The sequence below is a fragment of the Erythrolamprus reginae genome, chromosome 4, assembly GCF_031021105.1.
Source record: "Erythrolamprus reginae isolate rEryReg1 chromosome 4, rEryReg1.hap1, whole genome shotgun sequence".
NCBI lineage: Eukaryota > Metazoa > Chordata > Lepidosauria > Squamata > Dipsadidae > Erythrolamprus > Erythrolamprus reginae.
In genome coordinates this window covers 84,090,512-84,234,690 of record NC_091953.1, presented here as the reverse complement: position 1 = coordinate 84,234,690, position 144,179 = coordinate 84,090,512, and the positions used below count along the sequence as shown (strand labels likewise).

The following is a 144,179-nucleotide window of genomic DNA, read 5'->3' as shown; positions in this document are numbered from 1 at the left end:
ACACAAGAGCTGGATTTAAAACTGGGTCATTTTTATTAATTAAATTTGCATAATTTAATTAAATAAATTAGCATAAATTAGCATAATTAGCTATAACCCTAACAAGGACCCGCAGGGTCAAACAATTGCTTCCGGGGCGAAAAATGATGTCAGAAAAACTTCCAGGGCAACTTATGGGCGTAGCTCCATGCTGATCTAGGTGAGGGACCACGCCCTCACCTGAGACCCTGCCATGCACTTGCATGTGGGAGGTCCCGCCTGCTAACCCCTACAAGGGGAATTAAATGGGCGGGACCCAAAGACAGGTTCCCCCCAATAGCTCAGGTCGCTCGAACCACAAGCCTTTGGAGAGAACCTGTCAATCATCCCCAAAGATGCCCAACGGAGAACACGCAGTTGCTAAACCACCACCCAGTTTTCCGCCCCTAAACTGCCACGGAGTGGGGGTCACATCTCTATCTTGGCCCCCCGACTCCCCCCTCTAACTGCACCAGCTCGCGCAGTGACCGCTACAGGTCCTGTAAGAAGATGGTGTTCCCCTGATCTGACAGATGAACACCGTCAGCCCGGTAAAGCCATGGCTGATCTATGGTGATGTGGGGATGGGCCACTACAACCCCACCTAACTCTTTGACCACCTTACCCAGAGCCTTGTTCACTCTCCTTCTTACCCGGTGAATGGCCCTAAGGGAAATGGCGTCCCTCCAAATGATCCTCGGGAGGATCTCAGACCAAACCACTTGCGTGGTAGGCCACATAGTGGGAAGCATTCGCAGATCTTTGCGAGTCTGGCAGATCAAAGGTAGACCCCCAAGCATACACAGGTCCTTACCACCGAGGTGTAAGCCCAACCACCTGGGCGCAGCTACTGGATGCCGCCCTCCCAGGAGTAGTGGGAGAAGTCCTTCCCACTGCAGGCCTCTTCTCCCCATCCATACGATGTTGACCTATCGGCCCAATGACAGCTGGGTCCCCACGGCGGTTCTTGCTGCTGAGCGGCTGGCCCAAAATACCATGCTGTGGCCGCAAAGCAACGCCGTCGGTCTCGTACTGACGGGGCTATCTGGAAGAGGGCAAAGAGAGGTTACCTAGCCTGATATCTTGCCCTAGACCCTCAGCTGGCCGTACATATCCTAAATAGGCCACTGACCGCCAGCGGCCGATCTCCCGGATCCTGTGGGCCGGGAAACCGGACACAGCCGCACTAGTGGCAGCGCTGATACGGAACGAATGCGTTCCATAGCCGGCGGGGTCAATACCTATCCTGACCAGAGCACTGGGCACTAAAACCCAAAATGGATAGCGGGTCAAAGAGGTACCGTCCTGATGTTTAGAAAGGTACCCCTGACCCGTTCCTATCAGACTACAGAATTGAGAAAGAGCCGCCACCGGGCACACAGACTGGTCGGTGGCAGCCGTTAACTCTATCCTAACACCCCTGCTTAGCTGATCGGTTTTTGATTGCCTCACCAAGAGGGAAAACTGAAAGGCACGGAGAGACCTGTCAGCCTGGGAGGAGGCCATAGCCTTGCTGACACGAAGGGCCCCAAAAAACATTACCCAAGCTGCCACCTGAAAGAGGCGGGCCTCATACACGGATGCACACAAGCTGTTTAAGGCTTGATTAATAAGCGACAGCTGCTGCACCGTCAAGGCCTGTCGGCTATCTACAGGGGTCCCTGGTCGCTCCCTCAACCAGCCTTCCAGCATCTTCCGAATGCGGAAGTCACCGGAGAGGTCCAAAAACCCACCCGCCTTAGATAGAAAGGCGAGGCCTGCCAACTTGGACCTAATAGTCCGAACTGAAAGGCCACATTGCCTAAGCTGCATGCAAAACTCCATAAGGTGATCTATTGGGGCCGGCCAAATATGGGGGTAACCCCTGACTTGCCTGAAATCCCAAAACTCCTTACCTGCATGCTGGTATGCCCTCAAGGTGCTTGGAGCCACCGAGAGGGCCATGGACCTGTTGGCTTCTGCTCTCCACTGCTCGAGAGCCCGCCCAGTCTCCAAAGGTGGTCGGGGAAGGCTTCTGGTGACACGCGGGCCCACAGAGCTAGGGTCCGAAACCTGGACAACTGACCACGGGACAAGGCGTCAGTGACCAGGGACGTGTCGGGCCAGAAACAGGGCGTTTAGGGACAATGACCTGTGCACGAAATGGCGGACAAGCCGCATGACCCTGTCATTCTTAGATGACAGGGCATTTACAACATGGACTACTGCCAAGTTGTCACACCAGAAGTGCACGGTTTTGTCCCTAAACTGCTCACCCCAGAGCTCTAAAGCTACTATCAATGGGAAGAGCTCTAGGAAGGTCAAATCCTTGACCAGGGGAGAGGCCCTCCATTCCGGAGGCCACATAGAATGACACCACTGGTCACCTAGTATAACCCCGAACCCACGGGTCCCCGCAGCGTCTGAGCACAATTGCAACTCAGCTTCCAAAAAAACCTCGTGCCTCCAAAAGGGCAGACCATTGAAGTGGGCCAGAAAACCCCGCCATACACGTAGGTTGTCTTTGACTCCTGCGCTCAGGCGGGTATGATGATGGGGCAAACGTAGCCCCTTCATCGCAGTATATACTCTCCGGGAAAAAGCTCTGCCAGGGGCAATTACCCGGCAGGCAAAATTAAGAAGCCCGGCGAGTTCCTGTAGCTGATGAAGGGTCACCTTCCGACTACCTAATACTGAGTCAAGCTTACCCCGAATCTTAACCAGCTTTTCTAGGGGCAATCTGCAAGATTGCTCCTCTGAGTCCAATTCGATACCCAGAAACGTGATCCTGGTAGCGGGGCCCTCGGTCTTCTCAGGGGCCAAAGGTACCCCCAACTGAGCGCAAAGGGCCTCAAAGGCCCGCATCAGAGCAAAACATTGCTCCAACCGCGCGGGCCCCGCCAACAGGAAATCGTCTAGGTAGTGAACGATCGAGCCCAGACCAGTGCGCCTCCTGAACGCCCACTCCAAGAAGGTGCTAAAGCTCTCAAAAAGAGAGCAAGATATGGAGCATCCCATTGGCAATGCTCTATCTACATAACCCCCCCCCCTCGAAATGGAAGCCCAGGAGCTCGAAATCGTCTGGGTGAATGGGGAGGAGCCGGAATTCCGACTTAATGTCGCATTTACCCATAAGGGCTCCTACCCCACACTTCCTCACCATAGCTACCGTCGCATCGAAAGACACGTAGCGGACAGAACAAAATTCATCAGGAATGAAATCATTCACTGATTCACCCTTTGGAAAAGACAGGTGGTGAATCAACCTAAATTCACCACTAGCCTTTTTGGGGACCACACCTAAAGGGGAAACCCGAAGAGTTGGTGAAGGCGGGCACGGGAAAGGTCCCAGTACCCTGCCCTCGGCCACCTCCTTCTGGATTTTGGCTCTAACAATGTCTTCTTGCCCCACAACCGATCTAAGGTTGTCAGACATGAAAGCCTTCCGGATCCCCACATACAGGATCCTAAAACCCTCCAAGAAACCCTGCAGGAGAGCAGCCGCTCTCCTGCGAGGGTGGTAATCCTCCAACCATTCCTTCAAAACTCCCAGGGCTGGGACCCTTTTCCCCTAGTGGGCGGGGGTTGCTTAGCCTGACCCCCACCCTTTTCTATCCTTACCCTTTTTGGGCCTAGTACAAACGTTGGTGGAGTGGGAGCCCCCACAGTTCCCACAGGCATGCCTGAATTTGCAAAAGGGGCAAAAACACGTCCCTTTTGCCGAAAATTCATGACATGGGGGGGGCGCTTTCACCGCGTCCCCCATAGCCGTCTTAACCAGAGGGGCCGCCGCCGGCTCCTCCTCCATGAAGTGGCCGCTGTCCGTGCGGTCGCCATTCTCGTTCCCCGACATGTGGGTTGTAGCAAACCACAGATCAGGGACAACCATATCCCAAGGGAACATGGGATCAAATGCTACCCTCATTCTAAAAGCCTTGTCATAGTGATGCCAAATCGTACCCTTGTACTCAAAATGAGCACGGGCAATCAAATCGATATATTTAAACATCGAGGTGGCCCTAGCGGGCTCCCTCTGAATCACTATGGAAGCGTAAGTCAGATAAGCATACAGCCAAGAGCTGAAGCATCTGCTAACCTTAACCTTCTTAGGCTTGTCCACCTGCACCTGCACCTCCCCCTCTTTCTCTTTCTTGGGGACTTCTCTGTTAAGGAGGGAGAAAATATCGATATATTCCCCCTTCCAGATACTTTCCCTGACAGAGGGATGGAGGTGAAATCCCAGAGGCGTGGAGGGCAGCCCCCAGGGGATGGCACCTGACCTAATGCTGGCCAAAGGATCCCAGGCTGTGGCCACCCTCGTGTCCCCAGACCCCGCCACCGGCACAGAGGCTGTCGAAGGGATCTGAGCCACTGCAGTAACAGTGGGGGGAGCCCAAACCTAGCTACAAGTGACAGCTGCACTACCCAATGTGTTGACCCCACTCCCAAAACCTGGGGGAACAATGGCCTGACCAGGCAAAGGGAGGAGCGGTGGAAATGTGGGGTGTCGTGCGATCTCACCTGCCCCCATTGGGGTAGAAGCCATCCAGGAGGGCCTAGCTCCTACTGAGCTGGGTGATGCTGTCATCTGCCCGGTCTGGGCCGCTGGTTCGACCGGTGGTCCGCCAAGAGCCGCTGGGGCCGCTGGGGTAGCACCCCCTGGCCCATACACCGACCTCCAACGGGCATCCAGGTCATCCAGCCTCTCGGTGATCCTAGACCAGGAATGAGCAGGCATATTAGCATCGGCAACCAGGGGACCTCTTCTCCTGCCCTCCCTCCTGGCCCCTGGCCCTGTCTGGGAGTCCTCTTCTACCAACCGGGCCCTGGCAGAAGGCCTCAAGGCCCTCCTGGGCCGGGCCACAGAAGGCACAGAAGGCTTCTGCCTTTTAGGAGCCATCGGGTTAAAAATAGAGGTAAAATAAATTAAACTAAATCTAAAATAGATTTAAACCAAAAAATGGGGAGGAATCCCCAGTATCCCACAAAGATCTGTGGGAGGGAAAAGATTCCCCCTAAACCTCCAAGCCTAAGGGCCCAAAGGCTTCACCCAGCCACTAGGCCGCACCCCCCTGGACCCAAGGATGCCTTAAAAAACCGCCCGGAAAGGAAAGGCCCTGGTCCCAGGAGAATTCCCCCTTGGTCCCAAGGGGAAGGATCCCAAGCTCTCCACCCCCGACACCAAACCGGTTAAAGGCCTCCAATGAGGCCTCCACAAGGAAATGGCCGACGCCACGAGGCAGCCTTAAAATGGCCGCCGAGAAGAGCGAAGCCCAGCCGGGTGTTCGCTTGCCGAGTCCAGGGCGAAAAGGAGGCTTTCGTGCTTGCCCAGCTCTTTTATAGGGCTGTCAGGCTCCGCCCTGGACTCGTGATCAGGAAGGCCGAAGCCTCCTGAATTTGGCTGAGATCTCGCGAAATCTCGTGAGATCTCGGCCTTTCCCAAGATGGCGGCTTCGCCGGAGGTCGTGTCCCCTGGCCCTGCCGCAAAACGTGCCGGGGATGAAGACACCGGCAGGTATTCTACACAGATTTCATTGTATGATGAAAATATGTTCATCTACTTCTGTAATCCAAGCAATATCCTTAATTCTTGGTTCACTATTGAGGTTGTAATTTGTGAGTATACTGAGCTAGCTTTGTTTTGAAAGATTGTATACATTATCCTAAATTATTTTTTTTAATATGGTGGAATGTTCAGCAAAATGCTTTCCTGTAAAAATGCAAATCATCATCATCATCATCATCATCTGTGGCTGAAATGAGGTCTGGGGGGGGAACCCTATTCATTTTTATACAAGTCCTCCTAAATTTGACATGTGTTGGAATACATGATAGAATGTATTTTGCATTGCAACAACTACAGAGGTATTCAGCCAGTAGACAGCAATGTTCAGTTTGCATGTATGGCTGTGATGGTAAATCTATGGCATGCATGCTGGAAGTGGCATGCAGAGCCATCTCTCCAGGCATGTGAGCTGTTGCTTGTTGCTCTTCCAGGTTCTGGCATGCCGGCCAGCTGGTCTTCACACACGTGGGAGCACTAGAAACTGTGCATCTATGGCTGGGGCAGCTGTTCTTCCAGTTTCCAGTATATATATGCATACCAGCCACCTGGTCTTCATGTTTCTGGCACACATGTGTGTGCAAGGACCAGTTCGCCAGTGCGCACGTATGCACTAGAAACCAGAAGATCATCTTCCCAGTGCATACATGCACACTGACCAGCTGATCTTTGCATGTGCACGCGTGCCAGAAACTAGAAGACCAGGCGGCCAATGCACGTATGCACACTGGGCAGCTGCTCTTCTGGTTTCCAGCACATGCGCATGATTGCGCTCCCCTTTCGGCACTCAGTGCTGAAAAGGTTTGCCAACACTGATCTATGGTTATAATCTATGGTTCTTTTTGTTCTGAGGAGAGTTTCCTGTGACAGTTGAAACCTCTAACCTCATAATTGCACAGGTAAATTTTATGTGATGGGTATGGGTACAAGTATGGGTATGTAACCAGCCTTTGCTGCCAATTTGTATGGCTATATAATAAACCTGTACTACTATTTCTATATAATAAAACAGAATTTCTTACTGTATCATTCAAAAATATCCTAGACTAGGGTTTCCACTATCCCCAATGTGCATACTCAAAGATCTTACAATTGGCAATTATTGGAGCTGTAATTCAATACATCTGAGCTTTGGGAAGAATTGGCCAGTAATAACATACTTGTTACCAGTCTATACCATATTTTTCAGTGTATAAGATGCACTAGTTTATAAGACGCACCTAGATTTTAGAGGAGGAAAACAAGGAAAAAAGCATTCTGAACCAAATGGTGTAGTATTATATTGTTTAATAAAATTCCAGTGTAGCAGAATACTTTTTAAAACCATGTGCACCTTTTACAAACTTCAAACTTGACAGCTTTAAGACTTGTGGACTTCAATTCCCAGAATTCCTCCACCAGTCATGCTAGCTTAGAAATGGGAGTTGAAGTCCACAAGCCTTAAACTTGCCAGGTTTGAAGACCCTTGCACTCCTAACCTCTAACTTGGGGTTTTTCCAACTTGCAGATTTAAGACTTGTGGACTTCAACTCCCAGAATTCCTCCATAGTCATGCCAGACTCGGCTCTCTTCCTGGTTCTCTCCCCCTCACATACCCACCCACCCCACGGTTCAGATTCACACACCCTTCTGCTGTAGCTTGACTTAGAGCTGGCATCACTCTGCAACTGCGTGACAGCTCTAGGCTCTGAAGACATAGCAGCCACAAGTGGGAAGCCAAACCCAGCTGAGGAAAATCTGATGAAGGCTATGCACCTGGGATCAACTGGAGTGTGGGGGCGGCTAGCTTTCCACCAAGTTCTTTTCTTTTAGATAGAGAGGGAGAGGGAGAGAAAAGGGGGTGGGTGAATAACCAGCTTCTCTAGAGAAAGAAATGTCTATCTCCCATTAATAGCAGTGTAATTCTGTCTTTCTTTCTGTCTCTGTCTTTACATTGCAATTGATGGGAGATACACATTTCTTTGTCTAGAGAAGCTTGTTATTTGCCCACCTCCTTTCCTCTCTCTCTCTTTAAAAGAAAAGAACCTGGTGGAAAGCTAGCCGGCCCCATCTGAACTCACACCCCAGCCGATCCCAGGTGCGTAACCTTCCTCAGATCTTCCTTACATTGCAAATAGAGCAATGGAAAAAAACCCTGCAAAGACTTAGGGCTTGGAAAACATTATTATTTGCAGAGAGTAACAGTGAAAGAGCTGAAAGAAACTTACTCAGAGCAAGTTAGAGTAATGAAACAAACCCTGCAAAGACTTAGGTCTTGAAAACATTCTTCACAGAGAGTAACGGTTTGGGTACATTAATGGCACCTGGCTAGAGCTGGCACCTGATTAGGGCTGGCACCTGATTAGGGCTGGCACCTGGTTAGGGCTGGAAAGAAATATCTGGAGCAAGTAAGGAATGAACCCCCCCACACACACACTTACAAAGACAGGTTTTGGAATACATTCTTGGCAGAGATTAACAATGAAAGAGCTTGTAAGTGGTAAAAGCTGGGAACATCATTAGCAACGAGGTTAGTGCCTCGTTTATAGCTTTAATTTTTATGCCCGTGGGGCGAATACTGGACCCCTCGATCAGGAATCCTAAGAATGCCACACTGGTGACTGCAATCTTACACTTGTCCTTTTTTACTTTGAGTCACCTGTCTTTGTAATACTCCCCTTAGCTGGTCTAGCAATTGATTTTCTGAGTCTCCTGAGATGAGCATGTCATTGAAGTAGGGGACCACCCCTTGGATGCTGTGTAACAAGTGTTCCATGATGGTTAAATAATGTTATGTATATTATCAAATATGTAGACTAAACAAACAAATAACCCCGACGATTGGAAACTAATCAAAGAAACAAACTGGAATTAAGGAGACACTTCCTAACAGTGAAGACAAGTGGAACAGTTTGCCTTCAGAAATCATGGATGCTCCATCAATAGATGTTTTTAAGAAGAGTCTAGACCAGAGGTCTTCAAACTTGGCAACTTTAAGACTTGTGGACTTCAACTCCCAGAATTTTCCAAACAGCTATGCTGGCTGGAGAATTCTGGGAGTTAAAATTCATAAGTCTTAAAGTTGCTCAGTTTGAGGACTCCTGGTCTAGACAAAATGGTACAGGTTCTTTTGCTTGAGTAGGGGGCTGAGTTAGAAGCCCTCCAAGGTCTTTTCCAACTCATTCTATTCTATTCTTTTTTCCTTTTTTAATAAAATAATTTTTATTGAGTTTAAGACAAACCAACATACAAAATACAAAATATACAGATGCACAAGACCAACATATAAAAAGAAAAAATACACATAACCGAACCTAACAAAAAAAAACCCCAAAATCTAATCTATCAGAATAGGATAGGATAGCTCGGAGGGCCGGAACAAGATATCTCTTTCAAGCAGCAAGAGAGCAGCCTACCCTTCGACTCCTGTCATTCCTGCCCCTCCAGTCAAGACCATGATCCCCCACCCAAGTCCTCCGTCCCCCATCGGCCTTTCTACTGTCCGGCAGGCCTGCCATCCCATTCATACCAAACCAAGGGTTATAGTCAAGCCCCTCCCTGCCTCCATTTTAACCCTCCACAGGGGGGGATCGACCCCCACCCCCAGATGTCCCATTCTAAAAATCCAAGTCCTCCGATCATTCCTCAGCACTACCATTGACACTCACCTTCACCCCCTCCCTCCTTCAAGTTAAAATTAGAGTTAAAATACACCCCCACCCCCTTTGAGTTGTCAGAAGTAAAATAATTTCTGTAACTAAGTTATAGTACTTTGCACACTTAATTAGTATCTGTAGATATCTTCATAAATGCAATTAATAACTTTAAAAAACATAAAAATTGATAAGCACTAAGACATTTAATTTAGAGCAGTAACTGCCACCATTTAAGCATGTATTATGTAAAGAAGGACTTTTGCATAAAGAAATGTATGGTTGAATTGTAAATTCTGCTGAAATCCTTCTTTTTAATTTGTGAATATAAAACAACGACAGACAGATTTGGACGAATCAAATCAAAAACGTTTAGTTTCAATCTATGGATTCTGAAGCTATGAAGGCTGGATGGAATTTCAAACCACGTTTTTATTTAAATGCTTCATATGCTTCTATCTTATCTCCTTCCTTAATCACTTCTTCCTAAGCTGCATGTGTGGAAACACTGCTCCCTTTCCCTGCAGGCTAACTCTTTTAGTGCCTAAATAATTTTAAATGCCCTATTCTACACTTTTGTATTTTTATTCTGTTATCCTACAACACTATTTTTCTGCTTGAGAGATCTTCAGAATCAGAGCTGTCTTAGTACTTATTTTAATTTTTAAAATATGGAATGTGTGTGTCATTCTTGTGCAGGGCCATGCCAATGTTCTCTGTATTGTTCTAATTTTAATATATGTGCTACTGAAGCAAGCATAGCTTAATATTTATTTAAAACATTTATGTATTACTTTTCAAGGGGGAAAAAACTTTCTCAAAACCTTTTAAATTACTGTAGCATGAAGATTGGCAGATTTTTTTAAAAAATAACAGTTAGCTTATGAGTCAAAAGCTGTAAAGGGGACTGTCTGATATTTTATTTATTATTTGGATTTGTATGCCGGCCCTCTCCGAAGACTCCGAAGATATGTTTTACCATTATTAAAATACCATAATGATATATATATGTAGTCTAGTTTTAGGATTATTTCCACTCTTTGCAAAGAAAGAACCATTCTAATTCAGTGACGGTGAACCATTTTTTACTCAGATGCCGAAAGCGCATGCATGCATGCTATCACACATGCACGAGTGCCCACACCCATATTCAATATCTGGGGAGGGTGACAACAGCTTCCCTGCCCCCCTGGAGGCCCTCTGGAGACCATAAGATCTCTGAGACCGCCTTCTGCCATACGAATCCCAGCGACCGGTTAGGTCCCACAGAGTTGGTCTTCTCCAGGTCCCGTCAACTAAACAATGTCGTCTGGCGGGACCCAGGGGAAGAGCCTTCTCTGTGGCGGCCCCGACCCTCTGGAACCAGCTCCCCGGCTGGAGATTAGAACTGCCCCCACCCTCCTTGCCTTTCGTAAACTTCTTAAAACCCACCTCTGTCGCCAGGCATGGGGGAACTGAGACATCTCCCGCGGGCCTATACAGTTTATGCATGGTATGTTTGTGTATATGTTTCTTTTTAATAAGGGGATTTTAGTGATTTTTTAATTATTAGATTTGTTATATACTGTATTATTACTGTTGTGAGCCGCCCCGAGTCTACGGAGAGGGGTGGCATACAAATCTAATAAATAATAATAATAATAATAATAATAATAATAATAATAAATAATAATAATAATAATTATTATTATTATTATTATTTCCTGGTTTCTAGAGGGCCCAGTAGGCCTATTTTTCACCCTCCCCAGTCTCCAGAGGCTTCACTACAGCCCTGGGGAGAGGGAAAATGCTCTCCCCTGCCCCCCGAGACTCTCCAGAAGCTGAAAACGTCCTTCTACAGCCTCTGTGTGAGCTGAAAATCAGTTGGATAGCACTCACATGCATACTGGAGCTAAGTTAGGGCAATGGCTCACGTGCCGGCAGATATGGCTCTGCATGCCTCCCGTGGCACGTGTGCCATTGGTTTGCCATCACTGTTCTAGTTGATTATTACCAAACATGTCACTTTTCCACATAGCTTTCCTAAAAAATCATACAATTAGTAGAAATGAGTCATTGCATTCTTGTTCAGGTTCAGATTGCTGAACACTATGTTATAGCCATATATGGTATTTATTTTTAAAATACTGTCTGTTTAAAATGTTAACAATTTAATTTAATTTAATTTATTAGATTTGTATGCCGCCCCTCTCTGGAGACTCGGAGCGGCTCACATTGTTTGGAATTTATGTATTTTTTGTTATTCATTTATTATTGTACATCTCCCAGAGTAATTTTCTGTGAGATGGATGGCTATATACCATATTTCTGGAGTAAAGACGCACCTTTTTCCTTCCTAAAATTCAGGTGTGTCTTATACTCTGAATGCAGCTTTTTTTGAAGCGTTCTTTTCTTCAAAACATTCTTCGGAGATAGTAACAATACCTTGCAGGTTCTTTCATTGTTACTATCTGCAAAGAATGTTTTCCAAGCCCTAAGTCTTTGCAGAGTTTTTTTCATTGCTCTACTTGCTCAGAATTTTTCTTTCCAGCCCTAACTAGCTTCTCACAATGTTCCCAGCTCTTACTGGCTTGCAAGCTCTTGCATTATTACTCTCTCCAAATACATTTTAAGCCCTAACTAGGGGATAAAATAATGTGCTGAAACTGATCAGACTAAGGATGCCCTATTTTCCTCCTCAAAATCTAAGCTGCGTCTTATACTCTGGTGCGTCTTATATTCCAAAAAATGTGGTAAAATTGATAAATAACCAAATTAGGAAAGATAATAAGAAGACAATACTTTATTTGAATTGTAAACAATCACAATCTCATGAGAAACTGTTTATGTAAACAGATTGCAATGTTCTAATTTTTACAGTTATAAATACAGTACATTTTTTCTAACTTTACCATTGTATAAATTGCTGGTGCATATAAAGCCTAACGATCACATGCACATGAAATAAATTTTATTACAATAAAAAGAAGACTATGGTATCTACTGATCTTAGAGGCACGATTTTTGGATGGGAATTAAACAGCTTTCTTTATAAATATCCATATGAATAGGCCAAGTATTATTGTGGCATAGCAGATGCTATATAGCATAAACCTACACATTCAATCATAGAATAATCCATGAATATTAGCAACATTCCTTAATCTAACTATACAGTATATCTTATTCTGTCCATTTCTAGTCACTTAATAATAAATTGAAACAGAGTAAGATTTTTAAAAAATACTTACATTCTTCCCACGCAAGTGAATAATCCTCAAAACTGTTAATTTTATTATCAGTCATTGTGATTTAAAAAAAAACTGGGAATTTGTATTTTCTTTTAATTAATATTTAAAGTCAGAGAATAGCTGTAGTAATTGTCCAGTGTTTGTTACTCTGAGTACAGAACAAGAATTCCAAACTGATTAATCAAAGTATAATAAAATATTCTTGCCCATAAGTAGAATTTTAATCTCGGATGCTGTCTAATCAGTCACATTGGGATTTTTTTTTCAGCATTTGTTTGAAGAATGGGGTGAATAGTGAAAGTGACCTTGATCAAAGAATGTTGCAGGCCACCAATCGTTGCCAGAACAAATATTGCTTTTGCAAGATGACCCAATGTCTCAGTTACACTCTTGTCTGATAAAATATATGTTGAGCATGCTAAATATGAAGAGAGTTATATGTTTTTCGCAAAAAAGGGATAAACGCAGCACACTGTTAGGAATTATTCTTATTGCTAGGTAACACATATCACATACATACCACTCAGGAGGCAATCTATGCAAAACAAAATTAAGACCATGTTGCTTGTGTAAGAATGTGATTATATTTAATAATGATTCCAGCATCTAAAATGCAAACCACAGAGGTAGAAAATAAATAATCCAGTTTCTGGAGAGCAAAGAAAAGATGCTTTAAAACAGAGAAGAATCAAAGCTAAGTTCATATGAGAAAGGCCACGTATCTTCTCAGTAGCTAAAATTGTCTGACAATATCTTCTACACAAAATATTCTGAAAGCAAACATGGCTTGCTAAAGAGCCTAGATGTATTATAGCAGATCTTGATTCATTACACCCATTTGTTGGGTTTCCTCCACCCCACCTCTCTGCTCAGCCTTTGGCAGGATTTTTTATTTTATTTAGTTTATCCAGTATATATAAGATAACAGATATAAGTGTAAACATGTTTGTGAATAAATGAAATGGGTACAAATAAATGGGGACATTAGGACAGGGACGGTAGCCACAATAGTGCACTTATGCATGCATGATGCATAGTGTATCAGACATCATGCTTAGAAAGAAGACCACCCCTGTAAAAAAAATGCACTAATACAAAACCAATAGATTCTAAAGAAAAGGCAGAGGGCCTGCTTTCCCTATTGCCCAGAAAGTAAAGCCAGAGGATGGATGATCGCTCATTGTAGGAAACTCTCTACATGTGTTGGTCCCACTAGGTGCACTTCTCATTCTTCACCTGTCTAGGAGTATTTTGATCTAGACCAGGGGTAGGCAAATTTGGGTCTTCTAACTCCCAGAATTCCTGAGCTAGCATGATTGGCTGAGGAATTAAATCCACAAGTCATAGAAGAGCCAACTTTGCCTACCCCTGGTCTAGACAACACCCTTTAACAAAAGAGTTATTTATAAAAACAGCCACATATCCCTTATTACCCTGGGACCATCTTCTGCCTCATGTATCCCAGCGACCAATCAGAGCCCACAGAGATGGCCTTCTCCAGGTCCTGTTGGCCAGGCAATGTCATTTGGCGGGGCCTAGGGGAAAAGCCTTCTCTGTGGCAGCTCTGGCCCTTTGAAACCAATTCCCTCCAGAGATTCGTACCGCCCCCACTCTCATGGGCTTCTGGAAGGCTTTAATAATTTACCTTTGCCGGCAGCCTTGGGCTGCTAAACTTTAACATCTAGCCCGGCCTTTATTTTATTTATTTATTTATTTATTTATTTATTTTGTCATACAAATATAGTATTGTATTGTACTATGTTTAACATAATATAAGTATAAAGTAGAGATAGAAAAGATAAAAAAGACATTGGGACAGGAACAGTAGGCACAAAGGTGCACTTATGCACGCCCCTTACAGACCTCTTAGAAAAGGGGAGAGGTCTATTGTAGATAATGTAAGGTTGAAGATTTTGGGATTGGGGGAAGAAACAACAGAGTCCGCTAGTGAATTCCAGGTGTTGACAACTCTATTGCTGAAATCGTATTTTCTTCATTCTAGTTTGGAGAGATTTACATTTAGTTTGTATCTATTGTATGCTCTTGTGTTGTTGTTGTTGTTAAAGGTGAAGTAGTTGCTAACAGGGAGTACATTATGAACAACAGTTAAATCCGTTCGGAGGCGGCGTAGCTGTAAATTTTCTAAACATAGTAATTGAAGTCTGGAGGAGTAAGGTAATTTGTTGCATGAGGAGGAGTGGAGGACTCTTCTTGTGAAGTATTTCTGGACTCCTTCAATTGTATTAATGTCTGTTATGCAGTGTGAATTCTATACAGGTGAGCTGTATTCAAGAATTGATCTGACAAATGTTTTGTATGCTCTGGTTAGTAGATCGGTGCTTCTAGAGAAGAAGCTGTGTAGAATTAAGTTTGTGACTCTGTGCTTTTTTGGCAATGCTGTTGCAGCGGGCTCTGGCACTTAGGTCATTGGAAATGAGTACTCCAAGATCTTTGACTGAGTGAGGGTCTTCTGCGAGTTCAGTTTGTCCAAGTGTGTATTTAGTATTCGGATTCTTTTTACCAATGTGTAGGACAGAGCATTTGTTGGATGAGATTTGCAGTTGCCAGTTGTTAGACCATTCAGCTACATGGTCAAGGTCCTTTTGAAGGGTAGTAGTATTATCAGATGTATTAAATAGCTTAAAAGCATCAGCAAAGAGAACACAGTTGGTTGTAATATTGTCACAGAGATCATTTATGTAGAGTATAAAGAGAGTAGGTCCTAGGACACTGCCTTGGGGAACACCACTGTTAACTGGAGCAGGATTAGATATGGCATTACCTATTTTGACCACCTGTTGTCTGTTTGACAAGAACGCTGGTATCCAATTGTGCAGTGGTCCTTAGATGCTATAGGATTTTAGTTTCATAAGACGTTTGTCATGAACTACTGAATCAAAGGCTTTGCAAAAATCTATGCAGATTGCATCAATTGATTTACCCTGGTCAATTTGGGTTGTCCATATGTTTTTGTAGTGTAAAAGTTGCAGATTGCAGGATATTCTTTTTTCTGAAACCGAATTGTTTGTTGGAAAGTCGGTTATTTGTTTCAAGGTGGAGTGTAATGGATTGGTTAATGATAGATTCCATGACTTTGCAAGTGACGCATGTCAAGGAGATTGGTCTATAATTTTCAACATTGCTAGGATCACCCTTTTTGAAAATAGGGATGACCGTGGCTAGAGACCTTTAGTATGATTCTGGTGTGAGTGAGTAGGGTTGTATGATTTTAAATTTGGGGGGGGGGTTAGATTGTTTTAAATATTGGACTGCTGAACTGGTTTCTATATTTTTATATGTTGTGAGCCTCCCTGAGTCTCCGGAGAAGGGCAGCATATGTCAAACAAACAAATAAATAAATCTAGCCTGTTCAATAATTTTGACACCATATATTTGTCAATCAAATGTTTTCATCGGTGGAATGTTTTACAAGCTCAGTATGTGTTTTGCAGTGGACAATGGAGAAGGAATAGAATTATAATGTGGAGTTTCCCCCCCCCCTCTTTGTTACAGCAATTGAAAAGGTAACTGTTGATGTAAATTTTCTGCTGTTTTACTTGATGGCATGGTTGGAGAATAGGAGATATTTTAACCAGAGGTCTCCAATCATTCCCTGATTTTCCCATGGCATACTCTCATGCTATTCTTTTTCTGATGGGAAAGGAGCACTGAGATAGCAAGCAAGAAAGGAGCTATAATACCGGAGAAACCCCATGCCACATCACTCATTTCCTTTCTACTGTAAATGTAACAGAAACCAAATTGCCTCAATATGCAGTCTTGAGCTGAAGACAAATGATGACAGCATAAGTTTAGTCTTGTTTCACTGTTTCTCAACCTTCCTAAAGCTGTGACCCTTTAATACAGTTCCTCTTGTTGGGGTGACCCCCAACCATAAAATAATAAAATTATTAGGAAAAATTCAGGGGTGGGTTCTAACTTACCTCGCTGCTGGTTCACTACCTCCTGTGTTGTGTGGCTGTGCCTTGCGGGTGCACATGCACTCTGCACGTATGCACAGTGCCATTTTTTTTAAAATGCAAAAAAAAAAAAGCCAAAAACAAGTCCCAGAAATTTGGCCTCTGTGCATGCTCAGAAGTTCCCATGGTACAGATTTTTTTTTTTTGCAGTAGTCTATTTGCATGTGGGTGGACCTGCCTGGAGACAGATAGAGGAGCGGTGTCTCAGTTCCTAAGACCATCGGAAATATGTATTTTCTGATGGTCTTAGGTGACCCCTGTGAAAGGGTTGTTTGATCCCAAAGGGGTCGCAACCCACAGATTGAGAACCACTGGTCTAGAACATATTGCCAATAGTTACAGGCCAGAATGCTAAAAGCTTCAATGTAGAGACTTTTCTCTCAGAAAATTTGAGGGAGCAAATTTGAATGTTAATCTTATTATAAGAAATAAATTAGGAGTCTTTACACATCATGCTGTGGGTGCTCTCTTTGCTTCTGACCCCAACCAAGCATTGTGATTTTCTTCTCACAAAAAAGGCTCATGGAGTTCAGTCAAGCTTACTCTCAAAACTGTAGGAATAAGATTGCAGGCAGCCTAAAGGAAAAAAAGAAGATCCTAATGGCATATATTGTGGAGCTATTGTGATAAAATCATTCTTCCTACTTTGTCAACATTAATCTTGGAAAAAAGGGTTTAGTCACTCTTTTCATTACATATTGCTTTGCTTTGTTTGCTCCTGAAAATACAGCAGGAGAAGGAGGAGCTTTTTCTGTTGGACTAGTTTGCTTCCCTTGTTTTTCAAAGAAAAAAATGGAGTGGGAGGAATGAAGCTTTTAGCTAAGGAAACAGCATGTGCGATGCCACCTGATTAAGGAACTCCTTGCTGAAATTTTGCCCATTTTAGTGCTGAGGTTAACTCTCAGACATCAACCTATTGTGTATCTGATTGCCTAGGTACTTGGGTTCTGTTATATGCCTAATATGAGGCTTTTTAAATATTATTTCAGCTTCTCTGAAATGTTTGTTGTGTTTCAAACGTTTTCTAGTAGAATATTCAGAATCAGATTTATCCAGCTCAGTAGATCTCAAAATAACAGTAGCAGCAGAAATAACAGCATGCTGTATTAGTGAAATGCGTGGGCAACAGTAACCTGAATATATAGAGTAGAATGTATAGTGTGCTATTTATATAGCTAATTGCATGGCTTGCCTTCTTTTTATTTATTTAATTCCTCACTTTTCAATAGGCTAGAAAACTCAGAACAGTTCATTGTACAAAGAACAACACCAATGTTTTTCTTCTTTGCTTAGCTGAGGCTTATGAGATGTCAACCTAAAGAAGAAAGTTTTCCATTGGATTAAATTGTGCTAAATAAAAATGATTGTATTCAACTGAATCTTGGCATTAAATTTTGCAAAACCCCATCTTAAAGGCAAAAAACCTTAATGCAAAATGATTCCATTGTTATTTGGATCATATTCTGTAGCGCATTGATTCTCAGAAGTTCAGGAGTCATGCATAAATGCTATTAAAATTAATGAGATTTTTAACGTAATGTTCTTAAAATAAACAAATTATTATTGCATTTTAGCAATCATAATTTCCAGACTAAAGACTGGAAGTCAATTTGTGTAGTAGATGCAGTTCTATGTGCTAGTACAGGAGGAAATTTCCAGGGATGAAATTCAATAGGTTCAGAGAGGTTCTATAAAAACAGTGATTATGCATAGGTCGAAGAACCGGTAAATTGCACCATTGACTGGCCCCCAAACACTCCTTCCACTCACTCCTTCTCTCCTTTTCGGGCTCATATATACAGAGCAAATATGAGGAGGCGAGAAGCAGCCAGGTTGAATGCTAGAAGACGACTAAACTTTTCTGTAGGTTCTATGGGTATGGCTTGGGGCGGTGGTGCCACCCCATCTTGTCATGAGAGATGTCAAGTTTGCCATGCCCACCCAGTCACATGACCCCCCCCCCAAGCCACACCCATAGAACTGGTAGGAGGAAAATTTAAATGTCACCCTTGGAAATTTCCTTTTATCCTTCCTGGCCTGCTAACTAATGGACTAATGAGGAAGCAAACAAATTTGTACAATATGAATTTTTAAATATTTCCTGTCTTACCTCTACTACTAAGCTGTAAAACAGAGTCGACTGACAATGAGTCAGTCGAGGTGACTGGGGCACGTACTTGTCCACCTGTCTGGGAAGAGTTTGATCTGGTGACACCTGATGAAGTGGACAAGGCCATTGGAGCTGTGAGTTCCGCCACCTGTTTACTGGATCCGTGTCCCTCCTGGTTGGTCTCGGCCAGCAGGGAGGTGACACGGAGCTGGGCCCAGGAGATTACCAACGCTTCCTTGGGGAGGGGAGTTTTTCCATCACTCTATAAAGAAGCGCTTGTGCGCCCCCTCCTCAAGAAGCCTTCCCTGGACCCAGCCATACTCAACAACTATCGTCCAGTCTCCAACCTTCCCTTCATGGGGAAGGTTGTCGAGAAGGTGGTGGCACTCCAGCTCCAGCGGTCCTTGGAAGAAGCCGATTATCTAGGTCCCCAGCAGTCGGGCTTCAGGCCCGGTTACAGCACGGAAACCGCTTTGGTCGCGTTGATGGATGATCTCTGGCGGGCCCGGGACAGGGGTTTATCCTCTGTCCTGGTGCTCCTCGATCTCTCAGCGGCTTTCGATACCATCGACCATGGTATCCTTCTGCACCGGTTGGAGGGGTTGGGGGTGGGAGGCACTGTGCTTCAGTGGTTCTCCTCCTACCTCTCTGGCCGGTCGCAGTCGGTGTTAGTGGGGGGTCAGAGGTCGACTCCGAGGTCTCTCCCTTGTGGAGTACCTCAGGGGTCGGTCCTCTCCCCCTTGCTATTTAACATCTACATGAAACTGCTGGGTGAGATCATCCAAGGACATGGGGTGAGGTATCATCAATATGCCGATGATACCCAGCTTTACATCTCCACCCCATGCCCAGTCAACGAAGCGGTGGAAGTGATGTGCCGGTGCCTGGAGGCTGTTGGGGCCTGGATGGGTGTCAACAGACTCAAGCTCAACCCGGATAAGACGGAGTGGCTGTGGGTTTTGCCTCCCAAGGACAATCCCATCTGTCCATCCATTACCCTGGGGGGGAATTACTGACCCCCTCAGAGAGGGTCCGCAACTTGGGCATCCTCCTCGATCCACAGCTCACATTAGAGAACCATCTTTCAGCTGTGGCGAGGGGGGCGTTTGCCCAGGTCCGCCTGGTGCACCAGTTGCGGCCCTATCTGGACCGGGACTCATTGCTCACAGTCACTCATGCCCTCATCACCTCGAGGTTCGACTACTGTAATGCTCTCTACATGGGGCTACCTTTGAAAAGTGTTCGGAAACTTCAGATCGTGCAGAATGCAGCTGCGAGAGCAGTCATGGGCCTACCCAGGTATGCCCATGTTTCACCACCACTCCGCAGTCTGCATTGGCTGCCGATCAGTTTCCGGTCACAATTCAAAGTGTTGGTTATGACCTTTAAAGCCCTTCATGGCACTGGACCAGAATATCTCCGAGACCGCCTTCTGTCGCACGAATCCCAGCGACCGATTAGGTCCCACAGAGTGGGCCTCCTCCGGGTCCCGTCAACTAAACAATGTCGGTTGGCGGGCCCCAGGGGGAGAGCCTTCTCTGTGGCGGCACCGACTCTCTGGAACCAACTCCCCCCGGAGATCAGAACTGCCCCTACTCTTCCTGCCTTCCGTAAACTCCTCAAAACCCACCTTTGCCGTCAGGCATGGGGAAACTAAACATCTTCCCCTGGGCACGTTGAATTTATATATGGTATGCTTGTGTGTGTGTATGTTAGTATAGGGGTTTTTCTTAAATTTATAATATTTTAATTAAATTGGATTATGTATTGGATTGTCTTTTCACTTGTTGTGAGCCGCCCCGAGTTTTCGGAGAGGGGCGGCATACAAATCCAAATAATAAATAATAATAAAATAAAAAATGAAATAACAATATTAGCAAAACTTATCTGAAATCCACATCTCTTAAGAAATTGCAGGATCATAGGGTGAACAAGAAGTTCCTCCTTTACTGCTGAAGACAAGTGAATTTTGCATAGACTAAACAGAAAACATCTGAATAGGATTAAATTATTTTAATGTGCAGTTATAAAGAGCTTGAGTTGTGTTGTGCTGTGTCTGTGGATGTTAATAATAATTGTAATATTATGTACCTGAATGCTACCAGGAAATATTTCAAGGAGCTGAGTTTTCACATACAGATTAATTTACTCAGCTGACTTCTTGGTAATCTAGAACCTCGAACTGTTGGGAATTGAAAAGAAAAAGGAAATGAAATCTTGCAAGTGTGAAGTTTGAAACACATATATCAAATAACTCTCATTCATTTAACCATTATTTATGAGTTTATAAATAAGTCTATCTTCTTGCGTATTAATATTATAATGGTTGTGTTGCTTTTGCCTAAAACATCCAAAACGATAACCAAACCCTATTTTTCCCTTGGGTTTTAATTAGTATCACAGAAGAATCAAAGTGCATCAAATAGAATGGCATTATACAGCAAATTTAAAATGGGTTGGGCTTTTTAGAATTTACAGTACTGTATTCCACAATTTCCATGTGTTTCTCTCCTCAGGGTGATGGGAAACTGTTTTCAGTTTTGATAGTCAGTTCTGAGAGTCCCTGCTCTTACACACAAATATACAAAAGAGATAATTCCCACAGTTACAGTTCTCAGTGTATATAATGACAGACACCACCATTAATTTAAACCTTAAGCTCTATTGCAGAAGTTCCTGACTAATAAATATAAATGTCCTTTCCACTGAATAATTATAAATAAATTAGTGTGATCCAGGAGACAGTTCTCCCAGGGTCACATGAGGACAGCAGGTCAGATCTTGCACTGAGTGTGCCAATTGAGCACTTTTGGGGAAATGTTGGGGGAGAACTTTAGGATTGCACTCATCTGAGCATGAAGAGACAGGAATTTATTAACTGTGCCACTGATTGTGATACTCCAATATAGTTGTCTACAACCTCATCACATAATAATTGAACTACCAGTATATACAATAGCCTGCACATTTCCCTTCTTTTAAGGCAGTGTTCCCCAACCTTGGCAACTTGAAGATATTTGGACTTGTGGTGGGGTTTTTATTGGTGTTGGGCACGTTTTCTTTTTTGTATTTTTTGTTTGTTGTTAATTTAGTAAATAAACCAATTTTTAAAAAAAGATATTTGGACTTCAACTCCCAGAATTCCCCAGCCAGCATTCACTGGCTGGGGGATTCTGGGAGTTGAAGTCCAAATATCTCCAAGTTGCCAAGGTTGGGAAACACTGTTTAAGGCATTGATCTAAAGGTGAACAGAAAAGGAAGGCAAAGTGATTTTTTAAAGAATGTGAATAAGCTGTTTGTTTGTTTTGTTATATTTTTACTGAAAATCTATGCCTTGGTTATTATTATATAAACCAGCATTTCTCAACCTTCTTATTCCTCAACCTCAGCACCCTGGGGAATTTTGGGAGCCTGCACATCTTAAAGCTACCAAGATTGAGAAATCCTGATGTAAACAACTGAGGGAGAAAGTTCAGTTATTACAGTAGTCCCTCACCTATCGCTGGTGTTACGTTCCAGACCTGGCCGCGATAGGTGAAATCCGCGATGGGGAATTTATCGACTGATAGTACTTATTTAAGTATTTATATTGTAATTGTTTGGTAAGTTTTCATTGTTTTAAGTGTTTATAAACACTTCCCACACAGTATTTATTTTAGATACAGTATTTAAATACAGTATTTACAATTTTAGATTTTTATTTTTTTTAAAAAAAACCTGCCGATCGAGTTCGGCGGGCTGTTTAAATCTGCCGATCGGCTTCCTCAGAAACCCACAATGAAGTGAAGCCGCAGTAGGTGAAGCGCGGTATAGCGAGGGACTACTGTATTTTGAAAACCAAAAGCAAGAGAAAGCAATTCAAGCATATTAGAATTAGCTCATTCCTCAAAAACTGATTTTGATTCTCTATTACAAACCAAGCCTATGTTCGGCAAAAGCAAACAAACATGAAGTGCACTGAGCTGTTTCTTAGGAACACTACCATTGTATCCACAAGGTTCAAAGATGAAAGAAGGTTTTACCCAGGCTACTTTTCCACATTCAACACAACCTCCTAGATCACAGGGGTTTCAAGAAAACCTAAAGATAATGGTATCAGTGTTATAAGAATCAAAAACATATCAGAGGGAAGTAGATATGCACGAACATTTACAGAATTTAGAAGCCAATGAGATAATATAAATTCTGCCTAAATATTCTATATAAATTGTGCCTAAATATTGAATTAAAATAAAAGTAGACATTACAGATAATTAATAGATTAATTATTATTATTCTCTACTCTTATTTTGCTCTTTGCAACATTATATTTCTATAATTAAGCAGTCTAATATAATTAAATACGCCAATAATGAATCACTAAATATAGTCAGAAAGCAGCAATGTGAAGGTTTGAAGAGATACATTGAGTATACATTATTTTTTTTAAAATGAAATAAATATACATTTATAGAACAGGGATCATGGCATTGAAGTGCAGAGATTATGGCTTACGTTAAATATATTGAAGTACTGTATATTTGGGACTGATACTAGAAACCAGGAAATTTGGGCACTTGCCTCCATTTACTGAGTTTAAGAATCATACTCCTGACATATTTTAGGGCTCTAGATTAGGCTAGATTGTACTTGACCACCTCAAGCAGTTTATAGTCAATTTAGCAAAATCTCAAGATGCTACTTAAAAGTGTATTGATCTTTTACCATGTGACAAATTTATGACCATATCAGTTATAAATATACTGTGATCAAGAAGAGAGAAGATAATAATCCTCAAAATTATTTCTAAGATTTCTACATTTTTCTCCATTTTGGACATTGTTCCAAACAGGGCCGCCGATAGACCGGTACTACTGGGAGTGGTGTCCCGGGCCCGGCCAAATTGACCAATTAGGGGGGCCCGCCGTCCGGCCTCCCTGCGCCTCCCCTGCCAAGTCAGCAGCTCCTTGCACAGGCGCAGTACCGGCCCTCTCTTGCCGGCTGCCTGCCTAACCAATGGGAGCGGGACTCCGCGCGCCCTCTGGCCCTCGCGAAGCAGGACTCAAAGCCCCGACGGAGCCTTTGGCAGCGCGGTCCTCCTGGAATAAAGTAAAGCGCGTGGCGAAGGTAGGAGGTTGTATCTCCTGCCTTCCGTTGTCAACAGTCTCGGTTTCCTCCTCCTCCTCTCTTTCCAACACATGGCTCGCGGATGGACGGGGTTGGGGTGGGGAGAGACGAGGAGTTCTTTAGCGCCACTTAGCAAACAACGCTAAAAGGGAGAAGCGTGGGGGAGTTGGCTGGGGGGGAGGAGGAGAGAATCCAGGTGTCATCCATTCACGAGAACAGGCGGGAGAAGCGCGTCAGCTCAACTGACAGACCAGAGCTGGGGTTTGAGGGAGATCAGTCCTGCAGATCAGGCGGTTAAAGCTCCTCCGGCAGAAGGCTTCCCCCCCCCCGCAGTCACGTTTCCCTGCCTCTGCCGCGTCCATCTGCCGTGCTTTAAGAGTTGCAGTCGGGGGGGAGGCACGTTGAGAAGCGTCGAAGCCGATCGGGGTTGTTTTAGACGGGATGGGTTCGCCCTTCCCTCGCTCCTGCTCAAAGGAAAGCCTGGGAGGGAAACTTGAAAATGCAACGGGGTGAACGGTTTCTTTGGTGCAACCGGGTTAGGCTTAAAAAGGGGTCATTCTGACTTGTTTTTGTGGCACTCTCAACTCGGATCGACATAATGGGGCAGAGATCCGCTTAAACTCAGGTTAGTGGAGTTGGGCAAAAATAAGGGCCATGCATATGTACACCAGTGTGCCTTCTGTCCCCTGTCTTAATGTTTCTCTTTTACTAATATTGTGCATATATTGTTATCTCTTTGTATGCCACCAATACGTACTTGACAAAATAAATAAATAAAAATGGGCACCACCCCCATGCTGGAAGGAAACCTGAGGGCCCAAATTCTGACTTTTCCCATTCCAGTCCAAAATAAGTTATACCATGTGATGGTCAACCCTTTCCAATGACAACTGGATACTACACTGCTCAAAAAAATAAAGGGAACACTCAAAGAACACATCCTAGATCTGAATGAATGGAATATTCTCATTGAATACTTTGTACTGTACAAAGTTGAATGGGCTGACAACAAAATGGAATTGATTGTCAATCAGTGTTGCTTCCTAAGTGGACAGTTTGATTTCACAGAAGTTTGACTTACTTGGAGTTATATTCTGTTGTTTAAGTGTTCCTTCTTTTTTTTTTTGAGCAATATAGAATGTCATGGAAATTGGTTAGGTGGGTTTAAATGTACTGATGTAAAAAAAAAACTTGCACATACTGGCAAGAGAGGATTGCAAGAGGTTTTTCAGCTTCTCTGCAGGAACCTTGTTTTTACTTCTCCCTACCCCATCATTTTGTCATCATTAATCAAATGATGCCTGAAGCAGTAAGAAAGTTCTGGGTGTCCATCCTGAAACTTTGGTGGGGATTGATTAGGGCGGAGAAAGGAGTGGAGAGGAGTATCATTCCTGTATTGCAACTTAATGGGAACCCTTATATTTCCTGAGTTTTGCCTCCTTTTAAAAAAGATTTGCTAATGCAGATTTTGATGAATGCAGTTCCTGAGACTTTGTGATTTGGCCTTTCCTGGGGCTGCAGGATGGAAGTCTCTAATTTTTTCTTGATGTGCTGGGGTCTGTTTTGAAAAGTAAGTCAGCTTTGGCTGAGGTGGACACAGATGGGTGGTCTTTGTTTGAGGCACAGCCTGCCTGTATGCCTTGGTGTGGCCTTTCTCTCAATTGCAGATACTGTTTTTATTGCTTCCTTGCTTCAAAATGCCTTTCTACTTCAGTCATTTTGAATTTATAATTTCTGCTATCCCTTAAGGGCAGTGATGCAAGTAATTGCAAATGCCCTTTTTGGGTTACAAATACAAAGTTTGCTAACAAAGTCAGGGAATCGAGGGCTGTTTAGTGATTGCTGCATCAATCTTTTTTCCATAGCAACTTTTAAGAAACAAATTATTTTTTGGTGCCTGAATTCTAATAGCAACAACCTTGAGAAGAAAGAATGCAGTGTTGTGAATTCCAAGGCAAAGAGATAGTAGCTTGCTAATAGATCATCCAGGCGGTTTTACTGGTAGAGAAATTATAATTAAACTTGATGGTATTTGCAACACAGCATGGGAGTCAAATGCACAACTTGGATAATGTATTTAGGATAGTTTGCGGTACTATAGTGGTCCATTTTTCATGAAAATATTAAGCTTTTTTTGCTTTGAATTGTTAATATTTTACTAGAATTTCATTGTAGTTTTAAAATGGCGGGGGGGCCCAGACACTTAGGCTGTATGGGGCCCCAAAATTCCTGATGGCGGCTCTGGTTCCAAACATATAAAACTTGTTTTCGTAGAAGTTTCATTTCTGACTATCATATTGCTGGATTACCCAAAATTGTATCTCCTGTAAAGGGGGCTATCTCTTGGAATCACATTCTCTAGTATGACATTTGAAATGAAATGAAAGTTGACTGATGCCTTGGGAGAATCTTTAATGCATTAACTTTAAGTAGATTTTTGTGCTTCCAAATTGATTTTTTTTCTTTTGTGAATTCTCTTTATACACAACACTGTAAATTTCTGTGATGGTCACATCAACTAGATGTATCAGATCATTTTGAGTGTTTATTCTTCCTTTCTTGCCAAAACTATGTGGGAATATTTGAGTTTTGCTGATAAAATCTCAAGTAAGGCATCTGGCTTTTGATGCAGCTATTAGGTATAAAATATTGTGTTATATTTGGCATTACTCATAATTTGGTGCTTGTAGATTCTCAAAGAATAAACCCTTGTGGAATTTCAGTAGGATTGATCAATATTCATATTAATTTCAGTTAAGATGAAATCTAATTGCAGGAGAGGCGGAGTAACGACACGGACACAAGAGCTGGATTTAAAACTGGATCATTTTTATTAAAATAAATTTGCATAATTTATTAATTAAATCAGCATAATTAACATAATTAACTATGACCCTAACAAGGACCCGCAGGGTCAAACAATTGCTTCCGGGGCGGAAAATGATGTAGAATAAACTTCCGGGGCAACTTCTGTGCCTAGCTCCATGCTAGTCCAGGTGAGGGACCCCTCCCTCACCTGAGACCATGCCATGCACTTGCATGTGGGAGGTCCCGCCGGCTAACCCCTAAAAGGGGAATTAAATGGGCGTGACCCAAAGACAGGTTCCCCCCAACTGCTCAGGTCGCCAATACCACAAGCCTTTGGAGAGAACCTGTAAATCATCCCCAAAGATGCCCAACGAAAAACACGCAGTTGCTAAACCACCACCCAGTTTTCCGCCCCTAACCTACCTACCCAAATGACCAAAGGTAAGCCAATTAACCTAAACAGGTGCAAGCACCCCCTAACCGCTTCATCCGTCTCCACAGTGTGGAATAGGTGAAAAAACGGTCACGGCTCAGGGGCCAGACCGCCAAAAATTCCTATTCGGCCCCCTAGGGCGACCCAGAATAGCACACTGTAAAATAGGGAGGGCGGGTGGGTGTCTGCTTAGGAAGCGAGTCCGGTCGAAAAGGAAAAGCCTCGGGCCTGCACACCCTTTTATAGGGCTGGCAGGCCCCGCCCGGACACGTCATTGATCAGGCCACCCTGGCCTGATCCTCGCCCGAGATCTCGCGAGATCTCGCGAGATCTCAGCCAAAAACCAAGATGGCGGCTATGCCATGTGGCCGCTGTCTCCCCGAGCCCCCTGCAAAAGGCACCGGTAGGTAAGGACCACCGGCGCTATTGCAGGAGAGGCGGAGTAACGACACGGACACAAGAGCTGGATTTAAAACTGGGTCATTTTTATTAAAATAAATTTGCATAATTTATTAATTAAATCAGCATAATTAACAAGGACCCTCAGAGTCAAACAATTGCTTCCGGGGCGGAAAATGATGTAGAATAAACTTCCGGGGCAACTTCTGGGCGTAGCTCCATGCTAGTCCAGGTGAGGGACCCCTCCCTCACCTGAGACCATTATTTATTATTATTATTATTTATTTAGATTTGTATGCCGCCCCTCTCCGCAGACCATGCCATGCACTTGCATGTGGGAGGTCCCGCCGGCTAACCCCTAAAAGGGGAATTAAATGGGCGGGACCCAAAGACAGGTTCCCCCCAACTGCTCAGGTCGCCAATACCACAAGCCTTTGGAGAGAACCTGTCAATCATCCCCAAAGATGCCCAACGGAGAACACGCAGTTGCTAAACCACCACCCAGTTTTCCGCCCCTAACCTGCCACGGAGCAGGGGTCAGATCTCTATCTTGGCCCCCCGACTCCCCCCTCTAACTGCACCAGCTCACGCAGTGACCGCTGCAGGTCCTGTAAGAAGATGGTGTTCCCCTGTTCTGACAGGTGAACACCGTCAGCCCGGTAAAGCCATGGCTGATCTATTGTGATGTGGGGATGGGCCACTACAACCCCACCTAACTCCCTGACTACCTGACCCAGGGCCTTATTAACTCTCCGTCTAACCCGGTGAATGGCCCTAAGGGAAATGGCGTCCCTCCAAGTGATCCTCGGGAGGATCTCTGACCATACCACTTGCGTGGTGGGCTACACAGTGCGAAGCCACCGCAGGTCCTTGCAAGCCTGGCAGATCAAGGGCAGACCCCCCAAGCATACACAGCTCATTGCCACCGAAGTGCAAGACCAGCCATCTGGGCGCAGCAATGGGATGCCGCCCTCCCAGCAACAGTGGCAGAAGACCTTTCCACCGCATGCCTCTTCTCCCCATCCAGATGATGTTGACCCATCGACTCAAAGACAGCTGGGTCCCCACGGCGCTTTTTGCTGCTGAGCAGCCGGCCCAAAATATCATACTGTGGCCGCAAAGCAACGCCGTCGGTCTCGTACTGGCATGGCTACCTGGAAGAGGACACAGAGAGGTTACCTAGCCTAAGACCCTGCCCTAGACCCTCAGCAGGCCTCACATAACCCAAATATGCTGCTGACCACCAGCGGCCGATCTCCCGAATCCTCTGGCTCGGGAAACCTGAAAGTGCCGCGCTAGTGGCAGCGCCGATACAGAAGGAGTGTGTTCCATAGCCGGCGGGGTTAATGCCAATCTTGACCATAGCCCTAGACACTAGAACCCAGAATTGATAACGGGTCAAAGGGGTACCGTCCTGATGCCTAAAAAGGTACCCCTGCCCCGGTCCCCTCAGGCTACAAAAAGGAGAAAGAGCGGCCACCGGGCACACAGACTGGTCGGTGGCCGCACTAAGTTCTATCCTAACCCCTCTATGCAACTGATCCGTCTTGGAATGTCTCACCAAAAGGGAGACACCCCCTTCCCTGAACTCCAGATCAGCTAACTGGAAGGCGCGGAGCGACTTGTCAGCCTGCGAGGAGGCCATAGCCTCGCTGACCCACAGGGCTCCAAAAAACATGACACAAGTCGCTGCCCTAAAGAGATGGGCCTCGTACAGAGAGGCACACAGACTGTCCAAAGCTTGATTAATAAGCGACAGCTGCTGCACCGTCAGAGCCTGGCGACTATCCGAAGGGGTCCCCTGTCACTCCCTCACCCAGCCTTCCAGCATCTTCCGAATGCGGAAGTCACCAGAAAGGTCCCTAAACCCCCCCGCCTTGGACAGAAAGGCGAGACCGGCCAACTTGGACCTAATTGTCCTAACCGAAAGGCCACGCTGCCTAAGCTGGACACAAAATTCCATCAGGTGCTCCACTGGGGCAGGCCAACTATGGGTGTAACCCCTATCCTGCCTGAAATCCCCAAATTCCTTACCTGCATGCTGGTGCCTGGTGCCACTGAGAGGGCCATAGCCCTGCAGGCCTCTTCTCTCCACTGCTCGGGAGCCCGCCCAGGCTCCAAAGGTGGTCGGGAAAAGCCTCTGGTGACGCTCGGGCCCACGGGGCCAGGGTCCGAAACCTGGACAACTGACCACGGGACAAGGCGTCAGCAATCCCGTTATCTAACCCGGGGACATGTCTAGCCAAAAATAAGGCGTTTAGGGACAAAGACCTGTGCACAAAATGGCGGAGAAGCCGCATGACCCTGTCACTCTTGGAGGACAGGGCATTCACAACATGGACAACCGCCAAGTTATCACACCAAAAGTGCACAGTTTTGTCCCTAAATTGCTCCCCCCAAAGCTCTTGACCATGGGGGAGGCCCTCCATTCCGGAGGCCAAGCAGACCAGCAGCACTGGTCACCTAATACCACCCCGAAACCACAGGTCCCCGCAGCGTCTGAACACAACTGTAACTCAGCTTCCAAAAGAAGCTCGTGCCTCCAAAATGACAACCCATTAAACCGTTCTAAGAACTCCCGCCATACACGCAGGTCATCCCTGACCCCAGCGCTTAAGCGGGTACGATGATGGGGCAAACGGAGCCCCTTCATCGCACTGTACAGCCTCCGTGAAAAAGCCCTGCCAGGAACAATGACCCGGCAGGCAAAATTCAGAATCCCCGCTAATTCTTGCAGCTGCCGAAGGGTGACCTTCCTGCAGCCCAACACTAGATCGAGTTTACCCCGAATCTTGACTAATTTGTCCAGGGGCAATCTAGAAGATTGCTCCTGAGTCCAATTCAATACCAAGAAAGGTAATCTTGGTAGCAGGGCCCTCGGTCTTCTCGGTGGCTAAAGGCACCCCCAACTGAGCACAAAGGGCTTCAAAGTCTCGCATTAGAGCAAAGCATTGCTCTGAACGCACAGGCCCCGCCATCAAGAAATCGTCAAGGTAGTGAACAACTGAACCCAGACCACTGCGCCTCCTGAGCGCCCACTCCAAGAAGGTGCTAAAGCTCTCAAAAAGAGAGCACGAGACAGAGCAACCCATCGGCAATGCTCTGTCTACATAAAAACCACCTTTGAAGTGGAAGCCCAAGAGCTCGAAGTCGTCTGAGTGTATGGGGAGGAGCTGGAATGCCGAATTAATGTCGCATTTTCCCATAAGGGCTCCAACCCCACACTTCCTAACCATGGCCACGGCCGCATCAAAAGATGCGTACCGGACTGAACAAAGTTCGTAAGGAATGAAATCATTCACTGACTCCCCTTTTGGAAAAGACAAATGGTGAATCAACCTAAATTCACCACTCGCCTTTTTGGGGACCACACCTAATGGGGACACCCTAAGATTTGGGGAGGACGTCTCCGGGAAAGGCCCCAGAACCCTGCCCTCGGCCACCTCCTTTTTTATCTTCGCCCTAACGATGTCTTCATGTCCCACAACTGACCTAAGGTTGTCGGACATGAAGGCTTTCCTAACCCCCATATAAGGGATCCTAAATCCCTCAGAGAATCCTTGCAGGAGAGCATCCGCTCTTGAGCGAGGGTGGTAGTTTTTTAACCAACCCTTAAGTACAGGAAGATTAATTGGGCTGGGCCCCTTTCCCCCCAGCAGGCGGGGGTTGCTTCGCCTGACCCCCTCCCTTCTTGTCCTTCCCCTTTTTAGGCCTGGGACAAATGGAAGCAGTGTGGGTACCCCCACAGTTCCCACACGCATGCCTGAATTTACAAAAGGGGCGAAAACAAGCCCCTTTCGCAGCAAATTCATGACATGGGGGAGAGGCTCCCTTTGCCGCACCCCCCGTGGCGGCCTTAGCTGGGGTGGAAGCTGGGGACTCCTCCTCCATAAAGTGCCCACTGTCTGTTCTATCACAGCCCTCTTTCCCAGACATGTAGGTTGCTTGGAACCACAAGTCGGGAACTACCATGTCCCAGGGGAGAGTGGGATTGAATGCCACCCGCATCCTAAATGCTTTATCGTAGTGCCTCCAAATTGAGCCCTTGTATTCAAAATGGGCCCTGGCTATCAGGTCTATGTACTTAAGCATTGAGGCAGCCCTGGCCGGCTGCCTCTGGAGCACTATGGTGGCATAGGTCAGATAAGCGTACAGCCAAGAGCTGAAACACTTACTGACCTTTGTCTTTTTGTACTTCCCCCTCCTTGTCCTTTTTTGGGACCTCCCTATTCAGAATGGAAAAGAGGTCCATCTATTCCCCTTTCCAGATAGCCTCCTTAACCGAGGGATGTAGGTGGAACCCCAGGGGTGTAGCTGGCAGCCCGCACGGGATGGCCCCTGCCCTAATGCTGGCAAATGGATCCCAAACCGTGGTAGCCCCAATCCCCAGCGGCCAGCACCCCTGGCCCCGACAAGTAAGCCATCATGGGGGCCAGAGCTATCACGGCCGGAGCCGGCGGGGTCCAACCCCCCGCCCCTGACACCCCGGCCACCGATGGAAAAGCCGTCACAGGGGCCTGAGCAACCGCAGCTGGAGCTGGCGGGGACCAAACCTGGCTATAGGTGCCCGCCAGAGACCCTAAAAATTGACCCCACTCCCAAAACCCGGCGGGACAAAGGCCTGTCTGGGCAGAGGGAGGAGCAGAGTGGATGTCAAGTGTGGTGCGACCTCACCTGCCCCGAAAGGTGTAGAAGTCATCCAAGGTAGCCCCGGTCCCCCGGGGCCCGGCAATGCCGCCATCTGCCCGGGCTGGGCCCTCTGCCCGGACTGGGCCGCTGCCTCCTCCGGATCTCTTCCAAGGGCCACAGGTGCCAACGTGGAGGCCCCTCCTACGCCAGATCCAGACCTCCAGTGCTCGAGGTCATCCAACCGTTCGAGGACCCTGGCCCAAGAAAGGGAAGACGTGTCATTACTAGGCCCAGGGGGCACGAACCCCCTCCCCTCCATCGGGGCTCCACTCTGAGCCTCTTCCTGGCTCGCTCGAGCTCGAGCCGAGGGCCTCAGCGCCCTCCTTGGCCTTACTACCGGCTGGGCCGGTGGAGCCAGAGCCTTCTGTCTCTTTGGGGCCATTAAGACCAAACAGTACTTTAGTTTTATTAATTTATTAATTCATTATTTATTTATTTATTTATCTATCTATCTATCTATCTATCTATTTATTTATTTATTTATTTATTTATTTATTTATTTTACAAGAAGCCGGAGCCAAAATGGCCCAAGCCCAAAGGGGAAACTGGTGGACCCTGCCTAGGCAGGCAGAGAAGTAGCAGTGGAGCTGCTACCGACAAAGGGGCCAAACTGACCCACGCTGCTCTCCTCGGTCCCGAGGAGATGTAGGGCCAAACACCCCCCCCACGAAAGCCACACCAGCCGAAGGCGAATGGGCCCTCGAGCCCTGTAAAACCACCCCTCCCCTCAAGGCCCACGGAGCGGTCCACCTCGGTACCGAGGAGGACGGGCTCCAATGAACTCTGCCTCGCCAGGCAGAGGAATGATAAAAGGGGGTCTTTCCGCCGGATCCTAGCCGCTTTAAAGGCAACCGCAAGCCACCAAAGGCCTTCGATCAGGCTCCAAAATGGCGGCCGTCCACGAGGCCACCCAAAATGGCAGCTGAAAGCAGACACCCAGCCGAGTGTCTGCTTAGGAAGCGAGTCCGGGCGAAAAGGAAAAGCCTCGGGCCTGCACACCCTTTTATAGGGCTGGCAGGCCCCGCCCGGACACGTCATCGATCAGGCCACCCTGGCCTGATCCTCAGCCGAGATCTCGCGAAATCTCGCGAGATCTCGGCCGAAAACCAAGATGGCGGCTACGCCATGTGGCCGCTGTCTCCCCGAGTCCCCTGCAAAAGGCGCTGGTAGGTAAGGACCACCGGCGCTATTTCTGTGTAGTTTACATGATGGGCTTTTCATAAATAGTCAAGGTGTCAAGAGGATTTCCAACAATCAGTTTGCATCCAACTACTGTTTGCATTGAGCCTTAGTGGTGAAAATAAAATTGGGTTATTGGAAAAATGATCTTGGGGCTGCATAAAACTATCTTCAAGCATCTTCATTGAAGCTTAATATTTTAGCATTTAAGTGATTGTGTGTCTGGGAAAATAAATAATGAAAAATAAAAAAGATGCTCACAGGCATGTTTACCATACAAATTCAAGACACACTTCCTTCCCCAAATCCAACATTCACTTTCCATGTAGTGAATGTAGAACTGGAAAGCTGCAAATACGGTGTCATCAATAAACTAATCTTTTTTGAAATGTGTATTTAGTCTCATGAAAAATGCAAAAGTGATTCCATTAAATTCAGCAATCTTAAATTATCTTACTATTTTTCTCCAATCTTCATGATAAAAAAAATAATATAAAATTAACAAATACATTTATCCTATATGTCCATATATTGTAGTTTAATAACAGGGTCTTCTTATGGCATTTGAAATGCTATTTGGTTGCCAAGCATGGAGCTATTATGCGATGCAATCAGGAATTTCATGAGAATTTTCAATAATTATTATGTGACAGTGTTTGTGTGTCTATGCTGAAGAATCACTCTTCTTTTATACATGCTACAGGGCATTTCAGTGCTAAGCAAGACACCGTTTTGACTGGTTAGGCATTTGTTGACTTTTTTGGAGGGGGGTTAGGATTGAGTAAACTGTTATTTATAGAAGATCTCTGAAGGGGGAAATCCTTCTTCCTTTACTCACAGGAGAAAAGAAAGAATCATTTATATTTCCTCATTGGCGGTTGTAAGAGGTTAGCGCAGAATCACAAGCAATAAAGCAGTCTCATTCTGCAGTCACCTTCTACATATAGGAGAGGTCTTGTAACCACTCAAAAGGTATGCCATAATTGCCCCTTACTGCAAATAGGAAATTCAAGTGATTCCTTAATCTGTCTTCTGTGGATGGAAATTTTCTTTCCAAAGAGAGTAAATTTTTGTGATATCTGTTTCAAATATGATTCCAGGTATACCTCCTCAGAGATACAGTACAGTATGTCCCAATATATATATGTATATCTCTTGCAAAGCACCTAGGGAGAAATTATTTAATTTCAATTATTTCATTGCTAAGAATTTTATTTTATTTTATTTTCAATTTCCCCATTTCCTTTGACAATTTTTCTTGCTGGAATTTTATCACCATTAACACACTAATTTCCTTCTAAGAACATCATCTAATGTAAAAATAGAAGCTCTAGAAATTGTGGTTCCTGTTGTTGCAATATAGCATCAGTATATTTCTGCATTCTATATCCGTGCTATCTTTTATATCTATGTAGTCATCAAAACTAATTGTTTGAATTATCGTGGCCTTTTTGCCTTTGCAGAATGATTTGCCTGGCACACTTTCACATCAATTAAATAAGAGAGACAAGATCTCTCCGTTGCTGTTAAGCTCTACTCTGTTACTAAGGAAGTGAATGGTTTCCAAGGAAATCGTTCATTATAGCATAACATTCAGGTTTGCACAGAAATATAATGAATGCAAAACCAAATGTATATGAAATAAGAGGAAATGCATTTGAATGGGTTTAATCTTAAAAAATGAACATTGTTGAAACTGCATCAACAAATACATTGAATAAGACGCCATGCTAACTGTACATGGAAAACAACTTTTGTCTTTAATATTTATTTCAGAACATCAGAAAGTTAAATGGAGAATTATTTTTTGAGTAGACATATAATATGGTTCATGAGAAGTTCCAGTGCTGACAATCAAGACAAAGAGAGAAAAAAAATTACGATCTGCTTTGTTATAGTGACCCAACAATCTGTTGCGTTCAATATATTGTACTGTTGGATATTGTTCTTTCTGTAGCTAAAGTAATTAAATACCCATTATTAAAGACAATACATTCAAAACACATTGGACACATCTCCAAAATGTTTCCAGGAAAGAAAGTATAAAAACTGCTCTGCTAAAAAGAGAGCCAATGACTATTTTGAAATGATTACCGTACAAATTTATCAACTCTTTGTAACTCTTCTCCTGACAAGGAGGGGACTTGAGATCACTTCACAAGTGCTTCAGAGACAATTGCATCTCATGAGAAGGTAAGATACCATAAGTTCAGAGCTGTGACGGACAATGCAATAGCCATCTTTTGTTCAAACTATGGTTTGCGCCTTCAAAAATATACTGGGTTTGCACACTTGCTTTTCCAAAAACTTCAGAAACTACTTGTTAACTGTTTTTCAATTATCAGGAACCTTTGGCTTGACAAGCCTGAAAATATCAGGTGATCCTTAGCAAAAAGAAGTTTTAAATACAAATTTAATAACTTAAAAAACTTGGGTTTTGGTGTAAAATAAACAGCCAAAGTCTGATTATAACTTTGATTATGGACAATTGCAAGCTGACTAAGAGTATAGATGTAGTTGAAATAAAATTTTTGGAATTAATTATAAGAATCTTCCCCATGAGAAAATGCTTTTGTTTTGTGTTACTTAAAAGAACATGACAGGGTGGGACTTTGAAAGTTGAACACTAGATGGGAGTAGACAGAATAAAGGACTACAATTAAATGAGAATAATATTTAATTTACTAATGCAGAATTGATCGAAAATATTTTAACAGTTGGCATATTGAAATACTGTATATGTATATATATATTTACATATACATATATACACATACATACTTATACACATACACACTATACAGTGATCCCTCGGGTTTCGCGAGGGTTCCGTTCCAAGACCCCTCGCGAAAATCGATTTTTCGCGATATAGCGGTGCGGAAGTAAAAACACCATCTGCGCATGCACGCCCTTTTTTTTTCATGGCCGCACATGCGCAGATGGTGGAGTTTGCGTGTGGGCGGCGGGGAAGACCCAGGGAAGGTTCCTTCGGCCGCCCAACAGCTGATCTGCTCCGCAGCGCGGCAGCAGCGAGGAGCTGAAGATGGGGTTTCCCCATTGCCCAGGCAACAGGGAAACCCCATCTTCGGCTCCTCGCTGCTGCCGCGCTGCGGAGCAGATCAGCTGTTGGGCGGCCGAAGGAACCTTCCCTGGGTCTTCCCGCCGCCCAAGCAAAGGGGAAACCCCAAGATCGCTTGCCGCTTGCCCGTTCACCCGCCCGCCCGGCTGCTCGCTTGCCCGTTCACCCACCCGCCCGCCCGCTCCGCTTGCCCGTTCGCCCGCCCACCCGGCCGCTCCGCTTGCCCGTTCACCCGCCCGGCCGGCCGCTCTGCTTGCCCATTCACCCACCCGCCCGGCCGCTCCGCTTGCCCATTCGCCCGCCCACCCGGCTGCTCGCTTGCCCGTTCACCCGCCCGCCTGGCCGCTCTGCTTGCCCGTTCGCCCGCCCGCTCGGCCGCTCCGTTTGCCCGCCCGCCCGGCTGCTCGCTTGCCCGTTCACCCGCCCGCCCGGCCGCTCCGCTTGCCCGTTCGCCCGCCCGCCCGGCTGCTCGCTTGCCGCTCGAGAGCAAGAGGGGGAGAGATAGAGAAAGAGAGAGAAGGAAAGAAAGAGATGAGAGGAAGAGAGTGTGAGAGAGGAAGAAGCAAGATAGAGAAAGAGAGAGAGAACTTCATCAGGCTGAAGTTGTAAGCTTCGTGCTGCTGTAGATATAGTTATATAACTATATCTACAGCAGCACGAAGCTTACAACTTCAGCCTGATGATGGTGAATGTGATTTCACCGAAACGTCGCATAGACATGCAAAATATTACACGGAGCAAAACCTGAACTCAGAACAATCTACATACATATACCCGTGAAAATCTATGAAAACAAATATATATATATATATCACATGGTTTTTTGCTAAATTTGAAAATTAAGGGAGACTAGGATAGATCTATTTTGGCGTTATTTTGGCCTCATCAGCTATCCATACCCACTGGGGCTTGAACCTGGAACCTTTGCCTTGTAAGGCAGAGAATTATCCTCGAGGCTACAGTATCCAATCCCTTCAGCTCTGCACCAAGGAAGGGTTACATATTTTTGTGTTGAATCACCCTGGTGTATTGAAGGAACATCACAGCTCCTTATTTGCCTCTCGGCCCAACCCAGGGCCATTTCCAAGGCAGTTAATTTTATTGATAGAACCAACAATTTTATCTGTATGTGTCACGTGTTTTTTTGCTGAATTTGAAAATTAAGGGAGACTAGGATAGATCTATTTCAGCGTTATTTTGGCCTCATCAGCTAGCCATACCCACTGGGACTTGAACCTGCAACCTTTGCCTCGTAAGGCAGTCCTCTAGGCTACAGTATCCAATCCCTTCAACTATGCACCAGAGAAGGGTTACATATTTTTGTGTCGAATCACCCTGGTATTGAAGGAACATCACAGCTCCTTATTTATATATTCAATATATATATATGAACAATTGAACCAGAAGTTAATTTAAGAGTGTCAGCATCTATAATGCTTAAAACATGTTATGGTAAAGGAACAAATTTTATCAGACAAAACTGCAACTGATCTGAAATTGAATTTGAAAACGACAGGCTATGTGAATGATATAGAAAAAGATCCTACACTATGGTAGATATATAAAAGAAATCATCTGATGTTGTAATAATTAAAGTGAAATACAAATAAACCATGAGACTGATCTGAATAATTTTCCTATACTGGATCTACAAAAAGAGACTTTGAAGAATTTTATGGGAAGGGACAAAGAAAAAATAACAGACAATTCAGTCCTACAATATTGAAGGGACTAAAGTTCAAGATTGTTAAAAGCAAAAGGAAAGAATATGATGTTAGTTTATTTGGTCAATGTTAGCATAGTTATTTCTGCTAACATCTAATGGACTTTTACTGATCAGGACAGTATTAGTTTTGTATCATTGCAACTGTAATTTTTAATAAAATTACTGTTAAAAAAGGAGCACATGTCTAGAACAGCTTTTCTGTTTCAAAAAGAATAATAAATCATAGTAATAAAGTTAGTAAATAGAGATCAAGCCCCAAATCACTTAAAACATTTGCTTGTGTTTATTTCAACATAATCTGAAGTTCACAATAATTGCAACATTCTTTTTAAGCAACTTGGATAGCTGAAAAGGAAACTTGTCTGGAAGGCAGTTAAAAATTCTGTCTGCACACAAAAACATTTGTTGGACATATACATGAAGCTTACTGGGCAAATTCTTCTAAGCCTAAGGGATGTATAACGAGTTACGAAATGATTTGTATAAATAGCAATCAAAGTTTTGAAGATACCTTTCATTTCCTAAATCATATATTTTCTTCTTCCATTTTCAGGATATGCTGAAGACTATTATGTTACTTATTTGTACCGTGGGCTTGGATACAAGGCACCAGATATTAACTCTAATTACTTTGGGAGAATATTAATACTGTACTCAGAATGAGTTTCTTCAGAAGATTGAAAAGGTAGTGAGACAGACAGGTTTCATACAGAAAAGTAAAAATACTAGCATGAGTCAAGTTCGTAAATTCAAAGTCATATAACTTCATATCTTGTAGGACAGTATGTTGACTAGCAGTGATAAGTCTCAAACATCTAAGCAGCATCCAATTAGGGAAAGCTGTCTCAAATGCTATGGTTGGGTGTGCTAAGGCATGTTCTTGGGAGTTCAGTATAGTGAGCACTGTCATTTGTAGTTATTGTTTATGGCTCACCATACTGTGACTCCAAATGTTGTATTTTATTCAGTATGAAGTGATTGCAATGATCCATGGCTTTAAAGTTTGAAGCCAGTCAGTATGTTAACTTGGTAAACAAAGCAAAACAAAATTGAGCAGAATAATTTTCTATTTGGCCATTTGCAGCCAGGTACCATATAGGCAATCTTCATGCAGTCTTCAGAGCCTAAGCGAAAAAATGCTTGGCTGCTACTTTAAGACAGTTTATTGCATTTCAAGCCACCGCAGTGTCCACTTCTTACTTTTATTGGTAAATTCATGGTACTTTATTTTTGAGTCATCATACATTACTACATCCTGTGCTTCCTGATTAAGATCACTACTCTGAAGGTGGCTCTTTTCTCTTAACTTCAACAAAATGATTTCCTGTGTAGACCATAGGTAGAACAAAAGCAAATGTAATCCCACAAGTTTTTTTTCCATTACATTTTTTAAAAAACAAATCTTCTTACACTTACCTTTCTGGTTCTTGAAATACTAGTTCTATTACCTGGACCCAGGTAGCATGCAAGCAGTGCAGAAATGTTTACCCAGAAAACAGCTCCACTAATTCAAACAAGATTAATTGCCCAGTAGTCTTGAAACTGCTCACTCACCCCATATAACAAGTTGCTTTCAAAGTTCATTTCTCACATATGCACAATAGGGTTCTATATGTGAAGCATGTAAACCTGCAGTTGGTCTTCATTATTTAAGTTTCTCTTCAAGGTTTAGGTTTCCAATGATTTTTGAGAATTAAATACAAATGTACTATGGTGTAGAAAATGGCATAGAATCTGAAGCTTATCAAATGTTGAATTTACTGATATCTCTAATGACCACCATTAGAGGTGACATCAAAAAAAGATCACCCCGTCTCACGCAGATTCAATTGCTGCATGGAATAAATTTTTAAGAAAATTGCAATTCATAATTTGCATCAAACCATAACAATCAGGTACATGGGGAAACAGCAGTTATCATAGTATCAATCAAAACCAAGTTTCAATATAATCATTATATTGAAGATTTATATATAATTTACGAACATTGCCATTTAATGCAATGCCACTTTGAAAATGTGACTGTCATTATCGATACCTTAATACAATCATAGCAACCGTAGCCTTCTTTGAATATTAAAAATACAAATCATGCTTTCCTTCACCCGATACATTCAACAGAACCTTTAGCTGATCTCAAGGGCTACACACAATACCCACCTTTGGATCCAATAATCCACTGGTGGAAAATCCTGAAAATGTTAACATGAGGGAAAATGCTAGAATCTTATTGTTCTTAACTTGGGTGGTTCCTTCCAGTGCTCAAATATATTTTTACCTATGCTAAATTCCTAATAAATGCAGCATACAAATGCGCTGTGCTAATAAAACAGTGGACTTTGGAACTCCAAATCCATTCGCACTAAGATTTTTTTCCCCTAGAGAATATAGCGTTTAAAAAAAACCTTGGTCCTAGTCTCAAACTGATGTTAGAATGCCAGGATTCCTCCATGACAGCATTTAATTCCACGTCAGCACAGCACTTATGCTTCTTCGTTGGGCAATATTGTCCAAAAGAACAGATAGCATAGCAAAGTAATCCAGGTTTTAAAACATTTTATTTGCATATTAAAAAAATTGTGCATTCCAATAATTAAAATTATTTGAACAAAAAAAATGGCACTCGATTAAAATGCATTTTACAGCTCGCAGGACCCTGGTACAGCTTTGCGTATATTCATGTGTTATTAAATTACTGTAGTCCCTCTTGGAATCTTCTTTCAAGAAACATGCAAGCCTTTGTGCCACCGGACCAGAAGCTGGACAGGCAGATGGAAAGGAAGGTGCCTTCGTTCAGCGTCAGTAGTTCATTCTGTTCTTTTTTGGGGGGAGGGGATGTGAAAGGGGCAGTACAGTCATTTTAAATTTATCCAACTCTTTGCATCTTACAAAGTTAAAACAGCTAAAAGAAGTAAAATAAGAAGGCAATGCTTGTGGAATGTACAGTGCATAATTTGGAAGGGCCCATTTCATTACGATTCACCCGCTTGCTTCTCCTGTTCAATTGCTACAAAAGGAAAAGAGAGGATGGGTGGGGAAGAAAAATAAAATAAATAAATAAATGGAAATTGCATAATTAGCATTCAAAGTGCAAATTTTAAAATGCCAAATGTATTAAAAATAGTAATTTACTGCACATGTTGTATTTAACTTCATATATATTTATGTACAGAAATACACACTACTTTGTTAATGAAATCCCTAGTCTAGTAACATTAAGAAGTTGGTAAGAAAAAGCATGTGTGTAAAGCTGGTCTGACTTCTTTGTCTCGGTGGTACACGCCCTCTTTTCTAAGATTTCACCTACTTTCTTTTGAAGGCAGTGGGTTTTTCTCTTGGGTTTCTGTCTTCTTCAACTTAGACTTGTCAAATTTCTCAATTTCAGCCATATCTGGTTTGTCAGACATTGTTATTGGTTGATCTATGAACAAAAGGACAAAAAAATATGTTATATTACACCCTTCCTTCCCTCATTCAGTTCCTTTATTTCCTACTAGCTCTTTTGATTTCAGCATGTTGTTTTAATAGTGCATAATAGCCTTTTTAAAAAAAATATTCTACTTCATACTCTTAATCTTGTATTCAGAATGTCATATTCATCTATCTGATATTGGGGGGGGGACACCGCTGCATACCCACATGGCAAGACTTCCGACGAAGCAGTTGGGGGAGAGGGAAGTGATGCATTAGATTTAATAATAATAATAATAATAATAATAATAATAATAATAATAATAATAATAATAATAATAATAATAATAATAATAATAATAATAGTGTTAGAAATAAAAATCAATCTTCTTTTCCCCCTTAAATAACTGAACTTCATCGCTGAGGGAGGGCGTGGCCGGATAGCAATCTCTTTCTTATTCAGTCCGGACATGTGTAGCCTTTAGAGGGGGGGATCGAAGAAAGACGAATATCCTGTGAGGAAAGCCCAAGCGGGGTCGATGCGAGTAAAAAAAAGTCCAGACGGAGCTCCCGGGCGGTGCTAAAGGCACATCCTCCATCTTGGGCGTCTGGCTCCCTAGTTCAGTCGGCGGGCGCCTTGCCTTCTTTGACAAAGAGAAGTCCCAACCACCGCCCTTTTTCTCGCTTGCCGCACTTCCTCCAGCTCGGCGCCCTCGGCTCCTCCAGAACTGCCTTGTAGGAGTTAAGACAAAGACTAGCCCTTCCCACCAAACGGGCGCCCGGCCGGCTGACGAGGCGATAAAGGCGCATCTACTGCCACCGTCCCAATTAACCGAGCCCGCCCAAAACCCGGGCATTCTGCCTTTCCTTCCCGGAGGCTCCCCACGCCCGCCATCGCCCACAGGGCATAGCACGGCGAGCACGCGAGGCAGGCGGGTGCGTATCTTCCCCCCCAACCCCATATTCCCCTTCCCGAGCAAAATCCCGGAGCAACAGCAACGAGGGCTCGTTCGGTTATGGAATGTCATTCCGAGCGGAAACCTCTTCCCGCCATTGTACTGCGTCGCGCCACACGGTCACCCCCAATTTTAAGCCCCGGGCTGTTCCACGACGGAGGTGTCATGCAAAAAGTGCTCCACGCACCCGTTCGACAAAAACAGCGACCTCCCCTCCCCCGAAATCAAAGCTAGCCCGGGGCCCCACCCCGATCATTTTGACCCCGGGCAGAAAGGAAAACTTGCAAAACGGAATCATGCAAAAAGAAGCGCCCGCGAGGCAACCGAAGCTTGCAACCCTCCTCACCAGTGATACTGTCCCCGACAGATGCAGCGCCCGAATCCTTCCCGCAGCCGCTCCGAACTGCAATATAAAAGAGCGTCTCGCTGCGTGCCCAGTTATAGCCCCGCTTTTATGCAAATTGCCAGTGATGTCACCCCGAATCTGCTTTAACTCTTTCGCTGCCGCTGCAAAGCTCGACTTCCCCTTAAAAAAAGAAATAATCATTAAGACAATGTTCAAGCATGAAACGGAAAAGCTCCTCCCTCCAATAAACCCGGTCTCGGCCTCGCATTTTAAATGAGCCATTTGCCCAGGGTTCGGGTTCTGCCGAAGAGAGAAATGTTACCGCGGGGCTCAGTTCTCCCCCCCAAAAAAAGAAAAAAAAAACCCGCTATTTCTAGCTAAAGAGTGAAGGGCGAACTTTCCTTGACACGCGGCTTTTATCCCCGGGCTGAAAAATGAATTGTCCTAAATCAATACCGTAAGGCGTGTAGGAGGCCTACCTTGGTGCCACAGCCTGAAATTTGCCACGCCGTTTTTATTCCCTCACATTATCCTCTATCCCTTCAGCCAGAAAATGCTCGGTGTGGCAGGAGAGTTGTTCCCCGTGCAGTTTTGGAATTTAGTCGGATTGCTGGGGAATTCCGAAAGCGCCAACAATGGCTGCTGACGGAGAAGCGCGTAGTAGACAACGCCTAAATTCAGTCCTGCATACAACAACCGTTGGCTATTTCATAAACTAAAAACCAGGGAGTGGATTTTTTTTTTTAAAAAAAAATTATGTACACCAAATACGAGTGAAGAAGCAAACGTGCCCTGTATCCTTCCTCCGGTTACTTTTACTATAAGCTTAATTCAGATCTTCCATGAGGACAAAGAATTCAGGATTATGAGCCGATTGGGAGACCAGACGAAAGGATTATTAATTCTCAACAAATGTTTTAACATTTGCAGGAAGTTGTGCGTCAGAATTGTGATAGAATGCAACTCTTACGAGAAACAGCTTATATCATAAATGGGCATAATCGTGATTTCCCTGTGGTTGTTTCCACGAGGGATTCCGTTGCTCAAATTAGTGCCTATCTGAATATTTGGGGGGGGGGGGTCCATTTCTTCTTAATAGCGTCCCCCCGTCCCCGTTTCATTCAGAGCAAGGGGGATTCTGGCTGGACTCCCGCCTTTGCAATTTCTTCTGCAGCCCCCGGAAATCTCCCGCGCCCTGCTTTCTTCGAGGTTCAGCAGACAATGGCTCTAGTGTTAGGAGTGTCTCATTCCCCTCAGCGACCCTCCCTCTTTGTTATAAACCTTGCATTCTTTCATGCTGTCTGAAGGAGCTCGCTTCAAGAGTTTGAGGAAGAATTTTGAAAGAGGCATTGCTTAGGTGAGCGAGGGCTAGAAATATTTGAGGTTTACTCAAGAATTCCAAGGTGACACATCTGAGAGATTAAATGTTTGTTATGAGAGTCATAAAGTCTGGAGAACATTGAGACAGACTTTAGAAAAATATGGAGGGAAAAGATAGGAAGAAAATGCATTAAAAACATGCTTACATTGGCTGGATTGTTAATCAGAAACAAAAAGAACACATCTACAAAAATATAAAAATACATTTTATATGGATTTTCTTTGAGCATCTTTCATGGCTTCCAAAGTATTTGTTTTGATTTATTAGCTTATGCATTCATGAAAACTTATTTGCTGGCTGATTATCAATGCACTTTTTCTTAGCTTGGCAGGGATTTTTTAAAAACTCAATTTTATTTATTTTTTATTTTACTTTATTTATTTTTTAATTTTGTCCAATACACAATACATATTGAAGAGAATGGACATGTAGTATTATATATAAAGAAAAGGATAGAAGAAAAGATATAAAAATAGAGGAGAAGATATATGTAAGGAAGAAAAGATATATGATATATGAGATAAGGAGAGACAATTGGACAGGGGACGAAAGGCACACTAGTGCACTTATGTACGCCCCTTGTACCAAATTGTACCAAATCCTAATTTATGGCAACAAAAACAGACTAACCATATATAGAAGTACTTTCTGCAGATTTTTGGTATGTCAATAGGGAACTCAAACCTGTTCCTCTCTTAAACCACAGCATTTCCTGTTCTGCTGATACACAAGTGAAGTGTGGGTATATGAGCTCATTCATTGTAATTATGTGAATCAGTGGGGATGGGGGGCATCATTTACAAGATACCTGTAGGTAAATACCGTAGGAACATACATATGTGGAACTGCTAACTGGGAGAACATAACATGGTCAGTTGTAACATATAGGCATGCAGAGACATCTGGATTCACTTCCTCATGTGATCATGTAGGCCTAGAAAAGATTTCTACTTGAAATCCAGAAGAAATGCAGCCAAATAGTACTAGGATGGATCTAGTTGGTCTAAGGCAGTTTTTTACGCTATTCAGAATGGAAATAACTTGCAAGAACCTGAATGATTGCCATTTTCTATTAATCTTCAAGAATTAATAAATTTTTAATTCTTCAAAGACATTGACAGAACTTATGGCTATCTGCATATGGAGCCATATGTATACTGTTGTGTTGAGATGACTTATCCAGACTTCATTTGACAAGTTTGTACAATACACAGCCAACTTCATATGAATGTTTGATGTGGATCTTATCAGTTCATCTGTCACACAGCTTTTGTCCCATCTCTAGTTGGTGAGCTTTGAAATAATACCAATAGCACTTTACAGCGCTTTTGCAGCCCTCTCTAACTGGTTTACAGATTCAGCATATTGCCCCCAACAGAAGGATGGAAGGCTGAGTCAACCTTGAGCCTGGTGAGATTTGAACTGCAAATTGCAGTCAGCAGACAGTCAACCGGCAGTCAGCAGAAGTAGCTTCCAGTACTGCACTCTAACCACTGTGCTACCATGCTTGAATTTGCAGGAGATGAAGAGTCTGAATACTGTATTGTCAGGGGACAATATATCTCTTTGGATATATTGCAGAAGAAATGGTCAATTCACCCTTTTAGCTTGAAGTGGTTTAGCTTACAAAAAATTTACAACATGATCTGTGGTTATGAATTTAGTTGTAAATATCTCTAGTTTGGCTGTAGGATGAGAGTGAAGGTTCATTCTCTGAGCTTAAGAGTTGGTTTCTGAATGTTACCAGGCGAGGTAACATTTTCAGCTGAGTTTAGGTGATGTCACTGTCAGTGTTCTTCTGTTTATAAGAGCTTAACATGGTCAGCACTTAAGATGGTGAGGCCCCATCAGGTGAGGGTCTTGTGATAGGTCTTATGATAAGAGAGATTACATCAGGTGAGAGTCATTTGGAAGTGAAATGCTGGTTGGGGGATGGGTATCTTACATGGGTAGTTTGAAGGTTAGTGCTGTCTCTGGTTGGCTGTGTGGTTGACCTGGATTCTGATGGGATCGTAGACTGGTTGTAGGTCAATGTGTGTATTGAGGGCAAGACTTCACAAGCAGCTCACAAGAACTCACAAGCATGGGGGATGGTAGCGTGGCCTATGATTCTTGTGTTGCTCCAATTGGTCTGGTGCTGTTTGATGCCAGAATGGATAGAGATTAAGGATTTGGAATTGTTGTGTTTGACTGCCAGCCAATGTTTGTGGATCTTAGTTTTTAATTGATGTGATATTTCTACCATGTAGAATTGGTTGCAAATGTTACAATTCTTCGGAGAGGGGTGGCATACAAATCTAATAAATTATTATTAAATTATTATTATTACAATTAACTTTGTAAATAACATTGTTTATTTCATTCTTCTGTATCTTATTGTTGTACATGATCCGTTTACTGTATATGAGGATAATTAATCAGCAATTAGTATGGTTGCTAATTTGGGTGTTAAAACAAGATTGAAACATACTGACTTTAAGTATTTCAATGTTAGACAGTGTGTGCAAAGAAATTGATTAAGTTGGAATAGTGTATGACCAAAAACAATATTGTAGATCAGTTTACAAAAGCTCAAGGTGCTATCAAGCATAAAGAATGCTGCGAAAGCTATAATTTGAGAATGTAAAGTGCTGTATGTTAGCCTACCCAAAGGGGAGAATGTTAGTACTCTGTTCAAACGGTTGGGTTGGTAATATATAAACAAGCCAACAATGTATGGTTGTATGGATTGATAATAATAATTATTAATAATAATTTATTAGATTTGTATCCCGCCCCTCTCCAAGGACTCGGAGCGGCTCATAACAAGTAAAAACATCGTATATACTGTAAATCCAATATTAAAACAGTTTTAAAAACCCTTATTAAAAAACAATCATACAACCCAAACAAAACATACATAAACCAAGACAGCTAAGGATATATCAATTCTTCCATGCCTGGCAACATAGGTGGGTTTTCAAGAGTTTACGAAAGGCAAGGAGAGTGGGGGCAGTCCTAATCTCCGGGGGGAGTTGATTCCAGAGGGCCGGGGCCGCCACAGAGAAAGCCAACTGTGTGGGACCTAATCGGTAGCTGGGATTCATGCAGCAGAAGGCGGTCCTGGAGGTATTCTGGTCCGATGCCATGTAGAGCTTTATAGGTCATAACCAACACTTTGAATTGTGACCGGAAACTGATCGGCAACCAGTGCAGGCTGCGGAGTGTTGACAAAACCTGGGCATATCTGGGAAAGCCCATGATTGCTCTCGCAGCCACATTCTGCACGAAGTTTCCGAACACTTTTCAAAGGTAGCCCCATGTAGAGAGCGTTTCAGTAGTCGAACCTCGAGGTGATGAGGTGATGAGTGACTGTGAGCAATGACTCCTTGTCCAAATAGGGTCGCAACTGGTGCACCAGGCAAACCTGGGCAAACGCGCTCCTGGCCACAGCTGAAAGATGGTGCTCTAATGTAAGCTGTGGATTGAGGAGGATGCCCAAGTTGCGGACCCTCTCCGAGGGGGTCAGTAATTCCACCCCCCAGGGTGATGGACAGATGGAATTGTCCTTGGGAGGCAGAGCCCACAGCCACTCCGTCTTGTCAGGGTTGAGTTTGAGCCTGTTGACACCCATCCAGACCCTAACAGCCTCCAGGCACCAGCACATCACTTCTACTGCTTCGCTGACCGGACATGGGGTGGAGATGTACAACTGGGTATCATCAGCGTACTGATGATACCTCACCACATGCCCTTGGATGATCTCACCCAGCAGTTTCATGTAGATATTAAATAGCAGGGGGGAGAGGACCGGCCCCTGAGGCACCCCGCAAGGGAGAGACCTAGAGATCGACCTCTGACCTCCCACTAACACCGACTGCGACCGACCAGAGAGGTAGGAGGAGAACCACTGGAGAACAGTTCCTACGACTCCCAACCCCTCCAGCCGGTGCAGAAGGATACCATGGTCGATGGTATCAAAAGCCGCTGAGAGGTCAAGAAGCACCAAGACAGAGGACAAGCCCCTGTCCCAGGCCCACCAGAGATCATCCATCAGTGCAACCAAAGCAGTTTCTGTGCTGTAGCCGGGCCTGAACCCTGACTGTTGAGGGCTTAGATAATTGGCTTCTTCCAAGGACCACTGGAGCTGGAGCATAGTATGATGCAATATAGCTTTAAAATGTATGCTATGTTCTGATTGGCTGTAATGATGCAAGCGGCCATAAGAGAGAGCTAGAGATCATAGCTTATTTATGTATTTATTTAATTAATTAATTAATTTAATTTATTTGTATTTCTATGCCGCCCTTCTCCGTAGACTCAGGGCAGCTTACAAAACAAGAATACAAAATACAACATGTGAAAAACCCAAACATAAAATCTAATTCTAAAACCCCAGGATTATTAAAAACAGACACCCACCTATAAAACTCATGCACTCGTATTGTTGGCCAGAGCAGAATAGCCAGGAGGTTGGGGGCAGTGCGAATCTCTGGAGGGAGTTGATTCCAAAGAGCCGGAGTTGCCACAGAGAAGGCTCTTCCCCTAAGTCCCGCCAGCTGGCATTGCTTAGCTAACGGGACCTGGAGGACCTAACTGGTTTCTGGGATACATGAGGCAACAGACAGTCCCGTAAGTAATCTGGTCCTAAGTGATGTAGGGCTTTATAGGTCAAGACCAGTAGTGGGCTGCTGCATGGATGTATGCAGTCCCAGTTGGAAAAATGGAGATGCGCATGCATCTCCGAGTCCCTGACGTGCACACGCGCACCGGTGTGAGATTCAGCTTCTGCACATGCCCAGGAATCAAAATCTTGCATTAGGATGCTCGTCAGTGAGAGATTTTGCCCATTTTCTGCTTTTTTTTGCTTCCACATATGTGCAGAAGAAAAGAGGTCACCGAAAATTGGTGAAGTCTTACATACGTGAGCATTTTCACATGAGACTTCACTTCCTGCGCATGCACAGAAGCCAAATCTTGTGCTGAGTTGCCCGTGTGTGCACACCTGACGCACCCGTGCTGGTCACCAGGAGTGTAGCGGTAGTGCTGGCAATGGCCAGCCCTTCACTGGTCATGACCAACATTTTAAATTGCGTTTGGAGACCAATCGGTAATCAATGCAGCTCAGGTAGTGATGGTGAGATATGCGAATACCTTGGAAGGCCCATAATGGCTCGTGCGGCTGCATTTTGGACCCTCACAGCCTCCACACACCAGTGTATCATCTCCACTGCTTCACTGAATTGACACAGATTGATGTGCAGCTTAGGGAGAGAACCAACCCTGAGGCAGCCCACAAAGTAGGGGTCTAGGAGTCGACCTCTGACCCCCTGCCAACACCAACCGTTACTGACCAGAGAAATAGGAGAACCACCATAGAATGGTGCCTTCCACTCCCAACCCCTCCAATTGGCGCAGAAGTATAGCATGGTTGATTATATCAAAAACCGCTGAGAGGTCAAGAAGCACCAGGATAAAGGAGTGACCCGTATCCTGGCCCCCTCAGAGATCCAGCCTTGTGTCACCTCCCTGCTGGTAGAAGCCAGTCAGGAGAGACACAGGTCCAATAAGCAGGTGGAGGAGCTTACAGCTCCCATGACCTTGTCCACTTCATCAGGTGTCACCAGGTGAAACTCCTCCCACAAAACCGGACTAAGATGGGTCCCTGTCACTTTAACTGACTCGTTGACAGGAAATGGCATAAGGGCAGACTAGATGGACCATGAGGTCTTTTTCTACCGTCAATCTTCTATGTTTCTATGGCACGTTAAAGTCCCCCCAGATTATCAGTCTGGAGAATTGGATCACCAACCCGGCTATCTCCTCAAGTAGCACAGGCAGGGCCATTGACATACAGCTGGGAGGCAGGTATGTAGGCAACAAGTCCACTGAACCCCTAGGGCCAACTTCACAAGAAGGGATTCACAGCCAACTAAGTCAGGTGCAGAGAGGCTACGCAGACTGAAGATCTTCCGGGCTATAATAACCACTCCTCCACTTCTTCCCTGGGATCACAGCTGATGCTACACATGAAACCCATCTGGCCACATCTCTGAGAGGGGAACACCTCCCTTGGTGCCCAGCCAGGTCTCAGTCACTCTACGAAACCCTTATTAAACAGAAGAGCACTGACACTGACGTCCCCTAAATTCTGCTGTAGATGTTACCTAGCCTGGTAATGAAATGTTTGGAAATCATCCCACAAGCTTGGAGAATGAACCTTCACTCTCATGGTCTGAGGTTTCTGGAAAGCTATTGCTTGATTGCACTGCCCAAAATGCTCAGGTGGAAGAAGTTCAGGGAATAGTTCATTTTGAGTATGCTAGGCTCAGAGAAGATACTGTTGTACATATTTGTGTCACACCCAGAACAATATAGTGGTACCTCTACTTCAGATCGTGCAGAATGCAGCTGCGAGAGCAGTCATGGGCTTACCTAGGTATGCCCATGTTTCACCAACATTCCGCAGTCTGCATTGGTTGCCGATCAGTTTCCGGTCACAATTCAAAGTGTTGGTTATGACCTATAAAGCCCTTCATGGCATTGGATCAGAATATCTCCGAGACCGCCTTCTGCTGCACGAATCCCAGCGACCGATTAGGTCCCACAGAGTGGGCCTTCTCCGGGTCCCGTCAACTAAACAATGTCGGTTGGCGGACCCCAGGGGAAGAGCCTTCTCTGTGGCGGCCCCGATTCTCTGGAACCAGCTCCCCCCAGAGGTTAGAACTGCCCCTACTCTCCTTTGTTGTCGGGCATGGGGGAACTGAGACATCTCCCCCGGGCATATACAATTTATGCATGGTATGTTTGTAGGTATGTTTGTTTAGTAAATGGGGTTTTTTAAATATTTTAAATTATAATTTAGATTTGTCATGAATTGTTTTGTTTTGCTGTGAGCCGCCCCGAGTCTGCGGAGAGGGGTGGCATACAAATCTAAATAATAAATAAATAAATAAATAAATAAGAACTTAATTCGTTCCGTGACCAGGTTCTTAAGTAGAAACGTTCTTAAGAAGAAACAATTTTTCCCATAGGAATCAATGTAAAAGCAGATAATGCATGCAAACCCATTAGGAAAGAAATAAAAGCTCGGAATTTGGGTGGGAGGAGGAGAAGGAAGAAGAGGAGGAGGAGAGTTGCTGCTGAAGGAATAAGGTAAGGTGAGGGGAATAAAAAAAATCCAAAATTTTAAGGCTTAAAAAAAAGAGGGACTCTTAGGCGGTGAGGGGGAGCACGCGCCTCCAATACACCTGGCACAAGGCTCTGCTTCTCATACACTACTTCCCATACACTGGCTGCTGCTGCTGCTACGTGCTGCCTCTTCCTTCCCATGCTGAAGGGCTCACCTCTCCTCTTGCTCATTCACTTTGTAGCCGGCGCCTTTCCTTCACTGTGGTGACTCCTCAGCTGCCCAGAGCGAAGGGAGTGTTTCTTTTCTCTGGACACTGGCAGAGGTTTATTCCCTTTCCAAGCGCCAAGCGAAAGGAAAATGCTTCATTCGCTCTGGACTACCGAAGCCTCCTTAAGCGCTACTGAAAGGCTCCTCTGGCAGCCCAGAAAGCCCGAGATGGCCGGGATTAAAGGGGGAATGGCAGGAAACTGGCCGGGCCTTTGTGCTACTCTCAAATTTCCTGTGAAATTTTTCTGGGCTCGGGTTCTTAAGTAAAAAAAGGTTCTTAAGAAGAGGCAAAAAATCTGGAACGCCTGGTTCTTATCTAGAAAAGTTCTTAAGTAGAGGCATTCTTAAGTAGAGGTACCACTGTATCTGAAAGTAGCTAATCTATAGAGACAGAATAGATACAAAAGCTGAATCTGCACCAGTCTCCACTCTATTTTTAAAATACTCTCATGATCGAAAATACATTTCTACTGAACCAGGAATGTCCATTCCTATTGGATGATATCAATAAGAAGTTATAGTACATATAGACCACTGTAAAACTTCATGATTGAATTCAATTACTTAAGTTCAGGATAGAAATATTCTGACCCAATTAAGGACAGATTTTGTAGAATATCAATACCCAGAGTTTCTTAATCCAAAATTCAGCTTGCAGAGTTTATTAAGTGCCACAATGATTGAAGTTCAGACTGAACATGCACTATTGGCCCTTTCATTTTCAAGTTTGTTATGCAATCCAACATTGCTCAAGGGGCAACTTCCTAACTGTCAAGAAAGCTGATCATTTCATCATTGTCTTCCTTGACTTAATGCCAAGAGTACAGAGTGTTGTATTTCAACTACAAAAGTGCCAACTAGCTAGAGTCAAAGATTTCTTCATTTTTGAAATTAACAACTGAAAAATATTAACACATGCATTAGTATTGGTTATTTGCATTTGCTTTCTTCTAAGATGATGTTTATGAGAATGAAGGGAGAAATTATTAAATAACATGTGGAGTAACTATAGTCAACATGTTTAAATCAATTAATTTAATATAGTTTGTCCTAATCCTATCACTTTATGTTCATCTATTAGTCGGATAAAGGCCAAGTGCCCTCTGCCTGGAAAAACATGTGCAGACTTGCTCTAAATAGTTCTTGGAGTCAAGAGTTATTCTTTCAGTAGAATGGAACACTCTATATAAAGTTTATAATCCTTTTTGTACTTATATGAGCTCTTGATGGTGTTTTAGAATTTGTTATATTATTTTGATTTGATTTATTAGGATTTTAAGTTTCTTTATAATCTAGCTTGGGAATCAGTTTTCAAAATCAGTATTTTAAAAATAATATTATATATACACTGGTACCTCTACCTAAGAACGCCTCTACTTACAAACTTTTCTAGATAAGAACCAGGTGTTCAAGATTTTTTTGCCTCTTCTCAAGGACCATTTTCCACTTATAAACCTGAGCTTCCAAAACTAACCGGAAAAGGCAGGGAGAAGCCTCCATGGGGCCTCTCTAGGAATCTCCCGGGAGGAAACAGGGCCTCCATCCTCCCTGTGGTTTCCCCAATCGCACACATTATTTGCTTTTACATTGATTCCTATGGGGAAAATTGCTTCGTCTTACAAACTTTTCTACTTAAGAACCTGGTCATGGAACAAATTAAGTTCGTAAGTAGAGGTACCACTGTATTGCTCATATAGCAACATCTGTCTTCCCATTTCATTAGAATTGCCTATCTGTGAATAGGACCAGCAGATTTTCTGATTAGCCACTTTATATACTGTATTTTGACATAAATTTATTCAGGGAAGTACCTTATGGCTTTGCAATCGCTTCTTAAAATACATTCATGCCTGACCTATTTTTCTTTCCAGGCATTATAATAACTGTTAAACACACTGGGTTTTCATAGTTTAATGGAGAGCCCTATGATTTATTGTCTGGAGGGGGGGGGGGTTGTCTTTTGCTGTGAATTGCAGCAATCCTCTTTTATTTATGGAATGTGAGGGTGATCCTTCCAAAACCTCAATGACAAACCTCGTGCTGGAACTTCCAATTGATGTCACGACAGGAATGGCTGAAAAATAGTGGGCTCCACTGAGCCTTGAGAAATCCAGCCAATAACCACTCTAGGGAGATCCTGCGGGGTCATAACCGCCTTATAGGAATGGTGAAGGAAGGACAGGAGCGTCGCTGACCACAAGGAACTCACAATTTTCTCATTAGGTCCGAAGCAAACTCTCCAGAATGGATGACAGCCATTTTTGGCAGTCACAAAACTGGGACAACTGGGACTATAAGATTTGTGCTGGAGTGGTTCATGGACAGATCATTGAAACTGAGTGAGATAATTCCAACTTTTAATCTAAAGACCTGATTTAAGTTTAAAAGAATGTTAAAAGATAACTTCCAAGACTAAGAAAGTGGCAATTAAATACATGGAGGGGGAAGGAGGAACCCTGAAAATCAAGAGGCGAAAAAAGCCCAAGGGAAGCTTTAAAACACAGAAAGCCTGAAAAAAGCTTAAACAATTTGAAAGGAGATTTTCAGGAAAAACTGTTTTGTTTATTTGTATTTCTAAATCCACTGGATTTATCCAATAATACAGCTATTTTTGACATATTGTTTAACATTGGATTTGGAAATAAGATCTACTGAAAGAAAATAAGTACAACAGAACCATAGCTGCAGTATAACCAGAGAAAGTGAATTCAATACACATAGAGTAATACACAGAATAAAATTAACAACATCTGGGAAGTCTTTGGAGCCTGGGGAGGGTGAAACATGAGCCTACTGTGCCCACCAGATGTTGGGAAATAGGCCAATTCCAACCTCCAGAGGGCCTCCGGGGAGTGAGGGAAGGTGTTTTTGTCCTCCCCAGGTATTGAATTATGGGTGTGGGCACTCGTGCATGCACAATAGCATGCACGCACGCTCTTTTGGCACCCAAGGGAAAAAAGGTTCACCATCACTGCCATATGCTATATAAATAAATAAAGTACCTTAGCAATAGGTGTGCAAATTACCAGCTTTCACTGAAGTTCTGGAACTATCCTTTACAACATAATAACTCCAAAATACCTGAGGGATAATGCTGTACAGATCACTAAACTTCCAGTAAAATCTTTATTTATTTGATTTTTATGCCGCCCTTCTCCTTAGACTCAGGGCAGCTTACAACATGTTAGCAATAGCACTTCTTAACAGAGCCAGCATATTGCCCCCACAATCTGGGTCCTCATTTTACCCACCTTGGAAGGATGAAAGGCTGAGTCAGCCTTGAGCCGGTGATGAGATTTGAACCGCTGACCTACAGATCTACAGTCAGCTTCAGTGGCCTGCAGTATAGCACTCTACCTGCTGCACCACCCCGGCTCAATTTATTGAACAACTGGCTGGAACACCCTGTAATGCTGATGCTAATAGCCTACATACAACAGGCTTGACTTTGGTTTATTCTACAGTTGAATATTGTGCCGGCATGTGGCTTAACAGTGCCCACACCGAAATGGTTGATGTCCAACTCCACAGTCAATGTGTGTCATCTCATTCTCAATCCTGTGCATCAATTACCAGTATTTAGCAACATCATAGAAAATAATCTCTCAATTCGCTATGGCAAAGGATACTGAACAACATGGCCCTCCCTATTGACCAGGACAGTGCACAGCCTGTCACAAGATTGAAATCACATTGGCAGCATGGAATACGGCTATTTACTAAACTACCCAGTTTAACCTTGAGAATGCTTGGAGAAGGGAATTATCTCAGATACCTTCTTTTGGCCTGATCATTAGTGATCTCTCTATCAAACTAACTTGTTTTGACCTGCCTTGTTTTATCTCGTCAAAATTGAACAATTAAGTGTGATACCAGAAGAAGCGCCTCTGTCTTATGATGCCCAAATCTGGGGCTAGGTTCTCCCTCAGTTTATCTTTTCCAACAAGCAACCCAAAATTGGAAAATTCATTTAAAAGCAATTTATTAGCAATTTGATAATATATGGCTTATGAAAAGGGAGAACCTCGAGAAATGGATTATATTTCTTTTTATGGTTAGCACAACAAAGAACGTCAAAGCAAAAATTGATTAGTTTAGAAATATTCATCTGTAATATGAAATTTGGGATGTAGATCTGTTAAAATGATATGATGTTTAAAGGTAAAAAACAATAAGTAATAATAAATAATTAAAAAAGAAATATTCATCTGTTTAGTTACATCCCAAGAATTACAGCATAGCCACAGAGAAGAGTACAGTGGAACCCCGACATAAGAGCTGCTCTACTTAAGAGCAACTCGAGATAAGAGCTGGGAGGGGAGAGATATTTTTGTTCTACTTACAAGCCCAAATTCGAGATACAAGCGCCAAGGAGCTGTCTCCTGAATCCAAACGCTAACTTCCGCGTTCGGCTTCAGGAGACAGCTGCGAAGCGGCGCGCGTGTTTTAAAAGGTTGCAGCCGGCCTGGAGGGCTCGGGGGGGTGCTTGCAGCTTTCTTTCTTGCTCTTTTTCTTTCTCTCTTTTACCTTCCCTTCCTCTATTTCTTCTTTTCTTTCTCCTTCCCACCTTCTTCCCTCCCTCCCTCCTTTCACTCATTCCTCTCTTACTCTCCCCTTTCATAAGTTTCCTTGCTTCCTTCCTCTGTTCCTGTCCCTTCCCCCTTTCTTTCTTTCTTTCTTTCTTTCTTTCTTTCTTTCTTGCTCTTTTTCTTTCTCTCTTTTACCTTCCCTTCCTCTATTTCTTCTTTTCTTTCTCCTTCCCACCTTCTTCCCTCCCTCCCTCCCTTCACTCATTCCTCTCTTACTCTCCCCTTTCATAAGTTTCCTTGCTTCCTTCCTCTGTTCCTGTCCCTTCCCTCTTTCCTTCCTTCCTTCCCACCCTCCGTCCATTCATTCACCCATTCCTCTCTTGATCGCTTAAAGCCGGTCCCTGGTGCAAAAAGGGTTGGGGACCTCTGTCCTACAGGATTGGTTGGCAGAGAAGTTGAACATATGTAAATTTAAAAGTTTAAGAAAGTTTACAAGTTAAGTGAAAGAAACTTCATTATTCATTTATATGTACATGTACATTTCTTCATTAAAAACATGTCTTTCTGCATAATTTAGACTAACTTTGTGAGTTTTTTGAGGGCTGGAACCAATTAAAATTATTTACATTAATTCCTATGGGGAAAAGTCGTTCGAGATAAGAGCTGCTCGACTTAAGAGCCCAGGTCCGGAACGAATTAAACTCGTATCTCGAGGTACCACTGTATTGTATTCTGAATAAAAGTAAAAGAAACATTTGCAAATGAAAAACATCCAAATGTGCTTGGGTAAGATACTTCTCAGTGCTTGTCAAGGTTGGCTTGATTATTTGGAGGCTTGAGAACAGCTAAAAATGAAGCTGTTGTCTACAATGTATCAGATGCTCTCCTGCCAGTCCTGGTTTCTGGAAGAGAGACTTTTTCTTGAAGGTTATTGTTTATGAGAAATTATTAGCAATACAATTGGAAAAGCAATTCTAAAGTACAAAACCCCCCTAGTACAACAGTATTATCAAAATCATGTTTCAAGTATTACAAAGTCCATCCTCTATGGCCCTCACCTGTATCAGTAGGGATGAAAAACCCCTTGTTTGGTTATGATTCTGATATTCTTTTGGAAATTCTGTTTTGTTATATAGAAATGGTAGCAGAAGATAAACATAAAGGAACCATAGATGCAAACTGTTTTATCTCAAAATAATGGAGGCCCACATTGTAGCTTTAACTCTCTTTTATTGGGTTAAGCTGAAACCTCTTGTGGCCTGGAACGGACCTCAACCAAAAGATTAGGCAAATAGAATGGTACAGGTAGAAGAAGCAAAGCAAAGCAGCTTGCAGTCCCTTTTAAAACTTTTTTCATTTGGAGGCGTGGCTTGACAGCCACTTGAATTTTGCCGGCCGCATCTTAGCCAATCCATGGCCAGCATGCAAATGGGGTGTTTAGCATACACAATACAAACTAAGCACTGTTAGTGTCTGAATAATTTTGTAGTTGCAATACAAAATACTGTATATTCTAACATGTATTCTAACACCCCCATTCAACAAGTACTCCTTATAATAATCCCATTTCCGATCTTAGTTCTGTTTCCCATTTCTTATTATTCTTGTCCTTTTCCCAATCTTCTTGTTGCCTTGGCTGGCCATAGAGCTGCTCCTGCAGCAGCTTCGGACTTGGCTCTCCAAAGAGCTGGCACTGGAGCTACTGGGACTCTAACTCATACTGGGCCAGGAGACCAAGGTGGCTGCTGTAGTCTCTTTTGGATTCTCCTTCCTATCTCTGGGTTTTAATGCTTTGTGAGCAATATAGAACAGCAGTTGGCTGAGATGCCTTTATTGCTTCTCACATATTTCCTGATTGAAGCCTCGTAGTCATTCTCAATTAATTTCTTATGCCAGAATGCATGTATCCATGTCTATAACCTGTTAGAAATTCTGTTTTATTCTATAGTAATGGGAGCAGAGGATAATTACATAGCCATACAGATCAAATAAAGCATATAGTATACAGTCACAATGGGGTTTGCTGCTTAATGGTTTCAACTGTTGCAGGAAATTCTCCTCAGAACATAAAGGAACCATAGATTATAACCATAGATGCAAACTAAACACTGCCATCTACTGACTGAATAATTCTGTAGTTGTTGCAATACAAAATACCGTATTTTTCAGTGTATAAGATGCACACACCACCCCCAAAGTGGATGGAAATGTCTGTGCATCTTATACAACAAATGTTGATCAAACCACACCCACCCATCAGCTCCTTTGGCCTCTGCCTCCAAGCAATTTACCTCCTTACGGCAAACCGCAAACAGCCCAGTCAGCTTCAGCCCAGCCGGATTTAGCATGAGCAGCTGATTGGCAGTTGGATCTGCTTCTCGGAATACTGCCTATTAGTTGGGCACCCATTTTCAGCCCATTCTGGTCCGTAGGGATAGCTAGCGGCGGCGGCAATCCCTGATTCCTGGAAGGAGCTGAAAACAGGGCACACAGAGGTGGCGATAGGGGGGAGTGGCGATGGGTGGCAAAGGTGGCAATGGACAGTGCCAAACCCCATTGCCTGGAACAGCTGATAGGTGATATTCCAGGAGGCAGGGAGTGCCAACCATCAATCAGCTGCTCATGCTAAATCAGGCTGTGCTAAAGCTGACCAGGCTGTTTGCTGTACATTGCAAGGAGGCAAATGTCTGTGAGGCAAAGGAGAGACAGGTTTTTTTCCCTTGTTTTCCTCCCCAAAAGCTAGGTGTTATAGTCTGGAGCATCTTATAGTCCAAAAAACATGGTACATTTTAACATGTATTCCAACATATTCAAACTATTAAACATATTGTGCAAGATTGCTCATGATGTGCATTTTCTGGTTCCCTAGAAGAACTGCAAGAAGCAATGCCAGAGCAGCCAAATTGAACATCCAGTCGTAAGGTCACAGATTCTTATATATGTTTTATATACCGTATTTTTCAGCCGCCATCACTGCTGGACCTTGGGAGGAACGCCCGGAATGCCTGCCGCTGGGCAGTTGAGGCAGGGTGCATGGCAGCAGCTTCCGAGAAGTGGGCGGGCGTCCCCTCAGTGTATCCAGCCAGCGGAAGAGCCCACAGAGCAGCTTCGATCATCTGGCAGGACCAGGCTCGGCTCCATCAGCCCCCACCCTAATTTCCTGCCTTTGGGGGCGCCTTTGGGAGGGCGCAGCGGTCGGCGAAGGTGCTCCGAGCAGAGGGCGCCAGCTGCATAATTCCCAAGCTGAGGCAGCTTTGCTTGGAGCACCTTTGCCAACCGCTACACCATCCCAAAGGCGCCCCCGAAGGCAGGAGATTGGAGTGGGGGCTGATAGAGCCGAGCCCCATCCCGTCGGATGATCAAATCCGCCCCACGGGCTCCTCCGCTGGCTGGATGCATTGAGGTGATGGCCACCTGCTCCTCCAAAGCTGCTGCCACACGCCCCACTCATTCCCGGCGCCGAGCCACCGGCCCCCAGCCGACGACTGCCGGGAGGTCTTGGGGATAGCTGCCCTGGCTACTGACTCCCGCCCCACAACCGGTGTATAAGACGCACCCGGTTTTTGACACACCTTTTTGAGGTAAAACGGCACGTCTTGTGCACCGAAAAATACTGTATATAATAAGCACAAAATAATAAGCACAAAATAGGTTATGTGTACTAGCCTTCATGTCTATTCATGTTTTTAATACTGCAAAAGGGACATGTGAAAACTGCTTTTTCCCATAGGTTTGCCCTGCAAAGAAAACAGCATTTGCGAAGCTGAGTCCCCAGAAAATCTCCTTTTCTGTTTTTGCTGCAAATATAGAATCCACATGGTCCTGCATTTCTAGAGAGCACACATAAAACCCTGCATGTCCCAGGACCAAGTTACCTGTGTGATCATCTAAATCCAGAAATTTCTGTCTCTTCTGCTCTTATCCTGCTCTAAGCCCATTTGAAACAGCACCTTCTACTGCAGGGGTGTCAAACTCAAGGCCCATGATGTGCCTAGATCCAGCCTGCAGGGCTGCCCTTGAGACATGCAAAGGACCTGCCCCTGGTGCCTCAGTCCCAGCCCAGGTGCTAATCTATAACTTGATGGCAGCCATCCGACCTGGAACACAGTCAGCCTTAGATCTGCGGGGCAGCCCTGGAGATGGCAAGGAGCCACACTGCTGCCTTACCCCCACCCCCTGAGTGCTCACCACCTCCTGTGGGGGCAGGGCTGAGGTGGCAGGGGTGGCCCCTATCCGGCTCCAGGGCTGCCCCATGGATTTAAGTCTGACTGATGATTGCCATCTAGTTATAGATCGGTGCCACGACCACCATTGTGGCTTTCCTTTCATTGGGACCAGTCCAGCCACACCCCACGTAGGAAAGCCACAGCCACGGTAATCTCAGCCACCGGCAATGCTGCCAAGCTCTCCAGAACAAGATGGGAATGAGAAGGAGATAGGCAGGGAAGGAAGGAAGGAAGGAAGGAGAAAGAAAGCGAGGTTTATTGTGGAGAGGCAGCAAAAGAAGCAGCATTCCTTGGCTGGGAAGTGGGCAAAGGCAGAAAAGGGAAATAAATCTCAGATCCTGCAAACTAAGTACAGTTCCTTCAGCTTGAGAGAAAGAAGGAAGTAAATGGAGAGCTGAAAACTTAAATCTCCGAGGCTGACTTCGCTCCAGATGGCAGTTGATCTCTCCCACTCCGACTTCTCTGCTGGATTGCTAACCTCTTTTAGTTCCAAATTTCACCTCCTTTAGTTCACGTGGGCGGGGAGGAGGCTGGGGCGGGGAGCAGTGCATTCTCTCTGGGTTTTTAAAGTCGCAAGGTTTTTCTTCCTCTTTTTCCTTGTTTCAGTGCAACTCTCCAGATCTGGGAACATCATTTCTGGACTGGGGGCTTTTTGCTTCAGAAGAAAAGGTGGTGGGAGTGGAGGAGGCAGTGACTGGGACTTGTAAGGGCCCCTTCTCCAACTTTGGATCTGTCGTGTGTGTGTGTGTGTGTGTGTGTGTGTATGTGTGTGTGTGTGTGTTCTCCTGTTCTTCTCCTTCCGATTTCTTTTTTTCTTAGAAACAAAGGTGGTGTGTGGAGGAGGGGTGGGATTGTTCCAAAAAGTGAGGACCCAAAATTAAATCCTTAAAAAGTTATGAAGCTGACCCTGGGCCAGTCTTTTGGGAAAAATAAGCAGCAGGAATCTGAGCAGGCATCCCCTGCTCTTAATAAGGGCTACATTGAAAAGCTGGGGGTGGGAGGGGAAGTTGCCTTCTATTCCATAAAAGGGAAGGGAAGGGAAAGAAGGGAGGGAGGGAGGAAAGGAGATGGGAATGAGAAGAGGAGAAAGAAGGAGGGAGGGAGATGGGAATGAGAGGGAGGAGGGAGGTAAGCTGGCTACACCCACCCTGGCCACACCCACCTCCCCCCCCCAAGGTCAACTACCACCCTGAAGTGGCCCTGAATGAAATCTAGCTCTAAGGGGATCCAGGAATTAGATTAATTTTAATAAGGTAAAGGCAACTTCCAGTTTAAATGTCAATGTTTTTTTCCTTAAAAACAAAGTATCTTTCCAAAACTACATCTTTTTTTAAACTGCCAACAAAACTTTTTCTCTCTCCGAGTTCTCAAAACATTTTCTTCAAGATTTTAGTATGCTTGTCCCGCTACTAACATTTAACTTCCATATTTTCCCCCCTCATATTTTTGGGGTCACCTTATTTTTCTTTTTAAAGTCAAAAACTCCCCTCTTCTTCCCTGGCATCCCCCTTTGCTTTGCCCCCATGGACATGGGAGTCTTCAGAGCCATCTGGGGAGCTCGCGGTCCAGCTTTTGATTCTGCCGAAGGAGAAACTTCTCTTTTTTTGTCTTGTTCTTAACCTCTCAGAGTTAGTTACTTAAAGCAGGTGGTCATGTATTTTTCCTAAATAAATAACTGCATAACAAAAGCTATTAGCAATCTTTATCACCTCAGATTTTGGCATGCCAATTTCTTCTAATTTCCAAATAGTTTTGATATTCTGGCCTTGGTTAAAAGCACATAGACACTAAATTTAAAAAAGAAAAGACCAAATATGTCCCTAATGCTTTATTGTAATTTAAATGAGATCCAGTTTCAGGGACTATCATTTGCTGCCACCTATAGACTGGTATGTGAATGACCATTTCTTATTTTCAAATGTTATACCTGCACATTTAAAAATTTTAAGCGATAAACGTCAGCATTTAAAAATCCCTAATTAATCAATTTTCTTCTTCAAATTCTTATTTGTAAACTTGTAGCCATTAAACGGGTGTTACCCTTTATTTTGGAATAGTGAAGTTAGCTGCTTCAATTTTTAAATTATTCTTATTGATTTTAAAGTGCCATGTGGACACTGATGAGAAGTATGAATGAGAACGCTGATGGGTCAATCAAACCACACTGCTTTCTTTTGTATAAGCCAGTGTTTCCCAACCTTGGCAACTTGAAGAGATCAGGACTTCAACTCCCAGAATTCCCCAGCTAGCGTTCGCTGGCTGGGGAATTCTGGGAGTTGAAGTTCAGATCTCTTCAAGTTGTCAAGGTTGGGAAACACTGGTATAAGCAATAGTAAGTAAACATAGAAAACTATAATAGATGATAAACAAAATTAAGAGGTAAGTGAAAAGAAAAAGAAGTCTCACTAAATCTAGTCTACACTAACAGTGTTCACTAACTTTATAGTAATTTTTTATTCATTCAACCCCCCCATTGTTTCCACTTCAATCATATTACCTCATACATTGTTCTGTAAACTTGCAACTACAATTCTCCTTATACATACATTTATGCATAAATGTATGTGGTGTATGGGGTATTCAGGGAAGGGTAGCACTTTAGATATACAGCATGTCATATCCTTTTACGACAGCTCATTTTAGGGCAGCTTTTAGGGCAGCTCATTCACCTGGCACTCAGCTCTCACTTGTGGCTCCTAGTAGCTGTAGCATGCGCAGCAGCCACACCCTGGGCAACAGCTTTGACAGGCTGGCCAAACCAGGTTGAGAGTAGCCGTTGGGTCACTGCCCTTTGGTGAAATAGGGACTTGTCTATCCTGAGCATGTGAAGACAGATTCCAGCAGATTGAGTGGATGAAATTTACTAGAATAGGATAATGGTCATGAAGGCAGTCTCCGAAAGCGATGTGGTATGCTAAGAGCACGGCAAGACATGAAAGATACCCTGGTAAACCACTGTGCCCAACTCATTTCAACTATCTTGACTCTTGTCCTGCTATTGGAGCAAGATGGAATCTGGGAAGAGAGAGTGGGGCTGACTGTGCACACCTCTCCCTCACTTTAATCCACACGTCTTGACATCCCCCACCCCAATTCCTGTGAAAGATCCAGTGGTGATGGGTGAGTGACAAACAGTAGGTGTGGATACACTGGGAGCTGTAGCCGCAGACCAGCACACAGGTTACTCTGGTCTAATGGTCGTCTTCCTGCTGACAAGCAACAGCTGAATTTGGTGTCTACCTGAGTGACTGAGCAGCTCGCTCTAGGACCACACTCCTCACACCCTTTGTAAGAGGAAGAGACTAGAAAGGGTGCCTTAAACATGGTTGCTTTATAGCTTGCTGTGGTTGGAGGGGATCCCATTTCATGTGTCTGAGTAACAAAAACAAAAAGAAAATGTAAGGTGACACCACTCACCATTGGCACATGGAATGTATATACACTTCAAGGCCACCCCTTAGCAAATCGACCAGAAAGAAGAGCAGGCCTGGTCTCCAGAGAGCTCGCAAGATTTAACATCAATATTGTGGCCCTGTTTGAAACTCATCTAGCCAACAAAGGCCAGCTCACAGAAACAGGAGGTGGTTAGACATTCTTCCAGTATGGACGAAGAAATAATGAACACCATGAATCTGGAGTTAGCTTTGCATTTAAAAATAATCTTGTCTGCAAACTTGTCAGTCTTCCCTAAGGAGTGAATGACCGACTCATGACACTGCATCTCCCGCTGCTGAGAGTAAAGCAAGCCACACTGATCATTACCTACACACCCACAATGACGAAACTGGATGAAGTAGAGGACAAGTTTTATGAAGACCTCAATGCCCTACTTTCATATGTGAAGCACACCAACAAACTGATTCTACTCAGTAATTCTAACGCGAGAGTAGGATCCAATCACTGCCTGGGATGGCATCATTGGAAAAAATTGAATTGGCAAATGTAGCAGCAATAGCCTATTACCACTGAAGATATATGCAGCTCATGATCTGATCATCATCAATACCATCTTCCACCTGTCCACTCACAAAAAGACCTCCTGGATGTACCCATGCTCCAAGCACTGGCATCTCATTGATTACATCATTGTGAGGAGGAAAGACAGAGAGGATGTAAGAGTGACCAAGGCCATGCTGAGCACTGACTGCTGTTGGACTGACCATAGACTCATCATCTCCATATTAAGCTTTCACATCAAGCCAAAGAGACGTCCACAGAGAAACAAAGTTGCGATGAAAAGGATCAATGTCAGTAAACTAAGGAACCCCAACACAGCAGCTTCATTAGCAGAAGATCTTGACAACCAACTCTCAGAGCTGCTGAGAAGGACTAGAACACTTTTGGAACATTGTGCACTCTTCTGCACTAAAGGTTCTAGGACCCTCATACAGGAAACAGCAGGATTGGTTTGACCAAAGTGATGAAGAGATCAACACCCTACTTGCTGAAAAGCACCACCTTCATCATGCTTGTCTGAATAACCTGTCATCAACAGCTTAAAAAAAATGACTTCCACAACACTTGCAGTATCATATAGAACAAGCTTTGCAAGATGTAGAACTCCTGGTTGAGTACCAAAGCAGATGAAATTTAGAGGTTTGCTGATAGAAACAATTTTAAACAATTCTATGAAGCCCTCAGATCCATGTATAGACCTCAGCCTTCAGGGAGCTCCCCTCAACTGGACTCAGATGGTGCAACTCTCATCACTGAGAAGACCCTGATTCTACAGCGTTGATTGGTGGTTCCAATCTATATTGAACCACCAATCTTCCATCAACAATGAGGTGATTGGCAGAATGCCCCAGATGGATATAACCAGGGGTGAGCTAATGCCCGAACTTTTCTTGGCATCTGTTTTCAGAAGTAATTGGCAATTCTACTTTTTCCTAGGGACAAGAGAAGTGACTGTCCTTGGCGTGGTGCCCGAGGCAGGACTAGAATTAAAGATCTCTCAGTTTCTAGTTGATGCCTTAATCATTATACCAAACTGGCTTCACACATAGATGCTTTCAGATTACAGCATAAATTCATTAGTCACTGATAATATTTTGTACGAGTTTAAATTCCTTCCTTTTTGGAATTTGATATTATTATGAAAGATTTTTTTAAAAAGAAAAAGCATTATACAAAAAGCATTTAGTTCACCAATTTTCTTTCATCCCCCTTCCTTCCATTTCTGAATGCATTCCAAATTATTTGCACATCCCCATTGTGTTACCATTCTCATATTTTTATTGTATTGTTATGTAATTTAAAGTTTTTCCACCCCATATACAATATAAATAAATAAATAGTGAGCCAATTTAAAACATCTGATTTTTACTTATGCAGTAATTGTAGTTCATACTAAAGATTATATTGATTTTTATTTTTTCTTTCAAATTGTACCAAATATAGGAAAGAAAACATGCTTACATAGGAAAACTCATAAATGCTTGCTGTAAAAAAATCTAACTGGAATCTGTTCTATTTCACTTTTCCTGCTTAAATTGGGGGGAATTCATAAAAATCAGCATAAGCTTCCAACAGTTATTAAATGAAAATTTGAGTTATGGAACTGAACCTCCGGGCACTTTTTCTCAGATAACCAAAAGTTTGTCTGTCTGCTTGCATTAAAACCTCCCCAATATAGAGATTATACATATAACCTAACATTGTTTATATACATAAGATGGGTATTGATAAGAGGGAACATTAGACAGGGACCGTAGGCACACTGGTGCACTTATGCACACCCCTTATTGACCTCTTAGGAGTCGGGTGAGGTCAACAGTGGACAGTCTAAAGCTAAAGTTTTGGGGGTTTCGTGATGAAACCAGAGTCAGGAAGTGAGTTCCAGGCATTAACCACTCTATTGCTAAAGTTGTATTTTCTACAGTCAACTTGGGATGGTTCACTTTGAGTTTGTATCTGTTGTCTGCTCGTGTATTGCTGTGGTTGAAGCTGAAGTAGTCGTTGACAGAAAGGATATTGTAGCAGATAATTTTATGAACTATGCTTAGGACATGCTGAAGGTGACATTGTTCTAAGCTTTCTAATCCCAGGATTTCAAGTCTGGCTGCGTAAGGTGAGTAGAGAAGTGGAGGGGTCTTCTAGTAAAGTATCTCTGTACACTTTCTAATGTATTTATGTCCGATATACAGATGAGCTGTATTTTTGATTGAGATGAGCTATATTTTGATTGAGATGTAGCCTCATCCCATACATCTGCTATGATTTCCAAAACATTTTCTAAGAATGCAACTGATCATTAGACCATTTCTTTGAAAAGCTTGTTATACCTGAACTCATTATTTGCTGCAAGAGAGTTTCTAAGACAATGCCAGAAATAAGCCTGAGATTGAGGATTGGTTGGCCATTCAAGATAAGATCTACTACACAAGTTCTTTCGGAGACGGAGACACTTTGACATTTGCAGAAGCTTCTCAAGAATTATCAGGATAATTACATCTACTTTTTCATCCACAAGACGTTGATGTGCCATATAAAAAGCTGTTCTGAAGTTGCCACTTGCAATGTAGCTGTTTGTCAGCACAAATATTGTTTTTCTACTCATTTGTATGCTGTCATTAAGGTTTTCCATGAGTGGGTGTCCTGGTATCCAGTCTCTTTCTTCTACACATATATTGAATTTTTTTTCTTTTTGATCTTCTAGTTTATCAATTAGTTCTTTCAGGACCCATTCTGTCACATCTGCATCTTTATTATCGTAAGCCACAAAAGCATCATATTTAACTCCAGATGAAAAAAGACGTTTATATCCCTTTAATTTGGCAGTGCAGAAATGATAAATATACCAGACATCCCAAAAATATAGGTGGCTTATAACTGCAAGTATCATGAAAAATATGATGCATGAAGCTGATGATAAATAGAATATCTGAGAGTAGTCCAATTCACAAGTATGCCAATCTAATAAAATCAAACTTTTATCTTTCCATACACTTGGCCCTGCGCAAGTCACATCTGTTGCTAAGAGAGGGATTTTTACATTTGTCTCATTGATCCAGTAGACAAGCCACACAATATCACAATTACACTGGAAAGAATTATCATTTAAGTGTAATGTTGTTAGATTGTTAATAACATTTTTGGGGAAGCTGGAGCTCCTGATCGTTTTGATCTTGTTAAAACTAAGATCTAAATGCCTCAGGAAGAAAGCATCTTTGAGAAAATTATTTGTCAGCTTTCTAATCTTGTTGTTTTGCAGTTTGAATGTATGAAGTGTCTTAGTACAGTTGGACAGTTCAAGTGGGACTGTGGTCAGCTGATTGTTGCTAAGATCCAAGATTTCCAAATTCTTTAGTGCTGAAAGACACATCCAGCTAAAACTCTTCAATAGATTATTGGCCACCTTTAACTCTTTGAGTTTTGGAGGCAGATTGTAGAATACATCACGAGGTAATGAAATCAGAAAATTCTCAGAAATGTCAAGTCTTTCCAGGGCGATCAAATTCTTGAAGAATGCCAAGTATTCATTAGTTCCATCCTTCCATAAAATATCTAAGCGATTCCGTCTAAATTCTAATGTTTGGATGGAATCACTTGCCATTCCTTTATCAGTGGAATCAGAAATCTCATTGCCATTCATAATCAGTATTTTCAGATTAACCAGGTATTTGGTAAAGTTCAACATATGTGTGACTCCTTCTGCCTTAAAATAATAGCTATTATCACTAAGATTTAAAACTTCAAGTTCTTTCAGCTGTTCAAAAGCATTTAAATGTAGCAAATCAATCCGATTTTTAGATAAATCCAAATATTTCAAACTGGATAGATGAGCAAAATCAGTTCCTTGCAAAGCTTGGCTCATAGCATTGTTGGAGATGTTGAGGCATTTAATGTCTGAAAGTGTCTGGAAATCAGAAGATTTAATAAAGAAAATATTGTTTCTGCTTAAATCAAGTGTTTTACCATAGTTGCTGCATGCAGTCTCATCAACAAAAGTCAAAGAATGAATATCCTCTGTATCTTTAGATTTGCAACTTCGACTATATTCATCATATCTGAAATACTGCGTATCTTTCAATACATTGCCATTATGGTGAACTTCTGATGAGTTGAGAATAGAGTAAAGCCTGCTATTTGGCTCATCTGAAAAAAGAGATATTTTATTAAAAGAAAGAATTATTGTTCTAAGATTCTGGAATTCTTTAAACATAGATATGTTAACATTCCTGATAAAATTGGTTCCGAAATCCAGGACATTAAGTTTTTTAAGAGGAATTAAGCTCTGTATAGTGTCTTTTTTTAATTCCTTGAAAACAAATCCTCTTATTCTTAAGGACTGCAGATTGGACAGGGTGGAAAATGTTTGGGGGAGATGAAAACTTATTGGGTATGCTCCCAGTTCATAATTGAAAGATAAGTCAAGTTCCACAAGGTTAGGAAGAAAATTTAGAAAATGGGCATGCTGAATTTCTCTAGCCAAATAATTTTGTGAAAGATCAAGCACTTCAAGGTTCCTAGTATTTTTAAACCAACGGCAGTCCACTTGTTGAAGGGAGGTACTGTGCAGCCTCAGCACCTTTAAATGCTTTAAGGAGTCAAAGGCTCTGGGATTGATAAAAATGCTTCCTCCACATTCAATACAATGATACCGTGCGTTGTGACAACGAGGGCAGTTTCCACTTAAATCAAGTACTTCCAAATTATTCAGAGAGGTCAGATCATGCTTAGTGATGTTTCGAATTGCATTATTATAAAGATAGAGTTCTCTTAAGTTTGATGGTAATCTTTGTGGGACCTTTGATAAGTTGTTGGCTTTCAAAGACAACACTTTCAAACTGCTGAGAGGGTCAAAGGCTGCTTCTTCAATGTCAAAATATATATTGCAGGGGTTGCGATAATAACAGTTCTGTCCTAGATAGAGTATTTCTAAGTTTTTAAGTCCTGACAAATTTTCTTTCTTGATGGAAAAAATGGAATTAGCTTCAAGACTCAGAAGACGGAGGTTAGGTGGGAGGTGCTGGGGGATTGCTGAGAGCTGGTTGCCATCTAAATAGAGTGATTTTAAGCTGAAGAGATTGGAGAAAGCATGAGCTTGGATTTTCAGACTCTGAGTGCAAATGTGATCTTTAGGTCCCACCCTGACTGGCAAACAATTACATTTGAAATCAATTTCTACAAGCTTTTTCAAGTTCTTAAAATGACTTTTGGAAATCATTGGAATGTGATTAACAGCAAGTGTCAGGTTGGTAACATTGTCAGGAATGTGTTGTGGAAACTCTGTGAGTTTACGGTCGGTGCAGTCAACTTGCATGTACATTTTGGAAGTATTATTCACATCACAAGGCAATGTTTTATAAAATGCCATTGCTATAATCTCTTTCAAAGCCAGTGAAATAAAAAAAGAAATCAATCGGCTTGCGAGCCAGAGATGAATAGTCTAGAGAGAAAAGGAAAAAAAAGCAATGTCACATCCACTAAATATAAAATTCACTTAAACAATTGAACACTGAACATTCTTAAATAGTTTTACATAAAGAAGAGATGTTTTAAGCTCTATCAGGAATGTATGTTCTGGCCTTCCCCTTCCTCAAGCTTTTCTTCCCTTGCCCTTATTACGCCACAAATATGCCTCAGAAATCTCTTGACTTCCTTTCCACCGCTGGAGCCCCAGACTACACTTTTTGTTACCTTATTTTTGTTACTTTATTCTACAGATCTTCCAAAGATTGCTCATTTATCTTACCGCATTTATCTTACCCTACTGGATCGGTCCAGAAGGCCGGCGCGCATGTGTGCATGGGCAGCAGCGGGCACATGCACCCCCATGCGAGAATTTGCTTCCGCGCATGCGCTGAAGCAAAAAAATAGCAGAAAATTGCCAAATTCTCACGTGAGGATGTTCACACGTGTGAGATTTTGGCAATTTTCACTGATTTCTTTGCTTCAGTACATGCACGGAAGCAAATTCTTGCACGGGGGTGTATGGGAGCATGGCGGGGATGCACAGATGCACACACATCACCGTTTCCGTTACCGGATCAGTGATCCCAGGTGTACTGGGGACAGCCCTATACTGCTCTTTTCTCTCTCTCTTCCTCTCCCTCTCCCTCTCTAATAAGCAACACAAATCTATCTCCTTCTTCCTTTCCCTTCCCTTTTGCCTTCCCATCCCATCCCTTCGCCCTTTCCTTTCCTTTCTTTTCCTTTCCTCCTTTCCTTCCCTTTCCCCCCTTCCCCTCCACTTCCTTTATTTTTTCTTTTCTTTTCTTTTACCCTTTTCCCTCCTCTCCTCTCCTCTCTTCCCTCCCCTCCCCCCTTCTTCTCCTCCTCTTCCTAGATATGCTGGCCATGAGGCAGAAGTGTATAATATAATGTAGTGTAGTGTAGTGTAGTGTAGTGTAGTGTAGTGTAGTGTAATGTAATGTAATGTAATATATAATATATAATGTAAATAATATGTGTTTAAAAAAAAAAAAAAAACCTTAGGAAATAAAGGGCTTTTGATGACTATCATCAGTATGCCCAGTTAGATCAGTCAATGAGTCAATTGGGACTTTTTGGGTGATTTAAGTATGTTGAAGAAATTATTGTGATTATATTATCTAAATTCCCTCATCATTACTGGATATCTAGAGCAAATGTTATTTTGTATGACATGTTGCATTACAAGACCTTTGTGCACACAAACCGATATTTGCCTTCCTTTCTGGCTTAGACATTTTTAATCCAGTTTTCTGCAGCCTGGGGTGGGGAAAAGGAATATTGCTCTGATCAAGGATGGGCAACCAGTGGATACAGCATGTGCTTGAGACTTGTTCTACAGATCTTTCATAATTGAGAAAAAGAGATTTAGTGAGCAATAAACTAACCTGGGCTTCAGTAGGGCAGCAGAACTGATAAGTACAAAAGACAGTGTAAAGACTAGACTTGTCAATGTTCAGTCATATGGAAAACCTGAGCATTTAGAATGCTGGAGTGCCTTTGTGCTTATTAGAGTTTCTTTGGTAAGCATTATATATTATTTTACTTCTTTTTTTCAAAAGCGGTACTAAAAATATGTGTATTTTTAAACTCATTTTGGCCTCTGTGTGTATACATTTGATTTGTGTATGAGAGAGAAAAAGAAAGAGAGAAAGAAAGAGAGGTGGCAGGGGAAAGATAAGGTTTGTGCACTTACCTGGTGGAAAGCAAAAGACATTCTGTGTACATTCAGAGACACTTTTAGCATCTCTCTCTGGTTAGCAGTGGAAATTTAGAAGTTCTAATATCTAGATCACAGGAAACCTAGAAAGAGATCTAATAGAAAATTTCCAAGCTGAGAACAATATTTGCTGGAAGAAAAGCTACAATTACCAATAATTGCCATTAGGTCAGTCACTTTTTTGGGGGGGGGGAAATTACAGTTGTGCAATGTCTTCTAAAGAAGAAATTATGATAACAATTGAGACTATAATTTCCATTGCTAAGCATGATGGTTGTTGTGTGAGTTGTGCCTAATTTCACAATCGTTTCGTCATGGCTGTTAAGCAAATCACTGGTATTGTTAAGTGAATCCACAGTCAATAAGTGAATCTAGCTTCCCCTATTGACTTTGCTTATCAAAAACCAATTGAGATGGTTGCAAATTGTGATTGCATTATCTGTAATGTTGCAACTGTCATAATACCTGTTAGTTGCCAAGCATCTGAATTTTGATGATGTGTCATGCAGTAACTTCTAGGACTAGCCATAGGTTACTTTTTTCAGTTCCATTGTAATTTTGAATGGCCATTAGATAAACGGTCATAAATCCAGAAGTTGTAATTTGAGAAGTACTAAAGGTTGCTTTGGAAACTAATCCCAGGTCTCTACAGGCATATGTGCTTTGACTGCATGTTCCAAGGCACTTTGGGGAAGAATTTCCATAGTTCTAACAGGAACCATGTGAACTGTATGCATCCCATCAAAAACTGTCTTCTAGTAGTGGATTTTGTTTTACTACAGGACCATCTGGTGTCAGAAATGGAGGGACCCTGTTACACTTAATAAATTACGAGCCTATTTATTTGCAAAATATTCTACAGATACCAAATTGTGTTATTTTTTTCCTTTTATAACCTATCTTAACCACTTAGACTAGGGGTATCAAACTTATGGCATCATGGCGGCATCATGAGATGAATTGAGACTTCCCCCCCTTTGCTAAACCAGGTGTGGGTATGGCCAGCATGTGAAGCATCTGGCCTGCGAGTTTGACAGCCCTGACTTAGACGATTTACTTTATAGTTATGCTGTCATGATTACATTTTTGTGAAATTTTATTTTAAAATGGAATCTTTATGAAGTAAACCAAGAGCAATAACTAACCTAAAAATTTTAATCTTATACTTTTACCAATACAATTTCCAGTCCACTTTCCAAACGGCTTCATGCCAATGATTTCTACTGCAAAAATTACTAATAGAATGACAAAATGTGTGTTATGAAATACAACTGGACAATTAGGCAACTAATTGTGCTGAAAGATAAATGCTTGCCCTGATGGTCAAGGAACGTAGAAATATTTCTGCTCTCTCTTCATGGTCTATAAACATGAATAACTGTTTGCAGTGAAATATTACCTGTTAAATTGAAGGGAGAATAGAGAAAGTAAGATGAAACTGTTGGTGCAGTTGAACAAGAATGGGGCAGTTTGTTGCATATTCCCCAAATGAATGTCTTTTTTACCCTAACCATTTCCTTTCAAAAATACATTTTATACTCCCATTTCTTCATATACTTTTATTGTATATATTGATGAACTATTATGCAATTCCAAGAAAATACAGTACATATTTTGTCACATGATCAATTTCTGATCCTTGCATAAATTGAAATAGGCAAAGTTGCCAAATTTGCAATGAAATTCAGCTCAAGCAAATGTATCCTTGTTCTCTGCTAAAAAACAATCTCTCCTTGCAAAATCACAAAGAGCCATACAGTGCTTTAAGTAAACAAGATTTTCTGGATAAGCACAGCCTCAAGCTCAACCCAGACAAGACCGAGTGGCTGTGGGCATTTCCTCCTAAGGACTATTCGATCTGTCCGTACATTGTGCTGGGGGGAGAAACATTGACCCCCTCAGATAGGGTCTGCAACTTGGGTGTTCTCCTAGATCCACAGCTGAGCTTTGATCACCACCTCTCAGCTGTGGCCAGGGGACCTTTGCTCAAGTTCGTCTGGTTTACCAGTTGCGGCCCTACTTGGACCAGGAGGTTCTACACAGTCGCTCAGGGCCTCATCACCTCCCATCTTGATTATTGCCATGCGCTCTATATGGGGCTACCCTTAAAGAGAGTTTGGAGACCCCAAATTGTCCAGAACGCAGCCATATAACACCTATGCTCTGCGAGCTGCACTGGCTTCCTATTAGTCTCCAGGCACAATTCAAGGTGTTGGTTATTACCCTATATCAGTGATGGCGAACCTGTGGCACGCGGAGCCATATCTGCTGGCACACGACAGGTTGCCCTAGCTCAGCTCCAACATGCATGTGTGTACTGGCCAGCTGATTTTTGGCTCTCACAGATGCTCTGGGAGGGCGTTTTTGGCTTCCAGAGAACCTCCGGGAGGATGGGGGAGAGCGTTTTTACCCTCCCCCAGCTCCAGGGAAGCCTTTGGAGCCTGGGGAGGGCGAAACATGAGCCTACCAGGTCCACCAGAAGTTGGGAAACAGGCCGTTTCCAGCCACCAGGGGGCCTCTTGTCACGCTGAATATTGACAGCCCCAGAGACATTCAGAGTCATTCAGTAATTAAATAGTTAACTGTGTGTGTGTTTTATTAGATCCTCCTACTATGATGTAAAATCATGCCACGTCATTATACCTCACATCCATCTTTATCCCAATCTCCATATTTGCTACTTCTTTCCTGTCTTAGCAGCCATCATGTGAAGATATATTTTTTCATTTGTCTCTTGTGACATATTTAATTTTGTACTTTTATAATAAAAAGAAATCTTGCTTTAAGAACAAATGTCTGCGCTCTCAATCCATCACCTCCAGGATTATTTAATGTTCAAACAGACATTAATTACGCTCATCCTGACACTTCTGGGGGGACAAGTTGTTTTGGCCCTCCCAGGCATTGAATTATGGGTGTGGGCACTCACGCATGCATGATAGCAAGCACGCTCTTTCAGCACCTGAAGAAAAAAAGGTTCACCATCATTGCCCTATATGATTATTACCCTATATAGCCCTATATGGCTCAGGACCAGATTATTTACAGGACCGTCTCTTGCCATACATCTCCTAGAGAGCATACATCTCCTATAAGAGCATAAAGAGTTGACCTCCTCCAGGTCTTGTCAGCCAAGCAATGCAGGCTGGCGAGACCACGGGGGAGGACCTTCTCTGTTGCTGCCCCGGCTTTATGGAATCAACTTCCCTCATGAACCAATGTTTAGTATGCATGTTGGATTAATCATGTTTATTAGGGTTTTTAATTGTTGGTTTTATGTTGTGATTCCGTCTGAGGCTCCTCAGGAAACGGCTGAACGTGTGCCAGCTCCATGCTCAGAGGGGGAGGATGAGGAACAGGAGGAGGAGGAGGAGGCCCAGGCAGACGGGAAGGAGGAATATCAGGCCGAGGGAGAGGGAGAACAGCCTGAGTCCCCCGGGGTGGAGCTCTCCCCAGCAAGCAGCCTGGAGTCCTTGGATGAAAATGCACAAGCCATCATCGATCTCAGGCAGAGAAGAGCAGCACAACGAAGGGGACAATTAGCCAAGTATTTCCAGCCCTAAATAGGCAACAGCTGGGTTTGGGTGTGGTTCTCCCCAGAAAGGCTGAAAAGGCAGACCCACCCTTCCTGTATTGTGGAGTATTATCTTTGGGAGTCCTGGGACCTGGCTGTGATCTTTGGCGTTTCTGACTCTGGCTTGTGGCCCTGAAGGCTGAAACCTTGGGGGGAAAGACGTGGGTCTTATTCTCTACAGTGGTGTGTGTGCCAGCAAGAAGTCTGCTGTATTGTCTGGCCGTCATGACTCTGCTGTGAAGCCTCATAGCCTGTCTGTTGGGAAGAACAGGTTTTTCTCTATAAACTATAAAGTGCCTTTGCTTTTACCAGCGTGTCTGGCTGCTTTTTTCAGTTGGTGTTGAAGTCTGGGGGCACCCAGACAGAACAGTTTTATAACTTAGTTTTATATTTGACTTCTTTTTATTGTCTTGTATTTTATACTGTTGTAAGCTGCCCTGAGTCCTTCAGGATTGGGTGGCATAGAAGTCAAATAAACGAATGAATGAATGAATGAATGAATGAATGAATGAATGAATGAATGAATAATAAACAAAACCTTTTGAAACTATTATTGAATTATCTGCTATATAATCCATAGATGTCTAATATACATCATAGTATCTTAGGTATTTTTAAAAATTTCTCTGTTAGAGGCAGTTATGGGCTACCAACATTTTTACTACCACACTGTGGGCATGCCTTATGCATTTTGTTTCGACATCTTTCAGTGCAAATTGGGAGCTCTGGGGTGGAGCTCCAAATTTTGCTACCGGAACTGCGTTCCTGACCATTCCCGTAGGAGCCCATCACGGGTTAGAGCAAGGGTCCCCAAACTTGGCAACTTTAAGACTTGTGGACTTCAACTCCCAGAATTCTCCAGCCAGCATAGCTGGCTGGAGAATTCTGGGAGTTGAAGTCCACAAGTCTTAAAGTTGCCAAGTTTGAAGACCTCTGGGTTAGAGGGTAACACAAAATATGATATTCTTCTCAATTCATGAGAAAAATTGGTCAAATACATAACTATGATCAGGCAAAATCAAGCATACTAAGTAATTACCATATTTTTCAGAGTATAAGATTATTATTATTATTTATTAAATTTGTATTTGCACCCTTTTACTCCCAAAAAGAGGATTAAAAACTGGGTGCGTCTTATACACCAAATGCTGCATCAGACATACCCAGGGGAGAGGAGAGGGAGTTGACATGACAACGGTAATAGCCACAATTGGTGGCAACAGACAGCTGATTGGTGGTATTACAAGAGATTGAGCAAACCACCAATCTGAAAGGAAGATCAAAGGGGGAAGATAGCAAAGTTACAGTACTTCTCTCGCCTGTTGGAACCGGCAGAGCAGCAAAGCATTTTCAGGCACCAGATTCCCTCTCCCCGATTGCAAAAAGAGTGCCTGAAACGTAAGGATCGTAAAATGTTTCCAGCTGAAGGATTTCCCCTCTCCCAAAACAGGGGAATCCTTCAGCTGGAACACTTTCCTCTACAATCCTCACGTTTTAGGCACCCTTTTTGCAATCACAGAAGGGAATCTGCTTTCATTTAAAAGGCTCTCAATGCAGTTCCCTGGGATGCTTCAGGATTCAGGCTCCGACAGAGGAAGCAAAGGCACAGGCACTTGCTGGAAAGCCCAGTAGCATGTGTACTAAGTGGCAGGTCCAAGAGGACTGATGTGCTGCCTCTCTATTGGGCCTTGCTGTGAGAAAATTTCAATTTCTATGGCTATAGGTAAGAAGATTGGGGCATTTTGGGAGTGGAACCAAGTTTGTCTTCTGCTTCCATGAAAATCATACCTTACCCCACCCACTCCAGTTAAATTCCACCCCAATTTCTGATGAAACAAATGTCAACATATGCATAAAACAAAGTCTGATTAAAGATTTGAAGAATATGTGCTTTAAAGAAATGTCATTCTTCTTCTAAGTTTTCCTAGTATTACCTGAGGAGGCTTTTCTTGGGAAATTTAGTTAGCCACCTTATACAAATAAACTGATCACTTGTCTGTGTCCATAGCAGGAATCTGAGATTTATGCAACAGAAGTGGATTGTGAAAAATAAAGGAATATCTGCTACTAATATACACTGCTCAAAAAAATAAAGGACACAGTCAAAGAACACATCCTAGATCTGAATAAATGAAATATTCTCATTGAATACTTTGTTCTGTACAAAGTTGAATGTGCTGACAGCATATGAAATTGATTGTCAATCAGTGTTGCTTCCTAAGTGGACAGTTTGGTTTCACAGAAGTTTGATTCACTTGTGTTGTTTAAGTGTTCCCTTTATTTTTTTGAGCAGTATATTTTATTATTAATACAAAAACACAGAAGAAAATACAGCCATATATGACTACTTGTGATTTCTTATTCACTTCACATTTCTGTAATCTTAGAAAGTGAAATTCATTTTTATTGTTAGAACAGATAAAAAGACCTGTGCTGCTCGTTATCAAACTCTGAAGTGAGGACCCCACTAATCCTGATGCTGGTAGGCAGAGGCAGAATCCTTTCTTTCTTTCTTTCTTTCTTTCTTTCTTTCTTTCTTTCTTTCTTTCTTTCTTTCTTTCTTTATTATTTAGATTTGTATGCCGCCCCTCTCCGCAGACTCGGGGCGGCTCACAACAGAATACAACAATTCATGACAAATCTAAATTATAGTTTAAAATATTTAAAAAAAACCATTTACTAAGTAAACATACACACAAACATACCATGCATAAATTGTATATGCCCGAGGGAGATGTCTCAGTTCCCCCATGCCTGACAACAAAGGTGGGTTTTCTTGTTTTTCTCCCCCCCCCAAAAATTAAATTTATTAACATCATTTTCAAATTAATTTATCAGAAAATTAAAAATAGTTCACCTGTGCTTAAAGTTAAAATTTCTCTTCAGATGTTCATTTCACCAGGAATAATAATAATAATAATAATAATAATAATAAATAACAACAATAATGTCATCATTATGAATTGCCTGAATAATGAATATAATCTATCCTTTTATTTTAATCTTTTATACATACCATACACATAAAATATTTTATATTACTGTTACATTAATAAAACAAATCCAGGTGAAAGTACAGTATAGTAATAGTTGCAATCTAAAAGCAATTTTTTAAATGAATAAAATGGCAGGTTAACTGGGAGAAAATATGGGAAGAAAACGTGCTGTAAGAAAAGAGTAGGGATATTAGTACCTGAACCCCTAAAATATATGTAATTATTAGCAGACTGGAAGAAAAGGAAATGCATGGGAAGTTGGGATTGGGTAGAAGAATGTATTATTTTATAACACGCTTTGCTTTTGATCAGAACAGATCATCCTTCTCATTTCATCCTTTCAGTGACTTGATGCCTTAGATGCAAGTCTACGGAGAGGGGCGGCATACAAATCTAATAAATAATAATAATAATAATAATAATAATAATAATAATAATAATAATAGATACCTCTGAGAATTAAAACTTAGCAAGATTTGCATTGTGGTTTCTGCGTTTCTGAGTATGGGAATGAAACATATCCCAGCCAAAAAGACCCCATACTTTACCATTCCCAAGGAAGGAAAGAAATTATCATATTTTTGTGTGTATTTGGTGCAATTGAAAGATTTGGAAATCTATCATCCCTACATTTTATATTATGTCGTTTCTCCCCCAAATTTGTCAGATAACATCTGAATAGAATGAGGAACAGAGAAGAGACAATAAACAGGATTACATTCTATTTTTTTTTTAAATAACAATTTCCCTTCACATCTACAGTTAATAGCAGGTGACAATGTTAATTTCCATAAATGTTTTCACTTCTTTTTTTCCTCAGATCAATCAATTAAAATGTTCTAAGGCAAACTTGAGAGAGACTTGACATGTATGGGAAAGAGAAAAAGGGATGAAGAACATTTATGGTGTTTATACATATTTATTTATGTATAAATAAATACACTTTATTTATAAGTCAGAGAGAAAAAGATACACTATATGAAAGGATGCCGAAAATCTTGTGTGGTTACATGATATCAGACATTGGTGAAATTTCATATCAACTAGAATGGAAGCATCAGGCTACATTCCTCTAATCTATGTCTTGAGCTATATCTAAACTGTAAAGCTTTATAAAAGTATTTTTAAAAACTACTTATTTTAGTTTAAAAGTTGTAAAACCTGTAAGAGTATCTCTTTTCTTATCTACTAATTCTTAGAATAATCTTTTCAGGTGAACAACTTTGTATATGCGAGCTGCTGTGTTAGTAATACAAATCCTTTCCCTGTAGTTTTCTGTGAAACCAGAATAATTTTAGACTTTTAGACAAAACTAGTGTTTTGGACATCATTTTAGCTATGTTTGTCAGAATCAAGGCTGCAAATTAAAATTAATAAAAGGCAATTTTTAGGAATAGTAAACCTCTTTTTGTAAATAACATTCATTATGGTTTTTAAAAAAAAGAAAATATGTTTTAAGAAATGGAGTAGATTCATTATGAATAAAAAAGAGCAACAGTCTTAGAATTCTTATACACAAAAATCAGTCCCAAATGAAATTATTTTTCAAAAGAAATGTGCCTACCATTTATATAGTCCTCTGCACCATTAAGACGACTTGTCCTTCAGGAAGACTGTGATAGAAAGGACCATTGGGAGAAGCCTTAATTTCAAATCAACGAACAGTAAAAAGCAGGTTTGCTCATCAGGAGTCCCTCGTTCATCCGCTGTGTTGCTGTGCAAGGATCAGCTCAAAGCATAAATAGCACGTGAGACAGCTGCCATCACTACTCACTTCCTCAAAAGACTGCATTTGAAATTTCTTATTCTTCTCCGGTTAAAAATAGTTTGGTTTACTGATTTAGCAAAGAAAATCACCTTTATCTCTTGAACCATAAGATTCAAATCTAATGCAACTGCTCATAGACTTGATAAATTAGTAAACCTTTAAAATGAAATCTGGCACTTCAAATGGCAAGATGCTCTTCAAGCATTCCCCCGCTCCTCATGTCAAAGTATTGAGTCCCCAGAGTCTGGTGCATGAGAGTTTTTGATAGCGGACACTTATTTTTAATGTAAGCCTTCTTGGCATTTTTAAGCAATGCAGTCATGATACAGGTCTGCTCTTGCAGCAAGAAATAGACTATCATTTTATATGCTTGAGAAAGGCTGATTTCAGTGTACAGTAGTCCTGACCAAACTGAGTGGCACTGTGCTAGATACAACACTTCTCCATTCTTTTGATTTTAGTAAGTATCAGGTCTCCTCAAATCAACTCTATCAGCATTGTGAAGTAACAATAAAATATCCACAATGATCACAGGAGCGTTATTATCTAATCATAATCAAAATCTCTGTAAATCCCAGGTTGGCAATAAGGCAGCTGCCGGAGGAAGTGAAAATGTCCTCAAAGCTGTTGGCTACAAGCCAGGCTTTATCAAATGAAGAGCAATCCAATAGTAGATTCTATGAAAAAGGGTAGTATGTATATCTTCCCCTTTGATTTCATGAGACTCACAAGTCTCTCTTCTTGCAATTGTTCATCAATATTTTATTAATATTTATTTGCTAAATTATTAAGATGTCTATTTCACCTACGCACCTCTGAGCAATGTAACAAATTTAAAAACACAAAAACAATAAAACAAAATAACCAAAATTGTAACAACAAAGCTGCAGTGGTTAGAATGCAGTATGGCAGGCAAACCCTGCCCTTAGCTTGGAGTTTGATCCTGACTAGCTCAAGGTTTATTCAGCCTTCCATCCGAGGTCAGTAAAATGAGAAACCAGATTCTTGGAAGCAATATGTTGACTTTGTAAATCACTGTAAACTACTACAAAGCAGTTTATAAGTCTATATAAATGCTATTGCTAAAAATAATTACAAACATTTAAAAAAGCAATTGGCAGAAAAAAATTTCTCTCGCACTTTGCACACTTCAAATTACCAAATATCCAGGCCAGATGGGAAAATCATGTCTTCAGTCTCTTCTGGGAAGTCAGCAAGGTCTGGTCCAATATTAGTTCACAGGGAATATTATTTGAAAATTAACATGTCATGGGTCTCACCTACTGTTTAATCCTTCAAATTTAATCCTTCAAGTTTTGTTCCTTGATTTTATTAGCTGAGATTTTCTTAATCTCATGAAATTTGCCATCTTCATACTGTTATAGTTTAACAAAACTCTTTTTAGTTTGAAACACTCCTGATAGTTCTAGAATTACCACAGAAAATCACACTACTTTTATTAAGACCTCTGTGCCTTCTACTTTGGGGAATTTGGGGGAAAGACATCTGGTATCTATCAACCAGCCACCTTAATTTCAATTCACAGTAAAACTAAAGTTTATTGCAAAGATGTTCTCAAGCAGGACTTTTTTCACATACTGGTAGTAATCATTCAAGTATGACTCATATGGAAATCTAAAAATTGTTCTACTCTGGCCTACGCAGATCAGAACAAAGGCAGAATTTACATGGTGAGATTTTGAATTGAACAGTTATATGAAAAGCAGGATTTTATACAAGCAAATTCAAGCCTTTCAGTCCATTTTGGCAGCTTTCCCTATCAAATTGGATAAGAGATAAAAGTCCAGGCAGCCGCCAAGAGTCAAAGCTAATTAGCACATTCCTCAGTGAGATCATGGTTCTTGGTCACACATACACTCACAATTCTCCAGGTTTTGCTCTCACAGCTATAGCTCTACCCGATGAAGTTAGAAGAATAAAGCAGGTTGCCAGCAAGGTATTTCTGGAACCCTGAGTCTAGGATTGCCACCATTACGAACATTACAAACATTGAAACACCAGACCCCTTTACCCAGAAATCCTCCTTTATTTACTGTCTGGATGTGGTCAACAGTTTCCTAGAGATATAACTGTCTAGACCCGTGATGGGGAATCCCAGGTGGCACACGGAGCCATATCCGAGGGCACACCAGACTTTGCTAGGTTTCAGCTCCAGAGCGCATGCGCGTGCTGGCCAGCTGATTTTCAGTCTTAGGAGAGGCAGTTTCGCACTTCTGGCATCAGGAAAGCTTTTCTGAAGTCCCGAAGCAAAAAACAAAAAGGGAGGGGGCGAGGAGGGCTCTCTATGAAGGAGGGGGAGTGCTGAAACTAAATTGCCACATTTTTTTCAGCTGCAGCGAAAGAGCGAAGTTAAAAAGAAAGGGAGGGGACCAGGAGGGCTCCCCCTCCCTCACAGAGCCCTCCTCACCCCCTCCCCTTCTTTTTAACTGTGGCCTTTTCTGCTGCAGTGTGGCCAGCCCAACTTTTGCAGAAACCCAGACGGCAGGATCTGGGTTGACTGAATCCACTGTAACTGCAAACAAGGTGAGGCGGGATTTCTGCACCTGCTCTCATTTCTTGCCGGGATTGGAGGATTGTTAATGCACCCGTGTGAACTATACCCTTGCCCACAAGTGTCCGGGTGTTGAAAGGATGCTCAGGCACAGCGATATTTCACAAGCTCCCTTCTACTTTCTCTCTAATATCTTTTACCGTCCGTCGTGATACATGCCTATCAGGTTAGCGGATATAAAGTTAATGTTATGTGTCTATTGAGGGCTGGTTTCTCTGAATGTCAAGCTTTTTGAATTTTCTACTTTCTAGTGATAACATGTCTATGGGGTTGGGAGTGGGGAAAAAAACACAACAGCAAACCGGAAGTGCATTTTCCCAAACTTCCAGTTTGTCAGTTTGGCATTTTTTTTAAAGCTACCAGGCTTCAGAAAAGTCTGTGCACATGCGCAGGGGGGCACCATGGGGGGGGGGGAGTTGCGCATATGCAGGGGGAAGAAAGGTTGTGGGCACGCCATGCGTGCTAGCCCCCCCAATCCCCCCTTTTGGCACACGAACCAAAAAAGGTTCGCCATCACTGGTTTAGACTTTCTTTCATAGACTCACTTTCTGAACTTTTTTCCATAAAGATATTCCCGTCTGCTTCTTTTTTTTTAAAAAAAAAAATATTTTTATTGATTTTCTTAAAATGGACAAAACCGACACACATACATTTAACATAAAAGTGGGGTTGTATCTCCCCCGCTTATTTTTGAAGTAAAATTTCAATACAGACCTGCTGACCTGGGCATCTAAAAGGGGCTCCCATGTCTCCCTTCTCCTCTGACTCAGACATTACTATCATTGGGGTTTCTACAGTCTCTGGAGGTTCCTCAGGTTCTAACATGATGTGACAAGAACACATTTTCCCCTATGTCTGTATCAGTAGTGGGTTGCCCCCGGTTTATCCCAGTTCTAAGATTTAAAATGTGATGTTATCTTCTTTATCTTTACTGATACTTATAATCCAAATATTTTGTAATCCAATGAAAAGGGGAAAAAAGAAAAGAGAAAAAAGAATTAAAAACACACAAAATATAATAATAATAATAATAATCCAAGAAAAAAGGAAAACAAAAATGGTCCAATTCTCCAATAATCCAATTGTGAGGAGGAGAAAAAAGAACCCAAAAGGGCAAGCACTCTCAGCAGAAATAACCAAAACTACTGAAGATCAGCAAAAGTAGAAAGCTTTTGATTTGAAGAACATAAATTAGCGACCTTATGCTTGCCTTTACCTATATAGAAGGTGCCTGCGCGCAGCAGGAAATGCAAACTAAATTAAGAATGTTTTTTCCTTGTATGCTTTATCAAGTGTGGCAATCTTAAATTTCTTATCCTGACAAGTAATCATAATTCCTTCTGGGATATGCCATTAAACATTACATTACATTTGATTAATTGCATGATTGGAAATTGATAGTGTCTTCTCTAACTCTCCTAATTATCTGTCTTTAAGGTTTGGATTTCTCTTCCTTTATATATCATAGATTCCTCCCTTGCTTTTATATACCTCATCTCTTGTTGCCTTTTTGGTGGTCACATGCACCTCTTGGTAATCTGTGTCTTCTTGCATAAATTGTGTGTATTCTGTATGCCTCATCTATGTCTCCTTGTATGTCGTTTTTTTTTCTGTAATGCATCTGCTACCCTGTTTTCCCCAAAATAAAAAATCACTAAAAAATCACTATCTTTGGAAGAGAAATTATATGGGAAACATCACTAATCTCTTTCTTATTGGTCAGGGAAACAATAGGTTTTGTTTAGAGATACTTCAAGTGGGTGCTGAGAATTGTATTCTACACTGTGGAGTTTTGATAATTAATCCAGCAAGTGAGGTTCACTTTTATTGTTCTTTTTCTTGGATGACTAGATAGGCAAAAATGTGTCAGCTGACCAGGGTGGATAAAAATCAATAAAACTTTTTATAAAATTTATAAAATGTTCTTAAATTTATTTTAATAAAATGCCTCTGGAGTAAAAATCAATCTAAAGATAGTTTTCTATTTAAGATACCTTAATAATTTAGTTTATCAGCAAGTAGTGAATGACTACTTCAGCTTCAACCACAATAACACAAGAGCACACAACAGATTCAAACTTAATACGAACCGCTCCAAACTTGACTGTAAAAAATATAATTTCAACAATCGAGTTATCGAAGCATGGAACTCATTACCGGACTCAATTGTGTCAACCCCTAACCCCCAACATTTCTCCCTTAGACTCTCCACGATTGACCTCTCCAGGTTCCTAAGAGGCCAGTAAGGGACGTACATAAGTGCACTGGTGTGCCTTTCGTCCCCTGTCCAATTGTCTTTCCTCTCTTTCACCTATCATATATATTCTCTTCCTTTCATATATCCTCTCCTCTAAGTTCACTTTTACCCTTATATATATTACCACATGTCTATTTTCTTCCTATGTATTTGTGTATTGGACAAATGAATGAATGAATAAATAAATAAATAAATGGAGCTTTATTATGTAGCATGAGGCTGCACATTCTGCAATATTTACATTTTTGGTGAACTCATTCAATGAATCCAATCTCTGCAAACTAAATAGGAAACCTTCATTTTGTTTGAAAATAATAATAACTACCAGCAAGAATGAATCCTTACATTCAAAAAGCACCTGCCATTTCAGATCCATCATGGCAGCTCCTGTTAGCAGGCATCCACTCATCACTTGCTGCCCGCCATGTTCCTCACTTTGTTTGTCACTGCTGCATCACCAGCCATCCCATTAAAGTGAAGGGGACTGTTGGTGAATCAACAGTGAGTCAGAGGAGGAACTGCTGCAAGACAGAGATGACAGTTGCTCTTTAAAAATTATGATTCAAATCGAGTTGATTTAAATCAAACCTTTTTACTAGTGATTTAAATCCACCCTGCAGCTGACAGTCTTGATTCTCAACATGTCCAACAGTTTAACTCTATGAAAGTTCATAGAATCAGGTTCAGGCTCTATCTAAGCCTTAGGAAATTGTGCAGCCCATTTTTTTAAAAAACCAAAAACTACAGAATAACGTCTTTATTCTTTATCAATTAATTAAATATCACCACCAATCAATCAGAATAATGCTGTTTTAAGATTTATTGAGAAATTCTGAAACGATGAACAGGCTTTTCTAATAGGACTTGAAATGGAGAACCGATTTATAACTTAACACATTAACAAAGTTTGGCTCAGCTTTTTTGGAATCACAGTAAAAGTCAAATATAAAGATACAACAAAGGAATACTATATCAAATATTAAAGTAACAAAAACAATGGATGATAGTTTGAACAATGCAATACTTTGTACTCTACTTTTGATTTCAATTTAAGAAATCTTGCAACTCTTCTTTGCTTTGTTAAGAATTTCAAATTTTAGATGGTATTGTTTTAATATTGTTATCTAGAGATGCAACTTCATTTGATTTACAGATAGGAAAACCAACTGAGGCAATTGTGGAAAATACTGAGCAATCTAAAAACAGTTAATTGTTAAAATGCTTATTATAAAAATACAGGCTTTTCTCGCATATCCAACTCATCACTAAAAGACAGCACATGTGAATAGTTTTAAGTAATCAAAATTTCCCAATGTTGTAAAACATCCTTAAAACGAATCATGAAAGTTTGATTTGCCCCTTTTATGCAATATAGCATAGCATAGATGTAGACAGACTAGACGTTGAGGATGCAAATGACCAAAATGCAAGCTATTACGAGATAGTACATAAGCTTGCACTAGTAAATGCTTTGGGGTAGCAGTGCTGCCTAACGCGGTTTAAGCAGTGTGAATTCTTATCCTCATCACTGAATAAGGGTGTCCTCATATGCCATTAAGTCAGAAATTCTCATACTCATGGTACCTCTTACAATGATATATGAATTCATTACACTCCTATGAATAAATTAATGATTTTGTTTGGGTTAGGAACAGTCAACAAAATATAAAGCTTACTTTTAAGAATCAAAATTTAATTTATAACAAATATCTCAAAACAATTTTTACAAAATAAATTCTTTTAATTGGAAATAAGGAATAAAACAATAAAACTTAACATCATGTGTGTGTTTTTTAAATAGAAAAGAAGAGCTTGTGTGTTTGGCAAAACTCCTGGGATTTATTTTTAAGACAATCTTATTTCTTATTTGGCGTTTCATTTGGATTGATACACACCGTTTATAATAGCAACTGTACAAAATCCTAACTTTGTTGCTGGCTTGTCAATGCAAAGCAGGAATATGGACTGCCACCAAAGCCAGGTTGCATCCAAAGCTGGAGCCATCTCAGAATTCAGTCTTGCTTTCCTTAATAAGATGGCTGCCAATTTGTCCAAACACAGCAGAAGCAAATTCATGTGATCCACTTTTATACAGCATATAAGGCTGCGGTGCAGGAGGAAATGAATTTTGATAGCAATCCAGCTTTGTGTGCACAAATGACTAGATGGCGTTAATTAACTTCAGCATTAATTACACATGTATTTATAGTCTGAAAGAATTGCATATTTTTCAATCTTAAGTCACTTAACTAAGTACGTGATCTAATTTGACTAACTTCATTTAATTACGTTACAAACATATTAAACACAGTTTAATACTCAAGACAAACAATGATGTATGTTGAGATCCTATTATTTTGAACACAGATTTGAAACAAAGGATTATTTGGACAAGAGGACATGGAGTTAATAATTACTCCAAGTCTAATTTCAAGAGAGATAAAATGGTTACAATGTTTCCATAAAAAATCTGTAGCCTAGATTACCTCTGTCCACAAAAGGGATCAACCTGAACAATTTATTGAAATGTCTGAAGTCTATAAGCAGATGTTGTAAATGTTAACTATGGCTTTTGGAAAATATCATATTTTTAATGTGATATTTGCTCATCAATATAAATCATGGCAACTATTATAGTGTCCTCTTTTAAAGCACAAAGTTTGTAGATTTGCAACTGATAAAAACAGTGTTGCCCATTTTAGTTATTGTCCATGGTAGAAGTAGGAAATGAATAATCAATCTAAAGCTTTCCAAGATATTAATTATCTTAATATTGAACTGTGTTCATCATTGTAGGGCTCCTAAATGCAGATCGAAATTATAAGGGGACATGGCTGAACAGGTAGGATACAGATTCACCATTGTGTGTTCTTCGGATTGCTTCAGCCAGAATCATAGAAATATCAATAACCTAGAAGAAAAGGCAACAGTTTATTATTATCCACACTGAAGAGTTGATTCCTACCTGAATGCCACATCAAATAAAAAGCCTCATGTGACAAGGAAGCAAAGCCAAAGAATTGTTAAGTGGGGGAAAAGTAGCCTATTTTTATGCAAAATGTTGAGCAAGTTTTATATATGTGCATAAATCGTTTAGCACTGATCATCATCCTTGCAGTGGTACATACGTCCTTGTCCTGACTCATATGGGATTCAAGAATTCCATATACCGTATTTTTCGCTCTATAAGACGCACCTGCTGATAAGACGCACCTAGTTTTTAGAGGAGGAAAATAGAAAAAAAATATTTTGAGCCAAAAAGTAGGCTAAAATATTTATTACAATAACACTGCCCTAGGGGAATTGGGAAAATATACAAACAAGCCCCCCTCTCTCTTTCTTTCTATCTCTCCCTCTTTCTCTCTACCTTTCTTTCTCTCTCTCCTTTTCTCTGTCCCTCTCTTTCTTTCTCTCTGTCCCTCTCTTTCTTTCTCTCTGTCCCTCTCTTTCTTTCTCTCTGTCCCTCTCTTTCTTTCTCTCTGTCCCTCTCTTTCTTTCTCTCTGTCCCTCTCTTTCTTTCTCTCTGTCCTTCTTTCTTTCTCTCTGTCCCTCTCTTTCTTTCTCTCTGTCCCTCTCTTTCTTTCTTTCTTTCTGTCCCTCTCTTTCTTTCTCTCTGTCCCTCTTTCTTTCTCTCTCTTATCTCTCCTTCTCTCACTCACTCTCTTTGTATCTCTCTCTTTCTCTCTCTCCTTCTCTATCTCTCCCTCTTTCTCTCTCCCCCTTTCTATCTCTCCTCTCCCTTTCTCTGTCCCTCTATTTCTTTCTCTCTGTTCTTCTCTTTCTTTCTCTCTGTCCCTTTCTTTCTCTGTCCCTCTCTTTCTTTCTCTCTGTCCCTCTTTCTTTCTTTCTGTCCCTCTCTTTCTTTCTCTCTGTCCCTCTTTCTTTCTCTCTCTTATCTCTCCTTCTCTCACTCACTCTCTTTGTATCTCTCTCTTTCTCTCTCTCCTTCTCTATCTCTCCCTCTTTCTCTCTCCCCCTTTCTATCTCTCCTCTTCCTTTCTCTCTCTTTCTTTCTCCCTTATTTTTTCTGTTTTTCTGCTGTGGGCGGTTTAGGGCCCCTCAAACCCCGACGACCTCGCCCCTGGATCCTGGCTGGGACAGGGCAGCTTCCTCTGACAGGCGCTGCGTGGGGCCGAGGGGGCTCAGCAGGAGGCGCAGCGGCGGGCGGAGGGAAGCGGGGACAGCGGCGTCCCTCCTGGCCTTGGCGGGCCGCCCGACCCTCCCCACCTCCTGCAAACGCGGCGGGCGGCGGGGGGAGAGTGAAGAGCCGGCTCCGGCGGGCGCGGGGCTTGGCTGGCTGGCTGGCGGGGGGGGGCGCTGGTGGTGTGAAGGGAGACCCTCCTCCGGGAGGGAGGGGGCCAGGCAGCAGCTAGCCAGCCGAGTTCGCAGCCAAACTTTGCACAGGCGGCGGCCGGCTGCGAGCGACTGGCTGGGTTTTGGGTCTTCGAGACCTCCCCGCCTCCTGAAGCGATTCCCGTAGCCTTCCCAAAGGCTGGAACCGCCAACGCTCCTCCGGTGCTGCTCCGCCTCCTAAACCTGCGGGGTGGAGGTGTCCCCTGGCCCAGCACTTCCGGAGGCCGAAAGGCACGGCTCTCTTCGGGGTTGGGAAGAGGAGAGGCGGCGACAGAGGCGGCGGTCTCCAGATGAGTACATCGCCGCCCCCCCCCTCTGCTCCAGCGCCTCCCCCCCCTCCCTGCCTGCATCTTCGCTCCATAAGACGTGGCTGATTTTTCATCCTACTTTGGGAGGAAAAAAACTGCGTCTTATGGAGCGAAAAATACGGTAATCAATTAGTAATAGCAATAGAAGAACCGTTGAACTTACCTGAACGGTCTTCTCGCTACATTGCAAGGAGAGTCCAACATGGGTTATTCTTCAGCCTTGCTGGAAGGGACTGAGTTAAAAATTAGCATAAATAATTGGTCCAACCCCCTTTGCTGCCCTTCCCCGGTCAGTCTTATAATAAAACAAAGTCATAGTGACAGTAAACCAAGAACTTTTATTAACCAAAGAAACGATTGAACCTTAAACAATTATAACCATTAACCCTGTGTCCCTGGGCCTAACAGCCGGGTGGGTTTGGACTCTCCTTGCAGTGCAGCGAGAAGGCCGTTCAGGTAAGTTCAACGGTTCTTCTCCACTTGCACTGCTACGGAGAGTCCAACATGGGATATACCCAAGCTCAACTAATTAGGGTGGGAGAAGGCTGGACCAGGGACGCAGTATGACTACACACTTCCTGAAGTACTCTGCGTCCGAAGGCCGCTTCAGTTGAAGCAAACTTATCTAAACGGTAATGTTTAATGAAGGTATTGGGGGCAGCCCAGGTTGCTGCCCGGCAAATGTCCTCAATCGGTGCCTGGGTCACCCAAGCTGCTGACGTGGCTGCACTCCTGGTTGAGTGAGCTGTGATGCCTCTCGGTATCGGCGTGGGACCTGACTTGTATGCTGTGATAATACAGGAGCGGATCCAACAACTGATGGTTTTTGATGAAACTCTATTCCCCATTGAAGCAGGAAAATATGAAACAAATAACGCCTCCGATTTTTGGAAAGTACTTGTTTTCCTTATGTAAATTTTGATGGCCTGTCTTACGTCCAGTTTATGCCATCTCAATTCTCGTGGATGGGATCCGTGGGTGCAAAAGTCTGGTAGGACAATGTCTTGTGATCTATGAAAAATGGTATTTATTTTGGGAAGGAAAGAAGGGTCTAGGCGTAAGATCACTCTGTCCGTATGGAAGATGCATAAGTCTGGTCTGACTGACAGGGCAGCCAGTTCGGAGACCCTTCTTGCTGACGTAATTGCCATTAGGAATGCTGTTTTGATTGACAGCAACCACAGCGGTATGTTGCGTAGAGGTTTGAAGGGAGGTCCTGTGAGGGCCTGCAACACCAGTGGCAAATCCCATGTTGGGAAGCGATGTATTGGTGGAGGCCTGATGTTTGCTGCACCTCTGATAAAGTCTCGAATCCATGGGTGTTTGGAAATTGGATGAGAAAAATCCCTTTTGAGAATAGTGGCTATGGCTGCCACCTGTCTGCGCAAGGTATTGGGCGCCAATCCCTTGTCCAGGCCTGATTGTAAGAATTCAAGGATCTGTATCACTGAGGGGGCCTGCGGGTCCCGACTCTGAGCTTTGCAAAAGTTACAGTATGCTCTCCAGGTTGCTTGATAGATTCTAGTTGTAGATGGACGCCGTGCTGCTTGGATGGTATTAATCACTCTATCTGGCACCAGTTCTCTTCTTAGTCTCTCCCCCTCAAGTGCCACACGGCAAGATTCCACCAGTGGGGTTCCGGGTGGTATACTGACCCGTGTCAGGGTGACTTTGTGGCGTGGGATCCTCCACGGTGAAGCAATGGATAGGTCCATCAGGTCCGCGAACCACGGACGTCTGGGCCAATATGGAGCTACCAGGAGTATCTCCGCTTGTTCCTTCAAAATTTTATGGACTACTCGCGGAATCAAGCACACAGGGGGGAAAGCGTAGAGCAGGCCCTCCGGCCAGGGGCAGGACAGTGCATTGATCTGCTCCGCTCCTGGTGTTGGGAAACGGGAGAAGAACCTGGGTAACTGATTGTTCAGGTGAGTAGCAAATAAGTCTACCTCCGGTGTCCCGTACTTGTGAATGATCTCCTGGAACAGGTTGACATCCAGACTCCACTCTGCCGGGTCGATAGTTGTCCGGCTGAGCCAATCCGCCTGGATGTTTGACGTGCCCGATATGTGTTCTGCTCTCAGGGATGCCAGATGTCGTTCTGCCCATCTGAAGAGGGAATGTGATTCCAGCATGAGGCAGCCTGATCTCGTGCCCCCTTGATGGTTGATGTGAGCCTTTGTTGCCACGTTGTCGGTGAGGATTAGCACATGCTGTCCCCTCACCTGAGATGCAAAATGCCGTAGCGCTAGGTGAGCCGCTCTTAGTTCCAGAAAGTTGATGTTTGGAGATGCGAGTTCCTCTGGACTCCACAGCCCCTGGGCTACTCCCGCACTGGAGTGAGCACCCCAGCCCAAGATGCTTGCGTCCGTTGTTATGGTTATCTCCTGCTATGACAGGAATGGTGATCCCTGCAGGAGGGCTGATGATGTCCACCATGGAAGTGACCGACGCACTTCGGATGGGATTGGCACTTGTCTTGAAGAGTGGCTGGTTTTGTTCCTTTGAAAAGGGAGAAGGAACCACTGTAGAGGTCTGGCATGTAGCCTGGCCCAGGGCACAATATCTATGCAAGATATGAAGACTCCCAGTAACTGGGATAAAACAGCCAGTGGTACTGTTCTTTTTTGCTGTACCTCTGTCACCAAGGTTCGCACCTTGGCCTGGCGTTCTGGTGACAGGAAAACCTTGCCTGCCGTGGTGTCTATGTGAGTGCCCAGGTGTGGTAAGTACCTGGTTGGGGTAAGATGGCTTTTTTGATAGTTGACTGAGAACCCAAGAGTTTCTAACGTCCTGATGGCTTCTGCCAGGTCGTGTCGTGCCCGGTTGGGGCTGCTGGATTGTATAATTATGTCGTCCAAATACGCCATGAGGCGTAAAGGACGAGTCCTGAGATCGGCGGTGAGTATGTCCAGTAATTTTGTGAATGTTCTGGAAGCTGAGGATAGACCAAAGGGCATGGCTTTGTATTGGAAATGCTTGTTTTCGAAGCAAAAGCGAAGATATCTCCTGTAATCCGGATGAACTGGGATATGCAGGTATGCCTCTTTGAGGTCTATTGACGTCAGCCAGTCCCGCTGACGGATTGCTGCTAGTATTGTCTTTAAAGAATGCATTTTGAATCTGCGGTATCTCACGTAAATGTTCAATTGTTTCAGATTGAGTATGAGGCGGCAACCCCCCGAGGCCTTGGGTACTATGAATACGATGGAGTAGTACCCCTGTCCCTCTTGATGAGTGGGGACCCTCTCGATGGCACCAATCTCCAATAGATGGTAAATTTCTCGGTGTAGGAGTTTGCACTTGTGAGTGTTGCGAAGAACCGGGCACTGCAAAAACCTGGGTGGAGGTTTCTGGACAAAGTCTATGCTGAGACCCCTGGCTATTGTTTTTATTGCCCAAGTGTCTGAAGAGATAGACTCCCAGGAGGCGGTGAAGTGTTGTAGCCGTCCTCCTATGGGGAAGGAGGGCACGGAGTCATTTGTTTCTGCGATAGCCTCCCCTGTTGGAGCCTCTGAACGCCTTCCTGGTTTGTTGAAACTGTCTGTTTCTGTCCCCGAAGTTACTCCTATCAGTTCTGTAGGAGGGCTGGGAGAAGGACCCCTGTGCGTACGACCTTCCGACCTGGGGTGAGGTGGAGGAAGGTTCCGCCCGAAAGGGTTGGCGTCTGGAGTAGGGTGTAGAGCGCCTGTCCTGACGTCTGTAAGTTCTGGGCAGGATTTTCTTTTTGTCTTTGTCCTCCACGAGGACCTTGTCGAGAGACTCACCGAACAGTTTGGTTCCGTCAAATGGTGCTGATGCCAGACGCCACTTGGATTCTGCATCCGCCTGCCATGAGCGGAGCCAGAGTAATCGGCGAGAGGATTGATTTGATGCTAAGGCCCGTGAAGAAAAACGTGATGCTGAGAGGGTGGCATCAACTGAGAATTCTGCAGCTGCCAACAATTTGTTTAAATCTTGTCTCAGGCGCCCATCCTCCGGACCTAATTTCGTGAGCATCTCCTGGAGCCACAAGACTGAGGCCCTGTTAAAGAATGAAGCCGCCGAAGCTGCTTTAAGTGCCCATGCCGTCATTTGATGAGATTTCTTGATTAGGCTCTCCGCCCTTCGATCCTCTGGTTTCAAGCAGTCCGCCATCTCAGAGGGAATGAGTGCATTGGACACCAGGGCCGCTATTGGAGCATCTATAGCTGGAAATTCAAGCAAGTTCTCCAGTTCTGGTTCAAAAGCGTAAAATTTTCGCTCTGAGGCTGTTGGGCCTAGGGCTCCCGCTGGGTGTTGCCATGGCCTCTTAATATTGTCCACAAATAACTGGGGAGCAGGTATGAGGTCTGCATCCCTTTGAGGCTCTGTCAGCACCCTGGTAGCAGGCTGGGGGGCAGCTGCTGGATCTGAAGACTTGTCAGGTGTGCCCAAGGCCACTGCCAGTCTTGCTTTATTAAGAATAACCCGAAAAATAGATGGCCTGAAGAGGCCTGCATAGGTTGGTGGTTCTGGGGGTGCACCTTCATCTTCAGATAAACCATCGTCTGGTTCTGATCCTGGGCCCCTAAAGCCAGCCTCCTCCTGTAATGAGTCATGTGCAGGGGATGCAGGGGCTGGAGCTGCCCATATGTTTCTATGCACAGATGGAGAAGGCTAAGGAGGTGCAGGGGGAGGAACAGTTGTGGCATACTGCTGAACCCCTGCTGCTATGCCATGCGAATATGCAGAGGCAATCATGTCCTGCAGGGCCGGGGGTATGCGTTGCCAGGTATCTGGGGAGGAACGTAGTCCTGCTGCCGTTGGGGTGAAGGTGGCTGATGGCAGTGGTTGTGGTGCCATGTGCCACGAAGCAGAAGGTATGGCAAATTCAGATCTTGGTGCCTCTGTCACCTGTGTTGGGCCCCCAAACCTATCCAGTGACCAGTCCTTGTCTGTTGCCGCCCCCATCCCCTCCGGGAGTCTCGGGGGGGTAGCACTTATGATTGCCCTGAAATTCTGACTTGGAGCTGTTGTTGCGTGAGGTTGAGGCCCTGTTGCCTGTTTTTTGCTTCTAACTGGTCCTCCAATGCCTTTATCCGTCTCTCTGCCTCTTTTAGAGCAGATGAGGATTGTGTACCTTTGGATTTGCTCTTGCAGGAATGCGTTTTTTCTTTAGCCTTTATGGCAGGGGGTCTGTTGTTCCTTGTTGAGGGACCTCAGCCATCGTTTTTGCAAAGTACTTTCCCCCCGAAATTAGCAGCTATGCTTTCTCGGCAAGCTGACTCACCAAAATGGCCATCGTAATATTCGCCCCGCCCTTTCCTGTTAAGAAACAGGATGTCTGGGCTATGCTCGGCTCTTAATGGTGCTCTGGGGTGCCAATCACACCCTTCAAAATGGCGGGCAGAAGTTAAGGCTTGAGAGGATACACAAAATGGCGGCGCCCAGTGTAAGTCGCCATGCTGGCTTTTGCCGAGGCTTTTTCTCTTTTGCCTTCATCGGCTGTATTGGGGCCGTCCGATTCGCGACCTTTTCGGCGTGAATGCCTCGTTGTTGGGTCGCTTGTAATCTCCTCTCTCTCTTCGCCTCGGCGAATAGCAAGATTTCGGGTGAGCTGACTCTGTTCTCTGCTTCCTCTGCCGATCCGGTCAGCCACGATGGTCGCCCTGATCGGGGTATGGCCACGCAGGCCGGGGACCCCTTCCTCTGGCGACTCCCGGTCCTTGGAGCAGTACCCGCGCAGGGAAGAGGCTCCGACCTGGGAATAACGTTGCAGGCAATACTCCTCAGAGCAGGGACCCGATCCATTGACAGTAAGTGGAAATCCATGTACCTGTAAAGTAAAGAAAGAGAAAAAAAAACCCCACCATGTTAAAAGCAATAAATTTAATCAACTAATCTAAAAGACTACGCAGAGTCCTAGGAGAAAAACTCATGTGTCCCTTCACTATGACTGAGTTTTTTAGACTGACCCGGGAAGGGCAGCAAAGGGGGTTGGACCAATTATTTATGCTAATTTTTAACTCAGTCCATTCCAGCAAGGCTGAAGAATAACCCATGTTGGACTCTCCGTAGCAGTGCAAGTGGAGAACGTAGACTTATATACTGCTTCTAAAGGCCGAACAGGAGTCATCAGAATTAACCTGCAGTATTACATTCTAACCATTTCGCTGCCATGGCTCTTAATTACAGTGTTCTTTTCCACCCTGTCCAAGGAGTAGAACATATTGTTTTTCAGTGGTTCTCCTTCCTCCGAGACAGTTCCCAGTTAAAATTGGTAGCTGGGAACAGCATAATAACCCTTGCTTTGTGTTCTCCCAAAGAACTGCATTCTCCCCATTTTTATTCAATTTTTTAAATATATATTTTTAATTTTTCTCCACATACAACTTCATGTACCTTCAATACAATTTAATATGCATATATCATTTTTCAAGTACAATAAACTAGATCGCATTCCAACTTGGCTTTATATTGTTTCATCTCTATTCATGAAGGACCTATTAATTGTAGTGATTTATCATATTTAGTTCTTGAAATGATGGTACTTCCCCAAACAGAATTTGTTTGTAATTTGGAGCCACCTGGACTCCTGTGCAACAAGCAGACGAAAGCTTTTCTAAGTGGGCGTTCATATAAAATCATTGTGTGTGTCCCTTCCTGGATCAGGATGCCTTGTTTGGTCACCTCTCATCTGGATTCCTGCAATGTTCACTACAAAGGGCTACCCTTGAAGATCATTCAGAAGCTATAATTGATCTGAAATTCAACTCCATGAATAATTATGAGCATTTAAATCTTTATCCATCACTGCTCCAATGCAATGATTACTAATGAGCTGCCTGGTAGAATTCAAGGTACTATTTGTCACTTCATGTGTCTTCTGAGAATCAAACGTCAAAGCTAGAAACAAGTTTACAGAGAAATAAACATTTAACTTGCATGTGCCTGTACTAGCATTTATAAAATATGTACTGTAGGCAGAAAACATCTTTCAATGCAAACTTATTAATGTGAAAACTGTCTTTAACAAAGACGAAAAAAATGCATTAATGTAATCATCCAGCCAAACCACCAGAGGGCAGTAAACTGACTCCAAAAATAATGTTTCTTAATTTTTTTTATTTCACTGAACTAACCTTTGTCCTTAATTTTTTAAGGCAAACTTCATTATGGAAGTTGGTAGTGTATCTATTAACCTCCCTATAACCTTGCTTCCAAAGAGAAACAGGAGAGCAGGAGATTGATCTACTCTAGTCCCCCATGATTATAACACCATTAGGTTTTCACTATTAACAGAAGGTGGCTAAATTTTAAACAGGATATAAACATTTCTGGAAAATATTTCCAGTGCCGTATCTGTGCAAAGTCATTTAGTTTGCTTTGCTTGGCAATTTTTTTATTGCATACCACTTCAAAATACTGTATTTTTAAAATGTGCTTCTGCCACCATGCTAACAAAAGTGGGCTTCAATTTGTAATTCCTATTGTTCTAGGTAAAAGCTACAGAAAGTATGTGGGTCACATCTTCTTGTTTTGGTCTATCGTAGCATAGCCTAACATCAATATATACAATTCCCAGTCAATAATTTTCTCCTTTGTACTGTGAAATTCAAATAAAAACTGCACACCAGATAGATATTAAAAGAATATGAAAAGTACCTGGATCTTAGGACAGTGTTTCATTTTCTCCTCCTGTGGGATTGTATTAGTTACAACAACAGCTTCAAATGCCGCATTATTGATCCGAGAAATAGCAGGGCCAGAAAAGATCCCGTGAGTGAGAATTGCATAAACTTTAGTTGCACCTGCAGAAACCAGCCTGTCAAACACATAAGATAGGGAAAAGTATTTATACAAACACCAGCCAATGATATATTAGATTTGAGGCAAATCTAAATATCCCTAATATTAAAAAAAATTAACATAGTAAAAGACATGCCTGCTTTTTTTCCCTAGCTGATAAAAGAACCAGATGGAACATTCCTTTAGATGTTTGGGAAGGCTTCCTGTTGTTATACTGTATTTTGCCATTATTATGACACATTACACTTCTGTGGCATGCCATACATGTTTAAGTGAACATTAAAATTATCACAGTAATAATATAAAACAAAATGAAGATTATCCCTTAATAAACCAAGTTGCTAAGATACTCTCCTTTTACATTTTGTTCTTGTATATGGAGCCTTCTTGAACTGTGTTTTCTATATTGGAGCATCTTCAGAGTCACTAGATAGTCTCAATATACTTTATGAAAATAATTTCCATAGATAGTCCTCGACATACAGAAGTTCATTTAGTGACCATTCAAAGTTACAACGGCATTGCAAAAAGTGACCGTTTTTCATACTTATTAATGTTGCAGCATCCCTCTGGTGACATGATCAAAATTCAGATGCTTGGCAACTGTTTTATACTTATGACAGTTGTAGTGTCCTGGAGTCATGTCATCACCTTTTGTGACCTTCTGACAAGCAAGCAAAGTCAATGGGGAAGCCAGATTCATTTAATAACCACGTTAACTAACTTAACTGTAATGATTCATTTAACAACTGTAGCAAGAAAGGTTGTAAAATGGGGCAAGACTCACTTAACAAATGTCTCATTTAGCAACATAAATTACGGACTTAATTGTGGCTGTAACTTGAGGACTATCTGTATATGTGCAGTGCAAAGGTATGAGGACTCTATACAGTGAAAGTCCATTATATTACTTGATTAAGTCAAACTTTATTTTCATTTTCGAAAATTCAATTTTACAAAGATGAGATAATTATTTTGTCCTTAGGAAGTTTCTTAACTTTTGATGAACGGAAGAAAAATAAAAGAAAAAAGAAAATCTAAAATTCTGTGCATGCACGATTCACATTTCTTAAATTAGAACTCATTGTTCCTTTACAAGAAACTCTTTCAGTACCTTTTGCCTAATATCTTAACCCCAAAATCATACTATATTCCTCAGGATTTACTTACTTGTCAGCTGCATGACAGATTGTGCCACATGTGTCTGCCATATCATCCACAAGAATTGCTACACGATCAGTCACATCCCCAACCAAGACCATTCGGTCCACTTCATTGGCTTTCTTTCTTTCTTTGTGAATCAGGGCAAACTCCACATTAAGCCTGTCTGCAATTGAAGTGACCCTATTGTGTGTTAAGAGAGAACAAATAGTTTTAAATACTGCATGCAACCAATGTTTGAAAGGAATCCTAGACTTTTTTATATCCTTTATATACTGTATTAAATTCCTAATAAGTGTGCTTATATCTCAGTTATTTATTTAGTCCCATTAATACATCAAAATAAATTATCTAACATTAAAAACTTACAACCTGAGAACAAATCAATTATTTTATGACTGCTAAAAATCGGTAAATAAATCACTAGATATTTTAAAGTTAAGATCTTCAACTTTAAGTGCGTCTGAAACAAATATACAGTGGTACCTCGAGATACGAGTTTAATTCGTTCCGGACCTGGGCTCTTAAGTCGAGCAGCTCTTATCGCGAACAACTTTTCCCCATAGGAATTAATGTAAATAATTTTAATTGGTTCCAGCCCTCAAAAAACTCACAAAGTTAGTCTAAATTATGCAGAAAGACATGTTTTTAATGAAGAAATGTACATGTACATATAAATGAATAATGAAGTTTCTTTCACTTAACTTGTAAACTTTCTTAAACTTTTAAATTTACATATGTTCAACTTCTCTGCCACCCAATCCTGTAGGACAGAGGTCCCCAACCCTTTTTGCACCAGGGACCGGCTTTAAGCGATCAAGAGAGGAATGGGTGAATGAATGGATGGAGGGTGGGAAGGAAGGAAGGAAAGAGGGAAGGGACAGGAACAGAGGAAGGAAGCAAGGAAACTTATGAAAGGGGAGAGTAAGAGAGGAATGAGTGAAGGGAGGGAGGGAGGGAAGAAGGTGGGAAGGAGAAAGAAAAGAAGAAATAGAGGAAGGGAAGGTAAAAGAGAGAAAGAAAAAGAGCAAGAAAGAAAGCTGCAAGCACCCCCCCGAGCCCCCCAGGCCGGCTGCAACCTTTTAAAACACGCGCGCCGCTTCGCAGCTGTCTCCTGAAGCCGAACGCGGAAGTTAGCGTTTGGCTTCAGGAGACAGCTCCTTGGCGCTTGTATCTCGAATTTGGGCTTGTAAGTAGAACAAAAATATCTCTCCCCTCCCAGCTCTTATCTCGAGTTGCTCTTAAGTAGAGCAGCTCTTATGTCGGGGTTCCACTGTATTGTGTTTGGGTGTATATGATTATTCATATACACAAAAATTAAGAGGGACCTCTGGTGGTCCAAACAAAATGTACTAAGAGATACTAAGTATGTGCGAATGTGTGTATCAGAGGTACGATTCAGCAGATTCTGACCAGTTCTGGACAAATGGTAGCAGAAATTTTGAGTATTTCGGAGAAACTCTGACTGGTCCCGCCCGCATTTATTCTCTGCCTCCAAAGTCCCAGCTGATCAGGAGGAAATGGATAACAGTAACCTTCCCCTGGAGTGGTGTGAGAATGGAGATTTTACAGTATTCTTCCCTGCTAAGCCCACCAAGCCACGCTATGCCCACAGAACCGGCAGTAAAAAAAAATTGGAATCTCACCACATGCATGTATGTATGTATGTATGTATGTATGTATGTATGTATGTACATACGTATCATATGTACTGACTATTTGTCTATCTATGTCTATCTATATATCTCTGTGTCTGTCTGTCTACCTGTGATGTGTATCTACTTATGGATAAAATCTAAGATGGACACACTATCTACAGTAGGCTTTCGATGTATCAACGACATTTCCTGAGACACAGTGTACAGGCAATCTGTAGTTTTCATATGATTACATGTAGACAATGGGCTAATATTTCTTATTGATTTATGTTCTTGAATCATGACTGTTCATTTAAGTAGTCATAGCAAGATGTACAAACTTGGCATAAATACATATAGGTAGTCTAAAACTTAAAGACAATTGAGCCCAAATTTCTGTTGCTAAGTAAGAATGAAATGAGTTTTGCTCAATTTTATGACTTTTCTTATCAATTGTTAAATGAATCACTGCAGATGTAAAGTTTGTACAGAGCTATTAAGTGTATCTGGATTCTCCATTTACTTTGTCAGAAGGTTGCAAAGGAATCAAATATGATCCTGGGACACTAGAGCTGTCATAAATAAGCATCTGAATGTTGATCAAATGATCATGAGATGCTGCAGTGGTCATAAGTCACTTTTTTCTGTGTTGTTGTAACTTTGGTCACTAAATGAACAGTTGTAAAACAAGGACTACCTTTGTATACATATGTATCTCCATCCTAAATTGTCATGCATGAACCTGATTGGAAAAACTGGTCATTTATGTGAGTGTTGGACATTTTAAAAAGAATTATTGCTGCCATCTACAAATCTGATTTATGTCCATGAGTAATATTATATAAGTTTGCTACTTCAGTCTGACCCTCTCCTTTTATCCACTATAGCAAATTTAGTATAAAATGGACAATCTTGATTTAAAAATCCAACATTAGGAAGCATATAATTCCAAGGAGAAGAACCTTTATACTTTTGTATTACAAAAGATTTCCATTTTGAAACAACTTTTCTGATTTTACCAGAAGTGATTGGTTTCACCTGGAACACTGCTGGCAGAGTCAGAATGATTTAATTTTGAACTTCGAATGTTCTACTTAGACAGAAATAGGAATGCTTTTGTAAGAAAGAAGCTCTTAACCTTTTGGAACAAAAATGAACAGAGGGAGTGCCAACTTTATCAAAGGTATCAAGTTCCAGAGTTAAATCTACCATTAAAAATACCTTTGGCATTATGTATTAGAAAGAGAGTATTACATTATTATTACTGATTTCAGTAACAAATTGAAAATTAAGACGTCAACTAATCTGTATAGCTTAAAGTTTTCCAAAGTTGCAAGTCATGTGGCTCAAAATTGCTTCTTGACACATGAAGCAAAAGCGACGTATACTATGCAACCCGCTGGCTTCCAGGACCAAAAGGTTCTTTGAAATGCATAAGGATATCAATGTGGCATTTACAGTATATGCAACTCTTTAAACTAGCTTTCCCTAACCTTTTCAGGTGATGGATTGCGGGGAGGAAGTGGGAGGGGGGCAAGTGTGAGCACTCATTGCTTGTGAGTGGCCCTGTGACACCCACACAAGTGGGGCTATGCGTGTACAGAAGCACGCACAGCAGCTGGCAACTTGTGGCTTGGTTGTGAATAGGCCACAGCCCAGCAGTGGGACATGGCCCACAGCTTGGGTACCCCTGCTTTAAACTACACATTTTTTTTCTGTGATTGTGCTGCAATCATCAAAGGCAGAAACAAAATAGGATATAGCCATTTTAGGTGCAACAGAGAAGTGTCAGATGAGCAAGCGCTTAGACTTACATACTGCTTTCCAATGCATTACATATCTAATCTGTTTATAGAGTCAGTATAATGTCCTCTACAATTTGGATCATTTTACCAACCTCAGAAGGATGGAATGCTGAGGCAACCTAGAGCAGGTGAGAACTGAACTGCAGGCAGTCGGCAGAATTAGCCTGCCATACTACAACCACTGTGCCACTACAGCTCTTATACCCAGAACCGTATCAAATATGGTTTGTTTGCTACAACTTAATCAAACATTGAATGCCAAAGTATTCTTTCTTTTTTAGAATGAATGATTATAAGTACACAATAACTGCTGTGACCTTTTTGCTCCACCTGCATCAGGAGACACAATGACGCAGTTTCTCCAGTCTACAATATTTTCTTTGATCCATTGTAACACAGCTGGTTCTGCATACAGGTTGTCCACAGGGATATCAAAGAAGCCCTGGATATTATAAGAAAAAAAACAGTTGTGTATTGAATTATGTGAACAGCTGTCTTTATCTGGCCTGTTTAAAAAACACAGCAGTAGACAGAGGCAATAATATACAGTTTTCTGTGCTGTTTTCTAGGCAACATGCAGGGCAAATTGCTTTTATTTAAGCCTTAAAAAAACTGTTCAGACTTTATTCTATATTGTAGTCTTATTTTGGCATATATTTTAATTATATTTTATTCTAAAATAAAGCAAAAAACTAAAAGAAAGAAAGCAAGAAAAAGTGACGCCTTCTTACTTTTTTCAGTGCACTAAAATAGAACCTCAAACTTGTTTTACTGTGCATTTTCATGTTTCAACCTATTTCTATAATAAAATCATTATAATAATTAAAACTTAAAGACCAAGTTTTGATTATGATGATGATCATTTCATTATATCTTAATCATTTAATTTTTTTTCCATTTTGAGCAAAATGTCCAGAAGCAGTCTCAAATAAAACAAAACTAGTTAAATTCTTTTCTGTAATTAAAACAGTCAATTTCTCTATTTTTACTATCTCCATCACCTTTACCATCCACTCTTCTGTGGTGGGAATTAATGTGCCTTTCCATCTTTGTGCACTATAGGTTTAGGTTTCTTTTAAAGAGAATATTTATAAAACAATGTATCATTGGTACATATCACCCGAAAAATAGTCTAGAATGCATGAAGATTTTTCAAATGTATGCTGGGAATGTCACCAACAAGGGAAACTTCATCATGCATATTAGACATATAAAAGAAGACAGAAAATTCTAGACCAGTGATGGCAAACCTATGGCACAGGTGCCACAGGTGGCACACAGAGCCATATCTGCTGGCATGCGAGCCATTGCCCTAGCTCAGCTCCAACGTACATGTATGATTTTTGGCTCACACAGAGGCTCTGGGAGGGTATTTTTGGCTTCCAGAGAGACTCCGGGGAATAGGAGAGGGTGTTTTTACCCTCCCCCAGCTACAGGGAAGCCTTTGGAGTCTGGGGAGGGCGAAACACGAGCCTACTGGGCCATCAGAAGTTGGGAAACAAGCCATTTTCAGCCTCCGGAGGGTCTCCGGGGAGCAGGAGAAGCTATTTTTGCCCTACTCAGGCATTGATTTATGGGTGTGGGCACTCACACATGCGTGATAGCACATGCCCACACTCTTTCGGCTCTTCTAAACTCCATTATAGATAATAGAGAAGATTGTAAAGATTTCATATACAATTCAAACCAGAGATTTTTGTGGCAAGGGGAATGGATAAGCCGCTGGATATGAATCTTTGTTTTTAAATATGACAAGTATAGTGAGACTATTATATGCATAAAGGTGAGAAGATTTGACTTGACCACAATGAAGGAATGAATAGTAACAATGATGGGACTTGCTCAGATGGACAAAGTGACTGCTTTAAAGAAACGATATTGTCTAAATTTGATATTGGAAAATTCTTGATAAAGTTATATGGTTTTGATTAGAACAAAATAACATTATACATAAATGTAAACGGTGGTAGGAAAGAAAGTAATTTATATTTATAACTGCTATAAAAGAAAATTGGGAGTAGAGGCAGTCGATGATTAATGACCATGCGAGCCCAATATTTCTGTTGTTAAGTAAGACATTTACTAAGTGACTTTTGCCTCATTTTACAATATTTCTTGCCACAGTTAAATGAATCACTATAGTTGATAAATTAATAATATGGTTGTTTCGGGAAACTGGCTTCCCCATTGACTTTGCTTGTAAGAAGGCCATGAAAAATTATCACATGGCCTTGAGATGCAACAATAGTCATGACTATGAACCAGCTGCCAAGCATCTGAATTCTGATCATATGATCATGGAGATGCTGCAAAGATCGTAACTATAAAAAAGTGTCACAAGTCACATTTTTCAGTGCCCTTGTAACTTTGAAGGTCAGTAAATGAACTGTTGTGAGTTGGGGACTACCTGTAACTTCTTTATAATCTTTTTTCTTTGATTTTGCATTTGGGTTTTTTTTCCATTCTAAATATTAGTTTCTGTAGGTTTTTATTCTGTTTCAAAATTCGAATATAGTTTATTATCAAAAAAGCTTTTAGACATATGTAGAAAGGTGGGCTAAATCACTGCTATAATGTATTTATGACCTAAATGTAACCTCTAATTAGCAGACAAATTCTCCAGAGATACACATTACAATGCTAAAGGCCTAAAAGGAAATACCAATTTACTGATACTAAGTGCTGACTTATAATTTATTTATTTATTATTTATTTGTTAGAATTATAGGCCACTCTTCTCCTCATGGACTCATGGCAGCTCACAAGAATAAAAATAGATACACCATACTTTTTGGTGTATAAGACGCACCTTTTCCCTCCCTAAAAGAGGCTGATAATTTGGGTACATCTTATACCCTGAATGTAGCTTTTTTTCGCAGCCCATCTAGCTGCTAACGATCTTCCCAACTCTTACCTTGCTGGCTCTTTCATTGTTTCTCTGTGTGAAGAATGTTTTCCAAGCCCTAAGCCTTTGCAGGGTTTTTTTTTCATTAGTCTGTTTCTTTCCAGGTGTTAATGATATTCCCAATTCTTATTGGCCTGGAAGCTCTTTCATTGCTACTGTCTCAGAATAAAGGTTTTTTTAAGCCCTTAAACATGGGAGAAAATAATGTGCTGAAGCTGATCAGACTAAGGATGCTAGCCAGATGAATACCTGGTAAGCAGATTCTTTTCCCTATTTTCCTCCTCAAAAACTAAGGTACGTCTTATACTCCGGCACGTCTTATTAAAAACCCAATAAAAACAGACAATCATTCCCTTTTCATACAAGTGGCCGGAGCAAAGCTTTTGATCACAGTCCCTAGGACTACCGGCATAGATGTGTTTTTTAATGCCTTTCAAAAGGCAAGGAGAGTAGGGGTGGGGTGGATCTCTAGTGGAGTTGGTTCCAGCCTGAGCTAAAAGATTTTATAAGTGGCTCTGCTTTGTAACTGTTTATTCTGCAGGGCTATTTTGCAACTTGGCTCCTTTTTAAAATATTATGTTTTTAAACATAATATTCCTTTTCTTCTATCCTGCATTTTATGGACCATCCAGCTTGTCCACAGAATGGTCCACACAACAGTAATTTACTTTACACATTCCCTAAATTCTTGGGAGATAATAATAATAATAATAATAATAATAATAATAATAATAATAATAATATCCTTATCAACGGCAACATTTGCAGAATAAAGGACTATGGGAGCCAGATAAAGGAGTTCAGAGAGTGTGCAGCATGGTTCCAGATGAGATTATGCAAGCAAAAAAAAAGATTTCTAATTTAATTTGCTGGCTCTACATTTGCCTGGAATGCATTTTTCAAAAATTTTCTGAAATTCATGTTTTTCAATTGTTGGATTGTTGACTTGACACTTCTCCACCATTCACATGCTGATTCTCAGGTGAATACATTTCCAGCCTGACAGTTTTACCTGAATTGTATGAAAGGTCTATAATCTTTTTGTACTTCTTCTTTAGTTATTCTAATATTTATCTTGTTCCAGTTATTTCTTTTAAAGTGTAATTTAAAGGACACCATATAAATATTGAACTTATTTTGGTTCTGATCAGTAGTTTCCTAAAATCCAATTTTGTTGTTGATAAAAATGTTAATGTCCTGCAGTGCTAAATGTCTTCTTTCTACAATCTTTGTGGTATATAATATAACACTAAAACTACACAGAGATGCCCATGAAGTCACCAGGAGGTACATCTATACAGCTGCTGTTTGTCTCTGATTACCTGGATCTGGGAAGCATGCAAATCCATGGTGATAATGTGGTCTGCTCCAGCAACTGATAACATGTTGGCAACAAGTTTTGCAGAAATGGGTGCCCTGCTCTGAAGAAACAAAATTTGGATTTTATGAACTTTGAAAATAATTCTTAAAAGGCTACATTTATTGCTACACATTATTTTTATACAAAACAAGTAGGAATTCATCAAAAGTTGTACCATTTTTTCCCCAAACAGTAATGTTCCTATTCAAGTTGAAACTCAACAGGCATGTTTTTTCTGGAATATTATTTTTTCTTGGTAGTGGCCCTACAATATACAAACTATAACAAGCTTGTCCTTCCCATCTTTATTCTCCTTTTTTGTTTTTATTTTAATAACACTTAGCAGGGGACAGCAGAACTGTGCAATGCTTCAAGGGAAAGAAAAAAAGTGCTTCAAAGAATTAAGAAGCATTCTGAGGATATCTGTTCGCACACCTTGTAAAAGCAACTATATACAGTATATTGTCTTTCTCTATAGCTACTCTGAAGTCCCTTAAAAATATTTGGTTTATGGAATTGTGGACTTATACTACATTAACCAAAAGGACTAGGTAAAGTGCTTTTTCTTAATTCAGTTATGTGTGCTACACAATTCAACCAGGCATTACAGTTGTTCAGTTCCTTTGATTTGTGAACAATCCATGCAAATATCTCACAATTAAAGGAAAAATGACAGCTCACCAAAAAAGGCATATTGCACATAACAAAACTGCAAATTTCAAGCAGTGATTTAAGTACTAAAAAGCCATGAGGCAAAAAACTTTCATAGATTTCATTTCAGCAAGTAAAAGCAAAAATAATCATTCAAACAAAATGCAATATAGGGTTGTTATTGGTTTTTAAAAGATGACAAAACAGCTATGTCATTTACATCAAAAGCTATATTGTAAAATTCAATTTAAAGCTTATGGTTAGCGGGGCAATGGTAGACAATTAAAAGACTAGTAATTATTTCAAAGTAATAATTGAGTTTAATCCTCAGAAAAGATATAACCTCTAAGCAGCCCAAAGAAATGTTGTAGGGAAGATGGGCAATATAAAAATTAAGCAAACCAACAAATAAATACAATTGAAGAAGACAAACATCAGGCAGGTTTATAAGGCAAATTGTGTTTTTTGGAAAGAAGAACCGTTGAACTTACCTGAACGGTCTTCTCGCTGCACTGCGAAGAGAGTCCAACGTGGGTAATACTTCAGCCTTATTGGCAGGGACTGAGTTAAAAATTAGCATAATTATTATGTCCCGCCCACCACTGCCCCCTCTTAGCCAGTGATAAAAACGAAGGAATAGTAAGGAACAAAAACTTTTATTTAACAACTGTAACCCTTAAGAAACTGTGCACCTGGGCCAAAAGGCCGGGCGGGTTTGGACTCTCTTCGCAGTGCAGCGAGAAGACCGTTCAGGTAAGTTCAACGGTTCTTCTCCACTGCACTGCTCAGAGAGTCCAACGTGGGATATACCTAAGCCACATTCTAGGGAGGGATAGGCCGGACCAGGGGCGCTGGAACACAAACGCCCTGTAGCACTCTTCTGCCGAAGGCTGCCTCCATTGAAGCAAAAGAGTCTAGGCGGTAGTGTCTAATAAAGGTCGTAGGGGCAGCCCAGGTAGCTGCCCTGCAAATGTCCTCAATTGGCGCCTGCGTAGTCCAAGCGGCTGTGGTAGCCGCGCTTCGGGTAGAGTGGGCTGTAATCCTACCCGGTAAGGGTGTTGCTGTGGACCGATAGGCTTCGATGATACAAGTCCTGATCCATCTGCTGATGGTCTTAGATGAAACTTTTCCTCCCATTGAAGTAGGGAGAAAAGACACGAAGAGGGCCTCCGACTTTCGGAAGGTGCTAGTGCGGTGAATATAAATCTTAACTGCTCTTCTCACGTCCACCTTATGCCACCGCAGCTCTGATGGGTGGGCTCTGTGAAACCTGGTGTTAACCTTGGGTATGAAACAGGGGTCCAGACACAGAGTCACTCTATCTGGATGAAAAACACAGAGGTCCGGCCGAACCGATAGTGCTGCAAGTTCCGAGACCCTACGGGCCGAGGTGATGGCTACTAGGAAAGCTACTTTTATTGAGAGAAAACGAAGTGATACTTCCCTCAAAGGTTCAAAGGGGGGTCCTGTTAACGCCCTTAGAACCAATGGTAAGTCCCAGGATGGAAAGTGGTGTATGACGGGAGGAGACAGGTTTGCTGCTCCTCGTAGGAAGTCCTTCACCCAAGGGTGATGAGAAATTGGACAAAACGGGTCTGGTCGGAGAACTGTTGCTATCGCCGCCACGTCGTCGGAGTGTGTTGGGCGTCAACCCTTGGTCTAGTCCTTTCTGGAGGAATTCCAGGAGATGTAGTACTGAGGACGACAAGGGCATGATTCCCTGAGCTCTGCAAAAGGTGCAGTATGCCGCCCAGGTAGCCTGGTAAATACGCGTCGTTGATGGTCGCCGTGCTGCTTGAATGGTGTTAATGACACTTTCTGGAACCTGTTTCTCTCTCATGCGGTTCCCTTCAACCTCCACACGGCAAGCTTTCACCACTGTGGGTCTGGATGCACTATTGATCCCTGTGTCAGGACCAGCCGTTGAAGTGGGATTCTCCATGGTGGTAAGATTGACAATCCCATCAGGTCGGCAAACCAGGGGCGCCTGGGCCAGTAAGGAGCTACGAGGAGAATGTCCACCTCCTCGGAAATGATCTTGGCCACCACCCTGTGCAATAGACAGACTGGGGGAAAGGCGTACAGAAGCCCCTTGGGCCATGGTGATAGCAGTGCATTGACCTGCTCGGCCTCTGGTGTCGGAAATCGGGAGAAGAATCTGGGCAATTGCCGGTTGTGTTGTGTGGCAAAGAGGTCCGCTACTGGTACTCCGTACCTTTGCACTATTAGTTGGAACGCCTCCGGGTTCAATGTCCATTCCCCGGGATCGATTGTCATCCGGCTCAACCAGTCCGCCTGGGTGTTTTCTATCCCCGAGATATGCTCCGCTCGGATCGATGCTAGATGTCTTTCTGCCCATGACATTAGCTTGTGGGCCTCCTGCATCAGGCGGTCTGAGCGTGTGCCACCTTGGTGGTTCACATGTGCCCTTGTTGCCACGTTGTCCGTTAAGATTAGGACACGTTGGCCCTCTACCATGTCCGAGAACGACTGTAGAGCTTTGAACACCGCTCGCAACTCCAGTCTGTTGATATTGGGATCCTCCAAGTCTGCTGGGGACCACCTGCCCTGGGCCACCTGTCCCCGTGAGTGCGCCCCCCAGCCAGAAAGACTTGCGTCGGTGGTTATCGTCACCTCCTGGTGAACCAAGAAGGGGGAGCCCTTGGTTAAGGCCGGTGAGGTCCACCACGTGAGGGAAAGGCGAACTGTAGTGGTCAGGTGCACTTGTCTTTTTGAGTTGCTGAGACGAGCCCTTTGGAAGGGGAGGAGGAACCATTGAAGGGGGCGAGCGTGAAGCCAGGCCCAAGGAACAATGTTGATACAAGAAATGAACATCCCTAGCAGTTGAGACAGCTGTGCTAGGGAGGTCCTGTTGCAACGTGAGATGGAACGAACCAGTGCCCGTATCTTCTGCCTCCTCTCTGATGAGAGGAAGACTAGGCCTGTCGAAGAGTCTATTATAGCGCCCAGATGGAGCAGGCACATAGTCGGTTCTAGATGACTCTTGGCTCGGTTGATGGTAAACCCTGCCCTCTCTAGTGAATCTATTGTCCGGGCCAGGTCTTGTCTGCCTTGTTGAGGGCTTCTGGAGAGAATGATAACGTCGTCTAGGTATGCTAGAAGACGGATGGATTGAGCCCTGAGGCTTGCTGTTAGAGCGTCCAAAATTTTGGTGAATGTCCTCGGAGCTGAGGACAAACCGAAGGGCATGGCCTTGTACTGGAAGTGCTGGTTGAGAAGAGAGAAGCGGAGGAATTGTCGATGGTGTGGATGGACCGGGACATGGAGGTATGCCTCCTTGAGATCGATGGAGGTCATCCAGTCCCGGTGGCGGATAGATGCTAGAATAGTGTGCAGCGAATGCATTTTGAAGCGTTGGTACCTGATGTAAAGGTTCAGCTGTTTCAGGTTTAAAATTAGGCGGCAGCCGCCGGAAGACTTGGGTACCACAAACACGATGGAATAGAATCCCAGCATCTCCTGACGCGTTTGTACAGGCTCTATTGCTCCTATGTCGAGGAGGTGTTGAACCTCCTGCAGGATGATGGCTCGCTTTTGTGGTTGATTCAATGAGGTTTCTATAAACCTGTTGGGAGGCCGGTGTAGAAAACTTAGTTGAAGACCCTGAGCTATGGCGTCCAAGGCCCAGACGTCTGTGGATATGGACTCCCAAAAGTCGGTGAAGCACTGCAGGCGCCCACCGATGGGACTGTCCTGGGAGGAGTCACTTCTGCTTTCGATAGCCTCCCCTATTGCCTCCTCGAAATGGTCTACGGGATTGTTGGAACTGTTGATTTCTGTTCCCATAGCCTCCTCGGTCAGTGCGATAGGTGGGTGTATAGGTCCCCTGACCGTAAGGTCTTGTGACCGGGGATGAAGATGAGGCGGGGTCAGAACGAAAGGACTGCCTGCGGTAATAAGGGGCTCCCCGCCTGTCCTGACGCCTTGCTGATCGTGGCAAAACTTTTTTCTTGTCCCTATCCTCAATGAGGACCTTGTCCAGGGATTCGCCAAAGAGTTGAGAGCCCTGATACGGGGCCGCAGCGAGGCGCCATTTCGATTTGGCGTCTGCCTGCCACGAACAGAGCCAAAGCAAGCGTCGAGCTGATAAGTTCGATGCCAAGGTGCGGGAGGAGAACCTAGCTGCCGCTAAAGTGGCATCCGCGGAGAATTCTGTAGTAGCAATAAGCTTATTAACATCTTGGCGGAGCCTGGCATCTTCCGGGCCTAGTCTGGCAAGCATATCCTTCAACCATAGGATGGAGGCCCTGTTAAAGAAAGATGCAGCCGATGCCGCTCTGAGTGACCAGGCGGACAGCTGATGAATTCGTCTGATCATGTTCTCCGCCCTTCTATCATCCGGCTTCAGTCCATCTGCCATGTCAGATGGCACGACTGCATTGGACATCAAGGATGTTACTGGTGTATCCACCGAGGGATACTGGAGTAGATCCTCCACCTCTGGGTCAAATGTATAGAACTTCCTGTCCCAGGCTGATGGTCCTAGGGCTGCAGTTGGCTGCTTCCAGGGCTTTTTGATGTTCTCTGCAAAGATGGGTATTGCAGGGATGTGCTCAGACTCCTTCTGTGGCTCGTTGATGAGTCTGGCTGCTGGCATGATGCCCACATCCTGAGCTGCTGGCTTTGCAGTGTTATCAGGAGTCAAAGTGGCTTTGGCCTTATTTAACAGAACTCTGAAGAGAGACTGCTTGAATAGACCTGCTAACGGAGGTTGCTCAGGCAAGGTGGCTTCATCTCCTGAAAGCTCATCCTCCTGGTCCATGGGCATTTCACCCAGGTCTTGGTCCTCCTGGAAGGAATCATGCACAGATGTGGCCACCTCAGGTACAGTCCAAGGATCCTGTCTGGTAGGCCTAGGGAGAGTGGAAGGCCTCTGCTGGGCACCCACTGCAATGCCCTGAGAGTAGGCCGAAGCAATCATATCCTGCAAGGATGGAAACATTGTTTGCCAATTGTCCATGGGCCCTCTAAGGCCCGCTGCAGTTGGTGTGAATGTGGCTGCTGCAGCTGAAAATGGTTGAGACCCTGGCTGTATAGCTGGTCTGGACCATTCTGCCCTCTGAAAGCCTTCTGCAGGTGGTGCACTTAAAGGGCGATCAGGAGACAATCCCCCTGCACCTGTGAAGTGAAAGGTCTCCATTGGAATCTCTGAGACCGAGGGGCTCTGTTGACGTGGGGGAAGACTGCTTGAGGGGCTAGGGCCCTTCTTAGCCTTGGTTGTTTCCAATTGGGCTTCTAAGGCTTTAATCTTTTTCTCAGCCTCTTTTAGTGCTGAGGACTGGGAGGCCTTCCCTGAGGATTTCCCCTTAGATTTTGTGCCATGAGCCTTGTCTTTCCCTTTATTTGTTGAGGGAACTTTAAGCTCACTAGGGGGGTTTTGTGGTAACTGCGACATAATCATATAATTACTCACAGACTTGCAAACAAGGAGAGACTTATTCCCAGGCCAGTCGATTGCAAAATGACTAAGCAAATTGTGACTCCTAAAAAGCGCGTCATCGCCCCCTAGTGGCTGATTGGTCTATGACTTGAGAAGTCTGTTGACTGACCTCGTTGTCATGGCAACTCTTGTTAGTCCCAAAACATGGCAGCTGGGGAAAACTTTAAGTAGCTGAGTCGTTGTGCTAAAATGGCGACCGTGACGTCAGGCAGGAGGAGAAAATTGTCCCTTAACGAGGCAAGGGGAATCTTTAATCCCCATAATTTGCCATTTTGCCGGTTAGCTCTGGGGTGGCGTTCCAGCCCCCTCTCGGCAATTTAGTGCTCCCCATGCTGATGGGGGCAATCCATTCCTGCTCGGCAATTACAAGGCTTCCCTGCCGCCGCGATTAAATTGCGGTCCTTTTAGCCGCTAAATAGCTGTTTTACAAGCTTCTGAATGGAATGAGTCAGCCGGGACCCCTCACACTCGGTATAGCAACCGATCCGGAGGTGCTGCCTCACGCTGGCCACCCAAGGAGGTACCTGGGTCTAATTGGGGAGGGGGGTTTGATCGCTCACGTCAGTGACCCCATACCAGCGCACCCTGTCAGCAAAGCTTGCTCCGGGGAGCAGAGGCTTCTCAGGGGTGAAGAGTTGGAGAACGATACCCCAGAGGGCAGAGGCTCTCAGTCCAGGAACTCCAGCTTTTATTTCCTGCAGAGGGAGATAAAAAAAAGGGAGAAGAAAAGATTAGTTTTAAAGAAACAGAAGCATGCATTTATTAATAGAATCTATCTCCTAACTGGAGAGAACAAAACTCATAGTCCCTACTCTATGACTGAGTTTTTAAAACTGGCTAAGAGGGGGCAGTGGTGGGCGGGACATAATAATTATGCTAATTTTTAACTCAGTCCCTGCCAATAAGGCTGAAGTATTACCCACGTTGGACTCTCTTCGCAGTGCAGTGGAGAACAACTCTGAGAATAGGATTTCAACTAGTAATTCTGGTTTACTAGAGTACTACTTCCACAAAGTCCAAAGAAAGGAAGAAAATTTAAAGACAGTTCAGTAGAGTTAATACAAATACCAGACATGGAATTAACTTTTTACAGGAATCCTGAAGACTACTAGCCCTAAAACTATTCCAAATCTTTTACAATTACACTTTTCTTCAGAGAGCAAGCATCACTAAGATGCATTATTCCAAAGATGTTCAAAGGCAGCCAAAAAGGGGATTCTTTTTTATTTACAAAAAAAGTAAAGATATCTGCAGCCACACCACTTTTGGTGATGACATGGGCATATGTCTATGTCAGTTTTTTTGCAGCAATAATACTGATTTGCCAGTTTCTTTCAACTTCTAATGTACAATCCTGATGGTCATACATGAAACAAATAACAAGACTGTTAATATCTCAAATAATCATTCTAAACCAAAAGGGAAATACTTCATCCACTTGTTTACATGTTGGAACAAACTCCCTGAAAGAAAAGTTTTCTTCACTTTCATCATACAATATTTTCCTTATGTGAACATTTTATTTTTCATAGGTATTCCTAGTAACAAATATATGAAGAACAAGCAATGAAGCTATTATCAAAAATCTGCTAGGTTACTTTACACACACACACTTTTTATGATGACACTGATTCAGAAAAACTGCTGAACTTTACCCAACAGTTGGGTTTAGACAGGTGAATTTGTCTACCACACTTTTTGACTTGCACTTTCTAGAATACTATGAAGTTAAATGACATGATCTTGCTTCTCTTGCCTATGCAACCAACTGATTACTTTCCTCTCTTGTAAGACTCATAATGTGCAAAGATGTCAACTTTTGCTACTTCTGCAATAACATAGGAGCACACCTTGCTTATATAGCTCAGGTACAAACACACAAGATTTGAGCAAGTAGGCAGATTTAAAGCTTTCTTGGTCTGGCGAGTATTTAAGAAATTGTTCCAGCTAACATATTTACTTTGGAAAAAGTTTGTATTGATTTCAGTGTGAACTTTGTCTCACTAACAAAAAATTGCTAACTTATTTGTAATGGCAAAAGTCCCAGGCTCTTGCTTTTACAAAGCCTAAGGATAAAGCTTGCTCCAATGGTAATTAAATATTATGCAATGAGTCTCCAGCAATTGAGATAAAATGGGTATGCTGAGATTGTAATAATCTGGTATATTTTAGAGTTAAGATAGCTGCAAGGTACCACTTACCCATCTACCTTGGTCCTATATAGGAAAACATAATAAAAGCAAATTAATGAAATGTGCAAATCCTCATATGAAAGAACAGGATAAATTTAAAAACCATTTCAATCAAATTTATCAAAATCCTAACTGACTTTTCTTATTTACAAAGATGTAGTATTGAAAACAAAATATTATATGGTTCATTAAGAAACAGATCTATTCATTCAAAGATGGATGTTGCATATGATTTAAGGAATTAACAGGTAAATCACATATGAAATTTCTAGTTTCAATGTTTTCATTTATGAAACAATGTATGGTAAGTCAGAAATGAGACTTTTAAGATGTGTCCACATACAGAACTTATATATAATATTCAGAGAGAATAATATATATATATTGTTAAAGTAGAAATAATTTAGAAATCAATTCAGGAAAAAGTCACAATTGTTTAACATTAGCATTTGAATGGAATAAGGGCATTTAAACTCTTCTCCCAAGTCTTTAGCAAGGGTGAATGAAGCCCCTTGGAATGAATGGGATTGTTCCTTTTTCCAATTTCTGTGGGTTACTATTAATTTTGCTATGTTTTAAATTGCATTTTTTTAGAATATGTCTTTATTTGTGAATTGTTTGGGGTAGTTGGGAGATATACAAATTTAATAAATAAAATAACTAAAGATAATTATGAAGTATATAAGCATAACTGAAGGGAAAGAAAACTGCCATGAGACAGTATAAACCATGGTAACTATTAAGTACAACTTCTAATGTGGCAATTACTAGAGATTATTGTTTACATAAATGTTAGGTTTATTTTACTATACAAAGCATTTGGGTAAAAAAATGAAAATGATATTTCACTGCGTTCCAAGAGTATCTCATTTGATTGTCTAAGCATAGGTTTTCTACTTTGTGCTCACAGTTGCAAAAATTGTGGTAGCCAAACACTGAAACCCAAGAAAATGCATAATCAGAAGCAGATTATTAAAGTATGGCCAGCAGCAGAATTAACAGAATTAAATGAAATAATTAAACATAGTATGGAAATATTTCTATAAGATAGCACATTTTTTCTTCTTTAAAAGCAACACTATACACAACATAATTTACTTTGTACAGTGGAATATCATACTCTAGGTTGAAATCTGGATCATAATAATCTTGCTATTACTATTCTTAAAATTGATTTTTAAAAATTGCTTTTGTTACAATACTTGGCCAGCTTTCCAGCATTGTTGTTGATATTTTAATAGTCAAATACTTAAGCACAAGGGATGTTACAATGGAAAGTAGACTTCTCCCTGCATGTTAGAGCTATTTCTCCATGGTACAGAAGCCCTGGCCCTTGCTCCATCTATTTATTAGTGGCCATGCTGATGGCATTACTGGGAATTATCACTCAAGACTAGGAAGTTTACAAATTCCACAATGCAATGCAGCAGTTAATGTATTTTTTGTTCCATTCACATGGACTCACATATAGCATACATCTGTAAAATATTTTATAGTTTATAAACTATGTTTTAAAAACAAAGACTTGAATTTCTCTTTCTCCTCTTCATGGTGATGGCATTGGAGAAGAGTCTTTTCTCATCTAAGGTGGAGTGAAGAAACAGGGTATTATTTCCTAACTTTATTTCCCTTTTTCTTGCACTTCACTTGGCATCAGAATTTAAGTGAAGTTCTAATTTATTTTCATCTAAAGAAATTATGATATGGAAAAATTTCATCGCTATGAATCTTAATTTGGGCCAGAACCTTTGTAGTGATACCATATTTCCTGTCAATAGAAAAACATGCATAGGTTGAGCATGTTAAGCTTATTTTAAAGGCAAGTTTAATATATACAGCTTGACTATCATTGGTCACATAATTTAAATGTAAGCAAATATGGTTAACATTATGCAACTTCCTTACCAAATTGGAAGATGCTGAAAAAAGAGGTCATAATATAGCAATAACCCAAACTGGGTTTAAGAATTCTTTAGCATGGCATATTACAGACTACAAGTTTGCAGCTGCATAGTCTGGAGAATACATGAAATGTATTTACAGGCAAACCATTTGTTTTGTAACTGATTTGTTTAGTACAATATTTTGTGAAGTGCACAGCTTCACATTCCTCAGCTCTTGCTCCCTCAAGAGTTGGAAGATAGGAAATGGAGCCCATAATGTTGTTATTGCACAAAATGAGATGTATGATGATGCATGAAAAAACCAAATTTCTTTAGAATTACAATCTGCCTTTTGCTGTTTGCTCATTTTATTTTAAAAAATAGCATTTTTATAAGACAGTTATTTGAGATTTAAAGTGGTATATGGCACTACAGAAGAAGTAGGCTGTATTTTCTTAAGGTGCTTGAAGCCAGAAATAATAGCAAAAAAGTTGTTATTCTAAAACCTTAATCTAAAATAATTATTAAAAGTGCTTAAGCTTCGTTAGGGCACTAAATCTATTGAGCAATTGGCAATGAATTCTCTCTGTTTCAGAGTATTAAGAATCTTAATAGCTAACGGAGAATTCCCACCCCTCACTTACCTTATCTTTCTTATCTTGCCTGGCATAAGGAAAACATGGAATTACTGCTGTCACACGGGAAGATGATGCAATCTTGCAAGCATTGATCATGATGAGAAGTTCCATCAAATTGTCATTTATTTCTCCACAACCACTTTGGACAATGTACACATCTTCTCCTCTAACACTTTCACCAATCTCCACACTGGAAAATTAAAGTATGTGCTGTTAAACAATGACAACTGAGTACTCTAATCTTACAGACCATTAACATTTTACATTCATAATTGACTTCTTTCCAAATTAATCCTCTTCAGAAATAGATAAAAGTAAGCAGGGATTGGTTACATGCTGAGCCTGTTTGCATTCCTTTTCAGATGAAGGCCCCCATTCATTTATGGACTTAATTCCATTCATATATTCACATGCTTAGCTTCATCATGGGATTAATTTATTCTTTATGCAGTTTAGAGGCTATACAACTCCACAAGACGTTATCTGGTTTGTAATTTTCAAGGGAACAATAAAAGAACTTCGGTCATAGACTATCTGGGGGGGGGAAGTCAGTAACACAAAAGTCTTACAAGGTCTCAGCATCTACCTTTTGTCCTAAGGTCTAAGAAAATAGTCAGACTTTTCAACAACTTTCTGAATAACATAACGGTGAGAACCATACAGATCTCTGGGGATATTTTTGGAATGGTGAGAATCTGTAACAATATTCAAAAAATAATGATTAAGGCTGCTGTACAGTTTCTCAAGGAGACAATTTTAAAATGTACTTTTTAAAAACAGATACAGAAAAACTAAATATTTTATTTCCCCCTAACATGAATCTTTTCTCAAGCTAACACCCTGACCATTAGTCTTCTCTCAAGCCAACTCCCTGACAGCAGTGTAAGTCACCCCATTCTGTAGATTGGGCAATCAATAGCTTTTAGCCTGAACTTCTGCATCTCTTAAAATAAATGAGGGAGAAGGAGCTTTGATTCCACACAGACTGGAAACTTTTGCATCTCATTTGGAAACCAAGGACCCAGAGTATGGAAGAAGAATGGAGAGACACACACTGCAAAATGCTTGAGGTCCAGTGTGAAGTTTCCACAGTCTGTGTTGATTTGGGGAGCCATGTCATCTGCTGGTGTGGGTCCACTGTGCTTCATTACATCCAGAGTCAACATAGCCGTCTACCAGGAGATTTTGGAGTACTTCATGCTTGCTTCCACAGCTGAGCTTTATGGGGATGCTGACTTCGTTTTCCAGCAGGACTTGGCCCCTGCTTACACTGCCAAAAGCACCAAAACCTGGTTCAATGACCATGGGATTACTGTGCTTGATTGGCCAGAAAAACACGCCAGACCTGAACACCATAGAGAATCTATGGGGCATGGCCAAGAGAAAGATGAGAGACAATGAGACCAAACAATGCAGAACTGAAGGCCACTAATAAAGCATCTGGGTCTTCCATAACACCTCAGCAGTGCCACAGGCTGATAACTTCTATCCATGCTGCATTGAGGCAGCAATTGCTGCAAATGGGGCCCAAACTAAGTACTGAGTATGTTCTATGTACAATCCTTGTTTTATTGATCGCATGTAATATTCTAATTTTCTAAGGTGGTGGATTTGGGGTTTTCAAGAGCTGTACCCCACCGCTGTATCACCGCTTAAAGTATATTGCCTTGCATGTAGTGAGTCTCTGTCATATATTACATTTCACCTTTTAAATTGCATTACTGAAATAAATGAACTTTTGCACGATATTCTAATTTTTCATCTGTACTTGTTTTACAGAACAAATCATTTCAAGGTGGAGAAATGCAATATTAACTTGAGCTTCCTATTCCTAATTTATCTTTCTAATTGCTATACTATTTTATAATGTACAAAGTATCCCTAAAATGCAATAAATTGGTACAACATACAATACATGAGACATCCAGAATTAAGTGAATATATAAGTTTTAAAGACATTCCTTATTTTTTATCTATATACTGCCAAAACTCTTTGCGTCTATTTGACTATTTGTAATCTTCGGTTGGACGAAATAGTGCATCATAGGGCAGCAAATTTAGAATCAACATACAGTACATCAAATTGACTAATTAACAGAAAGTGTCCAAAATCCATGGGACTCTAGCAAAGTTGTAGCTACTTCGGCGACAGCCAGGTGACTGTCATTTTCAACACTCATGGCAACCTTCCTAAATAAAAAACAATGATAAAACATCAACGAGGAAGATCATTCCTGTTTCCACAGGCCATGGTGTCTAACTGAAGTTATAAGAACCTAACTTTTGCATCAGACTGTTACAAAAATCACTTTATTCCACATGTATCAAGGACAAAATTACTAATTAACTAATCATCCTCCCCTCCTATTCATCCCCCATCCAGTTTAAGCAATCTTCAGAAATGACGATATAGATGAAAGGGCATTAAGTAAGTTTTTTCCCCCTCAACACAACATCTGTTTGTTTTATGCAACTTATTAAATTTGGTAATTCAGATCTTTCTGTTCAAATTCTCTATTAAAGCACGCCAAATCAGAAATTAGGAAATGAGATGAAAATGATGTGTAAATGCATGATCGGATTCTGTAATTGAAAATTACTACTTTTTTGGGAACAATAATTCTTTAATCATATTGCCTTTCTACTTTGCCATGGTAGATATGGTCAAAATAATTTTTAAAAGGCAAACAGTGTAAAATTAAAACAGGCAAAAATTGATACAATGATCAATCAACAATACAAACGGGAGGTTGAACAACCAACCTTGTGGTGTGACCAGAACAATCTGGAACTGAATACACTAAAAACCATAGAAATGGTGGTTGGAGAACTCCGGGAGTTGAAGTCCACAAGTCTTAAAGTTGCCAAGTTTGGGGACCCCTGCTCTAGAAGAAACCCGCCCATACCTTTTACCTCTTACAATACTAGACAACACAGTATCAACAATAGAGACCTTCAAATTTCTAGGTTCGACCATATCGCAAGATCTAAAATGGTGTTGAAGTCAAAGATTTCAATTGCCTAATTTTTTATTATAAAGCACTCTGTAAATACTTTAATAAAACAGAAATGGTGAATGTTCTTTACTTCCCTATAGACAAGAAATAAAAGATAAGAATAATACAGAACAATCTAAGCCAGTGATGGCGAACCTATAGCATGGGTGCCACAGGTGGCATGCAGAGCTATATCTGCTGGCATGCAAGCTGTTTCCCTAGCTCAGCTCATGTGCACTCCGGCTATCTGATTTTTGGCTCACACGGAGGCTCTGGGAGGATATTTTTGGCTTTCGGAGAGCTTCCAGGGGGATAGGGGAGTGTATTTTTGCTCCAGGGAAGCCTGTGGAGCCTGGGGAGGATAAAAAACGGGCTTACCAGGCCCTCCAGGTGGGGCAGGTGAGGCAGTTTTCGCCCTTCCCAGGCATTGAGTCATAGATGTGGGCATTTGCGCAAGCATGATAGTGTGTGCACACATGCTTTTGGCACCCGAGGGAAAAAAGGTTTGCCATCATTGATCTAGGCACTGGGGACAGTAGAGGCAATCTCAGGTTTAGGTTTAGGTTTATTGGATTTATATGCCGCCCCTCTCCGCAAACTCGGGGCGGCTCACAACAATAATAAAAAACAGTACAGTACACAATACCAAATCCAATGCCCACCCATCCAGTTCCAATTGAAATTAATAATCTCATAAAAAGCAGTATATATAAAAAACAGGCACACAGTCAATCAATCAACAAAACAACATGGGCAAGGGGGAGGTGTTTTAGTTCCCCCATGCCTGACGACAAAGGTGGGTCTTAAGGAGTTTACGAAAGGCAGGGAGGGTGGGGGCAATCCTAATCTCAGGGGGGAGCTGGTTCCAGAGGGTCGGGGCCCCCACAGAGAAGGCTCTTCCCCTGGGTCCCGCCAGACGACATTGTTTAGTCGACGGGACCCAGAGAAGGCCAACTCTGTGGGACCTAACCGGTCGCTGGGATTCGTGCGGCAGGAGGCGGTCCCGAAGATATTCTGGTCCGGTGCCATGAAGGGCTTTATAGGTCATAACCAACACTTTGAATTGTGACCGGAAACTGATCGGCAGCCAATGCAGACTGCGGAGTGTTGGAGTGATATGGGCATACTTGGAGAAGCCCATAATTGCTCTCGCAGCTGCATTCTGCATGATCTGAAGTTTCCGAACACTTTTCAAAGGTAGCCCCATGTAGAGAGCGTTACAGTAGTCGAGCCTCGAGGTGATGAGGGCATGAGTGACTGTGAGCAATGACTCCCGGTCCAAATAGGGCCGCAACTGGCGCACCAGGCGAACCTGGGCAAACGCCCCCCTCGCCACAGCTGAAAGGTGTTTTTCTAATGTGAGCTGTGGATCGAGGAGGACGCCCAAGTTGCGGACCCTCTCTGAGGGGGTCAATAATTCCCCCCCCAGGGTAATGGACGGACAGATAGAATTGTCCTTGGGAGGCAAGACCCACAGCCACTCCGTCTCAGATTGTCTTCTAGCCAATGATCATTTTGTGACTGGCCATATCAACAATAGAAACCATTTACAGTCAATCCCACAACAGTAGCCATGTTGTGAGAAATCCATGATTGGCCCTCACAATTCAGAATATAATTACTTTGCTAACTTTCCTTTGGTGAGACAAGCCTATTCATTTTCCTATTTTAACAATAGGTAATCCTCAACTTAGAACCATAATTGAGCCCAGAATTATGCCGTAAGTCTTTGTGATCATACGTTGAGGTACCCATAGCACCAGAAGAAACTTTCTAGCCTTTTTCATTGTGGCTATTAAGTGAGCCTGTTCACTTGAATGGCCATTGTATACTGGAAATGGACCGTTGAACTTACCTGAACGGTCTTCTCGATGCACTGCAAGGAGAGTCCAGGATGGGTAATTCTTCAGTCTGATTGGTAGGGACTGAGTTTAATTTAAATATTAGGCAGGTGCCGCCCCCTTAGCCCTCCAGTCTCATTAAAACGAAGGAGCAGTAAAGTCCAACACATTTATTGAACCATATGAAAAAACACAACAACTTCAAAGAAAGGAACCTTAAACCATAACATGGCCCCTGGTCCAGAACTGGGTGGGTCTGGACTCTCCTTGCAGTGCATCGAGAAGACCGTTCAGGTAAGTTCAACGGTCCTTCTCCAATGCACTTGCAAGGAGAGTCCAGGATGGGATATGCCCAAGAAAAACTTAGAGGGAGGGAGAAGGCTGGACCAGTGGCTCGGCAAAGGAACAAACCTCCTGTAGGACCCTCCTCCCAAAAGCTTCCTCTGATGAAGCATAAGAGTCTATACGATAGTGCTTTATAAAGCTTGAGGGAGCAGCCCAAGTGGCCGCCCGGCAAATGTCCTCTAAAGACGCCTGTGTCCTCCATGCCGTCGAGGTGGCGGCGCTGCGGGTCGAGTGTCCAGTGATGCCATGTGGCACCGGCGAACCTCTAGCTCTGTACGCCTCCGATATACAGTCACGGAGCCACCGGCTGATGGTCTGGGAGGAAACTCTGGACCCCAGAGAACGTGCTGAAAAGGATACAAACAAGGCCTCTGAAGCTCTGAAGGACTGAGTCCTGCGAATATAGATTTTAAGGGCTCTCCTCACGTCCAGCTTGTGCCACCTCAACTCTAAAGGGTGAGTTCCATGTGTACAAAAATCTGGTAGCACGATGTCTTGTGCCCTGTGAAAAGTGGTATTCACCTTAGGTAAGAAAGCCGGGTCCAGCCTAAGGACCACTCTGTCCGGATGAAAGCGACATAAGTCCGGTCTTGTAGACAAAGCCGAAATCTCTGAGACCCTCCTGGCAGACGTAATGGCTACCAGGAAGGCAGTCTTAAGAGTCAACAGCCGTATAGGAACCTGCCGTAGAGGCTCAAATGGAGGTGCTGTGATGGAGTGAAGCACCAAGGACAGGTCCCATGACGGGAAGCGATGAATGACTGGCGGTTTAAGATTAGCCGCCCCTCTCAGGAAGTCTCGTATCCATGGATGTTTGCTCAAGGGGCGATGACTGTCCAATGTAATGATACTGGATAAAGCAGCCACATGCCGACGAAGAGTATTCGGGGCGAGGCCCTTGTCCAGACCTGCCTGCAGGTATGTCAGTACCATAGGAGGAGAAGCTACCTGAGGCTCCACCTGTCGTAGTGCACAGAACTTAGAAAAGGCCTCCCAAGTGGCCTGGTAGATCCTCCTGGTAGAAGGCCTACGGGCAGCCTGTATAGTATCGATACCCGTGTCTGGCAGAGCGTGACTCCTCAGACGTTCCCGCTCAAGCGCCACACGGTTAGCTGCCACCACTGAGGCTCCGGGTGTGACATGGTCCCCTGGAAGAGGGAGATTCGGTGGTCCGGAATCCGCCATGACGGAGCAATTGAGAGTTGCATCAGGTCTGCGAACCAGATCCGACGGGGCCAAAAGGGGGCCAACAACAGCACCTCTGCCTGCTCCTGCAATATTTTCCGAATTACTCTGGGAATGATGGAAACCGGTGGAAACGCATATAAAAGACCCGGAGGCCATCTGAGGCGCAGAGCATCCACTCCTTCCGCTCCCTGGGATGGAAATCGGGAGAAGAAGCGGGGAAGCTGGGAGTTGAGACACGTTGCAAACAAGTCCAGAACTGGCACCCCAAACCTCCTGGTGATCTCTAGGAAGATCCCGGGTTCCAGTTGCCATTCCCCTGGATCTAGTGTCTCCCTGCTGAGCCAGTCTGCACAAACGTTCTCCACCCCAGAGATGTGTTCCGCTGAAAGCGATGCCAGATTGGTCTCTGCCCACCTGAAAAGAGACTCCGACTCTGCCATCAGCCTCCCTGACCGAGTTCCCCCCTGTCGGTTGATGTGGGAACGCGTGGCTACGTTGTCGGTCATAATTAATACGTGCTGATCCTTCACCAGGTGAGCAAAGCTGTGGAGGGCCAGTGACACTGCCTTCAGCTCCAAGAAGTTTATGTTGACGTTGTAAAGGTCCTGCTGCGACCACAGGCCCTGGGCTATTTGTGAGGAAAGATGTGCTCCCCACCCCCGCAGACTCGCATCGGTCGTCACCGTGAGGAATTCCTTGTCCAGAAAGGAGGAACCGCTGCTCAAGGCTGGAGACACCCACCACCGGAGAGATCTGCGAACCCTGGCATTGAGGAAAACCTTCCTGCGAGAATGGCTCGATTTCTGCTTCTGAAAGGGGAGAAGGAACCACTGTAATGGTCGAAGGTGGAACCTTGCCCACGGCAGTATGCCAATGCATGACACTAGCGTCCCTAGGAGCTGGGACAGGAATAGCAGACTTGGGTACTGCTGGAGGCGCAGCTCTCTCACCAACCTCCTGATTGTAGATTGCCTGTCCCGTGACAGAAAGACCTCGCCCAGTTCGGAATCTATCGTCGTCCCCAAATGGGCCAGGCGAGTCGTGGGCGTCAGGTGGCTTTTGTCCCAGTTTATGGAAAAACCATGGTCTTCCAGGGTCTGTATGGTTAAGTGTAGGTCCTTTAGTGCCCGATCCGGTGTTCTGGACAAAATCACGATGTCGTCCAAATACGCCATGAGGCGTACCGACTGACATCTGAGGTGCGCCGTAAGGACATCCAGCAACTTTGTAAATGCTCTCGGGGCTGATGATAGGCCAAAGGGCATCGCCCTGTACTGGAAATGTGCTCCGGGAATGCAGAATCTGAGAAATTGTCTGTGAGGAGGAAATATTGGGACATGGAGATATGCCTCCTTCAGGTCTATGGAGGACATGAGGTCTCTGTGGCGGATGGCTGCCAGTATTGATCTGAGAGAGTGCATCTTGAACCTCCTGTATTTTACATAGAGGTTCAAGCGCCTCAGGTTCAGAATCAGCCGCACTCCCCCCGACGACTTGGGAATGAGAAAGATCGCCGAGTAGAAGCCCCTGCCTTGCTGTGTCAAGGGAACCTCCTCTATAGCTCCAATGTCCAGTAAGTGCTCGACTTCTTTGAATAGGAGTCTTCTTCTCTCCCCATCTGATGGAACTCGACACGGGAGAAACCTGTGAGGTGGAGGGCAGAAGAATTCTATTCTCAGGCCCTGGCCAACTGTAGATACCGCCCAAGGGTCTGAGGACGTCGCCGCCCATGCTGCATGGAAGGACATCAGTCTTCCGCCCAGACAGCCTCTGAGCTCGGAGTCACTTCGACTTCTTGAAGCCTCTGCTTCCTCCTCTAAAGGGGCGGCGGCCTTGATAAGATCTATTCCTGTCCGCTTGGAAAGACCTATCCGCCCGAAAGGACCCCTGGCCAAATGAGCTCTGAAAATACGGCCTCGACGCCTGGGTGCCCATCGAGGAGGGCTCAGACCGAAAGGACTGCCTTCTCTGATAGGGAGTGAATCTCCTATCCTGCTTCCTGTTTGCCCTAGGCATGACCTTTTTCTTGTCTTTATCCTCCACGAGGACGTCGTCCAGGACCTCCCCAAACAGTTTCTTGCCTTTGAATGGGGCAGATGCCAGGCTCCATTTGGACTTAACGTCCGCCTGCCAGCTCCGGAGCCAAATGAGCCGACGGGAGGCCACAGAGGAGGCCATTGCACGGGAAGCAAATTTGGCGGCGTTGACCGTAGCGTCCGCCGAAAACTCCGTGGCCGCCAGGAGTTTGTTGAGGTCCTGGCGGAGTCTAGTATCTTCCGGATTAACCCTGGATTGCAGTTCTTGGATCCAGAGCATCGTGGCCCTATTGAAGAACGATGCCGCCGAAGCGGCTCGCAGAGCCCAGGCCGCCATCTGGTGAGTCCTGCGCACCACATTTTCCGCTCTCTTGTCCTCTGCTCTGAGACCCTCCTGAGATTCTGAGGGAACCAGGGCATTGGACACCAGGCTCGTCACCGGTTTATCCACCACTGGAAACTCCAGCAGGTCCTCCATCGCCTGGTCAAATGTATAGAATCTGCGATCCAGGTTAGATGGCCCCTGTGCGGCGGCTGGGTTCTCCCACGGGCGCTGGATAGTTTCTCTGAACAGGTGGGAAGACGGAATGTGGACCGTCTCCTGCTTGGGGAAGACAAATAGGCCCCCTGCCGGTTGGGCCGTCTCAGAAGCCGCTGCCTGGTCCCCCTCACCTGCTTGCTCGATGGTCATCTTGGCTTTATTCAAAAGAACCCTGAAAAGGGATGACTTAAAGAGTCCAGGAAAACTGGGTGGTTCAGGGGGCTGCTCATCACCAGAAAGTTCATCCTCAGCCCCACTGAAATCGTCTCTAGATGACCGCTCCTCATCCATTGAGCCTTCCATGGAGAGGGTGACAGGGGCAGTCCAGGGGTCTCTAGACCTCATTGGAGGGAGTCCCACTGGAGACTGCTGATGTTGTTGAGTCCCCACCGCCACACCCTGGGTATAAGCTGTGGCAATGAGGTCTTGCAAGGACTGAGGCATGCTCTGCCAGGCATCATTGGAGCTGCGCAGGCCTGCAGCTGTAGGTGTAAAAGTGGCTGCCTGGCCAGACTGGGGTGCTGGAAAGGCTGGATATGCAGACAGTCCTGCAGCACATTGTCTCTCAGCCCTGGGTGCTGGCAGCCTCACTCTCTCTGGAGACCAATCTCTCTCCGTGGCTGAGCCTACAACCCCTGGCAGGAACGTGGGGGAGGCCATCAAAGGACCGGGTTGACTGGCAGAAGGAACAGGGCCCATTACCTTCTGAGAAGCCTCCAATTGCTTCTCCAGGGCCCGGATGCGCTTTTCTGCTTCCCTCAGCGAGGCCCCCTGAGATACCTTGGCCTTCTGGGGCTTTTCCTTTGGAGTGCTAGGCCCTGCAGAGGGCTCCTCCACCAACTGGCCCGCCTGATCTGCCATATTGCCACGAAAACAAGGAGATTGCCTGAGACAGAAAGAAATCAAGGCCAAAACTCCTCAACTGCTCTGACCAGAAAATGGCAGAATGACAGGCAACTGCTCCACTGCGCCTGCGTGTAGCTAGGGCAGATTCCAGTTGTAACATTAGCGCGCCCAAACAGGCCGGCTAAGCCCCGCCTCGCTTTCAACTTTCCTTGAAGAAAATGGCCGCCGGCCGGTTGCCCTGGCAACCGCAAACACTTTGGGCGCGAAACCTCCGACATCGGCCTCCAACAAACATGGCCGTCGGAACTGACAGGCAAACGGCCAGAAGGCTCCCTGCTGTGCCACGGGCAGCGAAATCAGCCCGATTTCATAAGCGTTGTGAACGGGGCGATCGGGGGGGCGGGGGGGGTGGGGGGGGGCGCGGATGTCCTCCGAGGCCTGTTCTGCGCCCCCTCCCCTTGGTTTATTCGCCACGGGGGAGGGCGGACCCCCCCGCGGCGTCAACCGGCTCCTCTCCTCCGGAGTCTACCTCGGAGGTAGTTTCCCCGGGCGCTCACTCCTGAACCCACAAGCCAGGCCCTTGTGTGGGTTCACAGACAAGGAGGAGCTGCAGTCAACTGGATTAGACCCACTGGAGGTCTGAAACCAGAGCTGCCTGAGGAGAAACCCCCAGCTGCACCTAAGAGAAAAAGGGGAAAGAAAAAGACAGATTTAATAATAATCAATACATCAAAAAACATCAAATAACATTTAAAGCCTAAACCTCTCAAACCAATACTATTGGTAGAGCAAAAACTCAAAGTCCCTTTACTGCGACTGAGTTTTTAAGACTGGAGGGCTAAGGGGGCGGCACCTGCCTAATATTTAAATTAAACTCAGTCCCTACCAATCAGACTGAAGAATTACCCATCCTGGACTCTCCTTGCAAGTGCATTGGAGAATACCCTGTTTCCCCGATAGTAAGACACCCCTGATTGTAAGACGTATCGGGGGTTTCAGGAGGGTCGGCTAATATAAGCCGTACCCCGAAAGTAAGACATATGTCTTACTTTCGGGGAAACACGGGGGTATTGCCGCCTCCCTCTCATCTAGCTGCGCGCCGCCTCCTGCCCACGTCCGCACCGTCCCCCTCTCCATACGTCGCCGCGTCTGCCACCTCCCTCTGATCTTAATGAGCGCCGCCTCCTGCCCACTTCCGCGCCGCCCCCCCTCCATACGTCACCGCATCTAAATGTTAATTTTATGGTTAAAACAAAAAATTCAACAATTTTTTTCCAATATAAGACATACCCCGAAAGTAAGACATAGTGGGGCTTTTGGGGATAAAAAGAAAGTAAGACACTGTCTTACTTTCGGGGAAACACGGTAGCAAAAAATGGCAGAAACCAACAAAAACAGATCACAAATTACAGTCATGCAATTTCAGACCACCACAGCCAATCATAGAACTGAACTGCAAAGCATGCAAATATGTAACCAGGGTGCACAGTGGTGTAATTTTTAGTAATTATCAGCTGTTAAATAAGGACTAGCTTTATATCACTCTACCATCAAAGCAATACAATACACCCATTACGAGTATAGTTCATATCCTAATCCATTTCATTGCTGAACTCAAGTCAAAGAAACCATTTTGTGCAGAAAGCCGAACGCCCTATTTTATTTATTTATTTATTTCAACTTCTATGCCGCTCAATCCCGTAGGACTCAGGGTGGCTATACAGATTTCACCTATGCAACTAACTTTATTTTATGCCTAAATTTCCTTTCCCACCTAATTTAACAATAGAGCTAATTTAAGAAAACAAGATCAGTTTTTGGAGTTATACTTCTCTATGCCATGCACTGTGATTACATTACAAGACTAGAGCAGCAAGTAAAGAGCAGCATTTTCAACAAGTGTAAAACAGTATTTTTACTTACTTATGTATTTTACATGGCCGCCCCCCCTCCCCACATAGTAGCAACTCTGGACATTATACAAAGATGAAATAGAAGACTGACACATGCAAACTGCCCTCACAACTGTACCATTCAATAGACAGGAGTTGATAAACAATTGCTTGACCCTGATGGGATAAGCCATTCCCAAAATGACAAACACAATGATTAAACTGTTGGTAGAGAAGGATAGAAAAATAGAGCAGAATGGAACCACCCCTTCTTTGAATTGGGGTAGGTAGATTTTATATTTAATGTGCAACTTTCAAATTCAAAGTTAAAAAGTGCTTCATTTATTATTTTGTTATTATATTTATATTCTTCTCATCTTCCTATTGGAGACAATTCTGGGTGGCTTATAAAATATATAAGCCACCCAGGTGCATGTGAGGGGTCTCAAACATCTCAAACATCTTCAACTTTTTAAAGCTTCCATGTCTTTTCTTAGGAGCGAGAGTGACAGAATATAACTCAAATCTAGGCCTTCAATTATCTTGAAATGAGTTCAGATAACCTATAATATTTAAAAAAAATTAATTTTAGTTATATTACCTGAATCTGTATTATTTTCAGGACCATTGTTAAATTACACATAGTTGTTTGGGAAAGCATTGTAAATGAAACATTGTAAGCTAGGATGAGTTAATTGCTGATATTTATATCCCATCTTTCAGTGACATTCCAAGATGAATAAATACAATTGAGGATACAAATTAAAATACATTGCCTATGTGTAAAAGGATCATAGAGTTGTGTGTTATATTTAAACAAAAATAACACACACACACAAATTCTTTTTCCCAGCCAATCAACTTGAGTACTACAGTAAAGTTAGCCCTACACTAGCTCATGCCTCTCCAGTGAACTACAGGTCTACGTCACAGCAGATTGGATCTCTTCTATGAATGAAAAACGGGTTCCTTTCAGGGCTTGGAACAAAAAGAAGTCTGCTGGGGCAATGTCAGGACTATAGGGGGGAGGGGCAGCGTTGGCACCTGGTGTTTGGTTAGGAACCCGCGGACTCGTAGCGTGTTGTGTCAAAGCGTGTTTTTCGTCCATAGAAGAGATCCAATCAGCCGTGATGAAGACCATGCGAGAGGTCCCCGAAGACGCCTTTCAGGGCGCGTACCAGTCATGGCAGTCGCTGCAAAAAAATGTGTAGAGGCCCAAGGACAGTACTTTGAAGAATTTTAAGTGTTTGTGCAAATCTGTTCAATAAATTACTTTAAAAGAAAATAATTGCATTACTTTTGGAACACACCCTGTATGTTATATGAACAGCTCACAAGGGATGTACAATGTTAACTAACCCTCTAGCTCAGGCATCCTCAGACTATGGCCCGTGGGATAGATCCGTCCCGTGGAAGCCATTAAACTGGCCCATGTGGGATGAGGATGCCCCGTCCACATTGCCACAGCCATCGGCCGCCTCCCACCCTTTGGGCAAGTGCAGGACTTATGTTTGCGAGGGCCGGTGATGGAAGGGTGATGGAAGGGGGGAGGCAGGGCGTAATGGGATGGGATGGAATAGCAATAGGAATAGGATGGAGTGGAAGTGGGAATGGGAATAAGAAAGAAATAAAATTCAATGTGGTATCCCAGGGCACTGCCAGGATTGAAGGGGATCTTATAGGTAAAAGTTTTTGAACATAGAATGGAATGGAAAAAGGAGAGAAAGGAATTGGAAGAGGATGGGATGGGATAGAAGTGGAAATGGAAATGGAATTCAGCAAGGTATCCCAGGGCACCACCAGGACTGAAGGGAATCCTGCAGAAGATGCCCCAGGACCAAGTCTCATCTCTGTATCCATCAATATTTCCTATCCTGGTTTCTTTTCCCCATCTCCACTTGCTAGCAATTTTCTTTCTTTGATATATAACAGGTAAGTCTTTGAATGTGGAATGGAATGGAAATAGGAGACAATGGGATAGGGATAGGATGGAATAGCAATAGGATGGAATGGGAATGGAAATAAGATGGGATGGAATGGATTTCCGCAAAGTTTCTCTTTCCCACTCTCATTGCTATTGTAGAAGAGAGGGGGAGGGAGGAAGATTTAAGAGATGTTGATCCTTACAAGAATTGAGAAGAATTGTTGCAAAACTGAGTTTTCTGAGGTGAACCATTAAACTCGTAAACAACTTAAAAATGATTTTGTAAAAAGAAAAGTCGAACAAAAGTAAATAAAACACTCCCAGGAGGAAACAAATTAAAATTTGTGTGTATTATTTAATGGACTGCTAAATTGGCCATGCCCACTCAGTGACATGGCCACCAAGTCATGCCAACCTAGCCATTCCCCCCCCCCCCAACAGTCTGAGGAACTGTGAAGTGGCTTCCAGTTCAAAAGGTTTGAGGATTCCTGCTCTAGCTCTTATTCAGGAATGCTTTCTGAACATTGTTCATGATGGCTGATAGAAGCTGATCTCCATATCATCTAGAATGGATTTTGGATTAGTGGACAGGAATGAAATCTGATTATAAATTAGATATTACAATTTAATTTAGCGACAATTTCTAGTTAGGTAATATTAGCAGTTTTCAAACCTGTTAAAAGAGACACACCTAACAAGTAGCAAGAAACAATAATTTTGGAGCAGACTGGTAAAAAGAAAGAACATGCTGACCAAATGTTGATTCTGGAATTAATTCCCTCAACTTGTCCAAAAGAACAAAAGTTTGTTGACCGTCAGGGCAAGCCTTATCAATGTACACAGACATTTTCCTTGGAGTTGTGTGGAAATAGCCTGAATTTCAGAACGAGGATTAGTAGTATTTTAATACCAAGCCAATTGGTTAATTGTTCACTTCTAATAATGCACAGTGCACAGCCACTCATATAATAACGTTCTGATAAGAACAGAACAAATGCAGTCAGCAAGATCGTCCCTAGACTGGATGCCTTCCAAACATGAAGGTTCTACAGATCATAGAATTGACTTCAGTCAATCTGGCCAACTATCTCAGGTTATATGAGAATTATGGAAACTACATGTTTAGAGGGAACCTGTTTAGAGAAGGCTAGACTAAAAATACAATTTGAGATGGCCTAATAATATTTGCCCATTGGCAAAACAAAGCATCAAGTCACAAATATTTTCTATCCACAGCTAAGCTACACAGTGGTACCTCGGTACTCGAACGCTTTGGTTCTCGTACATTTCGGATAACGAACAAAATTTTTGGCAAAAATTTGCTTCGGTATCTGAACAAAAATTCGGATACCGAACAGCCAGAGAAAATTTTGTTCATTATCTGAAATGTTACTGCCGGGGGATGCTGCAATCCCAGCAACTTCAGTGGGCTGAGCTCTCTAAGAGCTCCAAGCTGCAGGAAGGGTGGGGACTGCTGCAATCCCGGCAGTTTCGGGGGGCTGAGGAGTTCTGTAATTCCTCCAAGCTGCAGGAAGGGTGGGGGTTGCTGCAATCCTGGCAGCTTCAGGGGGCTCCTTTCCTCATTGCTTCCTCTTATTACTTGTAAGCAGCTGCAAAACTTTCTCCTTCCCAGTGGCTGCTTCCCTTCGAGGAGCAACAGCGCCGGGAACGTCACATGATGAAGGGAAGCCGCTGGAGCCATCTCAGCAGTTGCCGCTGCTCCAGCAGCTTCCCTTCATTACGTGACGTTCCCGGCGCTGTTGCTCCTCGAGGGAAGCAGCCACCGGGAAGGAGAAAGTTTTTGCAGCTGCTTACAGGTAACAAGAGGAAGCAATGAAGAAGGGAGCCCCCCCCCCGAAGCTGCCGGGATTGCAGCAGCCCCCACCCTTCCTGCAGCTTGGAGCTCTTATAGAGCTCCTCAGCCTCCTGAAGCTGCTGGGATTGCAGCAGCCCCCACCCTTCCTGCAGCTTGGAGTACCGAATTTATTTATCCCATTGGAAATAAAGAAAATAGATTTAATTGGTTCCCAGCGAGTTAACGGGCTGGGAACCAATTAAATCCATTTCCATTATTTCCTATGGGATAAATAAATTCGGTACTCGACCAAATTGGTTCTCGACCACACTTCTGGAACGAATTGTGGTCGAGTACCGAGGTACCACTGTATTTCTATCCAAATAACTACACTAGAAAGTGTAGGCTTTATTTTCAATTAAGTATAAACAGACCTCCACTGCCTTGTGGCTATATCCATCATTGGAAAAGGCTTCAGGAGTAAACCTTGAGGCAAAATCCAGAGCCGGAGTCTCGGAAGCAGTTCGCGACTGTGTACAGCCACATTCTGATAAGTCCTGCGACGCAGCTGGAACCAATCGTATTGGCCTTTGCCATTCCACTGGAATATTTCAGAGATGTGGAGAGGGGGCATCTGCTGCTTGGGTAACAGTCTATCCTCCATACTAACCTACCCAGGCTTCATGCTCTGGGGAATCCAAAGCATGATACCATGGTCTTTCGAGATTGAAGGATGATGATGCAATAAACAGACTATTAAATGCAGAGCACAGCACATATATGAAACAGTGTATAAGTATTGCAGCATGTGTCATTAACACCAGATATTAGTAAAGTCTGATATCAATTTCCCAGTGTGTGTACACATACACACTCACAGTGACATATGGTGACTTTGGGTCAGTTACCGTCTCTCACCAAGTGCACCTCACAGGGCTGCTGTGAAGTAAAAGAGTAGGAGGAAAGTGTATTATGTACTTTTATCACCTTGTGCTACTTATAAACAGCAATAAATGTGGGATAAAAATCCAAAAACAGATAGTATCAAAAGGCAAAAGTATCAGTGTCACTTCATTTCCCATTACTTAATAACTGCGATTAACTCAAGGATGGTGAAGTGAGGTTGAATATAGGAAATCAGCTCCAGATATCAACTTCCATTCCCTACTGTGAAGATTATTGGCTATCTTGCAGAATTACTCTTAATGATAAAATGACTTCATACTTTCTTAAGAAGTTTAATGCAGAATCCATCTGTACTCTCTAATAAAAACAATTTTATTTTCAAGACACATTGGGGAGAAATGAAGATAAAAAGACAAATCAGCATCAAGAGAATTTTCTTGATAACATTACAAGAGTTGATTTGTCATTATCTTCTTCCCCAGTGGTGTTAACTTAGAAACATACAAGATTGACAGCAGAAAAAGACCTCATGATCCATCTAGTCTGCCCTTATACTATTTTTTGTATTTTATCTTAGGATGGATGTTTATCCCAGGCATGTTTAAATTCAGTTACTGTGGATTTACCAACCACATCTGCTTGAAGGTTGTTCCAAGGATCTACTACTCATTCAGTAAAATAATATTTTCTCATGTTGTTTTTGATCTTTCCCCCAAATAACTTCAGATTGTGTCCCCTTGTTCTTGTGTTCACTTTCCTATTAAAAACACTCCCCTCCTGAACCTTATTTAACCCTTTGACATATTTAAATGTTTCGATCATTTCCCCCCTTTTCCTTCTGTCCTCCAGACTATACAGATTGAGTTCATTAAGTCTTTCCTGATACATTTTATGCTTAAGACTTTCCACCATTCTTGTAGCCCGTCTTTGGACCCGTTCAATTTTGTCAATATCTTTTTGTAGGTGGTCTCCAGAACTGAACACAATACATGTCGTCTCACCAGCGCTCTATATAGTGGGATCACAATCTCCCTCTTCCTGCTTGTTATACCTCTAGCTATGCAGCCAAGCATCCTACTTGCTTTTCCTACCGCCCGACCACACTGCTCACCCATTTTGAGACTGTCAGAAATCACTACCCCTAAATCCTTCTCTTCTAAAGTTTTTGCTAACACAGAACTGCCAATACGATACTCAGATTGAGGATTCCTTTTCCCCAAGTGCATTATTTTACATTTGGAAACATTAAACTGCAGTTTCCATTGCTTTGACCATTTATCTAGTAAAGCTAAATCATTTACCATATTACAGACGCCTCCAGGAATATCAGCCCTATTGCACACTTTAGAGTCATCGGCAAATAGGCAAACCTTCCCTACCAAACCTTCCCCTGTGTTGGGTATTTTTTTAGGGAAGGGAAACTTTCAGGTTTACTTTGCTGCCCAGTTATTCTTCAAGTCGGGTACCGTACTAACTAGATTGAATTCTACTTAGTTGAGATCTGTCAAAGTTGACAAGCATTCAAATTAACCATAAATGAAAAATACTGTACACATTAAATAGATTGAGCATAGACTTATGTAGCATAATATTAGCAAATGAAACTAAAAGGAATATACATGCATTCAAAAATAGAGAAACATTTTACGTAAAACACTAACATAGAGGCAGAAAAATTAAAGTGCCAATACTGGAACAGATAAAAAGGAATTGACAAGGACTAAAAGTGAATTGACAAAACCAGTTTTATGTTACTTCAGCTTTCCAAAAATTACTTGAAAAATGAATGCCAAATCCAACTCTGTTCATAAAATATTTTCCGTGAAATATTCTGTGTCCTCATATTCCTTTATAACAATAGTAATGGGAATCCCTAGCTAACAAAAGAGACTACAGGGAAATTTAACTGGCTATTGGCATCAGTTATTTTAAACTCCTAGTGACCATATACTGTAGATTTTCTTCATGGTGATCTACAGTATCTCTAACTTGTTCTTTCAAGTCTCAAAATAATGATAACATTTAAGTACCCTAAAATATGACACAGAGAAGAAGGAATAGGCTTATCTTGTTGCAGAATATAGATTAAAACTGGAAGGAATTATGTCCATGGTAGATATAAAGAAGAGATTTTTGACTGTACAATGCCGGCCTTTGAAACAGACTGAGCCTTTGAGGTGGTGAATTTTTTCCTAGAGTTCTTCAACGAAGTCTGATGGTCATTTGACCAACATTACTGGTAGATCCTGTACTGAATAGGATATTGGACTAATTGATTTTCATGGTTACTCCATAAAAGTTACTCCAAGACTATGAGATAACTTAATCTAATTCAGAGAAAGTGCTTTTGTTAATCAAAAGGAGAAAAAAAACAATAAAATGAGCTGAATTCTTGACTTTAATGTGACTGATAACACAATGCAACTCATAATACAATAAAGACATATATAGATTAAACTTAGAAAAATAACCCAATTAAATTTACAATGTTAATTTACTTAAATAGCTTTATATTATCCTATTATTTGATTTCACAACAACATGCTATTCAGAAGAACCTCTGTTATTGGTTCTTGATTGCTTTATGTTTACTGTGGAGGAACATATGTAATAAGCTTTGTCTGCAATTATTAATGAATATCCAGAGCATTTCTGAGGTCACAGCTAGATCATAGGAGGCAACATAATGGGATCTGGAGTAAATAAAAGTAACCCTATTCCCTGAGTTAGGAGGAGGAAATGTTAAGCACATATATTTAAAAATATATTTAAAAATATATACAGCATACTTAGAAACACTATAACAAATCTTGTGAAATTTAAGCTATTTTTCAATACTGTTCAATGCATGTTCTCTTATCTCATAAGTGCAACATTTCCAAGTGAAATTAGTACAGAAAGAAAAACTTTCACATTATTTGTAATTTTGCTCGATGACTAAACTGTTTTCCTAGTAACATGATCACTGGAAAACAACATTTGCTGAGAAGCAGTTAGGTAATCATGAAATCAACAGAGCTTTTAAAATATTATTCAGTTCTTTTCATAAACAAGGCAAACAGTTTAAAGCTAGTAATAAAAGTACTGTATATGTAAAACCGAATAGAGGGGATCATTAGTCTCAGCAGTTTTGGTTAGTTGCTGGTTACAACTTTTGTGACCAAAACACAGCATTAAAAGTACATCTTGGAAATCTTATGCAAGATGCATTTTGAGTTTATGACAATAAGTGTAGTACAGTATTTTTAAACTCAGAACTAATTTGCCCATAATTTCCTTGAATGATTACCCAGAGATGTTATGTATCAATACGATCCTGTTAAAAAAAAATCACACCAGCAAAAGGACTGTTGTCCAAAAGTACTGAAAATGAGATAATATTCCAGATAGTGTATCAAGGCTACAATTTGTGGCTAAGCAAATCTGTGGATGTATACAACGTAGGTAGTGCTTCCAGACTAAACACACCGGATGTATACAGGAAGCAAAGGGATTAAAGCGACTTCCAGTAGGAACTCCCCCCACCCCCCCAACACCAGCAAACTCATCCAGCAAAGCAGTGTTCGTATGGACTCATGCAACATTTATTTCATAAAGTTCTCCCCGATTGTTTATTCCGTTGTCTCCTCCCCATCAGAAGGCTCATAAGTGACACTAATAGTCTTGTCCTCCATCAAGAGACCCAGTTCTGGAGACCTCACCTACAAAAAGATATTGATAACATTGAATAGGTCCAAAGACAGACTACAAAAATGGTGGAAGGTTTTAAGCATAAAACTTATCATGAAAGACTTAATGAACTCAATCTGTATAGTCTGGAGGACAGAAGGGAAAGAGGGGACATGATTGAAACATTTAAATATGTTAAAGGGTTAAATAAGGTTCAGGAGGGAATTGTTTTTAATAGGAAAGTGAACACAAGAACAAGGGGTCATAATCTGAGGTTAGTTAGGGGACAGATCAGAAGCAACCTGAGAAAATATTATTTTACTGAGAGTATTAGATGCTTGGAACAAACTTCCAGCAGACATGGTTGGTAAATCCACAGGAACTGAATTTAAACATATATCCATGCTAAGATAAATACAGGAAATAGTATAAGACCATGAGGTCTTTTTATGCCCTCAATCTTCTATGTTTCTATTACACGCAACCGGGAGGAGGCTGCGCATTTCCAGGAATCCTTGGCTGCACAATTTAACTTACGGGGTTCACACCCACCCTTCTTTCATCGGCCGCCCCACAATTTCCCCCATCCAGAGTGCAAAGGAGCAATTGAGAACCGTGGGGCTAACACCCAAAGGAGGCAGAGAGAGGAGGGCCGACCCATCGCCCGCTGAGGCTCACCTGGTCTCCTGGTTGCTGAACTTCTTCGTCACCACCTTCCCCAGGTCCAGTCCGAGGCGATCGGCCACGCGCTGGGACAAGTCTTGGTGGGAACTCCCGCTGAAGAGCACGATGTTGGGCATGGCTGGGCACGGAAGGCCGAAACGAGCCAGAACCGGGGAAGTGCAGGAGGAGAAGGAAGAGGGAGAGGTAACGAAGCCACGCGAAAGGGGCGAAAAGAGAGCGGCCGCGCGCCACAGGCCGACCAAATAACCGCGGCCCCGCCCCCTCCCTCGCGGAAAGCGCGCCAGAAGGCTGCCCTCCCCCTCGTCCCGCCCCCATCGCTCTTCGGAGCCGCCAAGGCAACGAAGGCGGAATGGGCGGGGCCAGTCCCGGTGACGTTCTTCGAAACGCGGGATTCCCAAGGGGGAAGGAAAGGTCGCGGGGGGGGGGCGACGGGGGGGAAATGAGGCCTAGAGAGGGGAAAGCGCAGTGTCCATATAATGTAATAATTTCGATTTTAAATTTACTGCCTCGTGTTTGAAAGAACCTACCGGAAAGGAGGGTCAAAACGTGCGGAAGTTTACCTCAGGAAAGTGTTCCGTTTAGGAACGCGATGCTTTTAATATTTTTTTTTAAATCTCTATGAGGAGGAAAAGCTATTGTGGGTGATGGGGAGCAACGGTTGGCGGGAAGGAGGTCCCGGTGGATGGAAAAGGGATTCTGAAAAGGGAGGGAGCTGCTTGAGTGGAACCTGGTCATAGCATTTAGCATTGGCATGTAGATTATATACCACTTCACGGTGCTTTGCAGCCCTCTCTAAATTGTTTACAGAGAGTAAGCACATTATCCCCAACAATCAGTCACTTGTGAATGGGAATGAATGATTTTAAGTGTTAGTAGAATTTTAAAGGTTTTTTTTCCTAGTGAAATTAATTGGATTTTTAGTTTTGTATATGGTTTGCTATGTTGTGAGCCACCCTCGAGTCCTCGGAGAAGGGCGGTATACAAATCCAATAAATAAATTTGGGTCCTCATTTTATGGACCTTGGAAGGATGGAAGGCTGAGTCAACCTTGAGCCTACTGAGATTCTATCTGCCAAACTGCTGGCAGCCGTGGTCAGCAGAAGTAGCTTGCAGGACTGCACTCTAACCACTGTGCCACCGAGTCATCTTGCTGTATTGGGAGAATTTGTTCCGTGCTGATGGATCTTACATTTCTCTTATTAATTAATTAGCTCATAAATCAGGAAATTCTGGGCAGTTAAAATATGCTACAGGTAGACCTCGATTTACAACCATTCATTTACTGACCTTTAAAAGTTACGATGGCACTGAAAAAAAGATTTATGACCGTTTTCCAACAATCCTTGCAGTATCCCCATGGATGTGTGATCCAAATTCAAGAGGCTTGGCAACTGGAGTGTATTTATGCTAGTTGCATGATGATCACCATTTGTAACCTTCACATCTGGCTTCGGACAAGCAGTTGATGGAAGAGAGCCAGATTTGCTTAATGACTGCACAATTTACCTAACAAGTGCAGTGATATGCAGTTCCTTAGCAGCAGAAATGTTAGGCACAATTGTGGTTGCAAATCAAGGATTACCTGTCATGTATAATAAGGCAGCCTACCAGATTTGATTTACAAAAAACTTTGATCACCTCTAGGTAACATTCTGGCTGGGGAAATATTGGAGTGGAAGGCCACATCTTAAAAGTTACCAAACACTGATCTAGATGGCTGCAAAGATGCCTTATTGCTATGCACTCAAAGACCCAATTGGGTTTATTATCAGGAGATATCTTATTTTGGGGAAACCAGTACACATAAACACACACTTTTATCTCATCCAAGTATATCATAATTTTATCTCATCCAAGTTCATTCCACCTAGGGGTCTTCTTCAGAGAATCAGAAATTACTAATTTTATAGAGATTTCATGCTGAGAACTTCCAGATATAGGTACAGCTCACGATTCTGATTCTTGGTACACGTTGCCCTCGATTTCTACCCCCAATTGAGCCAAAATTTTCATTGCTTTGCAACAGTTGTTAAATGAGTTTTATCCCATTTTATGACTTTCCATAATTGTTAAATGAACCACTGCAGCTGTTAAATTAGTAACACGGTTGATAAGTAAATCTAGCTTCCCCATTGACTTTGCTTGTCAGAAGGTCACAAATGTTAAACATATGGCATTACAACTGTAATAAACACAGGGCAATTGCCAAGCATCAATATATTGATCAAATGGTCATGGGAATGCTGCAATGGTCATAAGTGTGAAAAAATGGTCATATGTCACCAGTGCCATTGTAACTTCAAATGGCCGCTAAATGAATGGTAAATTAGTGACTATTTCCTGTAGTACTGTATCGGCTGTTTGTCCCTCTGTTATTGATTTTAATTATGCTCTACATTAGTTCTTATTGTTTCCTTATTTGTACATTGCTCAAACATATATTCCGATATTTGTAAAATATATTTAAATGCAGTTTAAGTAATAAAATATTAATGGAACTACTGACATGGGTTGCATGTGAGTACTATATGCCAATCACATAGGATGATTCTTGCCCCCTTGCCCCTATCCTATTGGGTGTCTCAACATACTTTATTGGTTTATTTCCATAGCATGGAAAGATTGGTGAGAGGAGAATACTATATTGTAGTGGTTCTTCTGGAATAGGGAGTTCCAGTAAATGGGAGGAAGAAATTGGCCCAGGGCTTGGTGCTCTGCTCTTGGTTAATATTAACATGGAATCACTCAGTAATTGTTTGCCAACATGTAATAAATTAAGTATGCTGATGATTCCCAGTTGTCTAAGTCCGTGTTGCGTAGGCGATACAGCTGAAGGCTTGATTCATTGCCTGGATGTTTTCAGTCTCTGGATAGGGAGAAACAGACTCAGACCTAACCTGCAGTAAGACTGATTGACTATTGATATCTTCAAAAGTCTTCAAATTTCAGAGAAATCTAAACTTGACTCTAAATGAAGTTACTCATCCTGGAGGACAGCAGACTGTGCAGTCTGAAGCTTTTCCCGGAAACAGCTCAGAACTGTTTTAGGTTTAGGCAACCCAGAGAATCCCAAACAGAAGAAAAAACAAAAATATAAAATTATAATTTTTCCTTCCTGGCTTATAATTTCTCTTTTTTACATTTTTCAAAAATGCTTCCTGGAAAGTTCAGTTGAGTGGTAGTGAGCAGTTCACTAGCCAGATGTGGCGAGTCATGAAAAAAACCCTATTACATACAGTATGTAGACCTCAGCATTCAATATTACCAAAGCAAAACAAAAGTTTCATAAGAAGATATTGAGCAAATTGTGTGACTAATTGGGGCTATCACAGAGAAAGATGGGTCAACCTATTTTCCAAAGCATCTGAAGGCCAGATAAGGAACAATGGATGGAAACTGATCAAGGAGAGATATAACCTTGAAATAAGGATAAATTGTGTGACAATGAGAACTATCAACCAATGTAACAGCTTGCATTCAGAAGTTGTGGGCGCTTCATCAGTGGAGACTTTCAAGAAAAGACTGGAAAGCCACTTGTCAGAAATGGGCTAGAGCAAGGATGTCAAACTCACATTATCATGGCAGCATCACATGACACATCAGGAATTTTTACCCTTCACTAAACAGCGTGGGCGTGGCTAGTATGTGATGTGGCTACTGTGTGGAGTGTCCTGCTTAAGAAGAGGGTAGGACTAGATAACCTACCAGATCCCTTCCAATTCTGTTGTTATTCTTATTCTACTGGGTTATTAAAGTTATAGCCAGAAAAATACCTCTACCTACAAACGCCTCTACTTACAAGCTTTTCTAGATAAGAATCAGGTGTTCAAGATTTTTTTGCCTCTTCTCAAGAACAATTTTCCACTAACAAACCCGAGCCTCTGAAAATGTAACTGGGAAAAATTGCTTCTTAAAAACTTTTCTACTTAAGAACCTGGTCACGGAACGAATTAAGTTCATAAGTAGAGGTACCACTGTACCTGTGCATGTCTGCTCAATGGTCAAATACATTTTTGCAGAATTGTCATCACATTTTTAATTACATGACAATTTTAATTACATTAGCATACAATTGTTATCATGACAATGAGTGCTAATGTAATTAAACTTGTTTACTGTGTTTTCTAGTAAAGGGTGCAAATACTTGAGAAAAGAAAACATAAAGGTAAATTCAAAAAAGAAATAAGAGCATGAAATTTCAAACAAATCAGAAGATGAGCAAACTCAGGGCAGCAAATTATGGCCAGGGTGCTAAATGTCTAGAGCCAGGTACGCCTTGTTTAGAAGAGCTGATGGCAGATACTATATGGATGTGACAGCTTTTGCACCAGTTGTGGCCTTTACTGGAATGAGAGACTTTATTGCATTGTCTTATGTCAGTGATGGCGAACCTATGGCATGGCTGCCACAAGTGGCACATGGAGCCATATCTGCTGGCACAGGAGCTGTTGCCATAGCTCAGCTCCAACGTGCATGTGTGTGCTGGCCAGCTGATTTTTGGCTCACACAGGCTCTGGAAGGGCATTTTTGGCTTCCAGAGAGCCTCTGGGGGGATGGGGGAGGATGTTTTTACACTCTCCCAGCTCCAGATAAGTCTTTGGAGCCTGGGGAGGGTGAAACATGAGCCTACTGGGCCTACCAGAAGTTGGGAAACAAACAGGAATTTTCCAGCCTCCAGAGAACCTCTGGGGAGTGAGAGAAGCTGTTTTTGCCCTCCCCAGGCATTGAATTATGGGTTGTGGGCACTCGCGCATGCACAATAGCGCATACCCACACTCTTTCAGCACCAGAGGAATAAAAGGTTCGCTATCACTGCCTTATGTTATAATTACTGTGATTAGCTTTATTATTCATCAGAGGTCAGGACAAAAAGTAATGGGTGAAAACTTGTTAAAAAGAGATCGAACCTAGAAGTAAGGAGAAATTTTCTGACAAATTAACAATTAATCAATGGAATACTTTGCCTGCTAGAGTTATGAGTGCTTCATCAATAGAGATTTTCAAAACAAGGCTGGACAGCCATTTAACTGGGATTATATAAGGCTCATGCCTTGAGCAGGGGGTTGGATTTGAAGATTTATCAGGTCCCTTCCAGCCCTAATTTTCTATGATGCTATACTTGGAACTTGCTTTGAGCAGCATTTTAAAACTACAGCTTGTTTAAAATGCAGCTTTCCACGTGGACAGTCAGAGAGATAAGTAGAAAAGACACTTCTGAGTGGAATCTGCCATTTGGCAAGAGGCAAACAGCCATCAAAGAACCCTCCGCGCATGCAAAATGTGCACTTCTGTTGTGAAGCAAAAGTAGCGAAAGTAAGTGGAAGCCACCCGATACATATTGCTCTTTCCTACTGTTTCCCACCATAACAACTATCCTGTGATGTAGATTGGGTTGTGGAAAAGTAACTGGCTTAGAGGCACACAGTTATCCGCTTAGCTGAGGTAGACCAGAACATGTTAACCACTATACTACATTTGAATTCTAAATTCCCAAAACTATAATGGGATTAAATAGAAAGGCAAAAGAACCAGGGATCAACTTTGGGGAAAGTATACTGAGAGGCTCTGAACAGGCCCATGGCTTTCAGGAAATTACATTCAAATAATTCCCAAAGATGTCAGGAAATACAGTGGTACCTCGGTACTCGACCACAATTCGTTCCTGAAGTGTGGTCGAGAACCGATTTGGTCGAGTACCGAATTTATTTATCCCATAGGAAATAATGGAAATGGATTTAATTGGTTCCCAGCCCCTGTTAACTCGCTGGGAACCAATTAAATCTATTTTCTTTATTTCCAATGGGATAAATAAATTCGCTACTCCAAGCTGCAGGAAAGGTGGGGGCTGCTGCAATCCCGGCAGCTTTGGGGGGCTCTTTTCCTCATTGCTTCCTTTTATTACCTGTAAGCAGCTTCAAAAACCTTTTCCCTGTGGCTGCAACAGCGGCGGCTTCCCTTCCGGTAGCAAGAGCGCCGGGAAGTCACGTAATGAAGGGAAGCTGCTGGAGCGGCAGCAACTGCTGAGATGGCTCCGCCGGCTTCCCTTCATCACGTGACGTTCCCGCGCTGTTGCTACTGGAAGGGAAGCCGCCGCTGTTGCAGCCACAGGGAAAAGGTTTTTGAAGCTGCTTACAGGTAATAAAAGGAAGCAATGAGGACAGGAGCCCCCTGAAGCTGCCATCCCGGCAGCTTCAGGGGGCTGAGGAGCTCTCTAAGAGCTCCAAGCTGCAGGAAAGGTGGGGGCTCTTGCAATCTTGGCAGCTTCTGGGGGCTCCTTTCCTCATTGCTTCCTCTTATTACCTGTAAGCAGCTTCAAAAACTTTTTCCCTGTGGCTGCAACAGCGGCGGCTTCCCTTCCAGTAGCAACAGCGCCGGGAACGTCACGTGATGAAGGGAAGCTGGCGGAGCCATCTCAGCAGTTGCTGCCGCTCCAGCAGCTTCCCTTCATTACGTGACTTCCCGGCGCTCTTGCTACTGGAAAGGAAGCCGCCGCTGTTGCAGCCACAGGGAAAAAGTTTTTGAAGCTGCTTACAGGTAATAAAAGGAAGCAATGAGGAAAGGAGCCCCCAGAAGCTGCCAATATTGCAGCAGCCCCCACCTTTCCTGCAGCTTGGAGCTCTTAGAGAGCTCCTCAGCCCCCTGAAGCTGCCGGGATTACATTTCGGATAATGAACAAAATTTTCTCTGGCTGTTCGGTATCTGAATTTTTGTTCAGATACCGAAGCAAATTTTTGCCGAAAATTTTGTTCGTTATCCGAAATGTACGAGAAAGGAAGCGTTCGAGTACTGAGGTACCACTGTATAACTGACATCCACTCCCCCTTCAACTATGCACACACATTTTTAAAGTCAGCCCTTCCAATCTCAGTAGTTGTAGCCAGATATGCGGCCGTGCGACATTGGGCGAGTGGG

General features: G+C 42.8%; 3 protein-coding genes and 1 non-coding gene across 7 annotated transcripts; all 4 read right to left on the bottom strand.

Annotated features, from left to right (window-relative positions):
* Positions 1-9,846: 9,846 nt before the first annotated feature.
* On the bottom strand, positions 9,847-9,948 carry LOC139167418 (U6 spliceosomal RNA). Its single transcript, XR_011559130.1, has one exon. It is a non-coding gene; the product is annotated as a U6 spliceosomal RNA (small nuclear RNA).
* A 30,522-nt stretch (positions 9,949-40,470) lies between these two features.
* TMSB4X (thymosin beta 4 X-linked) lies at positions 40,471-43,220 on the bottom strand. Its single transcript, XM_070750671.1, has 4 exons — positions 43,124-43,220; positions 42,645-42,824; positions 41,239-41,352; positions 40,471-40,938 (listed from the first exon to the last, which is right to left on the bottom strand). The coding sequence occupies exons 3-4, from the start codon at positions 41,336-41,338 to the stop codon at positions 40,904-40,906; spliced, it is 135 nt and encodes a 44-aa protein (XP_070606772.1). The 5' UTR covers positions 41,339-41,352; positions 42,645-42,824; positions 43,124-43,220; the 3' UTR covers positions 40,471-40,903.
* Positions 43,221-65,508: 22,288 nt separating this feature from the next.
* On the bottom strand, positions 65,509-79,477 carry LOC139166718 (toll-like receptor 7). The gene is made up of 3 exons (XM_070750670.1): positions 79,448-79,477; positions 71,290-71,408; positions 65,509-69,549 (listed from the first exon to the last, which is right to left on the bottom strand). Exons 2-3 carry the CDS (start codon positions 71,338-71,340, stop codon positions 66,412-66,414), a joined length of 3,189 nt encoding a protein of 1,062 aa, XP_070606771.1. The 5' UTR covers positions 71,341-71,408; positions 79,448-79,477; the 3' UTR covers positions 65,509-66,411.
* A 5,808-nt stretch (positions 79,478-85,285) lies between these two features.
* Positions 85,286-137,601, bottom strand: PRPS2 (phosphoribosyl pyrophosphate synthetase 2). 4 transcript variants are annotated; one of them, XM_070750669.1, is made up of 8 exons: positions 137,262-137,490; positions 116,611-116,794; positions 114,093-114,107; positions 105,742-105,840; positions 101,832-101,956; positions 98,082-98,255; positions 96,768-96,927; positions 85,286-87,391 (listed from the first exon to the last, which is right to left on the bottom strand). In XM_070750669.1, the coding sequence occupies exons 1-8, from the start codon at positions 137,381-137,383 to the stop codon at positions 87,299-87,301; spliced, it is 972 nt and encodes a 323-aa protein (XP_070606770.1). In that variant the 5' UTR covers positions 137,384-137,490; the 3' UTR covers positions 85,286-87,298. The 4 variants fall into 4 exon arrangements, with proteins under 4 accessions (XP_070606770.1, XP_070606768.1, XP_070606767.1 ...); XM_070750667.1 differs by lacking the exon at positions 137,262-137,490 and adding an exon at positions 117,191-118,647; XM_070750666.1 differs by lacking the exon at positions 114,093-114,107 and having other exon boundaries at positions 137,262-137,601.
* Between the last annotated feature and the right edge of the window lie 6,578 nt (positions 137,602-144,179).

Bases quoted from the DNA above. Each gene is read 5' to 3' on its own strand.
- PRPS2 (XM_070750669.1), bottom strand. From the start codon at position 137,383: ATGCCCAACATCGTGCTCTTCAGCGGGAGTTCCCACCAAGACTTGTCC. The intron at 96,928-98,081 runs GTAAGTAAATCC...TGTGTTTGACAG, and splicing joins ATCTGTCATGCAGCTGACAA to GCTGGTTTCTGCAGGTGCAA. The intron at 87,392-96,767 runs GTACTTTTCATA...CTTTTCTTCTAG, and splicing joins AACACTGTCCTAAGATCCAG to GTTATTGATATTTCTATGAT.
- LOC139166718 (XM_070750670.1), bottom strand. From the start codon at position 71,340: ATGCTAAAAGTGTCTCTGAATGTACACAGAATGTCTTTTGCTTTCCAC. The intron at 69,550-71,289 runs GTAAGTGCACAA...TTTTCTCTCTAG, and splicing joins TGTCTTTTGCTTTCCACCAG to ACTATTCATCTCTGGCTCGC.
- TMSB4X (XM_070750671.1), bottom strand. From the start codon at position 41,338: ATGTCTGACAAACCAGATATGGCTGAAATTGAGAAATTTGACAAGTCT. The intron at 40,939-41,238 runs GTAGGTGAAATC...TTCCTTTTGTAG, and splicing joins CCCACTGCCTTCAAAAGAAA to CAATTGAACAGGAGAAGCAA.